The 142,688-nt window shown below is 41.1% G+C and overlaps 6 protein-coding genes across 9 annotated transcripts in view; 2 read left to right on the forward strand and 4 right to left on the reverse strand.

Moving 5' to 3' along the window:
* Positions 1-1,465: 1,465 nt before the first annotated feature.
* MGARP (mitochondria localized glutamic acid rich protein) lies at positions 1,466-36,917 on the reverse strand. Of its 3 annotated transcripts, none has more exons than XM_049815007.1 (7): positions 36,717-36,917; positions 34,807-34,910; positions 33,628-33,730; positions 28,874-29,107; positions 14,442-14,600; positions 13,681-13,729; positions 1,466-11,096 (listed from the first exon to the last, which is right to left on the reverse strand). In XM_049815007.1, exons 1-6 carry the CDS (start codon positions 36,799-36,801, stop codon positions 13,683-13,685), a joined length of 732 nt encoding a protein of 243 aa, XP_049670964.1. In that variant the 5' UTR covers positions 36,802-36,917; the 3' UTR covers positions 1,466-11,096; positions 13,681-13,682. The 3 variants fall into 3 exon arrangements, with proteins under 3 accessions (XP_049670964.1, XP_049670962.1, XP_049670963.1); XM_049815005.1 differs by having other exon boundaries at positions 14,424-14,600; XM_049815006.1 differs by lacking the exon at positions 1,466-11,096 and adding an exon at positions 11,103-11,542 and having other exon boundaries at positions 14,424-14,600.
* A 1,626-nt stretch (positions 36,918-38,543) lies between these two features.
* NDUFC1 (NADH:ubiquinone oxidoreductase subunit C1) lies at positions 38,544-41,242 on the reverse strand. Its single transcript, XM_049815011.1, has 4 exons — positions 41,116-41,242; positions 40,269-40,372; positions 39,349-39,435; positions 38,544-38,695 (listed from the first exon to the last, which is right to left on the reverse strand). The coding sequence occupies exons 1-3, from the start codon at positions 41,174-41,176 to the stop codon at positions 39,352-39,354; spliced, it is 249 nt and encodes an 82-aa protein (XP_049670968.1). The 5' UTR covers positions 41,177-41,242; the 3' UTR covers positions 38,544-38,695; positions 39,349-39,351.
* A 456-nt stretch (positions 41,243-41,698) lies between these two features.
* NAA15 (N-alpha-acetyltransferase 15, NatA auxiliary subunit) lies at positions 41,699-83,113 on the forward strand. Of its 2 annotated transcripts, XM_049814997.1 has the most exons (21): positions 41,699-42,253; positions 55,623-55,707; positions 56,593-56,697; positions 57,421-57,578; positions 60,131-60,265; positions 60,436-60,589; positions 62,956-63,075; positions 63,741-63,836; positions 63,973-64,079; positions 64,500-64,572; positions 66,449-66,618; positions 67,284-67,436; positions 69,634-69,762; positions 72,200-72,413; positions 73,582-73,775; positions 74,079-74,114; positions 75,939-76,047; positions 76,627-76,725; positions 77,468-77,611; positions 78,692-78,789; positions 81,664-83,113. In XM_049814997.1, the coding sequence occupies exons 1-21, from the start codon at positions 42,200-42,202 to the stop codon at positions 81,862-81,864; spliced, it is 2,634 nt and encodes an 877-aa protein (XP_049670954.1). In that variant the 5' UTR covers positions 41,699-42,199; the 3' UTR covers positions 81,865-83,113. The 2 variants fall into 2 exon arrangements, with proteins under 2 accessions (XP_049670954.1, XP_049670955.1); XM_049814998.1 differs by lacking the exon at positions 74,079-74,114 and having other exon boundaries at positions 41,701-42,253.
* Positions 83,114-97,944: 14,831 nt separating this feature from the next.
* On the forward strand, positions 97,945-107,157 carry RAB33B (RAB33B, member RAS oncogene family). Its single transcript, XM_049815008.1, has 2 exons — positions 97,945-98,275; positions 104,230-107,157. Exons 1-2 carry the CDS (start codon positions 98,024-98,026, stop codon positions 104,671-104,673), a joined length of 696 nt encoding a protein of 231 aa, XP_049670965.1. The 5' UTR covers positions 97,945-98,023; the 3' UTR covers positions 104,674-107,157.
* Positions 107,158-117,478: 10,321 nt separating this feature from the next.
* On the reverse strand, positions 117,479-123,317 carry LOC126044804 (uncharacterized). Its single transcript, XM_049815009.1, has 7 exons — positions 123,267-123,317; positions 122,460-122,711; positions 121,526-121,585; positions 120,740-120,871; positions 119,777-119,923; positions 118,898-118,958; positions 117,479-118,712 (listed from the first exon to the last, which is right to left on the reverse strand). Exons 2-7 carry the CDS (start codon positions 122,622-122,624, stop codon positions 118,609-118,611), a joined length of 669 nt encoding a protein of 222 aa, XP_049670966.1. The 5' UTR covers positions 122,625-122,711; positions 123,267-123,317; the 3' UTR covers positions 117,479-118,608.
* Positions 123,318-124,635: 1,318 nt separating this feature from the next.
* The window catches only part of SETD7 (SET domain containing 7, histone lysine methyltransferase), a 23,475-nt gene continuing 5,422 nt past the window's right edge, over positions 124,636-142,688 (reverse strand). Inside the window, exons 2-8 of the mRNA XM_049815003.1 lie at positions 142,623-142,688; positions 137,573-137,774; positions 135,304-135,493; positions 133,578-133,659; positions 132,323-132,440; positions 131,869-132,026; positions 124,636-130,879 (exon numbers count right to left, since the gene is read on the reverse strand). The exon at positions 142,623-142,688 is cut by the window's right edge and continues 64 nt beyond it. Coding sequence (XP_049670960.1) covers positions 130,699-130,879; positions 131,869-132,026; positions 132,323-132,440; positions 133,578-133,659; positions 135,304-135,493; positions 137,573-137,774; positions 142,623-142,688 — 997 coding nt within the window. The 3' untranslated portion in view covers positions 124,636-130,698. The remainder of the gene's footprint in view (positions 130,880-131,868; positions 132,027-132,322; positions 132,441-133,577; positions 133,660-135,303; positions 135,494-137,572; positions 137,775-142,622) is intronic.

The following is a 142,688-nucleotide window of genomic DNA, read 5'->3' on the forward strand; positions in this document are numbered from 1 at the left end:
CCACTTGGCCTGCTTTCAAAAAATCCCTCCCAACGTTTGGGTACGGCCCCAGAGGGGTAGTTATTTCCGGCGATTGATTTTGGTACCTAAGACAATGAGCCGCTGCCGAGCGTTGGGCGTACAGAACCGATTTCAGCCAGTGACTCGTAGGGGCAATGCTGAAATGTCAGATTCAAGTTTTCTTCAGTCACAGCCATCTCTTTCAGAGCACGTAGCTTTTGAAGTTAGCCAAATCCGTAATTTGTTATTCCCTTGTCAATATGACATATACCATTGTCATAGAGTCTGCTCACAAACCAAGACTGTCTTGATCTAGCCTGGTCTGAGAGGTTTTGGACAGAATTGGTCTTCTTCACCAATAGTGGGCTTTAACCATTATACAGACCCTTCTTTGCGCTTCACAGTAATAAACAGAAGAGCTTTAGCTGAATAGGAGGCGTTACATTTTCATAACAGATGAAAAAACCCGCATTGCCAAGGAGACTGTGGACATTGCAAAGCCACTTGCTCAAAAGGAGCTCTAGGCTGAAGGTTTTATCTTCGTACTGATTTGGGCCCCCTTGTGCCTGTACGTTGTAAAAGTCTGACATACGCCTTTTCAACAGGAGCCCTCCGAGGACTGAGCAGCGATACGCAGACGGTGCACAACCGCACGCACACGCTCCTCACCTTCAGCAGTGTGCAAAAGCTCTTCTCTGCTACATCTCAGTTTCCATCTCACCTTCCATGTCGACTGCTCCCTTGGCACACCTGTTCGCCTCCTCCTCCACCGAGTCTGATTTCCAGTCCCCAAGTTTCTGCCTTAGGCACATTACCACCCACTGCTCTACAGGTCTGGCTCCAGTTCCTTATGCATTTGAACTGGGTATTTCTTTCCTCTGCATCTTCGGGGCATCGGCTTCCTTTCTAAGGAAATAAGATCTTTCGGAGACCTTTAGGCCCTAGAATCTGACTGACTTTTATAGGTTACATACAAATAGCAGTTTTCCAGGATATATAACGTGGGCAGTTATTTTTCCCAGGTATGGCACAAACATCTTCCTGACAAGAAAGGTAGCCCTAAAAGTATCAGGCCTGTGCCCTCAGGTATGGAAACATTGGAGATTCTTTCCTTCCAACAACGTATCAGGCAATATTAATAATAGATGGTGCTACCAGCAGTGGCCACTACCAAGGTGTAAACTTAAACTTAGCTGTCACTTTGTAATAAGGCACACATCATAACAAAATTGAGGTCTTACCATATGCTAAGCCTGCCAGACATTTAATAAGGTATACACTTGGATGTCATTAATTACACAATTTGCTACTAGTTTAACATTAAGCAGTATGAAATTTCAGTTGTCAGTCTGCTCTTTAAAAGATGAGAGATATCACTTTTAGATCTTTTATTTATCTTTAAAAGGAAGCATCAGACTACATGGGGGAAAAATTATCATTTATTAATAATATAGCTGACATCCACGTTGCTGCTAGAAATTATAGAAGTGTTCAGTGTTTGCATATTAGAAAATGTAATTATTTTAATATTCTAACATACAAGCATGCAAATTGTATCAACAAAGGTGTAAAGTTAAAATCTCATTGACAGTGGATGATCTAAGTCCACATTTCATAGGCTTTGGGTTTAGGTCAGAGATAGCAGCTGACAATATAAAATAAAAGAAAGAAAAGAGCAAGTCAAGAAAAGGGTAGGATATTGGGAGGGAAACATTAAAGGGTCCCTGGCAAAAATTGCCTTGTTATAGACTGGAAATAAGTCTAGCTGGGTGGGAGTTTTAGCCCTCAGTACCAATTCTTTTGCAGCCTGGCAGACCTAAGTGCTGTCAGCTTCATCTTTACTGCTTAATTACACCTGACTTGACATTCTCACTCTTTTAGGGTGGTGGGGTTTGGGGTTTTTTCTTCTTCTTTCCATGGGTCCAAGTTAAAATTCAGAAAAAAAAGAAAACCTCTTGCCGTGATCCTTTTCACAGAGAAAAAGAGCAGAGCGGACAGCTTCTTGCAAAACATAGGCCCACTGTCAGCTGAACAAAAGCCACGTAAACCAAAGCTGCTTTGTACAACTTGGTAGCTCCTTCATGGAGTCACTGGGCATGAGGCAGCCACATGGCCACCACTTAAGGGTGCTCTAAAGATAGACTTGAAGCGGTCCCTTCTGTAAATGCTGATGGTCATTTTTCTGCCACGTGGCCTACACAGTCCTCTGTTTATTCAGTTTTTCTCCACTGTCTGTTTGGATGCCATGGGACCAATGTTTCTGCATCCCTTAATCTAGTTTATTTATGTGACTTCCACTTCTCACTTTTTCTTCCAACAAGCTGAACTGTGCAGCCATTTTCAGTGGAAGCTCAGCAGCACTTTTCCGGGAGGGAGTCATGACAAGTGCTCTCTGAGTGTAGAGACCTGTGCTTCTCTGCAGAGAAAAACAGCACTGGTTTGAGATAATCACAATGGCATCTTCATTTCTTTCTCTGGCGCTGCTTCTTTTTGTCTGTTTTGGGTTTTTTTTAAAGAAACTAGATTAACTCTTAAGAGAAATACAGTTTTCCATAGGAAGAACAGCTCTTTTTGCTTTACCTTAAGCCAGTTGGAAAGCTATGCTGAAAAATGTTAAACTCAAAATAAAAAAAAACAGGGCCAGCAAGGGGTTTGGATCAGTTCAGCTGAATTACTAGATAAATTATAAGTGATGCAGCTATTAAAAAAAAAAAAAAAAAAAAAAAAGAAGAGCAAAAAAGAATAGTAGCCCTTTTCACCCACTCATGATGTAGACCTGCAGTCAATTCAAAACTGCTATTGCTGCGATACTGCTGTGCGGTAACATGGGGTCAGCAGTTCAACAGATGCTTCTCTGCCCCTTTTGCATATAGAAAGCTGTGGTCCACGTTGCTTTTTAAACATTGGTCCTCAAAAGACTGTAGCCTATCTAATTCTATATGCTGAGCCTACTGCCTTTGGTTGTTCAGATGAAAGGGGAAAGTTACACTGATTCAGACTCAGAAGTATGACCCAGAAGAAATGACCAAGAAATGACCCAGAAGAAATAAGGGAGTGAGGGTCCCACGACCCTTCTGTCAGTCAGTCCATTCTGTAAATCATTATTAATGAAGTAGCAGTAACTCTACAGGTGTAATTAGGGGTTTTTTCCTTCCTAGAATTGACTTGCAGAATATACAGACTATTTTCTGAAAACTCTAGAAATAGAGCAACAGTAAAAACTACTGATAGTTTCTAAAATAAAAATGTCAATGTTTTGAGGTTTTGGGGGGATTTTTTGTTTTGTTTTGACATGAACTTTTAATAGACCCCATATTGTGCTTATAGAGTCATAGAAAAGCATCCCATTTTTACCGTGCAGTGCTCCAACATCACTAAATTAAGCTATGTTTTAGCCTAAGGAAACATACTTTGAGACCTAGCTCTCTCTGTCCATCCATCTCTCTCTCATTCCTTTCCTTTTGATATTAATTTGCCGATTTCAGCTCGATTTTATAAAAAGGTAGAGATCTTAAAGATAAGTTCCTACAAGTTTCAAGAATGCAAGTATCAGAGCAGGCGAGACCAACACCAGCATGTGTCCCCACCAGAAAGCAGCTATTTTTTTATGCTGACCCACAGCAGCCAGTTGATGTACTGATATGCATATAGCTGTGTACCAGCTACAGCAATGCTATTTCTTAGCTGACTTGCTTTCTCCCCCACTAAAAAAGAAGGCATTTGAGGTATATGGAGATGTAGGGGAAAACTGGTGGCACTGTGGGATTAGAAGACATGAGGAAGGCCTGATGGGCCAGGAGCAAAGGGATCACATGGACCACAGAGGATACAGCTGGGATTGCAGAGATAAAGATGACAAGAGAACTTCTACGTAGACCACAAATCTGTGGTAAAGCAAGCATTACAGTAGAGCTTGCTTTCTATATAGCTATGGGAAACATAAAGCTGTGGCACACACATTAGAAGCGCTTAAGAGGCGTCCTAATGGAAGCCCTGCTTGGTCCATGTTACCATTTAATTGTAAACCTATAAACTCAGCATTTTCAAGGAAGTTCTAAGCATACAATTATCCAATATAAAGATAGTCTGTAGAAACCGAACCCAAAATCCAGTCCCCATGCTTGCTGAAATTAACAGTTGGATTCTGGGATATTCACTGTCAGCCTGCTACAAGGGATGTTACTGGCTGCTGTTTTACACATCTCTGCCAGCAGGAAGGAAATTCCTGATGGGTTGTTTGGGATGGATGTTTTGTTGTACACACTTGTCCCAAAAGTGATCACTTCACTAGCACAACTCTGAAACATTTGAATGGTCTTGCTTTTATATAAGATGATGTCTAAGACCCTACCAAGCCCTTATAGGAAAAAAAAGTATTACATTGTCAGCCAAGAGCTCAAAGATTATTGCTGGTGGAAAAATATCACTCCAAATGGTAAGAAGCAGAAGTAGTCTGGACAGCATTCTATCCTTGAGTTGCTGTACCCCAGCACAGAGCAGACACAAAAGTCAGGAGACCAGTTCCTCATCTATCCTGCCAATGGTGGGGGTTTTTTTGCAGTGGACCAAGTTGGACAGATCCAAAACAGAGAAGGCTGTTTTGACACACTACTGATAACTGGAACAGATTTTTAGTACCGGGCCAAGGCAACTGCAGGTAATAACACCGCAAACGCTGAGTCCAGAAAGGGTCATTGATTATCTGTTTTGTATATGACAAATTGACAAATGTTTCCCCAAGTCCTGTCATACTTTGTACGAAAGGTACAAAAATATGACAGAGAAGTAGTGGAGGATGGCACCAGTGCTCTAAATCCCTGCCACTGCAAGGTGCTGGTCGAACAGCCAGTCAATCCTAGAAAGCAAGTAATCGGTATTCATACTTTATGGGGCGGGAGCACCCCCCTCTCCAGTAGCCATTCCTGCCTGGCCTCCCTGGCCCCAGACTGGCGATCAGGTTAACTTGGCATGCACAAGCAAGGCTCAGCAGCTTTTGGAGTTATTTTTGCAAGGATATGGGACCTAATCTGAAGTCTATAGATCTGATGAGTCTCCTATTTCTATTGCCAAGAAGAAATACCAGATAAATAAAGGTTCCATCTGTGAAGAATTCCAGATCTGACAGCTTTAAGGCAAAGTTTCAGACTCCTTGTTGCGCCCGAATTCAAAGTTTCTGTGCTATGAAGACACATGTCTAGTGTCAGCTTAACTCAAACTTACTTAAACTTCCTATCTACTCCTTGATTTTATTCATGCTGTAGGCTACTAAAGCAGCTTATATTTTACAGTAAGGTCCTTTAAATTGCATGTCTAATCCTAATCTTTTCTGAATTCATTCTATCTCCTTTATAATGTCCCCTTATGGCATACAAGTTAGAAGAAAATAAAATAAAATAAAATCTCAGACCAAAAAACACAGACCCTCCTTTTTTTAAAACTACAATTCTACTTTGGTTGTAAAGTAGGTAAGCACAAGAAGCTTGTGATCCTCAGCATTGCAAGGGTTGCAACACCACTAATCATGTGGGAGTTATGCGATTAAAGCAGGGGAGCAACGCAATGCTGAAACAAGCCTGTTTCAGGCAGGATTTTACCCTTGAGTAAATTTCTGTTGCTTTTAAGAAAGAAGGAATTGCATGGATATAAAGGAAGAAAGTCTGTAGCAGTTTGTTGCTCTATGTTAGATATACTTTAAAATACAGCATTTGCAGTATTTTAGAAAAAAGAATCTAAGAATAAGCATGAAAGAGTACCTAATTTTGACTCAAAAAATACATGAGATGTCTGTGGCATGTTGATTTTCTTAATTTAGACATAGCAGAAAACAGAATGCTCACAAAGGACCCTTCTGATACAGGAAAATCCTTTGGAAACTGTGGAGTTTTGTGAGAAGAAATTTCTTAGGCAGACTATCTAGTCTTGTTTTCAACTGTTTTGCTTTAAAGAAAAATGAAAAAAAGAATTGTCCTCAAAGACAAATTTATCTTTCATAGCATATTATTTCAGCATTGGAAACTACTTTTCATTTAGGAACATCCAAGCTCTGCAATTAATAAATGTCTTCATGTGGACGGGGCCCGAATGAGGATCTCTCAGAACTGGTATAGAAGACAACATTCTGAGAAGAGACATGTTGAAAGCAAATGGGCAGGGGGTGGAAATCAAGCCATTAAGGTTTTTCTCATAAAGTAACAACTTTAAACACTTCAAAGTCCTTCTCTCTTTGTTTATAACCAGGACTGAATACTTCGTGTAACCTCCTTCTACTGCTGATACTTGTAATAAGTGAAAAGGGGCAAGGCTGCAGTGATTTTGATTTTATAGAACTTCATTAATCATTTAAATGGAAACAAAGACATTCACATCCAGCCTCATTGTGTTCCCATTGGCAAGAACTGTCAAGCCTTGAACAGTTACTCTAGGTTTGGCTCTTCTGGTATTATCACAGCCTCGGCACCAAATACTTTGCATTGGAAATCAGTCACTTACTACAACAGTGGAATGAAAAGGATCTGTATGATTTGGATTTTCTCCAAACCACAATTAAACTTTAAAAAAAAAAAAAAGGCCAATTTTCTCCAGTGAAAAAAAGCATACATTATTCATTTCCTCCTGTATTGTTCAGCTACAGGTTTTGGGGATGGGGATTCTTTCTCCGTTCCAGGTTTTAGTAATCATACTGCTTTTGATTTAGTGCCCTCTTCTGCTGGATAATGTGAGTGCATGTTGCCCAATGGTTAATTATTCTCAATTAGCCCTCACTGGAGAATGACACTTCCCAGTAACTACTGAGAAAGAAGACAGCCTTATAAGGAAGAAAGAAGCCGGGAAGGGGGGGGGGTGGAAATCACATTATGGGGAGGTGATCAATGAATCTCCACAGTCCTCAGTAATTTAATTTAATTACAGAGAGGGAAAGAGGAAGTATGATCTTGATACATATTACTGTCTCTCCTCTTTCACCTACTCTCTGTATTTTCCCCTTTAATTTAATTAGTTTGCATACTGCAGTCAATGCTGAACTGAGAAGACAAACTACAGGCAGCCAAACTTCCTGAAATGAAGCACAGAAACTATAGCAATGTATAACACTTTTTCTAGGGCACAGGCAGAGCTCACACATACATCTTTCAAAAGATGATCAAGTCATGAAAGTTTAAAATAAGGAAAAGTGTTTATCACTACAGAAGCAAGATTTTTAGGTAATTAAGAGACATGGAATCCGCACGTGAAACTGATACAAATAATCAACAGACCACATGAAGAAGTCTTATATTCTATGGAAGCTTCCCATTTGTTTGTTATACAAGAGCTGTTGAACACCAATCGCAAACAGCCTTTCAGAGCTTACCAAAGCCATCACCTGAGTTTGGTAAAATGTGAAGAAGACGTGGAGAACGTTTGCAGATAGCTAAACCACTAAGCAAATCATGCCATTCCAACAACCTGTTCAATTACCTGTAGTTCAAGCAAATGGCAGGAACAACTCCAGCACAGAAACCTCCAGTTTTAGCCCATCTTCCCATCCCAATAAAGTTGGAAGAGGCAACATCTTCCACAGCATCCCAAATAAAGGAGTAAAGACAAGAATGCAGGAGAATCCAGTTACCCACGATGACATTTGATACCCGTCACTCTGGGATGGACTCTATTTCCATCATTCTGCATGCCTTCCCTCTTCTGCAGCAGGTGAGCAGGGCAAGAGGAAAGCATACAACCAAGAAATACCTTTCCTAAGAGCAGAATTGTCCGTGGGGAACAGGGACAGCACTCCGTGGAAATGAGCTAATCCACGGGTAGCAGACCAAGTGACACTAGCTCCTATGTCCTTTCACACAGAATGCCTTCTGTCCTTGTGTGTCTCCCCCCATGTGCCTGTGCCCTCTAAACTCTCCTCCTGCAGCACTGCTGGCTCAGTCTTTCACCCCCTAACTACCAGCAGAGAGGAAACAGCATCTGCAGTAGCTGATTATAGCCACCAAAGTGCTACTCAGCTGCATCCTATACGTGCATTCACTCATCTGCTGGCAAACACAACAAAAGAAGCTACTGATCTCCTCAGACATCACTCAGCTGGTAGGAATTTTGTGCCCTTCCCACCTCTCTAGTAAGACAGAAGTTGGAGTTGGCTAGTTGGCTCAAAATTTATGAGGGAGAATAAAAGGAAAGAGACCAACAGGTGGGAAAAAAGCACAGCCTCACTTCTTGGTTTGGTTTGGGTGTGTTGGGATTTTGTGGTTTTGGTGGGGGGGGGTTTCCAGAAAAACATAAAAAATAGTATTTTATCACATTATCAGAGCTTGCCACGCAGGCACAAGAAATCTTGGTTAAAGTATTTCACTTTCAGACTTTCCAAATTTTGAGTACCAACTTGGAGATTGAATGATCTTTTTAAGTAATTGTTTTATGTTTTTAAGAGGCAAATGAAAATAGCATTTAAATTCTATATTGGCAAGCATAGGCAAAGAATAAAATTGAAACCGTTAGATGGACTTCATCTATCTCTAGCATTTCAGCTATGTGAATTGGCTGCTAGCAGCCACAGGCTGTCATCTTTCACGTGAACTAGCACTAGAGGGAGGTGAAACACTTTGCCAGCTGGTTTCACAGACACTCGCTGACTGCAGAGGAGCAATTTGGACAAATTTAGGAATCTTAAGTTTTACTCTGAGCTTTGAAGTGTATTGGCAAGAACAAATCTTTTCCCCCATCTCCTTTAGTCTTGCACTATGTCTGCTCTGCTTTCTGCTCTGGTCCTGTTCTCCTTAATGAGCCCTTTCACCATTTTCTATGGTTCATCACAGCCTTTGTGTAGCAACTCAAAAATTCACTTTTCTGCAGGTAAGGGACAGAAAAATATTAACCTATGTGGTAATTAGATGTCATACTAGCATGACTGATAAAAGTGATCAATGATGGCCAGGGACCACGTAAACCAGTAAGACAATTTCTGATTAAGCAACAAGGCATTCTGCATGCAGTTATTGGCTATTTATTTTGAAGAGCAGCCCTCTGCAAATTGCAAAATATCTCTGTTGTTAATCTGGGACAAACAAGTGCTGAAGCAGACCATCCTGTGCTACATATCATCACAGCTAGAGTTTATATATATATATTCCTAGTTCCTTTGGCTTTCAAGAGTATTGCCTTTTTTTAATTAAAAAAAGATGAAAAAAAAAAAAAAGAGGATCTCTGACACGAAGCATATATACAGGCAATCCTGGGACTCTTACATTTTTTTAAACTGGAAGGATGAAAAGCTTTGGAAAGGGCACCATAGGTTGTGCTTCAATTCTTCAGGCACCTGTTCCCAAGGGCTAATATATTTTGCCATGTACCAGAGCAGTTCCAGAGATAAAGGGACATTCAGCAAAGCCTACAATTTCAGAAACCCTACTGCCAGCTGCAGAAACTAGAAACAGCTTCTTTCTCTAGGAATTAGTGAAAATGAAGAAACAGAACATTTAAGAGTATGCATCCATCACAGGATGTTTAATTTACCAGATAAATAAAGATAGACTCTCATCCAACAAAACATCAGTCTAAGACTTTTATTCCAGTAGCTTTGTCTACAAAAATTGCTTTTAATCACAGTGGCTTTATCCTTTAAGCAGAAGGCTGTGGTGTGGCTTCTTGAAGCTCAGAAGCCTGATTTTGCCTCTGCATTATTCCAGTTATTCCTAAGCTGGTACAGGAGCAATAGGCTATATTTTTGCTGGAACACTGTTATGATTTGCTTTATGATGGGGGAAGGAGTGTGTGTTGCTTTGTGCCATGGGTAGGAAAATCATAATGCTGTAATTTACTTTCAACATTTTTCCAAAGTTCTGCTTGAAGATAAAGCAGTCAGATACACCTTAAAACTCACACTTTCTGTTTAAATTGTGTATAATGTATCTTATTTGGCCCTGGTTTAGCATTATCGCCATTCTGTGATGGCTGTAATGGGTCTCAGTAAAAATTTTGTAGTAGGTGCACACTTGTGCACATGCACATAGCACAATGGAGGGTTAGGAGAACAGTGTCATACAAACCCATTATTCATTATAGATTTTTTCATTATTAAGATAATACTAACAAGACAAGATTATTTAGCTATTCTGTTCTTTATTAGTCCCTAAGAATCCTTGTCCATTTGAACACCTGTGGCATAGCCTTCCATGGGGATTTTGCTGGCCATCTGCAAGCACTCTGAGAGGAGCTTTACCATAAACTAAATTGCTCGTGATTTGCACAAGAGCGTTCTCTCAAACCTCCGTGTTGTTACACCACCGCTGCATGCCACTGCTAAGACAGAACAACACAGAAAGACTACAGCAAGCTGAATAAGGTTTGGTAGGAGCCACCACCTCAATGATGATAACTTTAACCAGTGTTATTTTGATTTTCATGCTATAAAGTACCTATTGCTAATGCTTGCAAATGGGTTTTGTTCTCAAAGCAGGAGCCTTAAAAATGTTTACTCCTGGATATTATTGTGCAAGGAAGGGTAGCTTCTAAAATGTTTATGCAGAAGGAAAATTGGGTCTTGTACATCCAAGTGTCCTATGCCTACAATTGCAAATCCAAACTTGGGAGCAAACAAGGTTATCTTCCCTGTGACCCAATTTAAAAATACTAACAAGTAATTTTTATAAGATTTTAACTTAGTTAAAACTTTTTACTTACATTCTAGCATGGAATGTTACAATGGTATAATTATGCACCACAGTTTGGATCAGAAGTCAGAAATCAATGTACATAACAAGACAACAAAGACCTAAAACAAGTTCACTTGACATGGTTTCAGTTAAGTCTACTGGTTCTCTTAGCACATGTATTTATTACATACTGGGTGGTGCTTTGACAGTTGTTACTGGATGCTACTTTCTAAAGCAGAGGTGTTAATCACAGAAGTGTTTCTCTGACCAACTTAAATCGTATCAGATTGTCTGTTACAGCAATGAATACTGGTCCTAATGAGCAGTGTGTGGTATGACAAACTGCACAATTTCTTTTATGTCTCCAAGGAAGAGTATGAGGTTTCACACAGGAATCAGCTGGTTGATTGCCACAAATATTTCCATTAAACTTTTCAAAACCTTCAGCACTGCTTACTGGGAAAAAGAAAAAAGAACCTAGTTTAGAGAAAGCAACAATAAACAATGTTTAGCAACAGACTCGATTCATCGGGTCTTTTTCTTTGCAAACATTCAAAGCACCCTGTAAATTTGACTGCAGGTTATCAGTTAAGTGAATTACAGCATATAAACACTACTGCTGCGTAAATCATGCTTATCTGATGGCTTGTGAAAACTTGCTCTGCTACCACCAACAAAGCCCAATTTCAAGGAATCCCTCACCTTCAGCCATGTTGCTCAAGTATAAATGAGTTCCCCTGCTTGCTGGACACATACCACTAAGCCTTACTTCTAGCAACAGTTACTTGCTTAACTTTAAGCAGGAGGTAAAACAATTGTGTTTGCTGACATTACTGATACAAGTAGCTTCATGGCAGTGTGAATTCAGGGCCAACAGCCACACATAGTAGAACTGCTGTACTCTGAAAAGAGAGGGGAACAATAGTATATTCTTACTCAGGCATGCTCTCAGCATCAATTCAAGGCTTCATCCGAGGATTTCATCCATTACTACTACTTCTATCCCTTCACCAAATAATTAGTATTTTTTAAAAAAGTGAACTGGATGCTAATTTAATTCTCACATCAACATTGTTTCCTTTTTTTTTTTTTTTTTTTTTTCTTTTAATTCCCCACAAAGTGCTCACAATCAAAACATACACACACACACACACACACACAAACCCAATTAGTTTTTTCCTAACTGGGAATGCATCGTTACTCTTGACTTGTAAATTGGAAAAAGTCAGCCTGGCTTTCAATCCAGCCACAATCTTCCAGCACTAAGTAGTAAAGTGTTTTATAAACATGGCTTTCTTTTTTTTCCCCAACAAGATTGAATTGGAAGGTAGTAAGAGATACTTTTTGTAATCTTGTAATGCTATATTCATAAAAAGACTTTTTTTTGTCAGAAACAGCCAAAGCAGTTTAAGCAGAATTCAGTGGGCATGTATTCTGGTAGCAGATTGATCTATTTTTCACCTATTTTCAATTTGTTCCATCAGAGGTGCTTCCTACAGCTTGCCTTTCCTCCCACTCCCACAACTTTAAGTTACTATCTCTGCCTTCATTAATTGAACTGGATATATTTGGTATTTGTTGTCTAAATCAAAATCTAGAATAACAATGCAAAAATTTTTAGCATTGCGAGATGTTTACAGGGAAAAATAGAGACTCCTAATTCTATTGCTTTCCCCGTATCACTGCATTTACGTGTTTCGGAGTGGAGAGAATTTCTTGGTAACTTATTTTTCTGATGTGATATCCTCAGGTGCCCTTAGCTTTCACTCTGAGCAAAAATAACAGCTTTGAGAGGCACACTTTTGCAACTCATCTGCACATCTCATCCATTCATTAAATATCTGTTCCCCTTCACACCATTATTCCTAGTAAAACACAAAAATTCTATCTGGTAGAGGAACATAACTTACACTAGCATTTTGTAAATTACTTTATAATTGTGGTGTTGGCTTTACTTTCTTTTTTTTTTCTTCTTAGTTTTGAATGCTAAAACAACATGGAAAAAGACCATGCAGTTTAAGAACAGTATTTACCTTTTATCACAAAATGATAAGAGGCATTACCTTATTTTATATTGCAGTGGATGATGGAATAAGCAAACATGCATTTGCAAAGGACTCAGATTATAACAATAAGGTTGTGTATATAGAACACACATTTTGAGGATGCAATGAAAAATAACTTCCTTTGCTCTGTTTCATTCTCTTCTTGCATTGGTGCTCCAAGAAATTAGTGTATGAATTGTTAACTAGCAGCAAAAATAATTTTGAGAATTCCTGACCTGGGATGTTTATTTGCTCAACTTTCAGTTGTTTCTATTCTAGTTAGTATCTTTTCTACCAAGATTCATGTTCATATTTCAGCCAAACTTTTTATTTCCTTGGGTTTCTATCACCATCTTGCAGTCCATTTTGGAAAGTGGAGTCACAGGGAATAGCAAAATAGTAAGAATATTGTGGACAAAGTATTTTATTCTATAAAGTAGTAAAGCCAACTGTGCAAGATACTAGCAAAATAGTAAGACTATTATATTCAGTATTTTTCATTAGCACAAACTAAGAGTGAAAAAATGTCTTTTAAAAAAACCCCACAAACAGTCCAGAAGCTTACAACTTCACCATGTTTACACTGAGGATAACAAGAGAGGAGTTCACTTGTATAGGGCAATAATCCAGAAGTCCAATATCTATATAATTTAAACCAATGTCCAAAGAACACTTTTTGCCTAGAAGAAAGCTACAACTATTGGGTCTTTATCCAGTTTGCATGGGACTAAGATAAAGCCATAAATAAATACCCACCGTGACAACTGATACAGAAAAGTTTTGCTCCCTAGCCTGTAAAAGATGCCAGCAGTCATTCCCAAACAATAAGAAATACTTCAGTTAAGTTCTTTTTTGGAGCGCACTTGTTGGGAGCAGAAATACAAATTCACCATCAGAGTGCATGTGCAGACTTAGCACATGCTGCAATTGCCACTAACTGAGAAAAACATAAAGGTGAGGAGCGGGAAACCACATGCTGCAATTGTACCGTGTACCTTTAGGGATCCTTAGCAACTTCTTCAGGTGTCTTCTCCTCCACAGAAACTGAAAATGGAGACAAAACACCAATGAGAAACATTGGAAACAACTTATTTCATGACAAATAGCCAAGTAAGTTGTTTCCTTTAGTCCAAAGGATCCTTTGGACTAAAGTGATACAATTTACAGTCATATTAGGTATACAGACGTTTTTCCTTTTAGCTTTTTAATTCTAATTGCAAAAGACTTGAGAGACCAAACTTTTACATTCCTTTAAAAATCTCCGCAGTGATGATTTTAACACACATTTTTCTTGCATTCAGTTATAACATTCAACTTCAATAGCAATATAAGATTGTTTATAGCTGCATTGAAACACTGCAGGGTTTATAAATATCATGTTCTATATTTTTCTTTACAGCAATATAATTTGAAAGATAGAATTTTCTTAAATTAAGTCAGATGTTAAAAAAGTGTGTTAGATCCCATGCAGCACAAGGGAGAATTTCTTGTTCTTAATGAACTTTACATCTAGCCACTTAGCAGGGCACTGAGCTCAAAAGACCCCCGCAATCCAACTTAGCAATACCTATTTCTACTGCATGGCATGTAATTTCAAAATTAAATTTTCTGCTAACACTATGATGCCAAACACAGTCATCGCTAGCAGCCACATTGCATCATTTGAGTTCTGCATGCTCTTTCAGCTAGTTCAGTGCAAACAGCCATTAGTGCTTTTCAGAGACCAAACATTTCAGACCCAGCTGTACTCTTGCACCTTCTGAAGTTTTCCCCGACTCCTCAGCATCAACGTCCTGGCTCTTTGAGGATCTGTCAGAAATCTCTTGAGCTGCTGAGGCTACTCCTTCCTTGATACTGTCTAGGTTTTCCTCGTGGGCAGAAGAAGCTGCAACATCCAAGACTTCACTCACAGTTTCTATGAATCAAATTAGAGAGAGAATTGTCTTCCCATTCACCAGCCTAAATGAGGGCGAGCAGTCAAGGCTCACAAAGCATAAAGTACCTGCCTAACATACATGTTTGAAGTAACTGAAGACAACAGGATCTATCAGATGATTACATTTTATCATGCAAATAAAAGTTTGCAAGTGGAATTCCAGGGGAAGTCTGACTTTTCCCAGCCCTGCAGCAGAAAACAATAAACATGAGCTATTTTCATGTCTTTAGACAAAGGTCAGTATTCTCTAACATGTATATTCTCTTGCAGATACCCTCATTTTATTTTCTGATTTCTGTCAAACCATTACCAATGTGTAAGATACTAATGGTAAAGCTTCCATGGAAATAATCCTAGTCTGATCAACACCATAGGACATTACACATACACTCCCCATAACCTTGCAAAGATGTCATGGGTAGTTTTAATGTAGAAATATCCTAACATCAGGCTGAAGGTTCAGGCTGTGATTCCAGTATAGCATGATTGCCAACTAGCCATTTTTAAATACTCCTTAAGGATAAAGCAATCTGTCTGTATAAAAGTTGGTAATAGGTCATGTGTCTACATACAGACAAGTTCTGCAGGGAGACTGAACACATCACCCAGCAGTTACAGGTTAAATTTTACTTGAGTAAATTCTGTCTTACCATGTTCTTCCAACCTTACTGTTGGAGGTCTCCATCATCACACACCCTAACTGCTCAGCAGGATAAGGTTTGCAGGGACTTTGTTGTTACAAATTGTGGCCTATACTAAGCTACATGTACATTAAATACAGCTATCTAAACAGCTCCATTAGAAGTTCAATAAATGCAGCAAATAGGAGTTTTGCAGAGCTAGCATCCCACGCCTTTTTCCAAACATCAGCTTGCAGCTATTTAAATACAGCATGTTCTGAACATCAACTATTTCACTTTGTTTTGCAGAATACTGACCGAATTTTGAAGAAGCAACAAGGAAAAAAATTCAGGAATTGCTACCTTTGTCTTTAGAGGGAACAGGCATGCAATAAAAAGAGTACATTTGAAATTCAGAACATCAGATATTTTATAACTAGCATCACTTGATGTAATGCAATATATTTGCTATGGTAACAAGCTGCTGGGTTTGAGTTTGTAACATCAAACATTCAGTTTATATTACCAAAAACTTGCTCTCTGGCTTATAGTATTTCATCTGGCTAATTTTTGTTTATTTCTTGTGATGTTTCAGTGTTTTCCTTTATTTTGCACTGACGAGTAGATCAGTAAGCAAGTAGAGGGAACAACATGGACTCTCCTGCTTTTTAATAAAACCTTATTTCCTTTGAATGGGAATCATGCTTATTTGTCACCTACAGGAATACCTGCCTTGAAAACAAACGTTAACACTTGCACTACTTGTGCTGAACGATTTGTCTCTGGTCTGAAGTATTCTTTATGGCTATCAGAAAGGCAGGCTACTGCAACAAAATATGGATTCCTCCCAATGTGTCCATCCAGGTCTCTGCAGAGTAGCTGTCACTCCCTAAAATACAAAGGGCCTTGTTGTGACAGGCATTGCCTTTTTGAAAACCGACATCTGTACGTATGTGTAATTGTCCTTGGTTACTGCAGAAAACTCCACCTGGTACTTTTACTCAAGTAGCATTCACACCCATTCCTTGACCTTCCTGGTGCCACAGCTGAAGTCCTCTTTTTGAGAGGAGAAAGCTGGCCGTAGCTGGTGGTCCAAGCGCACTTGCTCACGGCAGCACCAGACACGGCAGCTTGCACCAGATCATTATACGTGCCTTAAGACGTTATCTCCAGCAAAGATTCAGACTGGCCTATGAAGATCATTCTGGCAGCATTTCTTTGGCCTATTGCAACTAGAGCAAGCTATCTAAGCGTCTTTTGGTGCTTTGAGCACCATGAAAATAAGAACCAATCTACAACCACGAAGGCTATTTTGAGCATTAATCTGACGTACCAAAACAAATCTCAGTGTATTTTCTGGTGGTTTGTACACGGCTCGGTCTTGGAACAAACGCTCTGTACCCCACTCAGGAGGGTCAGCGTGTTCTTCTCTGTCCCAGGGAATTGCTGTGATCCCAGGGCAAGAGCAGATGAATGATGACCTGGCAAGCTGAGAACGAGTTCCCCACCTCTTTCAGAATGGGGACTGCCACATGGCTCCTTCTCTTCAGGGAGCATCAGGCATACTGCCCAAGTCCCTCGCATCCTCTCCTACCGATTAGCTGGTAGCACAAAGCATTACAAAGTTTAGGAACTTCTCCTTTTTGTTTCCCTGGATGTTAAATTTACTATTCCCCCCGCCCCGCTTTTTAAAAATCTGAATGCATTTCATATTTTTTCAGTCCAGCTTAATCTCTCACAGTTGTTCCATGTAAAATCCTGCAGTAACACCCTATTTCATAAAAGGGATTTTAATCTATGACTGGTACAATGATGACTCATTTTCCATAATCCTTAGAAGAAGGATTTTACTTTTCTGTCTGTTGAATTATTGCAAAGTTGTTAATAAGTCTGTCATGAAACTCTACAGCAATTCATAGATGTAATTGAAATTGCTTCTAACTTTTGTTAGTTCAAACACTAAAATATTTAAGCTTCTTTATTTTTTCAAAATAGAGTTGTAGAGGAATTACAGCTTCTTAACTGGTTCCGTGTCGTTTTCTGAATGATGACCAGTTTGAAATTCTGAAGTCCCCATATTTCCTTGTGCAGCAACAACTGTGACCCATTGTTGTCCATTTATGCCAGTTTTCTTACAATTTCTACAGGCTTTAACTGAACAAAATTAATCTGCATTGTGCAACTGCTTCTCTGCAATGAAGACACAGGGTAAGTGCTGTTCATATTATGTTTTCCGCTGAATGCCCAGCTGGTTTATTAACAATATTACACAATACTGCTTCAGGTCCTTAACATCTTTAACAAAACACCCACTTGCAGTTGTTCCAGTCAATTCATCTCAGTCAAATGATGATTCACCTTGACCCATACAATTTAAAATCTGCCAAAATTGGGAATGTTCTTGATTTTTTTTAGTTTCTTCTTATAGTCACAGAAGTGGGGTTGGTTGGTTTTTTTCTGAATTCTGTAGTGGGGGAAGAAACCCCCACATCCTTCATCAACAGCACTGGAGTTAAATAATTTCATAATTTTACCATTTCATTGAGTGTTTGGTGTGCCATGTGTGTCCCCCCTCCCATCTTAGTAGGTTATGTTACTCTACAGAAGCTATATACTTCATTGTTTCATACAAGGTATTATACTGGCAGCAAAATCTCAGCCTTTGTGTATAATATTAGCCATTTTTTCCTGAAAAATTTATATTTATTTTTCTTATGCCCTAGGATAAGTAGGTAAGTCCCAGTACCAGTGGCTACAGTTTTCTTCAATTTTGCTAGGCATTTGTATATACTATTGCACTGACAGATCTGAATTAAAAGCTTAACTTTCTTGTGATTTCAACAAAAGATAATATAAAAGATCTCCATGCCTCAGAGGAATCAAACTAATCATGTTTACTAACTGTAGGCAAGTGGTTAGGCTTTGCATATTGCATCAACAGCTGTTCTGAAAGCATTCAAAGGGATTTTAACATACCGAGGATTTTGAGGACAAACATCCTCAGGCTAGTTAGACCCCCGACATATTTCTACTACGCAACCATGAGTACATAACTCTACATCTTTGTAATACCCATTGCTCACCTGTAACACTGAACCCTAACAAAAATATCGCCTGCTTCTGCCCAGGATAGCTATATGTATGTACTCTCAAGTGGTCTTTAGCTCCTGTGCTTTATGAGATAAACCTTTTTGAGAAGAAATGCATCCTTCCAAATTGCACATGCAGGAACAGAACATGACTGGGCAAGCACCAGCAGCACATTACATATGCATCAAGCACAATACCAAACCATTTATGTTATGAAAACACATCTGTTTTGAGTAAATACAGAAAAGGAAATTGATTTTACAGACAAAAGGAAATTACGTTTTTGGTTGGTTTTTTGTTTTTTTTTTTTATAAGGCAGCAACATTAGGAAGCTCCTGTAGCTTATTAGGACAATATCCAACATCTAGTTCCACCTAGAAATATAATTTTTAGGAAACCCTATCATCTCAGGGTGGGGGGAAGCTGCTTCCTGTATAAAGTAGTTATTCCTGCAGTCTTTAAGGACACATATTTTACAAGTGCTACAGTTGCAGCACTGAGAGCACAAAATGCTAAATTTCTGTGCATTCACAGTAGAACAGAAAACAGTCCAAATCCAGGGCGCTTCTGCATCCTCATGATGGTCAATTGAATTGTCTGAATATTACTGAGCTCAGCATTCCCCCAGCAGAACAGAGAAAGCACGATAAGCGGGGACTTGCATGCCCTGTGTGACTGTTTGCTCCAGCTAATAATAAAAAATAAACCATACACACACACTGATTGGCTTTCTCCTGCTAATAACAAAAAACCTAACACAAAACCCCATGCACGTGGATTGACTTTCCAAACTCAGATCCTACTGCTTGCATAGCCTCCTCCCCCAAAGCTTTCAAGCATTTAAAACAAGCTTTCCAACTTTCCTGGGGGAGTTTTTATGCAGAATCAGCCTGGATTTTTGTCTGGGATGCAAAGTTCTAGTCCGAAATTAAACCAGCTCGCACTGGCAGTCATGTCCTACCACCTGGGAAACAATATGCTATAGGATGATCTTGAAGCAGGAGGTGAGAGGGAGGTATGGAGAGAAATGAGTTGGCACAGATGATGATAAGTGGAATCTGAAACCTGCCAAGAACTTGGTTCTTGCAAGAATTTTTGTAGAAGATACTGTTTCTGATAGCATTTCTACAGGGCATATATTGTTCTACAGGGCGTTAGCATTCAGTGTTCATAAAGCTGGATTTTCCAAGCTGTGTTCCATACCACAAACCATGCATGAAAGCTAATAGAGCAAACTACCAATTGTCCAATACGTATGTATTATTTCATACGTCAGCTTTCATTGACCACAGTTCCTGAAGAAAGCAATAGGGTATGTGAGATTAAGGAGAACAAGAAACAAATAGGCGACTTCTTTACTTATTCTACACATCTACAGTCATGTCAGCATAGCCAAGAAGAGTAAGCAGACAGGTCGAGAGTGAGAAGTTCTGCTCTGCCATCTAAACAAGCCTGGACTTCTCTGGGAGCAAGGTACCTTCCCTTTGTTAGAACACTCAGGTTTCTTTAGTGCTTTAAAGCTTAGAGCAGCCCTTCAAACAAATCAATCATGTTAATGTGAGGATTAAGTCTTCACACTTACCCTGAAGTAGCAGCTAGTTTGCAACTAATTGTTAAGAAAACAAACAAATGAAACTTACTTTATATATAGAAAGAAATTAAAGGAAAGAACTGTTTTCCTCATGCAGGTGAAGCACCTTCCCTTGTGAAAGCAATACATCTTTCTCTTAACATGTAAAAATAGAGGAAGCTGTCTCTCGTAGAGCAGCATTAAAAGAAGGAAAAAGTCCAAATTTTTAAAAAAGCATGGGGGCACTCTTGGAATTCAGAATTTCATTCCCATAGCTAAAGTTTCACCACCCTTGGCCAGGCAACTCAGCACTACTGCAAACACTCTCCTTGTTCAGAGTGCTTTTGTCTTGAAACTTTATTATTATTTTTAATATCTGTTGATACCAATTTATAGATGAGTGATACAAATAGCCTGTAAGCATAGTTAAACTAACTTGTATATAATATTTTTAAATCTTATTGGACCTTAAGCTTTTACCTTGTATTTTTAAGTGGCTTTGGAAGTATGTTTTCCTCATTTACGATACATATGGAGAAGATAGCTGCTCCAGATTTTAAAATGAAAGCTACATTCAATTTTTTCCTTGCTTGGGGAGATGTGGGGATTTCAAGCCCCCCCCAGGATGGAAGTTCCATAACAAGATAACCACAGCCTTCTCAGAAGTACAGCCTGTATTTTTCCCCCCAGTTTTGCATTTCTCTACTAATATACTTAAAACCATCATATTTTGATTCTAATCCTAATCCTTTGATTCATTTTAAAAGTGATATTTCCAGTTAGAAACAACAACAAAAAAATCTGAACAGGCACCGGTTTCCTGCAATTTTTAAAGATACTTAAAAATACACTTTTCTGAGTGAAGCATTTCACTTAAATCAGTATCCTTCATATCATGAATTTTATTTTTTTTAAGCAGTCAAGATGAGGCTGGTATCTGTAATGCAGAACGTCAGGTTCAATTACTTTAAAAAAATATTCTTTGCAGAAGAATTTGGCTTTATAAAGCTAAAATAATACAAGTTAGGCAGCATAATACAAATGGAATCTGCCTGGAGCGCATGAACCAAAGCTGGAGTACAAAACAAGGCTTTGAGATTTCAAGCTGCCTATAACACAACCAATGTCACACACTAATTCCAACGGGAAAAAAAAAAAGTCTAATTTAATTGTGAAAACAGAAACAATATTTCATTTACAGTCTTTTAGAGAACCACTCATACTAGAATGTGATGCTTCTGTTTACATAAAGCTTCTCCTCAGTAAGGTCCATCGAGGGTCTCAGGGTGTCCCCTGAAATGTTAGGATAGGCAGAGCAAAAAATTCCCCATTCCTTTTCATAGTTTTAAAGTCCCGCTAATTGAAAACTGACAGTGGAGTAGAATTCACTTTTTAAAAGTCAGATTCTGCCATGACTGAAAAGTAATTCAAGAACGTATTTGAGAGAGACTGCAAAACAGAGCACAAGAGCGGGGGGTACCTGCCTCCCTCAGATATAATCCAGGGGAGAACACAGCAGTAGCAGTATGAAACTGTGATTCCCTTTAAGATCAACTTAACACATTTTGGTTCCACCATCAGCTTTAAAGCAAATGGAAAAGAAGTTCGTTCATCCATGGCTTTTGTTCTAAATCCTGAGGTGGTGGTGACAGCTAAGGTCCCCTTCCTTCCTTCCATCAGAAGCCACCTGCCACCCCAGCTACAGCTGACATGGGTTCAGCACCTCCTCCCTCTGCTTACAGGGGCTCAAACCACCATCAGCCACATCAGTAATAAGAAAAGGGGGAAATAATAATCACAGAGTCAGCCTGGGACAAAATAAGCGAAACTGTGCATATGTTCCTGTAAAGTAAGCAACTGCTTCAGGTCTCATTGGCCGGGAAGACACAAGGAACTCAGCACAGAGGGCTGATATTCCCTACCAGGAGCACCCCAAGCACCAGGAACGTCACTCAGGACTACTTGAAATGCTCTCTCTCTGCTCACCGCCATTTTATTCAGTGACCATTTAAGATTATAACAAGCTAGAGTAAGTTATCCACCTCTTCGAAAAGGAAAACCACTAAACACTCAAACATTGGGCTTAAAAAGGAAGAAACCTACTGGATGGTTAACCACAGACCAATGCCTCTCTCAGACACCGTAAATTCAGCACTTGGACTTCAGAGAGGAAAAAAAAAACCCTCTTAGCTCTATGTGCTAAATCAAATCAGGGAACTAACAATTATTTAGAAAAGCACTGATAATTTTTCAGTCCGATCAGTTCCTTGAACGCACAGGACGGAACTAGTGGCTGGCAACTGCCGAAGCCCACATTGCTCTTAAGAAATTGTTTGCGGAACTGCCCTGGCCTGACCATGCTGTTGTTTGGACATGGCACGAAGGCAGCCTCAGCCTTTCCTACCTAGCATACCTCACCACAGCCCACAGGCATTAGTTGTCTCCCTTCGGCATTTCAGCTATTCTGTAAGTTAAACCTGAACCAGAGGCTCAGAGCCCAAGGCCTGAACAAAGGCAGGCTGGGATTTCTAATAATCCTGCCGCTATAAAAATATGACAGCTTTTTCTTTTTGCAAGCCATCCATAAGTAATCCAGATAAAAATCCATGAGGTCCAGCTGAGAGCCTAAATCATGGCATTATGAAGCACATTTTTAAGGAAAAAAAAAAATTTACTCATTCCATACAGCAAGAAAAGAAACAACTTCATTCACAGGTTGTTTGTGCCTAATGTAGGTCACTAGTTCCTAAGAAAAGCCTCATTAGTTCATACTAATGACCAGAAGGCTCACTTCAAGAGAGCTTATTCTACAATGGATGATTAAAAAAAGATTCAGAGAGCCTGTAATGGTCAGAATAAAAGCATAACAGTGCATACCACATTAATCCACAATAGTTTATAATACCTCATATCATTTCAAGTATATCATTTTATATTCTGTAACAAGGATTTGTAGCAAAGAGAAGCAATTCATATTGTGGTTCATGGGTTGGTTGGCTGGTTGTTTTAAACATCTAGCCACTGACTGGAACAGATCATGAGAAAAAAATAGTTCAAGTTAACATAAACAGCATGTATGAAAATGCACTAATAATCTGATGCATGAAATCCTTCTTAAGTCATAAAAAAACTTTTAATTAAAGTTAGGCATTTTCTTTAGCACTCTTCATACAAAATAATGCACCAAGTTTTACCCACTTACATTGTTTTCAAAGGAGCAACCAAAACTCAGCATGTTGATTTTAGAAAAGGATGTTTCTCTCTGCCATGAGAAACACTGCCCAAAAATCAATACAAAAATCCCCATCATTACCATTCTGGTTTAAACTGCCACCACAGGAGAACAGAAAGGAGTCCCTTTTGCCATTTTCTCTGAAGTAGGACACTAATAGTATTCCTCTGCGAGCCTTATTTACAGAAAATGTTCAAATAACACAGGTAATACTACTTAAAGGTAAAGTAAATGCTAACAGTTTGTGTTGACCAAAGTGAGTTCTTGCTTTCCAATTTAAATAAATAAAGTTATTTTAGGATTATTTTTAAGTCTTGACAATGAGCTATAAATATTGTATTAGTAAAAAGCAGTAAGTCCATTTTCTCCTTAACAGTGGCAATCCTTTAGGCATTATTCACTTCATGTCCTTTTACCAGCTTTCATCTTTTTTTGAGAAGCTACTTGTCCCCTTGTTCTACAACAGACAAATAGGAAGACAGTTATTTTATGTAGTTCTCCCCCACTTATTTGTTTGCACTCTTAGCTGGAAAGTTCTAGGGTTTTTTCCATTTTACTGGAATCTTCCTCCCCAGCCCAGTACATGCTGTAAAATTCTCTTTTCAGCTAAGCTGATCAAAACTGAACGGTCTCTCCATTTACCAACTTTCATCTTCAGATGCTCACAACTTTTAAAGAAGTCTTTTCTAAATATTGTTCACATTCTTCCTACAGAGAATTTCTACTTATGCTATGACGACTCATCTGCAAGCTCAGTTTTATGAAGAAAAAACAGAAGGAAGAGAGAAGAGACTAGTGGCCAGTGTATGGCAATCAGAGATGCAAGAGAAATGCAGCAGCCCAAGGGCCAGATAAAGAAAGTGATAAATGTGAAGCAGAAATACCCAACAGAAGGTCCACAGACATGGATACTTCCCCAGTAGGATAACATTCACATAATTCAACTTTCTAGAGCCTAATTTAGCTAACTTAGTCTACCACAATAATTGAAGAGAAAAAAAATCCTCTAAAAGGAGGTTCAGAACAGAAAACCTTTATTACAGTTGGTAATTAAGCACAGGTTTTGTCAGATGATGTGAATACTCTCCCTGATTCCACCTGTCTTCTGTTTCACCAATTTACACCTAGAGATCCATTTCATGCCATGACATTATACATATGAAAATGGTAGATAATAGGCCTGTTATGAGATGCTTCTGATCTATACCGGTGAGGTTGAGAAGAGAGAAAAAAAAAAGTGTAGTTATTTTCACAAGGTCCAACTGTAAACAAATGGTATAACCATAAGGGATAAGGTCTGTCCAGCCTTAACCACACCGCATCTTACCCCAGCACCTAAGGTTGTAGAGAGCTGCAGGCTGCACAGCTTTTGCTCCTTCCTCCACCTCACACAAACAAATGCCTAGAAGGATGTGTTTGTTCTACTGAGCAACGTCATTCTCAAAGCCTCTGAATAAGTATGCACAATTACAAATTACTGTGAGGACTTTTCAGCAACCTTCAAAATACTCCCAGTGTCACAGCATTTGAATACACACCCAGAGTTTGGTAACTTACCAAGCAAAAACAATGTACTCTGATTGTGTAGGGTGTTTTTGTCTGCTTGGCATCATTGTGTGATCAGGTCAGCAAAAGTCCTGTCCAGAAAGCAGTAACTCCTGTCCAGTGCAGCCTGTATTTGTTTCTCTAGGCTGCAGACAACTGGCATTGTAATGCCATTTGAAGCTTGACATGGAAAACACTGGCACATTCACACACTAATCCTCCCCAAACCTAGTTACTCACTCAAATGGTGTTTGAAATAACAGAGAAGAGACCATATCCTTCAATACTTAAAAAATTAGGAAAGAACCTATGCTACAGAAGTCAGGAGTCCAAGAAAGCATGGGTTTGGCCTAACCGCTTTTGCTATTCTAGTTGATAATGCCAAAATCTCAAGCCTCAGTCCTGGAGTTGGAGAAAAGTTTATAGTGGCAATCCAAAAAACTAAAAGTCACAGATGTAACAATGCTGCCTAATCCAAACAGCAGCTTGCCAATCTGTACATTTTATAGCATTTGCTCTATCTGAAGAAAAATTGATCTAAATTTATGGTCCCCAGACACAGAGTACACTAGAAGGAGAACAGCAGGAAACTTACCAGCATCTGGCAGTAACCAAGAATGACAGCGCAACAGATCAAGCAATAAAAGTTACAGAAAACTAGAATTTAGAGGAAGCTAAAACCTTGGGAACAGAGTAACATGGCACAGTACTTTTTCTGGCAACAGTCTTTCACTGAATTCCAGATACCAGTGGTGGGTTGTAAATGGCTTAAACTGAGGCACAGAAAAAATTCCAGCCAGGTACAATTGTAATTAACTTTCTAAAATTGAAATTACCCTGATTAAGTACCTACCTCCAAAGTTGGGGGATTCTTTTGGTTTGGGTTGGGTTTTTTGCACATCTGTGTGTAATCACACATTCTTGTTATCTGTATACATACATATTTATGTATACTGGAGCTGGAGACAAACATCCATTGGCACCTTGCACTTCCAAAGACATTACAAAAAGCCTTACACATTAAAAGAAACAACTGCATTTGAAAAAGCAGAGGTGTACTGGTAACCATAAAAATACTTGCACCTTCATCTGCAGAAGTAACATCAAGCTATCAACAAAAATAATAAAAGTCATTTAAATAAGTGTTCTTTTTTCAAGGTAAGCCTGCATTTCCCTGGGCAGTTCTGAAAGAAAAATTCTTCCCTATCTCAGTAAAAATGGAGATACGCTTTTTTTCCCTCTAAATGGAGAGAACACAAATGATAAAAATGGTTAAATACAAAACTTTAAGATATTTGCAGATAGATTTTAATCATACAATTATTTTTTTTAACACACAAATAGCTGTTGACTGCAGGTAAACACTGAACAAAGGGGTACATAGAGAGCAGAGAACTTTTGACTCAAAGTACCATCTTCTTATATTTTAAGTATCATGCTGACGGAAACCAGCTTTTACAGAGCTTAAAGGAAAGGGATACTGGTTTAAGGCTGTGCGTGTAAGACCATGTGCTGTTTGCTAAACCCCTCAAGCAGTCAAGGGCCAGAGGCTCCCCATCAATTCCTTGGAGACCCAAGGGAAGAACCGCTTCATTCAGGGGTCCTGCTCTTCTCCTGCAGATGGGGCCAGGAGGAGAGGAGCAGCCGAACGCTAAGGTGACCTGTGGCAGGACCCTCTGCAGCCTCCCAGGGCAGGACCCGGGTTACACAGCAGTCACAGCAACTTAGCCCCCGTGGGGGAACCTCACGTGAACTGCTTATGGGATCCACAGGGTTCACCCTGACTCAGGCACACCCATTATGAACAGTGATTTACAACAGTCTTCACTAGTGACCAGTGGCACGAGACAACTGTTCTCAGAAGCAAGTTTTAACAACCCAGAAATGTCCAAGAGATCAGGCAACGCTATACCGGGGAGAACAGTCCCTTGCTTTAGAAACTAGTACTGACTGCAGGGAAGTACAACTTCTGCTGCTTTATATGAAATGCTTTAGCTAGTATGTGATATCCCAATCAGAGGTTGGAAGGAAGATGGCTGATACAACATGCAGAAGTTCTCATCAATTTTATACCCCGCAGGTTCGCTTCCGCCTGCTTTACCACACAGCAAAGAATAACCACTGCAGCAAGATTTGACAGAGGACACCTGAAATGACCCTCAGAATCCCTTATAAATTTCAAGGTAACAAAAGTGTTGTTCTAATGCTGTTTTCTTCAGTAAGTGGCCAGAGAAAACAGATCTAAGAAATCGGTGCTTTCTAAATAGCACATCCACTTCCAGTCAACACCAGCAGTAACTAACAGTTACAAGACATATTTCCTCTTATAAAATAGTGACCACTAACTACACGAAGTCACCATGCTTAGAATTAGATCCTCAGACTTAATCCACTTATGCACAACATTTCTCAGGGAAGATCCTAGCTGCTTCCTCTTCAATAGAGCAGCAGGAATATTTACCATACGAAAGACCCCACCCTATACAACAATTGCCAAATATTCCTAGATCAGCATTATGAAAGGAAAATTCAACCACTTCTGGACACAAGCAAGTGCCCGCTCCTTAAAGTGGTATGTTGCAAGTGCTCGGTAGACCAACAGAGGTAAACACTGCAAGACATTTTAAAACATCTTATATCTCTTAACTTTAACATATACCAGACTACTTTTCTAAATGAAATGGTCTAAATATTCCATAGGAATGGAAATTTTTAAGGCTCTAGGTATTTTAACTACTACCTTATAAATATAGTCACTACAAATATACCTGTACTTTTTATTAGTTATATTACTTTTAGCAGATTGAATCAAGTATTGGTTTAAAATATTATTTGTAATGGATTGTTTTGCAGACAAGCACAGGAGCTGTTCACACGTGAATTAAAACCCCATTCATACCTAGCCCTTTCACAAAAGTCAGCCACTTGAAGTGCTGCACCATTTCTCAAGTTCATTTGTTAAAAGGGCAATTAAAATGACATCCGTTCCTCACTGCAGCCACCAAGGAAAAAGGCGAAAACAATTCTGGAATCTGCTAATACCTTTCAAGGTACTGTGATAACCTCCCATGGACTAGCAGTCAAAATGCTGTTAATCTCAGTTTGACCCCTGTTTCAGATATATCCTCTCAAGCGGATGTTTGTATTCACCAAGTAACTCAAACATAGGTGTACAGTAAGTCATGTTTAAGTCAAGCTGAAAACTGCTTCAGTGGTTTTCATGCTTATTACACCCACACTGAAGTCTTCCCTTCCAAAGCAGGAATTAGAATTAAGTTTCTCTTTCATGACAGGCTGGCAAGTTTTGTTGTTGTTGGTGGTGTGTTTGGTTTTTAACTGAAGATACCAGATGCAAATGTTTGCTGCTTTCCTATTGACTGAGAATTTGCCATTGCTTTATGTGTGCCCCTTCCAACTTTAGCTGAAGAAATCAAGAGGTAAGAGGATAAGCCATTGCTCTATCCTCACAGGTTAGTAGAAAGAAAAAAAAAGTTCTAAAAAAATCAAGTTAAATTATAGTCCTGTACTTTGTGCAATTTATGGATAGGTTTGCATTTGTATTATTGTGATTTTTTTAAAAGCACAGTAAACCATCTTAAACGCCCTGACAGTTCAAAATACTGAATATGTAGCTACTAATCGATTTAAGTGTTCAATACCAATTTGATGTTCCATTGAATTTTGAAATTTTTAGCCTATTATATCCTTAAAACTGAGATCATGACAACATTTTGGTTGCTACACAAGATTTTGTTGACATTACATTGAAAGAACAGCTATAATTATTTAGTGTGAGTACCTTAGGAGTGGCCAGTGAAATAAGTGTTCAGATTCCTTAACATACCCTTAAGAACCAGGTCACTGAAACAACTGTTTAACCAACCATATTACACGGCCACCTTAATATAAGATCTTAAAGAAGAGAAATAGAATGGGGTAGTAAATAAACTTTTCATTCTACTAATTTTAGACAGTAACTCTGGTGCCCCAGGCAGCATGCTTTTAGAGACATTGATTTAATGAACTTAATTACCGTACGCTCATGATAGGTCAAGGTAACACCTGAATTAGTTTTCACTGTGGGACAAACTCCATTAGGAATACTGACATTTGTTCTTAAAGTTCTGTAGTAAGAGGCAGAGTTTTAGAACCCACAGCACACACACACACACACAAACTGCATTCATAAGTTAACCTTGCACTGCAGCATCTTCTGAATTAGCAGCAACCTCCAAATTAGCAGCAGCTTCCTGCTGTGCTTCCTCGACAGCAGGGGACGCATCTGGAGCTGGTAAGTCATTCTCCCCTCCAGTTTCTGGGGATACCCCAGCATTCTCATCCTGTGCTGCAGGTCCAGCAGCAGGTACTGCATCAGCCTCTTCCGTGACTGTCTCTGCTTCAGTGACTTCAGCCGTCTCTTCTTCATCACCTTTTAAGGATTTATTTAATACAATAAAGACAGTAAAGCACATGCATGCAATGACAATTTGCGAACTACTTTTTACCATCCTCCTCATTTAAATTTAAGATGGGAAGCTAAGCTTTGGGATCCGAATTTACAAACAAAGTCAAGAAATTAACAATTAATCCCCCCATATTGTCTAATGTGGCACCAAAAAAGATGTTTACAAGATGAGGAAACCATATTCTTAATTACCGAGTTTGATTGCTTCAGTGTAGTAAGAAAAGAAACTGTGGCTTAAAGCAAGTGTCTACAAGAGGTGCGAGTGCAGGGAAGGATAAAAAAGGACCCCACCAAGTGTTGCTCCAAACCCACTCTGCTGAAAGGGCCAGTGAGAACGCACTCACGGGTGTCAGAGGCAGCAGGATTCTTACCCTGTTCGTAGCCAGCAGTGGAATTACCACACTGGGAATAAGACATTTGCTACCATCCTTAGAAGCTCTTATGGAGTGTATTATGCATCAGGCTCACAGCTTAGAAGCACTGCAAGCCAAGACGTGCCTTCAGTTCGCCCAGGCCTATTTTCAAGGTGGCTAACTTGGCTGGCAATAGCTACAATAACGCCGAGCCCAACAAGTTTTCAGATGGGTTTTGTTCCATCTCTTAGCTCTGCGCTGCCACAGGTACTCTTCTATGCCTGCTCACCCTGCTTTCTTTAAAGCTGTATTGAATGCACTGTGACCCCTGCAAGAGCCACAGCACTCAAGTAAGAAAGGTAAGGTCTGCGGGGCAGAATAAAACAGGGGACCCTTACTGAAACTAGGTGTATGCAAGTGAGAAAACAACTGGCTAATTTTAAGCAGTCAGCATTCACTTTACTGGAGATATGACCAGTTATGACTGACCGTTTTCTTTTTACAAGCCCCAGCTGTCTTTAAAAAAGACTTTTCTACGCTGCTGTGGGTCAGACTCTTTAGAATCTGAAAAACCCAGTGTTTCCCAATCATGCATTACTTCAAACTCAGCTAAGACAAGTAATTAAAAACTAACAGCACAAAGCAACAAAGATGCACACTCACCATGCAAACATGCACTAAGATCCCATTAACAAAAGAAAGTTATATACCAAGTGTTCATTGCAAGTTTACCGCTAGAACCAACTTGCCATGTGAAGAAACAGAACTGGAAATAAAGTCTGTAATACAGTGTAAACCAAGTGAGAATAGAAAGGAAAGGACAGAGCTTAAAGAGACATAGTCAGAATTTATTTTATTCTTTTATATCTTTTTAAAAACTAAATCAGATCAATTTTAATTCTTGGTTTTCTTATGCTAGTGCAAGCCTGTCTTTCTGTGTTCAGGCTTAAACACAAGTCTATTCACTGCTCAGTAAAAATCAAAGCTTTGTATTGTGCAACCTGATCATGTCCCTTTAAGAGAATGGTGTATTTCAAAAAAACCCTAAATTGATTACACAAAGAACAGACTAACAGCCAAGCTCAACATTCAGTACACTTTATTGGACAGTCAAATATAGAGTGCATTCATTCAGAACAGCCAGCTTCTCAATCTCAGAACTCCCTCCACAAAGCAAGATTCAGTAATAAGCTCAATATGGTTTGGCCTTGCAAACATAGGTAGTTCTTTTAAAGTCTCACAAGTGTGGAGTTTTACAATAGAAGGTATAAAGTCATTCCAAGGTAGGCTGCAAGGTACACAATGGTGAACGACTGTCCTTTGTATTTAACTTCCTCGGGTTTGGAAAGAGATTTCCCTTGTATTTTAGTCTGGAAAGTGTAAAAGCAGAGGATAAATTAGAAAGGTTGAATCAGCTTGCATCAAGTTAAAAAGAAAAGTCATTGCTAAAAAAGAAGGAAATCAGGAACAAGTTTAAAGGAGACACATGCAAATGGAAGACAAAACTCAGTATTTGCTAAATAAGCAAGTAGAATGATCTGCAAGGCAAACATCACTTTACAGTTCAAATGATGTCCCAGATTTCCTAGTGCTACTTTGACTCAGGGTTCTGCCAGGGGCTTTTTTAAATCCCTCCCTAAATTTGAAAGTAGCTTTCAGTTAAGAAGAGCTACAGAAAATTTGCTATTAGAACTTTTCTTAAATGTCTGGTATCATTAATTAAAATACTATTAAATATCACTTCAACCCTCTAATAAACAAACAAGCCTAGAAGAGCATTTGATTGTTTCTCTTGTTTTGACAGCCTCGTTTGCTACATGCAGCTCTCTAGAATAGACATTTTGGGTTTGGGCACAAGGGGAGAATTTTCCTTGGGATGAGAAACCACAAAAATAATTTGTATCAGGAGAATCTCTCTCTGATCAGCTGCTCCCCAGTATTAATTCTTCCAGCTAGGAAGTCCTTCTCTTACCATCGGACATGTAGTAAATATGCCATGAACATGCTGTTCAGCATGCTGCTTTTCCATCCACCACTTCATATTGTTTTATAGCTTATTTTATGTGACCCTAGGAAGTATTAGATTACTTTGAGAACAGAATTTTTAATCGCTCTAATTGGCAATGCTTACTGTGAAAAAGTGTAAGGACTAACTGAATCTAAAGAATGTGTCGGGAAAGAAGCTGCAGTGGCACTTCTGGGAAAAGCAGTACTACAGTAACACTCTGTGACAAGATACACACAAAAATATGGCTACGCAGGGAACAGGAAAAAAGGGGAGGAAGAGAGACGTTTATTCTTTTGAGAAAGCACACAGAGGATTCCATAGGAAAAGCAAGAACAGAAACCTCTTTTGGGAAGATACAGTTGGGAATGAAGAAGGATTTTAAAAAGAGCTGATTCAACAGTTGTTTTGTATTGTGAATTGGAATTAGCTACTCAGAAGTCCAATTAAAAACTCTGGTTTAGGCATTTACTCAGAAGTCCAATATTGAAAATAATATAGGAGACAAGTTTCAGCTGTGTTCACTGTGCGGCCTTAGAAATGTTTTGCACTACTTACTATCAATAATAAGGGAGGCAGCAATCATCCGCCATTGGTTGTGACATTCATGGAAGTTACTAAGCAGCACAAGGCATCAGATTATGGGATGTCTGGAGAGCACCAAGTACTCTTACCCCAGTCTCGGGCAACACAGGTATAGCCTTCAGTGGCTCAACAGCACCACTGACTCTGCGGGTATCCCACTCAAACATTTTGGCAGGCTAGGGTTAAAACTCAGTACCTTGCAGAAGTGAACCTTAAGAGAAAAGAGGGAATATACTGGCATCATTTTGAGTGCCCTGGAAGGTTTGCTTGATGCTTTCCCATCTACCGTGTTCTTCTGACTACGTTAGAATGTAGCGAGCATAACCCTCATTTCTTCCCTCAATGACTAGGTCACTAGAAGAAAATACCTACTTTGGTCCTGGTCAGATTTTTTTATTTTAGGGACAAGGAAGGATTGCATTAAAATTGTGGCCAAATTCTCAGCATTTAAAGAATTAAGTTTAAAAACTGTATTGCTTCCAGCTGTGTAACAGAAAGGAAATTAAGGTGTTTTGTCATTTTAAATCTTAAAAGTTCTAAAACTAAAAGATGTGTTGTGGAACTTCAAGACTAACAACTTCAAAAGAAATAATTTTAGAGGCAGACAATTCCAAGCATGTTCTCACACTGAAAAAAAATTTAAACTCAGCATACTTTATTGAAAACTATCCTTTGTGTGCATGCAAATATATTAAATCAATTCTCTAGACATCAGCATCAGAAAAAATAAGGAAGAGCTTCAAGTGCTACGGCCTCATAAATTTATTTGTTTTTTAAACAACAACTAAATAAAAATATAAAGATCCTTAAGAAGAAATTTTTTCTAATTGCTTTTCCTAGCAAGGCCATGCGTGCCAAAGTTCTATCTTTTATATTAATGCCGCCGTAATGCTAATTGATGTAGACAGAGACAACATTCCATTACAAGTATTTGAACTAACAGGGTCTAATTATTTAAGCATGAAGAGCTAAGTAAGGATTTGCCATACATTTAGGTGGTGTCTGTTTTTCATTTAATCCTAAATTAAAAAGGACAAAGTCAAAGTTGTGGGACAAGAAATAGGTCCAATTTACAATATTTTTTAAAAACGTAGGTTTTTTCCTATTGAACTGCATTCCCTGCTGGCACATGGCCTGGAGCCAAACTGTTGACTGAGAAAAAGATATTATCTCCTTCCCCTCCCCAACAAACAAAAGAACAAAACTGATTTTGACAGCATTATGCATTTAGTCAAGTTTCATTAAGCTTCCAGTAAATCAAATGCAAATACCCAATATAAAATTAATGGTTCACACATCAATTCTTTCCATCCAAAGAGACTACTGCAGGTTGATGATAGGCCAGATTACTGCCTGAACATTAAGTCCAGTCCCAAAATTTGTGCAGAAGTAACAGAACACTGCACAACCACCTTTGTCTTTACTCCCACTCACAGAGCTCAGACAAGGACTTGGACAGGGTTAAGGCCTGATTAGACAATCTAGAAATCTGTTCCAGATCCTCATGTACCCAGAGAACAAGAAAGAAGAGCTCAACTCACCCTTGCTTGACCAAGGTTTGTCTTTCCGCCCCGCAGCTCTCTCCTGAAGAATATTCAAATGTTCAATGTACTTGCTGCGGGATGAACTGACTATTCTGTAGGCCTGAAAGGAAATTATACCTAAACTTACTATTACATCCCTACGAAGTTACCAAAGAAGAAGAGGGGAGAGGGAAAGAAGAGTTTTTAAGCAAATGCTACTGCTCATCTTAAAAGGCGTATCAAATTATGCTAAGCAAGGTTAAAAAAAAAATTACCAAAAAAAAAATAATCTATTTTGCTATACTAACATATTTATACGTTTCTTATTTCTCAGTGGAATACAATACACCATGCGGCTTTCAAAGTGCTGCAGTGTTTTGGGAACTGAACACGGTATTTTAAAAGACAATTACAGACAGATTGTTTTTTTAAAAAACTATGGTCAAAAGGTGACAGCAAGAAAATTTGTTATTCCTCCAGATATGCAATCACACAAGTTTGATATTGTGAACAAGTAGAAGCTACTTACCATTCAAGAGGATTATTTTGAGGGAGAGGGAAACATGTACCTCTCTGGGATGTGCTAGTCAGTACCTCACTATCTCAAATCTTGGGGGGGGTTGGGGGGGTGGAAGGAAGCTATGAAATGGAGGCTTTAGGAATGTGAAGCAGAGTCTGATATATTTAGATGCAAGGAAGAGAATGATTACTGAAAAGGTTGACAAAAGTAGATGTTTACAAAACTTTAAAATGCTTAAGTAACTACTACTCTTATCTTTCTTTGTGCCCAAATAGCAAGGTTCATAATACTGCCCTTGCGGCTTCAGACAGCTTACTTCACATCTGTCTTGCCTGCTTTGAGATATTCTTAATGTTTGTGGTTGACAAGAAGAGGCAAGGGATTAGAGGCAGGTGCCTTGCTCCATCTTGGGACATGTTCATTTCACATAAAGTATGTTTTCCACTAAGAACGACTACAGCACTAGATACCTAAGTAACACTAAAACAGGCAAGCAACAGGCATCCAATTTCAGTAGTTCTCTTGAACTGATTCTTAAGTTAGACTGTATTTAATTATACGCTATGACACCCACATTCTATTGACTGTTTGCATCTTGACCGTGTTCTTTAACCCAGAGCACACCTTATACCATGCCAACTTGGAAAGCACAAACAGCTCCATTCCCAAACACTTACATAAAATAAACCACCAAAAGCAGCAACACCAGCAAGGAGGTAGTAAATCATGGTCTCTCCAGAAGAGCCAGGAACACTCCCAGACGACATCTGGCGAAGAGGTGCTATAAAAACCATGATTGAAATTGATGTAAAGTGCTGCTAAAATACAGTCACAAAATAGAATGACAGAATCTGAACTTTGTATAGGAAAGGCTGGGTAACACAGGGCGTGGTGCCTAACTGAACAAGGTGCATGGCTGAGCTCTTCCCAAGTGTAAGATTTTCTGTGAACTACACTGTCTGCCTAGCAGCTTCCAAGTACTGGATGCAGTCTATATAGACTAAGGAATATTAAAAAAAAAAAAAAAAAAAAAAAAAAAAAAAAAGGGGGGGGAGGGAACATAAAAGAGTTCCTGCCTAAGGTATGTAAAAGAATCAATCTGTCCTTATTCAGTCTTGCTGCAGTCATATCAGCAGAGGTAAGAAATCCTCTTCAGTTTAATAACAGAGCACTTTAAAAAAAAGCCTTTTCCTTTGAATTCACATCCTTTCATTCTCAAATAGACTGCTGACATTTAGATACATACCCATAACCTCAAGTATTGACCAAAAGGGCAGACAGGCAGGATTACAGTTTTATCCCTGATTGAGTACATGTCCACTATAATTGCAGTGTTAGCCATTTATTTTTGTTCACCATTTCTGTAGTTTTGATGCTTGCTGTAGCCTTGGATTCTTCTGTATATCTCAGAAGGAGACTCACAAAAAACACACATAATTCTGTTCATCAGCAAAGCTTTCAGCTGGATTTCGTGACTTCATCCCAGATGAGTAGCGCAGACGAGAAACGCCTCATTGAAAGGGTGCTCATTAAACATAAAATGGCTCTGAGCATTGCAATCAGTAGCTGCAAAAATAGTCTCAATCTCAAAATATTGCCACCGTGTGCCAGATTATGTTTTAGCATCATCTGTCTCATGACACGCTTTCCAGACTCCTCTTCAATAGCCAGGCATCCTAATGGATCTTCTCACATTTATACATACATTCTGTAGCAGTTTCTCATGAATGCTTTCTTCTCAAAGGATGCACGTTATAGATAGCAGAGTGCCCAGCCAGCCTGCAGTCACCCAACACGGCCTGAAGGTTTTCTGGTTTTGTTTTTTTTGCTACTCGTTACACAATTCCTGATGCACCAAAAGCCATGGCTGCAACACACCACACCAGGCTGATTCACGCTCCCTCACGGTGCTACCAGACCGCTGAGGAAACCGGTGCTTTGACTATCCACCTAAGGGCGGTTTTTTACACACACCCCTTGGTTTTTTTTTGTTGTTGTTGTTTTTTGGTTTTTTTTGCTGGGGGCTGGAAGTGAAGACAACGGCGACCCCCTCGCTGCGGGAGGGGAGTTACACCTGCCCGCTACCGAGCCTGCTGCCATGGAACGGGGCCGGGCGGCGGGGGGGGAGGGACTGGGGGGGCACGGCCACCACCTCACAGTCGCTTCTCCCAAGGACGAGCCGCCTGACGCAGCACGATCCCGCTCCCCGCGGGCAAGGGCTCCCTGCCGGAACGCGGCGGGGCTTTCAAGGCAGCCGGCCAGCCGTTCCCCAGCGGCGGCGGCGGGGACGACCGAGCAGCCGTACCCGGCTCCCGCCCCGGTCGCCTCACACGGCGGCCGCGCGCCCTCACCGACCGCGCCAACGGCCGCGCCGCGCGCGCCCGCCGCACCTGCTCCCCCCCGCCCCCGGCCCGCGACCTTCGCGCGTCCGTCCCGTCCTCCCCCCCTCCCCACCCCCGCCGGGGAGAGGCGGCGGCGGCGCGTCACCGTCACCCGTCCCCGTCCCGTCCCTCCCCGCGCGTCCGTCCCACCGTCCCGTTGACCTCTACCCGGCCACGGGTCGAGCTCCGAGGCGGCCCCCGCGTACCGCGCTGCTTGAGGCGGCTCGCAGTAGAAGGAGCCCTGCTCAGGCGAGAGGCCAGCGCCTGCGAGGCGGCCCTGCAGAGATACATGGCGGCGGCGGCGGCGGGAGCCGAGGAGCGGAGCGGGCACCTCGGGGCTGCCTGACAGCGCGGGGCTGCGGCCGCGGCAGAAGACACCGATCACCACCTCCGCCCCCGAGCGGAGGGGCGGGGTTAGGGCGGGCCCCGCCCCTCTCTGCCGCGGCCCCGCCCCGGCCCACCTGGCCGCCGGCGGCCGCGGGGAAGGCCGTTCCTTGCCGGAACGCAGGGGTGCCGGCTGCCGCGCCGGGTACCGCCGCCGAACCGTCAGCTGGGAAATTCCGTCCTCCAACAGACTGCGGTGGCAGGAATTACCGAGAAACAGACAGACCCAGAATACGAGGAAAGAGACCCGGGACTGCGCTCACCGGCGGTGGGGGGGAAAGATGGCGAGGAGCGCACCGCTGTTTGACGAAAATAGAAAGTTCTCCCAGAGCGTTGCTTTCCCAACAACGCCTGGGAAAAGATCTGGAGAAATTAAGTAAATTCACAGCAAAGGGCAACTAGGAGAGAGGACTTCAGCTTTGAGAAAGCAAAGCACCGGTGTTAAAAGTCACAGGCCTCGGGGGCACAGAGCTGTGCAGCTGCCCTTCTCCTCCCCGCATCGTTAGGCAGTTGCCTGGTGTTACTCGTCCCTTCTCTATACATAGCTTTAACGTTCATCAGTGATCATTTAATGCCATATGCTGCCGATCGTCATTATCTCCTTTTTCCATCCTGTGTCCTTGACTGACCTTGATGCACGAAGGGAAGGCGAAGGCGTAAGAGCTCAGAAGGCAGCGCGCGCACGCTGCAGACCAATGTCTCACCCCTGAGGGTGCAGGCACCGTTCAGGCAGCGAGCAATTCCGAAAGCGCACCCAGGGGAAGGCCAGCCTCTCCTCCTCCATGACAGAGGCACCTGCCCTGGGCAAGGCACTGCACACGCTCCCCCTCTACCGCCCTGAACAAACACCACAGAACTGGCACTATCCCCTCAGAGCTGCAAGAGAGAAAAGCAGCAGTGCCCCAGAAAACCTACATAATAGCCACTGAGGAAGGGATGGACTTATGAGCTGCAAGTCAGTTAAACAGTCTCCAAGATTCAAGATAGAGCTTTCACCCTCGCTTTCTGAAAATACAGAACACATCTGAACTTTGCATGCAGTAGCAAAAGCAAAGCAAGCCTCCTGGCAAGGAAAAAATAACAAAGACCCACACAGAATTTAGAGGTTGGCTACCTCCGATTTTTGTTGTCTCTGACAAAGCTCCATGTCAGCACTAGGCGAAGAAAAAAATTTAAGAAAAAAAAAAATCAATCCACAAAGGACTGAAGAACAACAGCAGCACCCAAGGCACTAGATCAAGCTTGCAAACAGATGTGTAACTTTAATTATGGCATCTTTAAGTCACTAGGTCAAGCTCTGAAAGTCTACCCAATCAAGACTGAGTCGAAAGCTGCTTCTTTGATGTGTCAAGTAACAAATGCACGTTTTGGCATTTGTACAGATTGGTTATTAGGTTTCCCATAAATCCCACTCTTGTATTTGCTTATAGCTTATTTTATAAATTTAACAATGAAAATGATAGGAGGGCAAGAGTACACTTCTGGAATATTTGCCAAACTGCCTCTGAACCGGTGTCACTTTGTAATATACCTTCCAGAATAACAAAGAGAGTTTTGAAATTCACATTGATAAACTATGAAACAGGAATGCCACAAAAAACCAATTTCAGGACCAGCAGAACAAATACAAGCAGCAAGAATAGTCTTCATAAGTTTCTTCCAGACCTTTTAATGTATTTCAGAATTCTGCACATGAAATGTATGAGCATATAAGTACTTAGATACTTTGTACTTCTGCTACGCTCATTTATTTGCAGGACAATTGGTGATCATGTTACTTCTTACTGAGCATACTGTCAACCTAAGAAAGAGAAGAAAAAATCTTAGCAACAAGAAAAACAGATGGTTAGAAACACCTCAAAGCATACTATATTTTTAGCTGGAGAGGAATATTTATGGGAAAATAATGACAGGACTACAGGTTTTTCAATAGCTAGTATAAGCAATTCTGTCATGTGGCATATTAATTGCTGAGGCCATAATCCCCAATAGACATTTTAGCTGGCAGAAACACAATTATGTTTTTTACATTGAAAAGGACAATGACCACATACAATCTGCACTATAATGCAAGTCTAGTGGCATTGACTTTTTAATCATTCTTATGTGCAAAATACAGGAGAAACCAAAGAGAGGCAAGATAAGCTATTTTTAGTGACCTTGATCTCCCTGCCACTAAAGCACTTACAAGGTATTCTCTTTGCGACCTAAATTTATTAGACACTGTAAGAGATGTGTTATTTTTCAAGTTTACATGTCCAAGACAGAAGGCTGCCAATGAAATTGCACACAAATGAATATAGAGATCAGTCAGGAATGAGTTAGAGTAATAGCAAAAGCAAAGATGTAAAGTATTAAGGGAAGAAGGCAAATCAGTCCAACATCTTGATTTCTAACAGAAGTCAAAGATCTGCAGAATTTGTGTTCAGCTCAAAAGCATCTGTATGTACATACTTACTATGAACATCCTGTACACTTATGTTGTTTCTCTTGTTTTCTTCTTTCGTATTCCATTATATCTTCATTATGCTGCTTGAAAAGCTATAAAATAGCAGTTTATGATAAACAGCTATACAATGCACAGCTGCAACCAGAGAACAAAAAGATTTCTACAGAATATGAAATTTCTATTATCAGAATGCAAACCAATACATAACTGGGACAATACAGAGTAAATTATCGGATGTCCAGTGAGGCGTTTTGTCCACACTTTTTTCATTTTCTGCTGGCCAAGGAGGGGGTGGTGGTATGTCCTACCATCAATCAATCCACCACCACTCCAAAAATGGGGGAAGCCCCAAAGGGAATCCACCCCACCCTGAAAAGTGTTGTCATCATGGGAGCACTCCTCGACCTGCACATTTCTTCATGAGAGCTACTACACTCTGCTTGCTTTATCAACATCAAGCATGTGAGTTCTCTGAAACAGGGAACATCTTACATCTGCATTTTGCTCAGGAAAAGGGGGTCTTAATCAATTGAGTACAGCTGAAAAACAAGAGGAGAATGCATCTGTAGTCTGATAAACACAACATTATTTAGGCATATCACTAGTGTTTGTTTGTGGTTTTGGCTTTAAGATCCATTGGGGAAAACATTAAAGCCTGAAAACAAGAGTCTTGAAGAATTAATTCTTCTGTTGTGGCTGTTTTAAATTTGCAACAGAGAGAAGCTTAATAAATTGTTCATTTTTATAAAGAAAAGTGCAAGATAGATTTGGGAAAACATGAGTAATCCACATATGCTTCAATCTCAACAGCTGCTTCATATGACCATCCATTACCCCAATCTGCGAAGTAGGTTGTAGTCATTGCCTTCAGATCACTATGGTTTGGGAATAGTTAAGTTCAACAAAACCAAATCAAAACACTTACAAGAGCCCACAAAGCAGCAGTGGTGCTAAAAGCCAGGCCAACTCCAAGCCAGTTTGGTTGGTCATAATTACGTCTTTTTGCAACAAATGCAGAACGAGTAAAAGCTAAAAAGGCAGAAGGTTACAAAAGTGTTAACGGTTTTCAGGTTTAGACTACCAAGTCAGTTACTGCCACTCATACAATCAGGAGGAAAAAAAAACCCAAAACCAAACCACAAGAACAAAACACCCAAACAGATCAAATTATCATGTATAAACGGTCCTCATAACACACTCCCAGATCTGAGGGAAAGGAGAAGAGGGGATGCAGCCCTGCCAACAGTTAAAAGCAGTGCCTTTCCCTGCCTCTTTCCCCGGCCACAAAACCCCATACCCTACCCCATTTTTTGCTTGCACCACTTCTTACTGTCCCCTGCAGAAAGCTCCCACGCCCCAGCACTGCCTTCCCGAGGGGGACCGGCACCACAGCTCCAGTGAGGAACGGCGGGTCCTCCCCCCGGCCTGGAAGCAGCACCAACTTAACGCCAAAAAAAACCCCAAAACCTAATTGGTTTGTATAAAAAAAATAACAAGAGGGACATTGCCACTGCAGCCTGTTTTAATTCCAGGCACAAAGCGAGGAACGCTCCAGCTAACGGGGACGACACCGGCCCCCCCCCCGCAGGCAGCCGAGCTCCCACGGCGCTCGGTCTAGCGGACGGGCCGCGGGGCACCGTCGCGCCCCTCCAACGCACAACGCTCTCGGGGCAAAGGACGACAGACTCCCACTCGCCTAAACCCCAACAGGCTCCCCGCCACCCCGAGTTCACGGCGAGCCAGGCCCCGCTCTGCCCCCACCGCCGTCTCACCGAGGCTCGGCGCTCCCGCCACCAACCGCAACCTCTCCCCCACCCTCAGCGCGGCCGCCATCTTGTCGGCTCGACCCGGCTCCGCCCACGGGGAGGGGGGGAGGAGCCTCCCCGCGCCCCGCCTCCCCCCCCTCCCGCTCCCCCCAGCGCCGCGAGCGGACGCGCTCCCCCGCACGAGGCCCGGCGGGCCGGCAGCCTGCTGCGCAACGCCCCGCCCCCCCCTGCCCCGCCCCGCCCTTAACTGCGCCTGCTGACGGTAGAGAGCAGCAGCCGGCGCGGGTTGACCTGCCCTCCCTGGAACCGGCTCCGCGAGACCAGAGCGACGCCTGCCCACCCCCCGCCCCTTTCTGCCGTACGCCCGCGCGCGCGGAGAAGGCCCTGCCCCACCCCCTTTACCCCCCTCAGGGCTAAATCCGTGGCGGCGCTGCGCGGGCGGCACCCTGCCGTACAAGCACGGGGTTACGGGCAGGGACACGCAGGGCCTGACTCAGCGGGCGGGGCGGGCCGGGCCCCGGTCCCGGCCCCGGCCCCGGCCCCATCCCCGGCTCGGCTGGGCTGGGCTGGGCTCGGCACGGCACGGCACGGCACACCTGGCGGAGGGGGGCGGGGACGGCGCGGGGTCGCGGCGCATGCGCGGCGCCCGCCGTGACCCGGCTGGGGAAGCCCTCGGCGGTGGCCATTTTGGCGGCGCTTCTCTCCGGCCTGCTCAGTTACCACGTGAGCCGCCGCCCGGGGCTCGGCTCGGCGCGGCGCGGGGCTTGCCCGGCGCGCAGACGGCGGCCGGGAGGGGCCGGGCCCTCGGCCGGCGAGAGCGCGGCCGTTTGAAGGAGGAAGGGAGGGAGGGAGGGAGGACCGGCGGGCGGTAGGGGGGGGGTGGGTGGGTGGTGAGGCGGCGGCAGCAGCAGCGGCGGCGGCAGCAGCCAGGCTCCGGCGGGGAGGCTCCCGGCAGCGGCGAGCGAGCAGCGGGGACGGGACGCAGCCCGCCCGTCCGCCTCCCCCCCCACCCGCCCACCTCCCTCCCTCCCTCCCCGGAGCCCCTTCGGCGGCGCCGGAGCCAGCGGCGGGAGCGGGAGCGGCGGGGAGGATGCCGTCGGTGAGCCTGCCGCCCAAGGAGAACGCGCTCTTCAAGCGCATCCTGGTGAGTGGCGGGGCGGGAGGCCCGGGGAGGTGGAAGGCGGCGGCTCCCCCACCCCCCGCTTTGCCCCGGCTCGTACCCCGGGCTGGCGGTGGAGCGGAGCCCCGGCGCCGCCCCGCGGGCCCGGCGCCACCGCCCCGGCCCTTGGCGGCGGCGGCCCGGCCGCCGGTTCCTTCCTGCCGGGGCAGGCCGGGCCGAGGGGAGCCTGTCACCCGCGGCCCGTCCCGCCCGGGCGTGGGGCCGGAGGAGCGCCGGGGTGCTGGGGGTGTGGGTGTGCAGCTGCCTCTCTCGCCCACCCGAGCCGCTGCCCGCCGGTGGGCAGAGCCGCGGGGCCGTGGCCGGGCCCGAGGGGCTGCCCCGTGCCCCAGCGCTGGCCGCGGCGAGGCACTGCCAGCGGCTCCGTGGAAATACACCCGTGGCCGCTTCACTCGTCGGGTTGCTGTCTGCGGCCGCTCTGCCCAGAGCTTTTCTTTTTTTTTTTGTTGCCTTTTTTTTTAATAACTCAGATCTTTGCCGTAGGCAGTGACCAGATTTGTTGGTCGGTGGGGAAGATGGCTTTCACAGGAGGAAGCGGAGAAGGATGAAGGTTTTGAAGTCTTTCCGAAGTTTGACTTACAGCTAACTCTTGTTGGAGTTTGACGATCGATTTTTCTGGGTGGCAGCCGGCGTGTGGATGAAAGAGCGCAGTGGAATTTAGGCAATAAACCTCGTTTTCAGAATGAGATTAAGATAGCGTGCAGTCCAAATACCACCAAAGCGTGCACAGTTCAGTTGCGTTTTAAGGAACTTGTTTCGGCTTTGATGCGGTGTTGCAGGAACCTTGTGTTCCTAAGGACTTGGGGTGAATTGAGGACTACAGAATTACGTTAGTGAGCAACTTCAGTGGATTTATTTAGAAGACTCTGTTATCTGGGTCAAGCACTACATTGCTTTCTCTCAAAAAAGTCAGTTTTGTATAAAAATCTTGTGTCTTGTTTCAAAGAGGCTTAGACTGCTCTCTTGGATCCTTGCAGAGATCAGAAGCAAGATGAGTACTGTGTTCATCTTGGAGTAACAGCACTCTTACAGCTCTGTAAACTTCTGCCACTTAGAGTGGGGGGGATGAGTGTAGCCTTCTGTCACTTCTCTTTTCAAAATATTTTGTGAAAATGAAATAAATCTGTAGAACTAGAAATCCCTGTGTATGGGCATCTCATCATGAAATGTGCAGCTTCGGCTGGGATTAAAAAGTAGATACAGTGAACTGTAAAGCTTACTCCTAGTTTGAAAGATTCAGTCTTCCTTGGGAGTTGGTATGGCCTTGTACCAAGTGTGTAATTTTTGGTATGTTATGAGCTGGGAAAGTAGTAGCCTTGTCGCTCACTCACCCATCTTCCTTTGCATTGAGGACGGCTTGTGTGGTTACAACGCAAAGTGAATCGAGGAGCCTGTCTGTGTTTAAAACTGTCTATTTTGGGGTTTTGTTGGTTTTATTTTTTTGTTTGGTTTGGTTGGTTTTTTTCCCCTGAGCTTGGTGCGTGGCTGGCTGAGTATTTCTGTGGAGGGCAGGAACCAAGGGAAAGAGTAAGAGTTTCTTTGGAGAAAAAGCTGGCTCAGTGCCTGTGAGTTGGATAAAGCTTTGCAATTTGGTTCAGGTCAGAAAAAAGAAGGGTGTGCTCCGGTCCAAGCAGATTTCTATAGACTGAAGGAATTTTAATTTTGTCCTTTTTTTTTTTTTAACTTTAATAAAAATACGAGACTTTTGGGTACTGGGTAGGCTAAAAGTTATTCTGGCATTTTGATGTTTTCCTGTATCTTGCAGGGATGAGCCTGTGACCGTGTAGTCTAGTGTTAAGACTGCCCTGTGATTAGGTGCCTTTGTAGCGCGTGGTGAACAGAAAAGGCTTGAAGCTGGTTTTCATCACACTGAAAATTTGGCTAATGAACTGCTTGTCTGCCTTGTTATGGATAATGGCCCTACTCTGTGAAGTTTTGATTAAGTGTTTGACTTGAATTAGTGAGGCGTCTCTTAGGAAGTCCCATTTATCAGTGCAAGTCCAAAGGAACATTACTTCCCTACTCCTGTGCCTTTACTCCACCTCTCTTCCTGCAGCCTCTCCTTGGTCTTCGCCCTCTTTTCAGGAGACTGTAACCCTTCATTATGCTGTATCCTCTGCCGCCTCTTCCTTTGGCCCATGAGTGGCTGAACAGCAGCAAGAGAAGCTTGAGTCTGCCTGGGCAGTGGGCTCCCTGACAGGCCCTCTGAGCCCCCGGCCAGCTAACAAGGTGGTCTGATTGTCTGGCCCTGGTGCGGCACATGCTGTCTCCTGGCCCGGGCAGACCCCGGAGTTGTTCCATTGAGCGTGCCTGGATGAGATTTTTTTTTTTTTCAGCAGATGCTTCGGGAAGCAGCCCAAGTGGTATTGAAAGGATGCATTACCCTTCAAATACATAATTATTGGTGCACAGGCTGTTCACAGAAATATAAAATCATTCACGTTCTGATTTTCATAGAGGTGGTAAACACAAGAGTTAAGTAGGTAGCAGCCTTGTATTTTTGTAAGTGAAGCATAAAATGAAAAAAAAGCAAACTGATTTTGTGTGTAGGTTCCTGAGGCCTCATTTCTTTGCTGTTTTTAAGAAGTATGCCTGTAACAAATGTTAAATGTTAAGGTCTACACCAAGCTGCCCAGCTTTCCATAGCGAAAGACAATAACTAGCTTTCAGAGTTTGGGGTTTTTTTGTTTGTTTTGTAGTAAACATCTTACATGATCAGTAAATTTCTTTCGTGTGTGGATTTGCTTGCAAACTAGCATTTCCACTTAACTGGCAAATTCTGAGTTCAGAAGCGTGTGCACTTTGCCTTTGCGTGTTGCAACACACTTAACCAGACTAACCTCTTCTAGTCACTTTACAGGTATGTGGAGGTTCTAATAGAAACATTTTTCCATTTGAAAGGCATTTTACAGTTTAGTGTTCCTGTAGTACAAAGGGAAAGCTATCTGCATGATTAGTTTGAATAAAAAAAAAAATAATCCACAGGATTATCGATCGCCATTCTGCTTAAACTTGCACTTCCATTAAAAAGCAAGTTTCTAGCTTATATTGTTTTTATAGTTTTAACTATTTGCTGTTAAGCCTGCAGGTAGATATTCCTGTTCTTCTGCTCAACGTTTCTGTGGAATTTAGAAGAAAAGTGGATTTCTACGTTTTTCCCTTTTTGTTTTTTGGTCCATTTGAACATTTAAAATTGAGTCCATGTAATTCTTTTGGACACACGTAATCTCTAGGCAGACCAGATATTACTCAAGAAGTATTCAGGTGGAGGCAGAGGGAAGGGTAGAATAGCAAACGCAGGAGTCAAAGGAATGGAGAAGTAGACTTTTTTGGTACCCAGAAGGCTGGATGCCCTATGAAGTAATGGAAAAAGCAGTTTACTCCATTTTTGCCCCTCCTTCTTACTAGCAAATATAAAATGAGTAGTTGTAGGAAGTAGGAATGAATTTTTTTAATTTTTTAATAAATATAACTGATGAACGTTCCTGGCATTTTGCCAAATTATTCAGCCACTATCTGATCAGGAACAATTCATCAAATATGTTCACTTTTATTTCACAAATCCCAAAGACAGTATTCAATTAACTTTTGTTTGGATGTAAAAGTTAAATATATTGAAAATGTATTGAAGAAATACTAAATACAAAGCTGCTGGAGGTGCCATATGTTACATGGAAGAGTTTTTCAGTTCCTTTAAGCATCAGAGGATAAACTTCTTGGAGTCATGATGTTCTGGCAGAGGAAGAGGATGGAAATACTTCTCGCCATAGCTAGTGGGCTTAGCCTTTAGCTGAATAGAGTTTGAGCAGGGAGAAGTCTCAAGTATTTAAGAAGTGAAACATCGTTGTATTTTATGATGCAAACAAACAATTCAAGTCAGGAACTAAGTGTGTTCAGGCCTTGTTTAAATAGTTTTACTGATTTGTAACTCTAGTACATACTGTAGAAGTAGCATACTGAAGCAGCAAGATGCCATGCTGGTCTGGGCTTGTGTGTATTACATTGTATGCAGATCAGAGTTTCTCAGTTTGTTCAGGACTGGTGATTATCGGTGGTCTTCATGATGTCTGGAGAACCATACATGTTCAATCTCTGTATCAGTTACCTTATGTGCTAGGCAGGCTTGCTTAGGCATGGCCAGAACCTGTGTCCCCTAGTGGGTTATTACAGTAACCAAGGTGCCTGCTGGAAGAGAGGGGGGTTTGAATTTCACCTTTAGTTAGCCGTTTCTATGGTGATGCTACCGTGCTTGATGGTGTTTATCTTTGAGCTGGTCGTCTTCTTTTCCATGCTGGCTTTGACAAGTGTTCTACTGAAAGATATAGGAACTTCCTAATGATAAGAAAGCCTATTGAACAGCGTCTCTGCAATGTCTGCTGTAAATATGCCAAGTCCTTCCTGCTGGGCCATCTTCCTATTTCTTCATTCCAGAATCTGCTCCCTGTCCCTCCGCTTTCAAACTAGACAGACCTGTGCTTCTCCTTCACTAACACTTTAACCAGCACCAGTCCTTTAAAAATAATGTTCTGTCTTGTAGAAGTTCAGGTGCTGACTTCAAGGTCGCTGAGGTGGCAGACTTGAAAATCTCTTCTTAAGTGATCTCGATTCAAGATTAAAGGCCAATTTCCAGAATTTCACTTTTATCAGTAACCAAATAAATTAGCACATTTTGCATGCAATCGTTGTTGCATTTGCATGACTGTACAGTAATCAAGTATGCTCACCACTGGAGTTTCACCACATACTATCTCATCTGAAACATTCAATTGCTAACAAGGCGGCTTTTCCAATGTCTTGGCTGTTGAGATGTCAGTTGCTTGTTTTTCCTTTGCCAAAAGGAATACCCTGCTTGGCTTTGCCGGAAGTAATAGCAAAAATTATGTCTTGGTTGAAACATTGGAATGGAAGTAAAGAACAGACGTGCTGCTTTAAGCAGACTCACTGTTCTTGTTTTTCAGAAATATTTCTCAAACTTGCTAAAGAAATTAATTACTGTTTGAGACTCCAGGATACCATTAAGGAATCACTTGAGCAATACTGCTGTTACTAAAGCCTGTTCACCAAATTAGGCCATTTGTTGTTATTGGGGCTGTCAGAAATTGTAGAAACAGGGTTCCCTGCTGTAAGTTTCTGAGGAGCAGCGTAATTTTGTTCCTTACCTGTTTCAGTTATGAAAATAAAAGACTTATTAATAGAAACACATCCTAATTTCTTCATGGTTGTAAGATCATACCCGGTCTTGTGTTGTTACAGCTACAGATACTCTTAGCTGAACCCAAAGTGTTTTTTGTAATGATCTGAAACTAATCTTACTTGGGGCAATGGACTTAATCCAGTTTATGTGGTACTAACCTTTATTTTGGTTAGAATTTGATCAAGTTGTGTTCATTCCTGTTTTTCAAAGGTTTTCTTAATGAGTTTTTGCTGATGGCACTTTCTGGGCAGCTCAAGTTTAAATCTCTTGTCCACAGCAGCACTGTGTCAATGCAACAAGAGTGGTGATAAGGAGTTATGTCCTTTCTGATTTTGCTGGTAGGGGATTTAGAGAAAATGAACAGTTATTCATTGCCACCCTTAAAACTGAGGTCAATGAGACTTGTTTCAAGGTTTTCTGTTTGCTTCTATGATACCACACAATCAAGTTAGCCTACCTTGTAATGTTGAAGAACAAACAACATTTCTTACCTTACTAGCCATGTTTAACTATTTCGCAATGGCTCAATGCTACGAGAGAACATCTCGTATATCTTGGAGCTAAGGGTGAAAAGTACTCTGGACGTAATACATGGGTAGAAAATGTCAGTAGCCTCATCGTGTGTCTTGGGCTATGTTGAGAGATACAGCTGAGTTGAAATGTTCATGTAAGTCCAGAGCAACCTGTTGTGTGGGCTCCTTTAGGCCTTTTCATGCCGTATCTTGGAGTTTGAACTGATTTACTTAGTTGTTTCAAATCATCATTCAAAACCAAATATATCCTGTGCATACCAGATCTTTTGTGAGGTCCAGTCGGTTTCCTGCGAAATTCAGAAGTGAAGCCTGAACATAGGGGTTCCAGGGTAATGGACAGAAGTCCGCTGATCTTAGTTGACATGGCCAAATTCATGGTAATTCTCCCCAAGATGGAGAGATCAAAGTAAGCAAGTTGTGGCCAATAGAACTGACGCTGAATAACAAATTTTTCAGAAAGAGTCTTGCTTTAGTGAGTGAGAATTTCTAGTTTTACTTCTAGAAGAGCTGTAAACTATGTCAGCAGCTGTTTCCAGCCAGATTTTGTCAAATACAGGAATGAGGCCAATTCAAAAGCATAGACATAGCACAGATATTTTTTTTTCCTGCCTCAGTATTAAATGAAAAGGTACACATATTTCTTATCTTTTTTCTAACTTATTTCAGTTTGAACTTGTTCTGTTCCTCTGGTTAAATTCTACCAAGCAACGCTAGTAATGAAGGTATTGGTCACTTCCAAAAAGTAAGGCAAACTGTGCAGGAGGATTTCTTTGTCTCTTCAATTAGGCAATTGCGGAAGCCATTCCTTACACAGAGGTTCTGTTCATTAACACCACAGAGCAATGGAAGAGGATGATTGTTTTTGAATTGACAGCAAAAAATCATGCAACTTTGCCCCAGAGTTTTTCAGCATTAACGTATCTGTAAGGTTTGTGTGGTTTTTTTCAGTCCTTGAGTTTAAACATCTTGTATTTGTTGTGAAACTGAATCAGCATGGTGGAAGCTTTTGCCTAGAGCTGTTGAGCTGTTTGATATGGTTAGTGCTCAAAAGACCCACTAATTCACGGTGAGTAGTTGCTCCTAATGCTTCCAGCTTTCAGAATCTTCTTTACTACATTTAGCTTGAATTAGTGCACCTTAGTGACTTGACCTGATCTAGTCTAGCTGTAGAGAGAGTAACTGTGCTGGAAAACAGCCTTGAGCTGTGCAGTGCCTGGACTTACCATCTTTTAAGTTGTTGCATCTGAACTGTGCTAAAGAAATAGATAGCAGAGTGTCTGAGTGGCAGACATGCATATCATGCATTGTAAGTGCACGCCTTCGCTAATGCTAAGGCCAAGTATGCTAACACTTTCTGCTGCCAAAGGTCTTAACAGCATTGTAGTTGCCAACATTGCTACGTGATGCCACAAGTGTACCTGTTCATGGCTGCTACGGGGAGAAACTGTGGAGTCTGCTAAGGAGCACGTTGCTGTAGTTGAAAGGATTTGTCCACCTTGGTTCTGCTCAAGCCTCACAAACCCTCAGGGAAGAGGATAGCAGAGTGTCGAATCCCTGAATTGTTCCTGCAGAGCAGCCCTGTTCTCCATCGTAATTTCTCCTGGGACTTTCAGATGCAAGTAAAAAATTTGCCTGTGCCCATGTGTAGATCAGTTGTCCTATCAGGTAACTCCTGTGTATGATGGGGCATAGTCTGCGATATATTGCCTCTTATGATGACACAGGCTACGTAACCTGCTGACAAAGAGAGGCTGAGTACAGTGGAGTAGCAATAAGAAATTAAGTTTGCATCTCTGCTTTCTCTTGGGGCTGAATCCAATTTTGGTACTCGTTTGGTGAAGAAAATCATATTCTTTGGCTAGTCCATCATAGCATTGACTAAATGAGGATGCTTGCTTTAATGGAGTTATCATCAGTGAGAAGTGATTTCCTGTGGGATTTTTGGTGGTGGTTTCAGGGGTTTTGTGGGTTTTGTTTTGGTTTGTGTTTTGTTTTTTGTTTTAGAGTATTTGAGTTTGCATTTGTTTTAATACAATTAATTGGCAGACATGGGAGTTTAAAACATTGATGTTAAGTTGGAGTTAAAAGTGTGACCTGGGAAAATAGGTAATCTTAGAAGAGAAAACAGTTAAAAGTTCTTCATATTGTTCTTTGCTAAATTCTGTCTTTTTAGTAGAAATTGCATGCTATTGTTAATGTTCAAAGGGCATAACAATTGGGAATGTGATCCCATCCCACACACCTGGGTCTGGTATATTGTTTTTACTGTCCCCCCACTCTTTCATATAACCAGCTGTGCTGCTCCAAGTAAGAATAAAAAGAAAGCAATCAATAACACCCCAGTGCTCCCATTTGTGAGCTTGGAGAGCAAATGGTACCTTCTTTGCTTTGGTACTTATTCTTGAGGAAAAACCTCTAGTTTTGCATGCTTCCAGGTAAGAAGACAAAAGGCAGCTTCTCCTGTATGTTGTTCTCCTATGACTATCTTCAGCTTGCTCATGAGACACTTTTGGGTTTGCTTCTCACCTGCTTAATCAGCTGCAAAATCTAGCCTGGATGGACTCGTATGAGACTTTTTTTTACTACTGCAAAGTGGTTTTAAAATGCTTTTGAATCAGCTAGATTGGACATACGCGTCGTCTTAAGTGCCCCTGCTAGAAAGGCAGTTTTCTGCTTTCTGTGTTGTGATCTAGGTGATTTTTTTGCTTGGGTTGAGTCATACCTAGTGGCAGTGTAAATTTACTGTGCTGTGAAGCTTCTAGTAAGACCTGTGGTAACTCCTGGCATTATACTGAGTTAAACTTGTTAGCTATAGATAGATGTTACTGAACATACAGGACACTTTAATCTGCAGTGTAGTGATTATAAAATGTCTTACAAATAGCAAATTTAAGTTGGGATGGCTATTAAATTATTTACTTTGGTTATTAAATGCTTGCAGGACATGAAGACTGCTTTGTGATAAAGAGGATTTGCACTTCTGGAAGTGCATATGTGCAAAATATTTCATGTGTAATGGCAGAATCTGGTCTGCCATGTGCTGTGTATTTGATGCTGAGATACATACCTGCATGTCAAAATGCTGCACTTGACTATTATCCCTGCATTTTAGTTGGAAACACATGTACTTGACAATTAAAATGTCTGTTTTGAGAGGGAAGGAATATGTCAGAGGCAAAACGTGCTGCCTGCTTACAGGTAGCAAAGAACCAGAGAGCCTACTTCTGTACATTACAGCTGTAAAATTTCTAAAATGCACTTATGAAAATGTATTTGCTTATACGATATATAAAGAAAACAATGCTGAATTAAGTTTGGACAAGAGTCATCTCTGTGCTATTGTCAGCAGACCTTAGGAGTCCAACTATAATCAGTAGCATGGCCCATGTGTATAACCTCATGCATAACCGGAGCAGTTGCTTTAGAATCCAAGTCAGTCTTATTTGCTAGCTGTAGGTTTGATAACAAGGTTTAGAAAGTAGATACACTAGGGAGGGAAAATTCAAAACTGGAAAACTGGGGTGAGGGGGGAACAAACTCCATGTAGCTGTTAGCTGTCAAGATGTAGGTAAGCTGTAAACAGTGAAGTCTTTTCACCTTTCTTTATGGCAGCCATTGAGGAAGAAATGCAGAAGAAATCATTCACACTTGGCATGCTGAGCCATGTGTATGTGTAAGACATTTGCTGGCCAAAGACTGATTCTGTACAGATGCCCTAGTACAGCTTAGGGATCCAAAGACCAGAACATGAGCCCTCCTTCCACCTTAGACTTGGGATTCTAGAGAATATGGGCTGCTTTGTTCATTACAATTTCACCGTCAGTCTCTGTCTTGTAATCACCATGCATTCAGATCCATTGAATAAATACTTGGTGGTATGGGAGTGGTGCAGATACAAATTCTCTCCTACCTGCTATGGTTTTGCATGGTTTTGAAGGAGTCATACTCTGTCTGCCTCATCTTATTAATTCTTTGTAGAATTGTATTAAAGCAGGTGCTATTTCCTTGATATAAATATAGAAAATGAGTTAAAGGTTATAAAAAGAATCTTTGTGTGTTTGGAGTAGGCTGTAATTCTGGCCACAGCATGTATGGAAAAGCCTGTTAGATATCTTAAAAGATCTAGTAACTTATTAAAGGAAAAGCTTTGAAGGGCAGCAAATGTGTAATAGAGGTTCTGTGCTGATGGGGAGTCAGATTCTTTTCTTTTAAGGCATTAGCCTTAACCTTACTACTTAGAAGTTTAGCTTTTATGTTTTCTCATTGCACGATGTCACAAGCTGTAGCTGGAACACTTGTCTGTCAAGCGCAGGCTCTGACTGCTGGCTTTGGAAACGTATATGTGCAGGAGTTTAGCTTAGAGGAGGCAACTGTGCTCTTTTAGCAGTCTCTGGAACAGAGATGTATGTTACTTCTGCAGAACAGCTGTCCCAAAGTAAGGGTTGGAGGTCTGGCAATGACTACTACAAGCTATTTATCTGGGAGGAAACAAACTACCCAGACAAAGACAATTTCTGCTTCTAGCAAGCCCGTATCTTTATGCCCCAAGAATACTTGAGATGTCACCATTCCTGCTTCTGTGATTTTTTATTTTTTTTAATTATTACTACTGGTTCTTTTTTTTCCTCTTGCTCAGAAACTACTGACTCCCTTAAGGATTTTCTCTCCCATGCTCTGTATTACTCACGCGCATCTTTCTACCAGCCATGGTGGCATATGCTGCATTCCTGACTTCCTTCTCTCTCTCGCATCTTTGGAGAAGGACATAGGTGTATGCATGGCTTCAAATAGTGGAGTCTCAGTGATGCTGTTGGACCCACTTTGATGAAATAATCTTCTTTTCTGAAGGACAAAACATGAACTCAATTTCATTTGTTCCCTTCCAGTGTCAAAACATACAATGTGTACATGGAATACATACATAGAATAAGAAAACTCAAAAAATGACACAATTTGAAATGTTTCCATTAACAGAATGAAATAGGCTTGACATATTAACCTGAAAGGTTGGAGAAGTTGTATATAGAAAATCAGTCCAACTTGTCTTGATCTAGAAACACCTGAAAATGGAGCCCTATGATACTTCACTGGGGGATATATGCAGCTATGGCTAGTTCCTCATTTGGTACTTCAGGTGATACAAGTACATGATCAGTTATGATAATTTATTGGTCCTATCCAGTGTTCTCTGGGTTGATGGGAACCTTTCTGTAGATGTAAGTGGATATAAATGCATAAATTTTTCCTCCCTGCAGCCTAAAGGGAGGTTTTATTACAATTCTCAGTGGGTTTACTCTGTTACACAAAGTACCTTGCATCTTAAGTTCTGTGTTACTCCAAGAAAAATCTATGTGCAAATATTTCCTGTCTCTAGCATATATACCATCTTGGCTGACTTTCCTTAAACCTCAAGGTGAAAGACTGGTTGTTAGAGTATGTAAAATGGAACTGTTCAGAGATAAGATTTCATGTTCATAGCCAGCATCTGAGCAGCTGTACTTAAAGGCAAATTGCGAAACCCCAAAGTACGCTTTCTGCTTGTGACAGTGCGTTAGTTACACTGGAGACATGTTCTTAAGTTCCTGTGGCTGCACCACTTCTGTGACAGGTTTTGCTGCTCTCACACCCACCTAGGTGGGAGCAAATGGCAGTTCTACTTTCAGGGAGGAGGCCTGGGCAGTAACTTACATGAGTGATGATTTCAATCAAAAAAAAAAAAAAAAAAAAAACTTGATCCTGTTGTGTTGTCACCTGTAAGCTCTCTGTCAGCTCTGACCAGTGGCTGATTAAAGTGACTCAGCCAGCTACTTGAAAGCAGGTAGTGACTAAAAGGTGTAAATAATAACCAGTCAAGTTTAATAAAAAAGAAAAAAAGACGCCTATACAGATTTCCTCTTACCTAACCCTTAATCTTCCTTTGCTAGGTGGTTGCCCTGCTAACTTTTCCTGTCCTTGGTGATGGAGTGAGTTGTCTTTTGGAGGTGTTCAAAGTCAAGGTTGGACAGGGCTTTGAGCAACCTGATGTGGTGAAAGCCATGGGGAGGGACATGGGACTAGATGATCTTTGAAGGTCCCTTCCAGTCCAAACCATTCTATCATTCTTTTGTTGACATGTTCCCCTCTGAGTCCATCCTGCTTTGGATGCTCTCTCTGAGCATCTTCCTTCTTCTCTTCCTCTTTCCATTCCCATGAGTCCCTTTCTCCAAAGGGTGGTGACAGGATAAGGGGGAGCAAGGTCCTTGGTTTGTGATGCCTCTTGGTCTTCAGCCTTGATATTTCAGCTGTATGACTTCAGTACCTAGAAAATAATACATCCACTTACTGGTGTACCAGTGTTGCAAAAGCAACATAAAGCAGAGAAGTTGAGGTAGATACACCATTATCTTTTTTAAGCATTTCCATAACATTTGTGTAACTTCTAAAGTTTTATTTTTAGAACTTTGCTTGATGGGAGGACCTGTTGGGCCTGCCCCAACTAACTTTTTGATGGGAGTGCTTAGAGGACAAATGGTGTCCATACGTGCTTATGAATGCTCTTGTGTAGTTAATTTGGAGCAGTGTGAGGAAAGGTGGAATCCTGAACAACAACTTATTTAGGAGGGCTTGAATGCTGTCGGCTGTACCCAGTTTTACACTCCTGTCAGCCATCCTGCCACCAGAACTGGTCAACTAGAGTTAGTGAGATCCTGTTATGAGCGACTTCCTAGTTACCATAGGATTTGGGTCTGTGCTCGAGCAATGTGTGTTTCTTTACTCTTATACTCAAGTCGCGTCATTGGTATTACAGTAAAATGAAACCTAAGAAATTCCTAGCGTTTACTTAAGTGATTTAAAGTGGATGAATTGGTGTTTACAACATGACGTCTTCCTCCTTTGGCTTCTATTTAAAGATGAGCATGGGGAGTGGATTGACAGAAGTAAAATGCTAAAACTGGTTTTAAAAGTTCATGGTGTGTGCCATTTTGCATTGCAGTCACCTTGCATAATGAAATGATACTCAAACACAAGGAAATTGTTAGATTTGGATTTAATAAAACTGTAGAGGAATGTTTTAATTTCCAGTATGGCAAGATAATGTTAGCACATACCAGTTTTGAAACTTTGGATGTATATGAGATATATGTGGTATTCAAACTGATCGCAAGACGTTGCTTTCAGAGATAGTTTAAGCCAAGTTCCAGTGATTTAATTTTCTTTCCTGCCTGTATGGTTGTTGGAGGTTGTCTCATCGTGTTTCTGTGAAAGAGAATTGAGCCAAAGTGAGTTGAATGCTTACCAAGATACGTTATGACATAAGTTTTGCCTTTATGTTGAAGGAAGGTTGAATCTCTGTAGGCACTTATGCTTCCTGTGGTATCTTATTTGAGAAATTGCTGTATGATAATGTGTCTTCAATTATACATTTATAAATTTATGTTCTTACTAACATACACTATTTTTTCTGGTGATGGAAAGAATTTTTAATCACAGGAAGCTCATTAAACAGGGTTCATTAAAATATTAGTACATTTTCTAAAAGCCCTTGCTGCACTGATGCTTAATTTCAAGGGTGCAGAAATAGTTTAACTCTAAATTTTTTGACTAAATGTACTCTGTTCTTCTTCAACAGAGGTGTTACGAACATAAGCAGTATAGAAATGGGCTGAAGTTCTGTAAACAGATCCTTTCTAACCCAAAGTTTGCAGAACATGGAGGTAAGTTTTCAAATGGCATGTGCTCTCTTTTCCCCCTATACTTTAGGATAGAGTAATAACTTGTAAGTTTGATATTTATAGCACTTTATTGTTAACCTTTTGCCCATAAAGCAGTAAGAGCGTTCAGAAACCTGCACCATGTTAAGCACTTACTGTTGGTAAGATTTGTAATTTTAAAGACGTGTCTTACCAGTAGTCACAGCTTGCCAGTCTTTATGCTGCAAGTCTAATATTCATTATAGCACGGTGCAAGTTTCTTAATACACATATTTATTGCTTAAATCACTTTTCAGGGGAAATTGTTATTCACTTGTGTAGAAGTGAAAGACAGAAGGAAGAGACTGAATATTGTTCAGCACTGTGGTCTGCTACTTCTTTTGAAGGAATAGTCTTATTGTAAAAGAAGATGATGTTTGTACCTTGCTGTATTTTCAGTCAGCTCTTAATACTGAATTGAGAGTTTCTTTCTGCTGTCCAGAAATGTGTTTGTTTTTAATTTGCCACTAGTTTGGCATGGGTGGATGCGTGGAAGTCTCAGTGTTTTGAATAAATACTTGCTCCTTTACTTAAAAAAAAAAAAAAAAAAAAAATCTCTCCAAAATGTTTGTAGAGCAGACAGTTTTTAGTGCCTTTAAAATAATAAAATGCTGCTTTACTTTTTGGTGGAACTAATGCATAGAGTTTATTGTCATGCATGATATACTTAAGTAAATAATCTGCCACTATAGTTTTCCATGTGAAAAAAGAATGCAAAATCTTGATGCTGATAAATGAGTCTAAATTTGCATTTATACTATATTTTGAGTTGCTATATTAAGCTTAAAAACCTATGAAAATGAATAACTGGTACTTATTTAATCTTAAATTTTTTTATTATTTTTTTAGAAACCTTGGCAATGAAAGGACTAACATTAAACTGTCTAGGGAAGAAAGAGGAAGCTTATGAACTTGTGCGTAGAGGCCTAAGGAATGACTTAAAGAGTCATGTCTGTATCCTTTTTGAAATAGGGCTTTTGCTTATGAATGAAAAAGGTTTATTTCTACAACTACTCAATTTATAGAATAGCAGCAAAAGCAAAAGCCATTAGACTTCAAACTGGAAGTTCAGAATTTTAAATTTTGTTTCTAATACATAAGAATATTTTGTCTAAGCTATCCAAAGGGCAGATGCTTTGCAGCTATCTTTGCAGTGACACTTAGCTCAAATATTATTCTGGCTTGCGTTTTATTTTTTTATCATCAAACTGCAATTCTAAATATATGCTGGGCTGAACTAGGCATTTAAGCATGTGATTTGCTTTAAAAACATTAGTAGTTGCCATTACATTGATAAGGACTTGTCATATACTTAGAATGCAGGAAGTGCAAGCACTTCAGTTGTCTAATATAAGCCCTTACTCAAAAATGTGTTTGAGTAAGCCTGATAGTCTTTTCAGAGATCCTATTATTTTATTTCCTCCCCTAGTACATGAAAAATGAAGTTCACAGCATGTTATATGCACCCTACGTATATAACCAGCAAAAAGTTCTCTGTCTTCAATTTGCAAGCAGTTTCTTTGTACAGCTGAGGAAAAGAGTTGTAATGATGGTAATAATGTTACTGTCTGTTTATAAAAGGACTTAAGAGCTTTTTACCAACTGTTCTGTCACTGCCATGTTTGATCTCTTTTCTTTGTGTTCAAATTCAGTAGAATCCTTAACAGAGTTTTCCAGGTTGGCATGTCTATGGCCTCCTTCAGAGGTCAGACAAGAAGTATGACGAAGCTATCAAATGCTATAGAAATGCACTGAAATGGGACAAAGACAATCTTCAAATCTTGAGAGATCTTTCTCTGCTACAGATTCAAATGAGGGATCTTGAAGGTTACAGGGTAAGTATACATACTGCATTTATTGTCAACTTCTAGGGAACTGCAGCAAAGGTGGCAAATTGTTTAATGACACTTAAATACATGGAGTTAGATGCAGTGTTAAAACTATGTATTACTCAATACTTTGTGAAGGTAAAAGCAGATGTGCTACTGAGCAATTTCTATGAAGTATACTGATTTAATAGCATATTAAATGATTCGCTTTCAGCTCAGTGCAGAATTGTTTGTTTGTTTTTAATGCTGTATAATCCAGCAATGGACAATGCCTGGTCTTTTTGTTGTTTTCTTGGAAGGATCCCTGCCTGCAGGTAAAAGGCATTGTGTTCAGAAAATGACTTGTTCAGGCAAAGGAGTTCCTATTTTTCAATAACTTTTTACCATATATCTCTCCTCCTTTAAATCAGTGGCCACCAGTTTTCTCTTGGCAGTTGGGTAGTGGTACAAAGCAAGCAGTATGCTGCATGAAACATAACATTTTGCTTCCCAACCAACCTGGGCATTAATGACCGCTCCTTTGGGTCCAAATATTTCCTTACATTTCCTCTGAGCTGAAAGATCGTGGATCAGAACTCTTGAATATTCCTCTTCTTTCTTGATTTAATACTCAAAATGTTTAGATTACTATCTTGTTTTCTTCTGTTTATTTTGTAGTAAAGCTTTATGCAGTTTGGTAACTTAGATTGGAATCCTCTTTCTGCCTGTTACTGTACACCCAGTTATTTGCTGCCTTGTGTCAGTTGTCTCTATTTGCCATGTAAGATGTTGTTTCACACTAATGAAACATTACGGGGTGGTAGTGTCATGGCTGTGATACTTCCATAAAGAAGAATACAAACTTGCTATTGTCTTCTTTACAAATGCTACTCCTAATGTAGTTAGATTTTCCCCCCCCCCCCGTCATCTTGAATTGCGAGCTGATGTCTAGCTCGCCAGTACCTTTATTTTTTAAAGTAACAGCTTCTGTTCAGTATACACACCGCAGAGATGTGTATGTGGTTCAGGGTAGGTCATAGTTGCTGCCCATGATCAATGTGTGGCTCACTTAGGGTTGGGTGGAACAATGACTATAGAAGACTTGTTTGTTTCTTGCTGAGCTATCCAGGGAAAGATGACAATGGTTACCCTAAGTATTTGTAATTCAAACAATAATTAATTGGGAAAAAAAAAAACCCACCCTTAGTTCCTCCTAAGTTACAGTTTTTGTGCCTGGAAACTTGTCCATGATTCAGCTGATGTAGACTGGTGTAATAAGGTATTCCTTTTCACTTGGAAAGAAAAATCTTTGAGATTTTTACTTGAGAGACCTTGGATAATATTTTATGTCAGGTTTTCATCTTTTCAAATTTTCCTTGCACCTTTAAAGTTGTGGTTGTTAAAACACATTAGTTGGTATCTTCATAGATTATTTCCTTTTCAAGTTAGGGTAATGTTAGTATGCTAAGAACAAGTTTTGTTCTCAGAGCTGTGTGGAACCATCAGCTAACATAGGTCTTCGGTGAACGTATTTCCAAGTTAGGACATTTCTTAATCACTGGTTTTTTTCATATTGGTAATCTGGAAATTTGACTTCTCTCTTGCTAAGACAAGATAGCCAAAACTTGGTATAGGTGCCAAAATTCATTTGCAGATGTGTGTTCTCTTGGCCTCTAGATAAAGGTGAATACAAATGTATAATTGCTAAACATACAAGGAACGCGTGGTTATAGAATGCATTAAGGATTAAATGTTAACATGCTTAGAAGCCAGTAATTCATGACTGATCATATGCTAGTTTCTAAAGAATGTGAATTTACTCTCAAAACTGGGAATAATGTTGTGGGGGTTTTTTTCCCTTCACTTTAACTTCCACATTCTTCTACTTTATAAAATTGAGTGATCTTCATTCTAGTCAAACTGCTATAACTAGTTTTAGTTCTTTGTTAACCTCTACTTCTGTCTGGGCTTTTTCAGTAGGTAGTAACTTCTTTCCTTTATTTTAAATTACGTGAAGATGCCTTTCAGGAGTCTGTAACAAAACAAGTAGCAAGTTTTCCCTCAGATTAAAACAGCATGATACCAAGCAAATCTGTTGCATCTTCCAGCTGTAATTATCTTCTTGCTGAAGAACAGGGATGCACTTGCATGACCTATTTTGCCTAACAACACTTGTAATTATTTAATACATATGTACTTCCAAGGTGAATTTGAAACACCAGTGTATAGTAAATGTTCTTGCAACTCAGACCAAAGTATCCGTAATTGCATTCTGTTCATAAGTGGTAAGACAGGAAAAGCACGTGTGTCATACTTAAAGTTAGTCTGACTCATCAGTATTCATTTGGACATGATGTGTTATTTTGTGGTTGTTTTTTTTATTCAGTCAAGACCATTGTAATGTTTCAACATTTATTCTTTCTTTTGGTTAAAAAAAACAAACAAACAACTTTGCATGTAGAAAACTGATTTTTAGTGGCATTCCTTAAATATTAGAATATTGAAGACAGAGTGTTGCCTAATGGATTCTACAGAGCATCAGAATAAAGTCAGGAAAATTAGTAGCTACTTTTTTGCAGGAAACAAGATACCAATTGCTTCAGCTCCGACCTGCACAGCGAGCATCATGGATTGGTTATGCTATTGCTTACCATCTGCTGGAAGACTATGAAATGGCAGCAAAAATTTTAGAGGAATTTAGGAAGACACAGCAGGTAAGAGGAAAACATGAAATTGCTGTATGGATTGCTGCTTAAGCCAAAAATAAAACACTGCTTGCTTTCGTGATGTGAAAACTTTATGCAGTTTCTTTAGTCAAATGAATTAAATCACAAATACTTTCTAGAAGGCTGAACTTTCTCATGTGTCTTGGTTTCCTATGTAGACATCACCTGATAAGGTGGACTATGAGTACAGTGAACTGCTGCTGTACCAAAATCAAGTCCTCCGGGAGGCAGGACTATATAAAGAAGCTTTGGAGCATCTTTGTACCTATGAAAAGCAGATCTGTGATAAACTGGCTGTAGAAGAAACAAAAGGTAACTACTTTTTTGAAGATACACTTAAACACATAGTATACAATGGAATGCCTGTACTGTCAGCTTTTCCCATCTTTTGGAACTTCATCTTTGATTTGTTTTTAGATTAATTTATTTAATTCTGCTGTGGTAGCAGACTACTTGTCTTCCAGCTGTTCGGTCCCTGTCATACTCTTCTCCCAGGTTGATAAGACATCAACAGAGTACAGACATACTGTTCTGAAACTTCCAAGCTAATGAGCATTTCACACAGATGATCCTGAATTGATGTCCTGAAATTCTGTTAGGGTAGTTGTACCCACACATGTGCTATAATAGCTTTGATGCTGGTCTTGACAGGGAGACCGCTTGCTGAAAGGGCAGAATCATCTTTGGCAAAGTAGAAGGCTTTTAATTATACTCAGTCACTCTTACAGTGTATAGAAATAGGCTCTTTAGCTGGGCAACCCAATGTAGGCTTCTGTTACTGTATTATTACAATCCTAGTGTATAATATTGTAACAGAGCAATATAATACTATATCTTATATTCCATAGCTAGAATTGTAGAGTGATAGAGGTTCGTTCTTACAGCTCTATTAACAGGTGCACTTTTTAAAAGCATGCTTTGTTCCTCTTCTGCTTGATGTTTGTACAGTCCTTCTGTGAAACTTGTAATCTATTGAAGGTATTGTTTGTTCATGGCCCACATTGGAATCTATTTGGATTGAAGCAAAGGGAAAAAAGCTTTTTACTCTATAATATTATTCATGTAGATGTGGTAGCTAGCTCCCTATTCTTGCTAACAGTAATTTCACTGTCTTGCAAAAAGAACCTAGGAATTGAGTAGTGACAGTATTACGGAAGGTGTGTGGTACTTCCGCAAAGATGATGATTGCAGACAACTCTCCACAGTTGCTGAATACGTTATTTGGTTTGCATATAAATGGAAATAGATGTAGAGATTACACTCTCGCAGACCATTTTTAAGACGTAGTAGCGGGAGTTTTGGTTTTGGGGCGTGGGGGTGGTTTTTTATGACTTGGATTTTATCTGAAAGATCTTTTGACGTACTATGTGTTCTTAAGTTTTTGGTGAGGGTCTGAGGCTGGTACTGAAATAGGATTTTCAAATAGAATTTCACAAAAAAAACACCAAAACCCAAACCAAAACACAAAACCTTCTAGCAAGTTACCAGAAAAAAAGCATGGAAATGCACTACAGTCTGTGTGCTTTCAACAGGGTACAACTGATTAATTTTGGGGGGCACAGCTCTCGTTGTGTTGTTAGGTCTACTTTAGCTACGGTGCGTACTACAGAAAAGCCTGCTAATAAATGAGTGTTGTCTATGGATTTTAAGTGTATGTGCAAAAGCCATTGTGGATGAAGTACAACTGAGAAACTGAAAATAGTATTGGCATTTGCCACCATTAGATAAAAATTATAACTTTCATCCCAGAGAAAGAATTTAGGTTTATTTTCGAGATTCTATCATTCTCGGTGAGTGAACCACTGATGTTTTGCCTGGCATTAGATACTGCATGTAGTCTTCAAGTTCTATCTGTGGGAAGTAGCTTCTCTTGACAAAATTAGGTGTCAGTTGCATGACATAGGGAAGAAGAGAGGTAATGCTGACTCCTATTTTCGTCTTGAAACTGGATGAGAAAATCTTACCTTAATCTAGAATGATACTGTATCACCTCTGGTGTGTAATCTTTTAGTGCCTAACATTTGCCAATAGCAAAGCTTTGTAAAATATGGTTTCCCATTGTGAAAAGGGAAATTGACTTTTGTTGCAATTCCAGCATTAGCAAAGATCCTCTAAACAGTTGTTAGATCTAGACTTTACTTTTAACAGTTGCATCTTATAATGAAGTATCATTAAAAGGAAACTTGCTTGCAGAATCTTGAGAATTCATTAATCAGATCAACGGCTTGATTTAAAAAATTGAAGTTTTATGAAATACCAGACTGAAGAACCATTCTTTTATTTGCAGCTCTGCAGTTTCAGTTTGGTTTTCAAGATGCTATATACATGAAATACCATGTACTGCTTTTAATTGCCTTCCGTAGTAAAAACTGTGCTTAAAGTAACCAGTCACTTCAGTAAGTGAGAAAAAAAACATGTGCATCTTGCTTTTAACATTAAATTTCCAAGTAAGTTTCAAGAGTTACTGGCTGAGTTGTAGAATTGTATTGTAATTGTAGCTATCATCAAATTAAAAGCCTACCTGTCAGCTATTTTGTGATGGCACTGTGATCATTTTTTCTAAGAAATTAGAATCTACATGGAGTTAAGGATTATCTAATCTTTTACTGTAGAGTGATTAATATTACACTGCTTCAGTGTCTTGTTACTTTAATTTAAAACTCTTGGATTTCATACAGGAGAACTCCTGCTTCAGCTTGGCAGACTTGAAGAAGCAGTTGAAGTCTATAAAGGACTGCAAGAAAGAAATCCCGAAAACTGGGCCTACTACAAAGGCCTAGAAAAGGCACTTAAACCAGGTAATGATTTCATATGTTGTAGTAAAGAAGTTGCTTCTGCACACTTGGGATTTTTATATGGATAAAAAACTTGTATTGCTTTAAATAATAAAACTATTTTTTAGTTTTTAGTCATAGTGTGTACATACTGTCGTAATCTTTCTTTTAAGAAAGGCTGGAAGTATTTCTTGTATTGTTATCCTGTCTTACTTAAAAGCAAAACAACACAAAAATGCAGTAATCTTTGTGTGTGGTTGAAAGAAGAGAGTTATTTCTTAGAAGACAGTTTTAATTTAGTTTTTTTCTTTTACTGTCTCTGTTATCTTAGATCTTATGTTGTAGGTAATACAGGTCTTGGAAAAACAGACATGATTCTCCTGAATGGTTTTCTTTGTTCAAGATCTTAGCACAGTGATAAGGCGGGAACTGTTTTTTAAGATGAGAGATAAGCAGTTAGTCTTCCACTGCTGGAAGAGGAATTTACAGATACTGAATACCTGAAATCATTTAGTACAGCATTTTTAAAAAGAATAAAATGGAAATTAATGTTATTTAGGAAGTATATAGCTATTAGTTGCTATATACACTGATTCTTTTTTTAATCAGATATAAATCACTTCCCTCTCCCCGCCTTTCCCTTCTTCCTAAAAAGGAAGGAAAAAGTAAACTGTAAAATTCTGTTCTAGCTAATATGATGGAGAGGTTAAAAATCTATGAAGAGGCCTGGACTAAATACCCAAGGGGACTAGTTCCAAGAAGATTACCATTAAACTTTTTGTCGGGTAAGTGCATTTTTGCTGAGCAGGTAGTGATCAACACTTGTGTTTCTTAGATACTAATGTTTTAATGGCATAAACAGTCTGCAATTGACGAGTAATGTGTGGTAAAACAAAATCAACAGGTCTTTTTCCTCTCAAGGTGAAAAGTTTAAGGAATGTCTGGACAAGTTTCTAAGGATGAATTTCAGCAAAGGTTGCCCACCAGTCTTTAATACCTTGAGGTCATTATATAAAGACAAGGAGAAGGTAGGTTTTTCCCCCCACTTTTTTACACGTTCTACCTCGTAGCTGGGATGCATTAAAGAGGTGAAGGAAAATTTTTTTTTTCTTCAGTGCACACTCCATCAGCACCATTGTATATTATGGCCTAGTGTATCTAGAAAGAATCAAGTACAAGCATACATAGCCTTGTGCCAAGTTGGTAAATGTAGAAAGCTAAGGTTTAGTATTTATAAGCTGTATAAGTGTTAACCAAGGGAAGCTTGGTCTTAATGTGTTAAAAAGAGAGGTGAGATTGAGTGCATTCCCATATGTATTGTAATTCCGGATATTGTACAATTCTTTTACCAAAAATAACTAGTTTGGGTAACACCAAGTAGTTCAAATTGAAACAAAAATAGCATCTTGCCCACAGATTTTTTTTTTTGTCTTGTCTTGCATGTGTAGGTGGCAATCATAGAAGAGCTCGTGATAGGTTATGAAACCTCTCTAAGAAGCTGCAGGTTATTTAACCCAAATGGTGAGTGCTAAGACTGTCATACTTCATGGCAGTAGTGCCTGGTGTAAGCATTACGTGACCATTCAGAGGCAGGGAATCTGGGGAGTGAAGAAATTGAGATGATGGGGTTTTTTCCTTTTTTTTCCTTAACACAGAACTGAACGATAGCCATCCTTAGAATGGATTTAAGCTGTCAAATATAAAGTCTGTATTCAAAGTCTAGTCACTTGTTCTAAAAATTTTTCATGAATCCATGAATTTGGTCATATCTTTGCAGTTTTGAGTTCAAGTATTCTATTTTCAAGACTTGAGTTTATCATTGTCCAGGAAACTGAAATTTGAAAGCAATGTTAAATCTTTAATTACAGAAATGTCAAACAAAAAGGAATAGATACTGATAGCACAGTCTTCAGGGGGATGGAGCTTTGGAGCTTTTGGTGGGGGCTGGGTTTTGTGTTCTTGGGGGTTTTGTTTGAGTTAAAAAATGTTTTCCAGGTTTTGACTGACAACTGTTTTGTTGTGAGGTATGGTTCCATGTGTATTGAATCCAGGCTTCATTGTTTCCTCTCTGGTAGCTTTATGATGTTTTTTCAGTCATTTGCCCAACGGCTTCATAACAGAAAATCTCCAAGAAAAAAACTTTTCTGCATAGAGTATCAACAATTTCGATACCTTGAAATTTTGGTAGATGGATTATAATGGTGTAATAATCAAGATAGCATGAATGACAATATACATTAAAACTTCACAAGATAATCCTAATTATTAAAGATATCTTTATTAATGCTGTAACCAGTTATTTCCCTGTTTTGCAGAAACATTAATGCAATACTTCATTACGAAATTGTCACCTAAGTTGCCTGTTACAGTTTTCCCTTGAATTTAATGCTATAGGCTACAATATGGCCACTTAATACCCGTTTAAATTTGTCCAAGCTTTTCAAACACATCTGTGCTTTTCTGGTTTAAGGAAACAGCTTACTTTTATTTCAGTTCAATTCAATATTTGCTTTGATATTAAATTTCATCCAAATAAACAATTTTCTGCTACCTTAAAATGAACAAATGCATATAATTGCATGGTTAAGTTATATCATAAACTGAAGAACCAGAATCTTTTGGTAGCACAAGAGCCCCCTCTGCCTCCCCTCCCTTTTTTTCTCCCTTGCAAGGTGCTATGCTTCACAGTCAAAATTGAGTAGTGAACTTAACTTTGAAGACTTCAGTAGTAGTTTGGAATTCAAGCAGAGCGCTCTAACTTTCAAAACTGAATTGTGTATAGTAATGTTTTCTGGGATACCTCTAGGTGAACAGCGATGATAAATTTGTCAAAGGTGGAGACGGAAAATCTTTTTAAAGCTAGGGTTTGGAACAGACAGCCAGTTTTGTTTAAAAATTCTCAAGTCTATGGACTGAAAACATGTAAATGCTGAATGTACTGAAATCCTTTACATTATTACTGTGTTTAGCAGGACTCTTTGCTATACCCTTTATCTAAAACAGTTTTAAATACCTCTACATCTTTACATTTTTACGTACATACATTTTTTACGTACATTTTAATTACACTCTACATAATGCACTGCAGTCTTGCATATCTAGCTGTCCTGATTAAGGGACTAGTTGGAACAAAATGCAGCTCCCTTCTGACCCACTAACTTTTCCTTTCCCTTAAAACCACAGTATGAGAAGGGAACAGTATATGCTCAGGTCTTGTCAAACCATAGACTTAGAAGTTAATGGACTTACCTGGACCCAGGTGTTTGGAAGCACTCACAGGTCTGGTATCCCAGGCACTCCCAGCCTGATACAGAGGTAGAATGATATGTATAGCACTCTGCTTCTGGCATGTTAATAAACTGAACAAAAAAACTTCTCCCAATTTTTCTCCCTCCAGATGACGGTAAAGAAGAACCTCCAACCACTTTACTCTGGGTCCAGTATTATTTGGCTCAACATTATGATAAAATTGGACAGCCATCCCTGGCTCTAGAATATATAAATGCTGCTATAGAAAGTACTCCCACTTTGATAGAACTCTTCCTTGTGAAGGCAAAAATCTATAAGGTAAGTTTGATTTACTTTTAGTGACCAGAGGTTATTCATTTGTTATGATGGAAGACTTTTATATGTTTTTGATATGAACATTGAAGTGTTAAAGCTTGTATTAAGCATGACACATGGAGAATCCATGGAAAATTACTTAGTGAGTTTTAGTGGGTTTCTAGATAAGGGTGTTTGGCTACTTGGGTTTTTTTACTGCATATGAATAAGGCCCTATGAAGGTTCTTAAGTCAATAAAGGACAAATATACTGCAAAATATGAATTCTCAGTTACAGTTAAGTTTTTTTTATATTAAAAATCATACAAAAAAATTTAGTTGATGTTTTAAATGTCTTCCACCAGTTCTTACCCCTGTTTTTTAACAACTAATAAAAAACTAAACTAAAAAAAAAAATTCTCAACTACACTGTGATATTGTATCAGAATGGGATTATCTAAAGTGTTCTTTAAACATTTTCAGGAAAAACATCTAGTGCCAGAAGACCTATAATTCCATAATGAGGGAAAGTAATTTTTCTGCTTTTTTCTTTAAAGATCTGTTGCCTTCCTGAAGAAAGCTATTTATTAAAAAAGTCTAAAAAATTAACTAATTATATTAAACAGTGAGTAGATAAAACATGCATGTTTTATAATTACTGAATCTAACTTGAATTTCTATCTCTTTAAGCATGCTGGAAATATTAAAGAAGCTGCAAGGTGGATGGATGAGGCTCAGGCTTTGGACACAGCAGACAGATTTATCAACTCCAAATGTGCAAAATATATGTTGAAAGCAAACTCCATTAAAGAAGCAGAAGAAATGTGTTCTAAGTTTACGAGGGTTTGTTGCATTTAACTATAGCTCTTTTGAATAATGTGGGCCTAATCCCTCGTGGAATAACTTTGTGTGTTAACTTTCTACTCACCTTTACTATAATCTTCAAGTTCTGTTTCAGAGCAACTATGATTGTTTGCTTCACTAATGGTAGTCAGTATCAGGGTTCAAATTAATCTTGGATAAGCATGATTCCGTAGTATTAAGTGAAAACTCTAAAGCTTGGATTTGATCATTTTTGCCAGATAGAAAAAAAACAGCATGCCTGTTTTAGTGCTAACTTATCAGAGAACTATTTTTTCAGAGTAGTCTTTGGTTTTAACTTTGATTCTATAGGATCCTTGAAAGATCTGATAAAGTTGCCCATGTCTCTTAGTTTTCTGTAACGGTAGTAAGTTAGAGAATTCAGACTTCTCTTGGAACAAAATTTTTCTGTGGCTACTAAGTGGGAGGGTTTCTGAGATGTTTTCCTTTTGTGAACAAGCTTTCATCCCTACAGCCATGTTTAACAGTGATGAAGGGAAGCTGCATACTGCATGTTTTTCTTTTTTTTTTTTTTTTTTTTTTAAATGGCTGCTTACCCATCACCAGTTAGTTGGCAGAAAAAGTTTGGATTATGCAGATTGCTTCATTTCATGCAGCAGTTTTTGTCCCTGCAGTAACCCATTGTGATAGGTTTGATGGTCTCACAGGTTAGTTAACTTTCTAAAATTTACTTCTCTTGCTGTTATTCTTTCATAACTGAAAGTCAAAACAGCTCAATATAATCTTTCCAGAATATTTGGCAAATTACAGTTTTAGAATACTGGCAATACATTTATGTGTTGTCAGCAGGAGGCAGGCAACAAGCTGTTGAGAACTACCTGGGGAAGTAAAGCCCTTTTTCGTTTGTTTGTCCCAGTTTTCTCTTCTCTCTTGAAGAGCAGGGGAAACTTGGAGTAAGGTAGGTTGAATGGCATGGGGTGGGTATTTATAAAGTAAAGCTGAAGGGTTTTTGTGAAGTGGAGGCTGTGTGCAGACAAACACAGACGGAGGGAAAGTTCTGTTCTATATAAGCTCAGTAGCCTTATGTGGAGTTTTTGATGCAAAACTGCTATGAATCTAGGTTAATTGACCTCTCTTAATGCCTTAAGCAGCTTTAAGATGATGCCAAAAAAGCAAGCATACCAGTTGCCCAAAAATGAACTTTAAAAATATTCGATTATGTTGCTCTGAGTAATCTCTTTCATCTCCTTTTGATCTTATATCTAGTGCTCAAATACAGCCTTCTTAATTAAAAAACAATAATTAAAGTAGACCTAAATTAAGCATAATGAAAATGGAACTAAAAATTTTTCTGATTTTTAGCTGCCTAAATCAGACTGGTTTGAAGAATGCCTTTCTCTCTCATTTGGGGTCTTCTCCTTACCCTTCCATTTGAATATTATGTCATTTTCCCAGTTTTGACTCTTGGCTGATTTTTTAATAGCCTGTTTTTTCCAAGATCAGAGTAAAGTCAGAATGGCTGCATCTACCCCAAGTAGCTGACTTTGACATTAAGCTTGAAAGGCATATGATTAAGTCTTACAGATCTATGCAAGTATATATAAAACCAGATTTGAAATACAACCACAGTCTGCTTTTTTGAATCAGAAAGCGTCAAAGCTACCAGAATTCCTTTTGCTTTGCCACTGCTCTCTAGTACTGATCACATAACAAATAACCTATTACTACTGCCAGTTACTATGCTTAGCTCAGTCAGCAGGTCTCTGGAAGATACAGATGGCATTTTTAGTTTTTTTTTTTTAAAAAATAATAATCCTGCAGGTGTCAGTGTCATGCCACATGCTAGAACTTTTCTGCTGTTTTTCTTCAGCCTGCAATGTGTTACTTGTGCATAGTATTAAAAACAATGAATGAATGTCTCTACTGTCTTAAAGATGAGGAACTGTCACAGTTAAATGGTCACTACCTGGCTATTCATTAAGTGTTTCTGACTTCCAGTAAGTGGAACATAGAGGATTGATTTATTTTTTTTAATTAATGAACAAAGCAAGTCCATCTTAACTGTGGCGGTTTTGAGTTTCAGGACTCCAGTTTTGAAATCTAGTATTCTTTTGATAGCCTCTTTATTTGTCCTTTTAATTAGAACCAGATAAAAGAAATGGCAGTTAACAAATTGAATGAGGCTTTTTTCTTTAAATAATGCTGTTTTTGCTTTTAGGAAGGAACCTCGGCAGTAGAGAACTTAAATGAAATGCAGTGTATGTGGTTTCAGACAGAATGTGCGCAAGCTTACAAAGCAATGAACAAATTTGGAGAAGCACTTAAGAAATGCCATGAAATTGAGAGAGTACGTATCTAGTTAAACTGCCTAGGCTGGAAAACACTAGCTTAAGTTTACTGTATTAACATGTTTCCTTTCTGAGCAGTAAGAGTATACTTCATGTAGCTTCAGGAGAGATTTTGTTTCATGTTGGCTACTGGTGAGTTGACTAAATTACATTTCCTCCTAAAAATGCCATTGTAAACTGTGTATTATAAAGAAATTCCATAAAGTCATTTGAAGATCCAGGAAGGAACAGAAAACTCTCAGAAATAATTTTATTTTTGGCAGAGTGCATAAAAACAGGTATTTGGGTACAAACCAAGAGTATGTGTACCTTAAGTCCAAAAAGAATTTGGCTAAGCTGACAAGTCCAGCACTAAAGGAAGGATGTCACCTTGGTTATTGTTAAGCCACTGTATTTTAGAGGGAGAGAATAAATGGAAAAAACTATCAAAAATATTAAATATCTTCTCCTTTAAAAAAAATATATTAAGTTACAGTTTAAAAGAAGCTATTAGAAATATAAAGACTTCTTAAAGTAGAAATTGTATCCAAAAAGGATACTTGCACATTAAATGCAGATCCATAGTAAGGCAAACAAAAAACTTGAATGCACAACTTCTAAAAAAAAAAAAAAAAAGTATGGGTGTGGTTTTTTATTTTTTGAGCTCATTTTTGATGCCATTAGAAAAAAGACTGGACAGCTGAGTGTGTAAATGCAGTGCTCAAAGAGGAGAACTTTAGTAGGAAGATATGCTTCTTTGCAAATAGAGAGGCTTAAGGATATTTCAACACTGATGCTTTTCTGCAGAGGGGACTAGTCTGTGGAATATTCTCAGATTAGAACAAATCAAAGGGATTCGCCAGGGCAATATTCTGTTCACACAAATCCTTTAAATAAATTTGTGTGAAATCCTTTTAAAAGAATTTGTGTAAGAAACTACTAGTTTTGTAAATTGTCTTCTGTACCAGAAGAGGTCAGCAAATGGAAGAGCTGATTTAGGCCATCCTAAAAAAAATATTTCTAAGGAATTAAGTCACTATGTTTAATTTTTTTTATTGGATTAATTGATTGAAGCTGTAGTGAAGATCAGAATTAAGATAGACAAATATGTTGTATTCAGAAACCATCAACAAAGCATTTGTTGGAAAAAGCAGTACCTCTTAAATCTTTTAGAGGTGCTAGTTGTGCTTAAGGCAGTCTAGTTGATAAAATCTGTTCTAGATTTCAGAAACACTTTTGATGTCATCCTTCACACCATGAAGGATCTAAACTGTCTCAGAAAAAGAAGGGAAGTTGATCTCATGGATTTAATAGCTGGTTCATGACGGGGAAAACAGAGTAGGAGCAAATAATCAGCTTTTAAAGAAAAGAAGTTTATCATGGAGATTACCAAGGCATCTGTCTAGGGTCTCCATTGTTTGATATATCAAGAAATGATCGCAGAAGGGGAGTGAATAGTGCGAGGATACCACTTGCACTGTCTCAATTTCAATGATAAACTGGGGCACAAAATGTAATGTTCAACAGTGTAGGTGGTGAAGGAGGGACAAGAAGAATTCTTTGCCTGTGCATAAGTAGTAAAAGGTCTTATGTGAATTATTGCTGCTCAGGAAAGAAATCCTGGAATCATTATAGGCAGTGCTGCAAAAACTTGCAGCAGCAGTCAAAAGGACAGTGCTGGGAATTAAGTGACTAGAGAAGTAATAATTTTCTTCCGTTATATAAATCTGTTGTACTGTTTACATCTGAATATCACACCTCCTTAAAAACGTGCTAGTAAAATACGTGCCATGGAGTAACTTCGACATGAAGAGATTGCAGTTAGCTTGCCACGCTTAGTATTTTATCCTCAGCTTTGACAAGTGGCAACTGAGTTTAGCATGAAGTTGTATGAGATCATAAGTACATGGAGAAGTTGAAGAGGGGAATGACTTTTCACTGCTTCTCAAGCAAAAATTTTCACTGCTTCTCAAAAACAAGGGGATGTCAGATGACAGTGAGGAAAGCAGATCTTGAACAAAAGGAAGTACTTTCTCACACCATGTGTGATGTAAGTGTGGAATTGATTGCCACAGTATTTAATGGAAGTCAAAATTATACTTTTGACTGAAAAAATTAGAGGAGTTCATAGAAGAAAAATTCTTCAAATGCTGTTTTAATACAATGAATGTAGAACCTTCGTCCCTTAAACTGCAAATTGTCAGAGGGTAGTTACTATTAAGAGATTGTGAAATGGGTGTATTTTGGTTCTGACCTAAGATACCTTCTGTTCTTATCACCACAACTTTATTTTTGGAGGGTTTTGTTAACTCGCGTTTCTAAAATCTAAAAGTTAGGGTGTATTTGTCAAACAGCAGGTTTTTACTAAATTATTCCTTTGGGGAGAGTGTATTAAAAAGTCAAGGTTGTATCTGATTGCTAATACTTGCTAAATAACATTATGGTATGTTGTGTTAGCATTTTGTAGAAATCACGGATGACCAGTTTGACTTTCACACTTACTGTATGAGGAAGATTACCCTTAGGTCTTATGTGGACTTGTTAAAACTAGAAGATGTACTTCGACAGCATCCATTCTACTTCAAAGCAGCACGAATTGCCATAGAGATCTATTTGAAACTTCATGATAATCCCTTAACAGATGAGAATAAAGAACACGAGGCTGATACAGGTATTCAACCCTTAGGATTTATTAAATATGCAGTTTCACTAATTAGTGGATATTTTACAAAGATCCAGCATTCTTAGAGTTGTCAACTGTAGTAGCCAAAAATACGAGTTTCGTCACAACTCAAAAGTAGGCAAATTGTAACTTGGCCTGCGTGTAAAAGTAGATGTTCTACTGACAGTTAAACTAATACGTGTTTTTATTTTGGTTATTGTGAAACAATGATGGTTTTTATTGTGACAGTTGTAATTCTTAAGTAAAAACATATTTGTGTTATGAAATGGCTGAGAAAACATGGAATTATCATAGTTGTTGGTCCATGAAATAACAGATTGAAGCAGGTGTGCTTGGTGATAGCTTTTTCTAAGCATTTTATCAGTATGCAAAAATTTGACTAGGTAGCAACTTAAATTTTATCGCCTCTTGCTTCTGATGTAAAAATAATTTTTAAATCAATTCCCTCCCCCCTATCTCTGATTGGAGAGTAACTTAAGTGATTATGGCTTGGGGCACCTCAAGTGGTATGAATAGAGGCTATTGAATCCTTCAAGAGGAATTTGTCAAGTTCTAATATTTCTCATTTCAGTTCATTTATGTGGCTTCAGGTTCAAATTAAGTAGAAGTGTAATAGAATTTTTTAGCCACGTTCTGATGTATTTTAAATTAATTCTCCATGCTTTAATTGGAGGGAAGAGAGGATCTGAATACGAATCAAATGTAAGATGTCTGTAGAGCATTAAAAGCAAAGCTGGAACTGACTATGCCAAAGTGCAACTCTTTCACCTTATTTTTGTTAGAGCATTTAATTACTACGTTAAACATAACTTGTGTTGTGTAATGCCAAAGGAATAAATCAATGTGTATTGGTGTGCACTTTTACTCCTGGCACCGGATTTGTGGAGTCATGTAGTAATTACTTTGTCCCGCCTTCAGCATGTTATACTATTGTTCTAATTCCCATTGCTCTGATTTCACAATGGAATTTGTGAATTATGAAGCAGCAGTGTAGACTGTACAATAATTTATCGATACTAACTAAGCTTTTACAAAGGTAACAGTAGCATTACTAATTAGTAGATAGAGTTTAAAGAAGATGATGGTGTCTGACAACTGATTGAGACTGTTAATGTTAGACATCAACATTGTCTGGTTTTGCCCTTTGTGTGTGTAGCAAATATGTCTGACAAGGAGCTAAAGAAGCTACGAAATAAACAGAGAAGAGCGCAAAAGAAAGCACAGCTGGAGGAGGAGAAGAAGAATGCTGAGAAAGAGAAGCAACAAAGGAATCAGAAAAAGAAGAAAGATGATGATGATGAAGAGATCGGAGGACCGAAAGAAGAACTTATCCCTGAGAAATTGGCAAAGGTGCTTACTAATGTAATAATAAAGTCATAGAAATTTCTAGAAAAGTTACAGTGAGCACACATATAATTTGAAAGCCATTCAGATAACGTGTTTATTTTTTGTATGGCTTCTCTTCACAGGCGGCACTTTAAAAATAATTCTTTTCTAGGAATAGCTTGTTGGATATACTGTAGTAATGTGGTGAAATCACAGCTTTTGTGCCTAGCTTTCAAAGGCAGCGATTGAACTAATAGACATTTGCTACAGGTGGAATTATCTTCATGTGTGTATTGCACTAACTTGTTGATTATACCCTATTTCTAGTTGATCGGATGGAAGTCTTTCTATTCTGTATGTAAGGTGATTATCATTCACTCTTTATGTCCCATAATATTTTTTTATTTATTAAGCATAGACACTCTGTGAAACAGGAGACACTGAAACACTGAATGCTTTAACAGCATTTGTTTGCATTTGTTTTGAAGGGGGGAGGGGGGGGATAAAGAAGCTGTTTGGAAATAGTGGTAGACTAGACTGAGATGGATTTTGAGATCTGGATTAGGAACTGTAGAGATATATAAAGGGCAGGTGACCCAGAAGACTATTCTTGTGTTAAAAGTTGTACCTGTAAGGAGCAGGAAAACGCTTGAAAAATGTGGGAAAAGATAATGAAAAAAAAAAAAAGAGAGAGACTGGGAAAATTAATTTATAGTAATAGTAGTATAGTATCCAAGTACTGCTAGATACGGTATTTGGTATTTTCACATTACACATAAAATTAGTATTATTGGTTCTGGAGGGCACGATATTTGAAGGCTGAGACAGTGAATTTCACTCTGTAGCCAGGAAGCAAGTGACTTAAACTTGACTAGTCATTTAAGAATATTGTCTGTATTTCCATTGTTTAGCTCACTGATTGCAAGAATCAGCACTTGTAATTGCAGTGCTAGTTAAAGTTGAAGAAGTCACAATGGCATGTATTGAAATTGAGTTGTGGAGTAGAGGGATGTCGTGGGATATCCCAGGAAAATCTAGGCAGTCCCCAAGGTTATAGGGAATAGTTGCAGCTGTATAATGCATTCCTTTGGCAAATCTTCCCTAATTATATTCCAAATTTAATATCAGAATAATGATATAGACACTTCCAAATTCAGTTAGTTCCTAGTGCCTGAAGACCATTTCTGACCTAGCTGGTCCCTTGCAAACAGCTTTCCTGAAACAATTGCCCCTAGACTTCTTTGGATATGTTGCTTTGGCCTTAAAGGCATGGCTTTGTAATCTGTTTAATTATAGGTTCCAAATAGTTTAAGTGCACGATTGTGACTGATGAATGCAAACTCATAACAGCACATATAAATGATGCAGGTTTTTAATAAAAACCGCTGTAGTGTATGGTTAGCAGGAACTCCATGAGGTGTCCATCATTGTCCTCAACTCAGTTTTTTGCAAGGAAGTGTATTGCTTCAACATTACTAAATTGTTATTGGTAGACAACATGTAAATTTTGTATCTGATTCTTAGAGCGTAGCTTATGTTCATAAAAATGTAAATATCAAGGACAACAGACAGTTCTTGTTTGAATTCTCTTAACCTCTAGATACAAGAGATCTGTCTGCAAAGAATCCTTGCACAGAATTAATTTGTGTTAAAGCTGTCCATTTACTGGATTATGCTAGTTAAGACCAGGAGACAATGATCAATATCTAGTTAGTTCAGGCTTGCTGTTAGTATCTTGGCTGGGAATGTCGCCATGACCTGGCAGCTTTCAGGAACCTGTCTGCAGCTCACATGAACCAACTCTGTCATGGTATAAAGTCGTTTACCAACATCTCAGGCCTGTGTGTGCAGATTGGCATGGGGAGCCATACTGCCCATTACAATGCAGGTTGAACTGCAGCTGTGTTGACTACTGATGTATGATAGAAGGCAAAGTCTTGTATCTCTATAGGAAAATGCGATTTGTAACTGTCACAAAGCAATTTCTTAGACTTGTCAGTCTGTGTTTAGACCCTAATATTGAGTGAAAGATGCAAAGTGTGTAACAGAAGAGGTTCTAAGCATCTCCTTATGCATTGCCTTATGAGAGTAACTCACTGATGTGGTTCAGAAATAGCTAATTCTGTTGTAGAGTTACTAGGTTTAAACTTTGTGTCTTAGTTGTGTGTCACTTCCTTGAATCTGTAGGTTGAAGCACCTTTGGAAGAAGCCATTAAATTTTTAACACCCCTGAAGAATTTAGTGAAGAACAAAATAGAGACGCATCTTTTTGCCTTCGAGATTTATTTTCGAAAAGGTAGGTGAGACAACTAATGAAAGAAAGCAATTTGCAGTACATAAAGATGTATATTAGAATTTAAGCAAAAATTATTGATGAGGTGGGAAGAGTCAGTCCCTTTTGACACACACAACTTTTCATTGGACCAACACCCGAGCCATGAGCAGTCTGTGAAAAAGTTTGAACATTCGGTGATGATCCACTTTCTTTGCTGTGTTTAAATCTATAAGCAATGAGACTGTAGTTAATTCTCCCAGCTTGCATTTGCTCTAGTTATTTGTAGTACAGAAGTACACACTGTAAAGAATTGGTTTACAGTTGCTAATGAGAACTGTTTTTTTGAAACACTTGACTTTTGAATTCCTGTATTGGTTAAGTATTATGCTTTAAGAACTTATTATGTTCATATTTACTTATTAGTTTAAAAGGCTTAATTCACTGGTTAAATAAATGCACGTTAGAAAAAATGGCTGTTGCAGTACACCCAGCTTTAGTTTCTTCTGATTTGCTAATTTCAAACGCTTAATACTCCTGCAACATAATGCAGTGAGTTCCAATAACAGGTTTTTGAACATTTGCCAACACTTTCTTTTCCAGAGAAGTTCCTTCTGATGCTTCAGTCTGTGAAGAGAGCCTTTGCTATTGATTCCAGTCATCCTTGGCTTCATGAGTGTATGATTCATCTCTTCAGCAGTGGTATGTATCAGTTTGATATGACTTCATCTGTACATTCCAGTTGATGCCTAACCCACATAGTCATTGATTTTTTTAGTTTATACACTGTTAGTACAATTAATTCAAAATATTTAATACACTTATTAGAAAGCTTTTTAAACAACTGATTCATGCTAAAATTAAGTATGTTTATTATGACTGCAGCTGGATTTAGTAATTATTCCAATAACTATTACTAAGTCTTTTTAAGACTCTGAGTAGTACGGTGAACCCCTGAAAGAGTGAGTGAGTGAAGAAATGGGAACTACAGAGTGAGGCATCTGGCTTTTCTGCAGGCAGCCTGTGTCGGCATGCTAGGAGAAGTCGTAGAACTCTGTCCTTTTTGTTGGAAGGTTGGAAGGATTTTCTCCCTTCCCTTGCCCCAAAGGTCATCCTTCCTGTTGATGGCTACAGAGTAGATACATTTAAGAACAGACTTCTATGACTTCAGTCTTTGAGCCTAATAGATTTTAATCAGTTAGGGGGAGAGTGTATTGGAGTAAAAAGGCTTTGGCTTGTTTTAAGCATCAGAAAACTTGTCACAGTTAAGCTTTTTTCAACCAGATCCAGTTACTTACCTTTTTGAATTTCATGCATCTTCCTTTGAGATTTTCAATTATGTTAATAATGTAAACATGACAAATATTAAAATAAATGCATAAAGTAGATTTTACTGGGATTACCTATGCTTACCTCAATTAAATTCTTTTTTCCAATTCAACAGTATCTGAAAGTAAGGATCTGCCCGATGCAGTTAGAACAGTGTTAAACCAAGAAATGAATCGGCTTTTTGGAGCAACTAATCCAAAGAACTTCAATGAAGCTTTCCTTAAAAAGAACTATGACTCACTACCACATAGGTTATCAGGTATTTTGCCTTTATTCTTTTTCTGCCCTGCTTCTGTAATTTCTGTGCTTATCTAGCAGCGCCATCTCAGTATCGGCACCAGTGATATAAAAAAATCACTCTTTCCATCTTCTCTCGGTTTGTGGTTTTGTGACAACATAACCACCAGGTTGTCTGTGGCTTTCTTTAATTTTTTCTGTGTTGCTAAAATACAGATTTTTGGACCTCTGTGCCCTATTTTCATTTCTGATGCATGCTGAATGTATCATAAAACCGTAACTGTATTTCATGCATCTGTGAAATAGCTGGTATGAGCTATGGTATGTGAAGTAGTATTTCTGAGTTGCAAAGGTTTTTTGATACATGTATTTGAAGAGACTGACTGCTGAGAGAAATGTGCCGAGTGCTCAGCAAGCCAGGTAATGCCCAGAGCTATTGGTGTGCCTAACAAGGATCTTAGATGGTGCTGGTTGCCTCTTACAAAAGGCTGTCGGTGTCAATAGTGACCACATATTGCAGTGGGTACCACATGAGGAACAGGATGTAAACCACACAGGGGAGCAGCATTATTGTTGTGGCTCAGTCTGGGCTCAGACCTGACCACAAAAAGCAGTGAGTTACTCTTGCATCTTTTCTGGCATCAAGTCGCTTCAACTACATCTGTGCCATGGGACTCGGAACTGTGTCCTGGCTGAGTCCTGACACCGTATTATAAGAGCTCTGTGTGCACATCTCTTCTGTGCCCCAGTTTCTGTGTGAAGGAGATATGAGCAGTGGTGCTGGAGGGAACTGTGGTGTGTTGCAGCAGGTCTGATTTGTTATCTTCGCTACCTGGGATTCCAGAGTACACTGCAAAATGCTGCTACCCTGCAGTATAGACAATACCTATTTGTTTTAATGCTTTGTCTACTATTGAATAGTTGACTTAAAGCTACCCTTCTACTTGCTCAGGTGTCAAGTTTTAATGCTCCAAGTGGTTCTGTTTTGAACTTCTACTGTAGAGTTCAGTACCCCCTCTTAGTCATCTTGTCTCTCTTATGTTTGTATATAGACGTTTTTGGTCATCCACTGAGTGATGAAAGCTTATTTTTCTTCCTGTAGCTGCCAAAATGTTGTACTACTTGGATCCTTCCAGTCAGAAAAGGGCAGTGGAGCTGGCAATGACCCTGGATGAATCCCTCATTAACAGAAATCTTCAGGTAACAGATATTTAGAAATTGTAAACAACTTCTGGTTTATCTATGGAAGCTTTATGCAAATTAGGAGGTAAGAGGAAGCTGAAATGACTGCTGTGCCGTATGGTAAGGAGCTTGGTTTGTCATGTGAGAGAAAGGGGTATCAGGTACATCTGAACCAAAATGTTTAATGTCCTTTTTGCACAGTTAATTTAGTTTTGTCATAATATGAAAATGGCTAGCTAGCAGCAGAAACCATGTGATTGCCACAGGTAGTGGGAAAGCTTATTAAACACAAGAGAATTCACATGGCAAAAGATGCTAAAGCTCCCCAATAAGAAAAGATTGTAGCCTGTCTGAGCTTTAGCTGTTACAGGCAACATTCATAGGAAAAAGATTGACTGAAGAGTGGCTCAAACTCTGTGAAGGCTTGCAGTATTCATCCCCCTGCAAGCCATGTGAATTACCTTAGTTTTAATAAAAGGTGCATGTGCATGTTTTGGCCTTAGTATGTAGTTAAGTAAAAAGCTTGTAAAATTTTGAAACTCTGCCCTATTCTGGTGGTCATGGAATAATGTCCCTGTGCCACTGCCTCCATGCCCCTTTCCCTGCTCCTCCACCTTCATCAGGGAAGGCTCTCAGTTCTAACTTGCAATTCAAATGAGAGAAGATAATTTTTTTTAGTATCTTTTCTTATGTTTGTTATAAAGAATTAATAAACATGGTTTTTTCTTCCTATGACCACACGCTGGCAGAACCTTACCTGACAAAGCAGAGAATTAATAAAATGTCCTTTCTTTTTTGTAGTCTTTTCTAAACTATTTCTGTATCCCAGTCAAATCATCTTCTTTGGCATCACTGTGAGTGTGTCCAGCACACTTAATTAAGTATTCGAGAGATTCCTTGGCAGGCTGTGCAAACTTCAGGACATTTTGTCTCTCTCGGTTCCCCTGGCGCTTCATTTCCTTATTGTGCTCCTTATGTCTGGGGACTCAAGAGTTTTTTAGATCCAGTGCAAGTAAAAATGGTGAACTTTCTAGTAAAATTATTCTTTTGTGGGCAAAAATCACCATTTTCCAAAACGCATCCCTTTGTATATATACTGGGTTCAACATAATTTTAATTGTGAAGGATTTTAAACTCACAGTTAAATTTTTGGACAAAACAAAGGGGGAAAAGAGATGGGAAAAGACAATTTGCCATGATTTATGAACTTGATTAGGATGTTAAAGGTTCAGATCCTTTTTCTAGCTGTGATCTGGTTATGGGACGCAAACTCATGTCTTCTATATCCTAAGTACATATTTAGCAGTTTTCATAAACTTTTTTCTTGTTTGTGGTTTTTTTTTGTATGTTACTGTTTGAGCAGTCTCAAAGAGCTTAAGATAGATTATCAATAGGTTTAGAAAACAAAAATTAAATTGCCTTCAACATCATTCTTTTTGCCTTATTGCTGTGGTTTTTGCCTGAGAGTAGGATACTGGGAATTGAACTGGGGAAAGATTAAAATGTAACCAAAAATGCTTGATTGTTTTAGAGGTGTTAACTTGGTAGGACTAGGAGAAGCACTTACTGACTCAGCAGTGTATATTGGTGATATACACAGCATTGTGATAAAACTGAAAAAGTTCAATTTAAGCATTCTTGGTGCCAACATAAAGTAAGAGTTGAAGTTCTACTGAACTTTTAGATGGGAAGTCGGAAGTGCCCTAAAAGAATGAGAATCTGAAGGAGTTCATTGAAAGGCATTCTCCTGTGCAAAGAGATCCAGTTTATTACATTTCATTTTAGTAAAGACCAGCTGTCTCAGGGCACATTTGCAGGCATAAATCTAGATATATTTGACCTTCTGTGGATGCTAGTGTCGCAAAGAGCAAATGTGAGGAAAAGGGTTGTTGAAGAGAACTTCATAACCCCATAGTAGGAGGACACAGCAGTTAATCTCAATACACAGAACAAATAAAAGCTATAGTAAATGTCAGAGGAGTGGAAAAAGACTAGCTCACTATGCTAATGCTAGCATACACGACATGGACTGACATTAAATGCTGCCAGGCTTTAGTGAAGCTCAGTAGGTTGGTTTCTTGTGTTTGGAATACAAGTTTGGGGGGGGGGGGGGGAACAAACCAGGAAATCTCCTTTTGCTCTTCTAAATCATGAACAAAAATGGGTATGAAACTGCAGATATATCTGAAGGATGTGATAATAGCTGAGTAATTTGGTTTGATTCACTAGTTACAGACAAACTTCAGTAAGTCACATATCCTTAAATGTAAAAATGGGGTTTTTTCCTCTACTAGAAATGTTTTCACATCTAATTATGGTTATTCAGCTGATGCTATTTTTACATGTTAATTATATTCCACAATTCTTCCAATTCTATCTGAAAGCACATTCACAAAAGTCATTATTAGGAAATTTAGTATATATTCTGGATTCATTGTTTTTATTTGCGGACGCTGAAATTCAAATGCATGTTATGTATTGCTGAAATGTTCAGTGTATCCCAAGATGGGGGCAGCGGGATGCAGGCATCACAAACCCAAAAAACACATTTAGTTGCAAGTAAGCCTGGTTCTTGGTTGCCAACTAGTAAGGATTGATTTTTTTTTATTTTTTTTTTTAGGAAAGTAAGGAATGGGACAAATGAGTATTCTAATTTTCAGTCAAGATTTCTAGCTGTTTTTTAAATCCCTTTTTAAACTGTGTTATTTTGAATCAGACTACACTGGTATTTCATGCTGTGTCTAGTGAAAAAAAGGTGTAATTTGGTATTGACAGAAACCTGAAAACAATACTGGGAATTTGTTTTCTTTGTAGTATTGTATTTCTGGCTTGTGAGCATTCAGATGAATGTCTAAGAAACCGTAACACTTCTTTATTTTTCTCTTTAATTAGACTTGTATGGAGGTATTAGAAGCTTTATGTGACGGTAGCCTTGGAGACTGTAAAGAAGCATCTGAAACTTACAGAGCAAATTGTCATAAGCTTTTCCCTTATGCTTTGGCTTTCATGCCCCCTGGCTATGAAGAGGATATGAAGATCACAGTTAATGGAGATAGTTCTGCAGAACCTGAAGAACTGGCCAATGAAATATGAACAACTTTATTGGAAAAAAATGACATTGGACCATATCTGGTGTATAATATTTTTGTCACGCACCTGCTGAATTGTTCTAACTTACACAGAGAACAGAAGGAAAAAAAATGTTGCCTTCAAATAGTTTTACTTTTTTTTATCCTGCTGACAAAGTATATATATAAAATATCTAACATATTACTGGATATAGGTTGTTCGGTTTCTTAAAAATTAAAAGCTGCTAAAATTGAAGAAAAAAAAAACCCTTCTCCTTACCTACCTACCCATGTTTTTAAACTAATTTATATGAAATCTGGAGGTGTATAGCCCTCAGAGCAGGTGTGTGGCAGAAATATTACTTTAAATTTGTCTTGTGAGATTACTGTTATCTCAGACAGCAAAAATGCTGTTTTAGCACTGGATTCTTTCACTGAGCACAAAGAGTTGATGGGGCTTTAGCATCTGACTGATTTTGATACGGGGATGATTCTGTCCATAGGAAGTATGCAATGTGAATCAGAATATACAGAGAAACTTGCAACATACATGTTATGTTGTGGATGCTGGGACATACAGATATCAAGCAGAATTAAGAAACATAGTGTGTTCAATAAGCTTGTTGTGTCTCTGAAATTCACTGTACACGATCAGTTTGGTGTTCTTGCACCACAGTTTTTAACTGAAGGAACCAGTTAAAACTATTTCTCTCTTTGAATTAAACTTGGGGGTTGGGGTGAGGAGAATCAACATTGCTGTTCTTGAGATGAACCTATTGGCGTAGGTTGGCCAAACTTTTTAAAACTGTAATGCAAGAACCAAATAAAATTATGCACTGTGATGTGGCACCAACTAATTAGAAAGATAGCATGCATTTTTCACATAGAGTGAAAACAAACTGAGAACATACTATGGCTTGAAGTTGCAAAGAGGAGAACTCCTGACTACCATTTTGACTGATCAAGAGACTAATAGTTTAAAACCTCAGCAGGCCTTGTTCACGTTATGCAGAAAAAAAAAAAAGTGCTGCAGTTTAGATACCTCTGGAACTTTTCCACAGTGTCACAGGTTTGTAATACTTGAAGCCCTACATTTCTAAGAATATATTTCTTGCTCAGTTGTTTCAGGCAAGCCCAAGACTTTGTAACTTTTAAGGGGCCCAAGATTTTTTTTCAATAACAGACCAGCTTCTTATTCCTGCAGTTACAGATGTAATTTCCTTTGTCAAACATAAGGTACCAAATATAATGCAATAAAACGTTTTGAAAAACAATTGTGTGAATATTTAAACCAATCTCTGTTGTACTTTGAAAATGAATGGGTTCACTAGAGTGCAGCTCAGGGTTGGCTTACTGTGCTGTCCAGTTACGCTAAAAATGTCACTGCTGATGGGTGGTTGTTGAGTATAAAGCGCAAATGCATTATATGTAAATACTGAATGTCTGGGAAGTCCTATAACAACAGAATGCTTTACTACTTGGCTTTTAAGTTCTACCAGTGTTACGTTGAATTTTATTTTCCAAGTCAAGCTTCCGTCTACAAGTCTACTGTGTTAATAATATAGACAAGTGCTCAATTTTTTTTTTATAGGCTCATCATATAAAACACAGCAGAAAATAAACTACAGCTTATAAAGTGAGTGCCTTCTTTGCTGCAGGAGTTCAGTTACAGAGTATCTGTTGTGTGGATACACAGCCTTCCTCTTCCACTTTATGGAATTCAGTGATTGACACATACAGTTAAAAAATCCAGGAAGACTTATTGGGGTTTGTAGTTTTCTAACTGTCAGAAGAACAGGTTTTTGTTTCTTGTATATTCAGCACCACTTTCTTTTCATGGTTAGGCTATCCTTGTGTATGTTTGCAGTGTAGTTCATGTTGGAAATGTAAGTTGTATTGCTATATTTGTATATTTATTCTGCTGGGCTTTTAGGGACTAGAATACCTGTAGAGCCTTTAATTGACTCTGGTATTTATGTCTAGATCTCAGTCTTTTCTGCAGCCTGAGATACTTGGACTGCATGTCTTCTGCAACTACTGAAGATGGTTCAATCTTGCCTACACAAGCTATGAGCTTTTGGCCTTGCCTCTGAGTATTGCTGCCGTTTTCTTGGCTTCTGATGCTTAGCTGGAGGCAGATGAGTGCTCACTCTTTTTAACAGATTGTGAATTGCATCAAGCAATTATTTTTTTTTAATTCTGTTTTTTGGGTGCTGCCTATAAATGGGATTATTTCCTTTTTCACTGCCTGTTTTTGTGTTGAAATAGATGAACTAAAAGCAAGAAATTACTTGTTATCTTTCATTATGCAAGTGGGAAAGGATATTTCTGTGGGCCTTCCAGAAGCCTCCATCTACACATCTATTGTGATTTCCCCAAAGACAGTTCTTCATAACCTTGCTGAAAGGCATCCATAGTGCTTCAGAGATGATGCATTTGGATGAAAGAGGTTCCTCATCCTCTTCCAGAAGACTGCAGTCCCAGGAAATGAAACTAAGTCAAGAGTTTACCTGAAGAAGAAGGTTCTTTAATTGGCAAAGAAATTTCTATTCCTTCCATCTTCGCATCTCTCCTGTTAGATGCAATGCTAACTTCTGAGGAAGAGTTTTTAAGAGCTGGAAATGAAGTTACAATCCAATGCAGTGAGATTCTTGCGAAGTAGTAGCACAGAGTGCCACGCTACAGCGAAAACTTTACTTTGCATGCTGAGATCCAAAACGGTGATCATTGGTGCTTGGCTGCCAATGCAGGTGAGCGGGGATTGCAGTCATGGTCAGAGTGACCTAGAACGTTGGCTTACTAATGCCATGATTTGGTCTTCATGATTTTCACTGGAAAAAAGATGTTTTTACCATCAGTGGAGCTGCTGGTGATGACATATGCTGTGGATATCTTTCCTGGGGGAAAAAGTTCAAACAACAGATTTTTCCCTAGATAGAGACTGTAGGTGGTGCAAATGCACATTGCATGAAGCAGTGCCAGAGTCAGAAGTGGACTTAAATTGTAAGTAACTGAAAGTGGTTGTTTGCCCCAAGATGATAGGTGAGGTACTCGCTTTTTCCATTTGGAGACCAGGGTGTTCAGATACGTGGTATGTGTGAACAAACAGGTAAAATAGTCTCAAAATGATCTCTTCGGTAACTCACTTTATGTCTTTGCATCTTAAATGCCTTAAAAGCCTCTATATTCTTCTACAGTTACTGTTTTTTTCAGTAGAGGTCTTAATACTTCCATGTTCACAGGGGAGGAATCATGTCCTGATGTGTGGTGTGTCAGCGAGAACACAGAAGGAAGTTTGTTGCTCAGTTTTTTCTCCTAGCGTGAGGAGAAAGTTCCAAGTTTCCCAGGGAGCTCTCTAGGGCTAGAGGAGGTAGGTGTAATTAATCTATGAAATCTTCCTTTAGTGTTTGCTTTGGTTTGTTTTTCCAGGTCTGGAGGTGCTCCAGCTGTACAGTAGACCCTGGAAGTTGTGTAGCACCTTACTCTTTGGCCAGATTGAATTGTCAGTGTCTTCATAGACAGAAAGCACTGATGTGAGAGTAGGGCGAGATCAGTATCACATGAGCAAGTTCAAATAAGAAAACTTAAGGTCTTTGTCTAACAGGATGCCTTTGAGGGTTCGAGCAATGGTGCCATCGTTCCTGCAGGGCTAGCACCCCATACACCATGGTTGTGCTTTGAACGTGTGCCACTAATGCTAACAAAACCACTTGATACGGTAATCCAGCGCAATATACCTGAATTAAAATGATTTTTTTTTTCCCTTTTCATGATAGCTTTAAATGTTTCTGTAAGTGTTCTGTACTGGGTAGCTAGCTAACTTTGAAATCTTTCCCCCTAAGAAAGTTTGCTCTAAAAATGCAGTTTGTACCGAAGTGGTAATGTAAAATAGCTCAAACTATGTGGAAGTAAGTTACACTTGTCTGATGACGTACTGCTTTGGAGTGGAGGAAAATGATGCAAATGTAGTATAATTAGATCAGTAAGGAATTGAGCAGTCTATAAGCTCATGAACGAAAGTTAAAAGTTCCAGATGGAAGAAAGTGGTTGCCAAGCTTGTGGAAAGGCTCTTGCTTCCAGGAGCGTTCCAGTTGTGAACTGTTCTTGGATGTGGTAAGGAGCAAAGGGCGTATTCTTTTACAAACTCATGGTCCTGTTGTCATGATCACGTTTCCTGAAAATTAAAGCTGCAGTCTACGAACACCAGTTTTAATGCCTGTTTTGGGCAGAGACTTTTCTTCCCAAGAGCAATACAGCCAGTAGTGAGAATGGCAAGGAGCAACTGATAGAGCAGCTCGGCAAAAGCAGACTGAAGTGAGTTATAAGGAGGTGGTGTAATAGAAATTCCATTTTAGATTAAGTATAAAATAGCTTTTTTATTACTAGAAAGATTACTGAAGCTGTAAATACTATAAATGCAGTCTTCCCATGCCAAGGAAGCTGTAAATGTGTATTACTTTTAGAGTGGTACAAGCAAATAGTAGTATGTTCACAAAGATTCTAGCTTTGTATGTTGGTCTTCAAGTAAATCGTGGCAGAAAACTTGGAGGGCAAAGATTGTCCAGTTTACAAGGGACCATATCAAAGGGTTTGTAAAAATATTGCGAGAGAAATATTACTAGAAAATCCAAAGCATCTTAGAATAGTTTTCCTAAGATGTTTGTTGTAACATTTTCAATTAAAACATCTGCTAACTGTTCATAATAAAAGACAAAAAGTACTTTTACAAAATATTTCTGCCTGGCACTGCCCATTCAATATCTACCTCTACTAGTCCTAGTCTAGTTCAGCTACTGCATAATTTTAGCCATTTAGCATTTAACAGATGAAAGTGTCATTTACCTGGTTGGTGAACAAATGTATGATGATGGATAACGTTTAGTTTTTAACTGTAATGCAATAAACCACAAATTTAGTGAAAGTCCTGTTGTTGGTTCAGTGCAGCAGCATATTTATTGCTTCATTGCTGATCCGTTCAGAAAATCTTAATTATAAACTCCACCAAGTTACTTGCAATTGTACTGGGATTTGCTTTCCCTTCCAGCCTTCCTAACTGGTTAATAATGTTGTACTGTGTTTTTACGCTCTTCTCTGGTGGTAGCAAATATCAAAACTGGCAGGAAGTCAATCAATGAATAAAAATGCTGAGTTCTGTTTGTAAATGAGTACTAGTGTTTCCTTGTAGGGTTCAGCATCCTCCTTAGATGCCTACCAGCTTTGTAATAAACGATCTCTTGACTAGTTCCCTTAATTCCCCATTGTCTCCTCCCATGCTGACGGGTTGTAAATTGGGGTGCGGATCTCGCAAAAGGGAGAAAGGTCAGTAGGGAAAGGCTGTGGCTCCCTTTGGAGTTGGGCTGGAAAAGAACCACCTTGGCAGGGAGCTGGCTTTCCTACCCTACATGCTAATTGTATGTACATACAAAAAGATCCTTTGCTCTTTCAGGCTGCAAAGAGCCAACATGGGGATTTGGGAAATGCTCTTACTGAAGGATTGAATAACAGGGGTTTGAGAGGCAAGCTGAATGAAGAAGCATTTGCCATTTTCCTCAGATCTGGTTTGAGGGCGGGGGATAATAAATCTTGGTAGCCACCTCTTCCCCACCCATAAGCCCACAAAGCTTTCCTGACCCAGCATCCCTGGATGTCTTGTGGTTTTAATCAGTCAGCAGACAAAATACAATAATGCTGACAAATTGGAGCAAATGTAACTAGCTAGCAGCTGATAACCTATAGTGTGTTGTGAACTTGACAGAATTACCTGGAAAAAAGGGTTTAACTACTGTGTCTAATGAGTAACAGTTCTGATTAACACTGTCTACAGAGAGCACAAAGGGCTCCAGCAACTTGCAGGTTCTGTATTTTGTTATAAATGCTTGGGCAGGGGGGGTGATGGTGGGGGTGCTGGTGAGATACCGAAGTGATTACAGCAGTATCCTCGTATTCACCCCTTTGGATGTGAAAGGGGAACTTGTTGCAGTAAGGGTTGCTTTGCACAGATTGTACCCTACTAAAAAAAGAGCATCCCCTAAAAAACAGCATCCCTTCCTTATCAATGTCCTCAGTAATTTCATTTTTCTTTTGTGAGAGGGGAGGAGCATTAATGCTGAGTAGCTGCCTGCCATGAACTTCTAAGATTTTCAAACTTAATCCTTCCAATTCTGGGAACAGCACCTCATGATTGTCTACAAGAGGACTTAAAAGCGCAGAAGATTTATGAGGAGCCAAAGTAGTCTAGCAGTTCATATGTTATCTGCATAAATCTGTCAGGACTGATTTTTCGTCAGTAACCCTCCATTCCATCAGGTATAAAGGATCTTTCTACCTTGTCATTATGCTTCTGGAAACTGTTCTGAAGGTCCCACGTGCAGAAAGACAACACTTCTCTGTGGTCACTCTGTCCCTCAAAACACTGAAGGGATGCCTGCTAATTGCCTAGCTAGTCCCCTTCCTGCAGCCATCAAACCTCAGATGCTACTGGAGGTGAATACTGTTCTAAAAACAAAGAAAAACCACCCGCTTGACTCACTGTACAGTTGGCGAAGCAATGTCAGCATTCTGCGTTCTTTAATTATCTTTTTAATCATATGTACAAAAGTAATGTTCTCATTTGGATTGCATGACTTCTGTAATGCCTGAAGCAGAAGCAGGGGAAGGGGGAATCCTGCTGGGTCTGTGGCTTAGCCGTGCTGTAGATGAAACAGTCAGCAGTAGTCCAAAACTGGACTTGGCTGCTACTTTATTCCCATCTTGCCTTCATGCAGCTAACGCAAGGGATGTGTAAATAACCTTTATGTAAGGGAAAGTAAAGGGTGAGCAAAGATGGGGCTGTTGAGTGGTTCATGCAGTAAGACTGGCATTTCCATGGTAAGTAAGTACAAGTCATGGGTTCGTGAGGGCTTTTTCAGGACCTTGCAGTGTCTGGCATTTTCTTCTGAACTTCTTCAAACCAAAAGCCATCACTCCGTTCTTCTAAGAGCACCACAGAGATGTCCGGTCAGCCCCTGAGAGCAGAATAGACTTTGTACAAATTTATCACAAAAATATGAAACTTAAAACCAGACACTCCTCATAACATACTAAGCTGCTTTTGTTAATTATCTGCTAATTTTTCTTGCAGTTGTCTTTCATCTACAAGCATTTTTACAAAGTTCTAGGAAAACGTTGGCTTCTGGGCAGCTGATCCATTCCGGTTGCTGGAGATCTGCCTCCTGGGGGTGATGCCCTTGATGGAGGTGAGCTGGGATCGCTGCACAAGGCAGTATGTGTGGGTAAGGGAAAACCTCCACCAGCAGAGAGCACAAAAGGGTGTGAGTCACTGGTTTTGAGACAAAAATAAGAATAATTTGAGAGTGTACCAAATCTTTTGGCTTGGTTGCATTGAAAAGGACAACCGGGATTGAAGCTGTCCTGCCTTTCATAAATTATTGACAGCTACACAAATGGCATGTATGCTATGTGAATAATGTATAGTGACCTAAATTTACCCTTACACAGAACCCTGAAAGAGAAGGGAATGGAGGAAAAGCCTTGCACTGCAGCTAGGTTAAAACTGAGAAAGCAAAGTGATCTGAGTGCAGGGCTGCAAGTCCTACATCCGGAGGCACGGGCTGTTGCTGAATGTTAAGAAAGGGCAAAAGAAAGACTGATGCCACTGGAATAAATACAAGCAGGAACTCTGAATACAGAGAGAAAATTAAAAACCTGATAGCAGAAGGGACATCTTAGCAAACCACTGGGAACATACGGCTTTTGCCTCTTTTGTATGGTTAACGATACTATCAGATGCATGGGCTCCACCTATTTGGGCTTTTTTTTGCTTTTTCTATATATGTTATAAATTATTCTTTCTGGTGAGATCACAGTATTTTCAATAGCACAAATACAGTATAGTATTCTCTTTCTAATATCCTTTCGCATGTAGCCCTCTTAAAAAGCAGATTTGTGTGGCTGACACCTTGAAGACTGCCGTTCTTACAGAGGAGATATCCTTGGAGCAGTACTTCAATGCAGCTGCGGAACCACTTACTGGTAAAGAACCAGGTTAGTCATCACGGTCTGTTGGGTCTTTCTAGCCTCTGTACGGAAACCAACAACCAAAACTAGTTGCAATGTTTTGGGGTTTTGGGGGGGGGAGGAGGGGAGCAGAGAATGGTTTGCTGTCTGTGAAGGTGATGTTGATTTTATTGGAACCCTCAAACTTATTCGTGCTGAAAACAAAACTGATGTTGCTAATATAAGTGGGATTTTACCAAAAGGGCCTGAAGTGGGGAGAGTTCCCAGTTTTGTTCACAGGTGGGATTTTTTTATTCAATGTTTTAATTAAAACGGAAGTAGGACTATGCCCTTGTATCCTGGTTTCAGCTGGGATAGAGTTAACTGTCTTCCTAGTAGCTGGTACAGTGCTATGTTTTGAGTTCAGCATGCGAAGAATGTTGATAACACTGATGTCTTCAGTTGTTGCTAAGTAGCGTTTAGTCTAAAGTCAAGATTTTTTCAGCTTCTCAAGCCCAGCCAGCAAGAAAGCTGGAGGGACACAAGAAGTTGGCACAGAGCACAGCCAGGGCAGCTGACCCAAAGTGGCCAACAGGGTATTCCATACCATGTCATGTCATGCCCAGTATATAAACTGGGGGGGAATGGCGGTGGGGGATCACCGCTCGGGGATTAACTGGGCATCGATTGGCAGGTGGTGAGCAATTGCCCTGTGCATCATTTGTACCTTCCAATCCTTTTATTATTACTGTTGTCATTTTATTAATGTTATCATTGTCATTATTAGTTTCTTCTTTTCTGTTCTATTAAACCGTTCTTATCTCAACCCAGGAGTTTTACTTCTTTTCCCGATTTTCTCCCCCATCCCACTGGCTGGGGGGGAGGAGTGAGTGAGCGGCTGCATGGTGCTTAGTTGCTGGCTGGGGTTAAACCACGACACCTTGATAACAAATGAGAGCCTGGGAAAAGAAGGAAGCTTATTCTTGCAGAAATAAGTAACAAAACCACACTCTGATACCATACTATTTGAAGAAAAACCTGTTGCAAGAAAATAAAACGCACAATATATCCTCACATCAAACAAAGTCCTGGGACTCGAGGGCTTCAACCTGGAGCTTACACATGCGGGCAAATCGTTGGCAGAGCACAGTACAACTGGATTTTTTTGCTGCCTAGGAATGATTTATCGGGAGCCGTGGTGCAGACAGGTAAATATAGAAGCTTCGTGACATTTGATGAACCTTTCTGCAGTGCTGCTTTGGGACATGCAGAAAGCCCTTGGGCACAGCATGTACAATTGCAGGGACTGAGAAAGCACGGATACGGCTTTTGGTTTTACACACACTTGGCGGATCAAAATGCTTCAGAACAGCTTTTTTGCCCACTGGCGCTGTCTGCACCCCTGCTGTGAAGATGTTCCCCGTTTGGTTTTCTGATCCCCCTCAGGTAAGTCAGTCCAACGAGGCAGAGGGCATGGCCAGCGCCAGAGCGGGGATCCGTAGGCAGCGTTGGTACAGCTTTGTGCGGAGAGCCTGCGTTTCAGTGATAAGCTCTTGACGCAGAAGTGATTCAATTATCACCTCAGCTACCTAGATAGGCCAAATGGCTCATTATTTCAGTCGCTGTCATCCAAGAGCTGCGTGATGTTATGTTTCTGTACAGACCCAAATGGCCAAGCAGTGTTTCAAGCACTGAAGATGCAATCGCGTGGCCATTCCCATGAGTAGGATGTCAAGTGGGTGCTCCTATTAAACTATCACTTATAAAGCTGCAGATGCTGCCTTTAGCACTAAGGGTCCATTTTTTTCTGCCCATTTTGGCAGGGGATTCTCACGGCAGGCATGTAAGGTTTCTGTCAGACAAAGACTATGATGTTATGCCCAGTGGATGAGGCCTATTATTATCATCAAGACAACCAAAAGCATGCAAAAGCCCCAATCTCCCATCAAGTATGCAATGAGAATAAAATCCAAGCTCAAGCCAGAAATGGAAAAACTTTCCTTTCTTTTAATTTCCTTAAAGCTTTTAGTTTTATAGTTTTGACAAGAACAAGGGCACAGAAGTGAATGAGAAAGTCACATTCCAGTAACTAGCAGTAAAAGCAGCTATGTCAAAACTTTATTTCAATTCAAAGACAGATGAGACATTTGTCTTTGTGATTTCAACAGGGTATGTTGACACTTGCTTTTCCAGTCTGCTTTAAGAACCTGACATACCGGGTCCTTAAATCCTATCTCCTAAAAAGCTGTCCGTTGTTGCTGCAACATTCGTCATCTGTATTTCATCATAAAGGAACATGTTAATGGGAGGTCAAACTCTTCTTAGACTTGCAGAGTCAGGTCTTGCCATAGCAGAACTTTTCCTTGCAAAACCACAGGACTTCTCCCTGCAAAAATGGAGGACGCAAGGCCTCGCACAAAAGGACAAAGCCACCAGAGGAATTCAGAAGTCGGAGGTCCAGTATCTCTGCAGAAATATTGAAAGCATTTTTAAACAGCCTGTCATTAAACTACCAGGATCAAAAGGACATGCCTGGAAACCTTTTGATCCCTTCAGAAAATAACAAGCAACATGAGACAGTCCTAGACTTTTTTCCTAATTCGTTCCTTAACTTAAAACCCAGTAGACATAATTTTTAGGTATTAACAGTCCGCATTTTCACGGGACTAAGTTAAAATATGTCTTCAAGGGAAGACAGAAATGACTGTTCTTGAAATGCTGAGCAAGTCCACAAGTCCACAGACTTGCAACTATTTTCAGAATCTCCTTCCGTAGAAACTTCTACATATGCTAAATAAAAATAACTGTGAACTTAGGCTCTTGTACATCCTTTCACTGAACACATCCGACAGCATATTAAAAGTATTTGTCCTTGCAAAAGAAGAAAAGCAAAAGCTTTTTCAAATGCTTATATAGCAAGAAGAATTCTTAATTTATTCTGTTACTATAAATAAATTCAACTATATTTGCTGGTCTCCAAAAATATTAGAAAGGAACGTCCAGAAATAGTCTGTGCTGGATGAAATGTAATGATCTAATCAACATCTTTATCCCTGCATATGTATCCGAAGTGACGAAATTTCCAGTACTACACTGAAATAGCTCATAGAAAAGTGACTTAAGCCAAGATTCTCCTGAGATCTCCCTGCATGGGAGTTACTGCATTAGCCATCATTTTTTAACCCGTCGCTAATTAGGAAGATCTGGCCCTGCAGCCTACTGTTCCACGGCTGAGGACCTCCAAGGAATTGTATGATCCTCCTCCTCTTTATAGAGAATTTGCAAGGAAATACTGTACCTCCAACTTTCTTTGGCCACATCCCAAAGCACTTTGCTTCGTGGGGATTTCCAGGAGTGCAGTTCCACCCACTGCAGTGCTAACCAGGCGGCTGCAGCTGCCTTGCCATGCCCCTAGCAAGGGGGAAATAGGAGAGCAATTGGGAAGATGTTAACTGACATTGTTCCTGTAGCATTGAAAACCTCTCTCAAAATTTTGGAAAGTGCTGTTCTGGCTTGTATTTGGAAAACACTGTAACCTAGCACTTTTTATCCAGGGCTGGCTTTCTCTGCTGAAAAAGGGCTGTGTACTTCATCTCAGGGCAACCAACTGGCATAAAACATCCTGAGGTAGAAAACCACAGGGAAAACAGAATACCTCGGCCACTGTGGATCAGGGTTGCTGAGGCATCAGTTATTTACCTTGCTGTGGAATTAAAAGATAGGGCTTTACTGCTGATTTTTTTTTTTTTTTTTTTTTTTACTTTAGAATAACTCCTGTGCACTTGTTGCTCTAAGATAAGCACCCTTCAAAGTGAGAAGTAGTCATTACAGAAGATGCATGAATCCCATTCAAATACTGGTGTGAATGTTCCCTACAAAAAAAGAAATTTTACCACGTACCAATAACTTTCACTGTTCATTGACTTTTCACTCCTGTTTGGAGTTCAACGTCATACAAGTTAATTTTTAAATTTTTTTCATGCTTAAAAAGCAAGAGTGACCTAGTTTGTTGTACTTCTGACTTAACCATACCAAGAATTTCTGTGCAAAAGCTGCACAGACCGATTTAAAAATCCTTCAAGCTTTTAAGTGTATTTGTAAGCTGCTCTTATGTAGGCACTGCAAAATAATAATCATTCAAAAAGAGAACTCTATAATGTTGTGATATACTTTAAGTTCAAAAGGTGCTTTAAAAACAAATAGACTTTCTACTTTACAGCTGTTGGCAGAGCACTTTAAATCAGTGAGAGGATCAATTTTAAAATAAGTTTTAAGATAATTTTTAACTTACAGGCCAAGTGTATCAGGAATATTTGTTCTCATACAAAGGCAGACTTTCAACAGAACAGTTTTGATACAATTTCTGTTTGTGAGATCCCTTACCACAGATCAGCAAAAGTCATGAGGGTGTAAAAACAGGCTCTCTTCTCCCCTTCTTCTTGTAGTCTGCCTGTAAGCTTCCACTTGCCACAGCAGGCAGGAGAGCAGACTAGCTGGATTTTTGCTCCAGCCAAGCAGGAACAGTTGTAATTGTCATACCAGAACAACGCTGCATCAGTTTTGCATGGGTTCACGTACCCAAGAGTCAGCAGGCCACAAACTTAAAGCAGTTGTTTACATGAATCTCTTCACATGTAATCTAGTTTCATCTTTCTCAGGCTATACCTGATAGAAACACAGTTTGGTCCTCCTGGTGAGCTACTGCCAGATGGACTAAATGACGTGTGCTGAAGGCCATTGGGCTGGAAAACAGGAAGTTTTGACTTTTACCGTTAATGGATGTGCAGCATACCCAGCGTACATGAATTTTCTGCTATCCTTCAGCTGAAATGTGCGGCTAGCAATTAATTGTTGATTGCTGTGGGACACATATCTCTCAGCCTCAAATGGATTTGGAAACAGTGTGTGTTCTGCCTGCTGTTCCGCAGAACGGGATTTGGGGATTTCTGGTCTGGCTGGCAGGGCATGCGGAATAGAGCAGTTCAGTGAGGAGATAGAGGTAGGTCTGCACTAACAGCCAGACACCCCGTCCTTGGGGCATTGACCCAGTATGCGAGACCCTGGGTCAAGTCCCTGTGATGGGACTGAAAACTGAAATTGGATTTTCTGGATCTGATGCATTTTAGCCATCACCTATTTCTACTTTCCTGCTCTGGGTCTGACTAGACATGCCATTCTGAATCACAGAACACTCTCCTGGGAGAATTTTAGTCACGAAAAATACATTCCAATGAAAAAATTCTGTTTTGACACACTGGAATTTTGTCACGTACACAACTTAGAGACTTAAGCAATCTCTACACAGCTTAGGAATTCTGGCTGAAACTATGAAAGTTTGCATGTATCTGCCCATGTAAATCAACCGACTTTTCCATCTCCATCTTACCACAATTCGGAAGGGCAGTGGCATCAGGCTACCAAGCGCAGAACAGACAGTGACTGCTGGCCTCTCGATGGGAAGCCACCTTCCCCCAAAACTCCTGCTCTGGAGGGACAGCTTTACTGGAGAAAGGAGGAACGGGTGGGATGGGTGAAGTGGTCTCATGCCAAATCACTGATTTCTTACTGATTTGTTAAGGCTGATCAGGAAGTCTTATGACTGGAGTAATAGGGAAGTTCAAAAAGGACAGTTAAATTTCCCCTTTGTACGTTCACTAGCTCAAGCTAAGGCAAGCTGCTGCAAGACAAGCGGGCAAACACTGAGTACTACTAAGAAACCTGAAGTGAGTGAGGAGCTTCATTAACTGCACTCAGGATTTTATTTTGTCCCCTGGAAGAACCGTGCCTTCTTTTAAGTAAAGAGTACTTTACTCTTTCAGTAAAGAGTACTTCACTTTCTGTACCCAGAAACCCTGAGCAAAATCTTTACATATTGTCCACATCTGGGAGAATATTTAAACTCTCAGAAGGTATTTACTTCAAGTCCATTCTTTCTGCTGTGTTCCAGAGCATCCCCTTGAAGGTGGTTCTGCCTGTCTTATGGCTAACAAAACAGAAACTAGGGTGGCTGTTGTCAGTATTGAGAGGCAAATTCACAGGCAAGGTGTTGGGGGTGTCAGTGTAAAATTAGCAAGAGTATAAAAATTTAATGAGTAAGAATGCCTTTGGCCACTAGATGGTGTATAGATTCTGCCATTTAAAATCTTAGTTGTTGAAATAAAAGATGTTAAGAGCTGTTGAAGAGCTCAGATCTAATTATAACTCACTTTGGCCCTCTTGGCATAACCTAGGTCAAACTCAGCTAAATGAGCGGTAGGCAGACCCTTGCCAAACAGCTGTTTAAAGTCTCCTTTTAGCATGCTAGCCAGAGCCCAAATCACAGCATCCCCCACTAGAATTAGGATTTATCTACTTCTTTAATCATTAGGCTATAGAGACATGATTGCTTGTGCTCCCTCTCCTCATCCAAACACATTTTACATTCTGGCTGCAAAAAAGAACAATTCTGTAGAAGGGACAGTAAGAACTCAAGGGTGGTGCAACCTCCTTGCCTTCCTTTAATCTTACTTGCACACTGGAACAAAATTACTCCTCCTCTTTGACAGATGGGCAAATAAATTACTTGACAGCATAAATGAAAGCATCTTCTCTCAGAAGAGGACTACAGGGTGGAGGTGCTTCTCTGCAATCTTCCATTAGGTTGGTCCGAGGGAGGGGGAAGGAGTAACAAGAACTAAGATGGGCACTGTAACTGAAGTTGCTCTGAACTCAGGGTGTTTTATTTAATCTAGCCCATTGTTTTTACGTATCAGCAATGACAGGCTGGTCAAAGCGCTATCCTTCAACCACATGACAGTTGCTCTACAGGAAGCAATGATCCAAGGATAACAATTCTTATTTGTGCAGGCAGAAGGCCCGAGTGGTTGGAAGCATGCATAAAAGGATAAAGAGGAGGACTCCCAATGGCTATTATTAGGTATCTGATCCAAACCTTAGGAATCCTGGCTCAGCTATCAGTCTGTAGGCGAGAGAGCCACTGTTAGGGTAAGAGTTCTCTCAATTACTGCAATCTACATTTGCTTTACAGTGTAGGGGTTAAACTCTTTAAAGATTTTTTTGCTGGCTGGCATTGCTTAAGCTTGATGTCTCCATCCTACCTCTCTCCTAGGTTGATGCCCTTGGTGAGTTTATTAACAGATTCTTATGGCAATGCCATACTTCCCCGCCCGTGGTGAGACACGTCAATCACTTTTGGTCCACGTGTCTCCCCTGTCAGGGATGAACTTGCTGCGGTCTCATTACTGTAAATGACAGCAGAACGGTCAGGCTGGCGCGCAGCAAGGGCACAGGGGTTGGCCAAGATCCGCTCGCCCCTTGCCACCCCACAGCGCGCACACGCAGCCTCCACAGAACGCCTGCCGAGCACCACGGGCAGGCTGCCCCGCAGCAGCCCCCGGCCTGGGGAACTGCCAAGTTCGTCAGCGCCCGAGCCAGAGGCCTGGGCCCGCCGGCATCACGCCACCAGCTTGACTCACAAAACTACCACAGAAAATGCCCCCCGCCATTAAAAACATCCTTCCTCAGAGATCCCGGCCTTCCTCCTCTCATTTCGGGCACGCCGCCTAGGCCTCTTGCCTGCGTTTATTCGTCATCCACGTAAAGCCCCGACAAATGCAACCCGCCGGCGGAGGTGCTCCCCGGGCACAGGCGGGAAGGGGCAGCCCGCTTCTCTCAGGGGCGCCTGGCCGGGGCTTGCGGGCACACCCCGCTTCCCGAGCCCCCGTCGGTGCGCGAGGAACCGCCACAAAACCGGCGACGCGGCGGCACGGGGAAGCTGCCGTTCCCCCCCACACCCCTCCGCGAAGCTGGGCCCCGGCTTCCCGGCCCGCCGCCTCACGGACCGCGGGCGAGGGGCTCCCCCCGGCGGCCGCTCGCGCACCCCGCCTCTCGCGAGATCTCCCCGCGGGGCCGCTCCCAAGCTGATGAGGCGGGGACGGGGCGAGGCGCCGTGACGTGGAGGTTGGCGCGTCCCGGCGGCGGCGCGCGCGGGCGCTGTGGGCGGCCGTTTCTTCCCCGGGGCGGCGGTTTAACGGACCGCGGGGCGCGCGGCCCCTGCGCCGCGCGGGAGGGAGGGAGGGAGGGAGGGAGGAGAGCGGGGCGGTCGCGTCGCCGTCGCCGTCCCCGTCCCCGTCCCCGAGGCGCTCCGCCCGGTGTCCGTCCCGTGTCGCGCCCCCCCCGCCCCCGGAGCGATGATGGCCGCGGCGGCCGACCTGGAGTCCTCGCTGGAGCTGAGCCTGACGAGCAGCGGCGCGGTCGCCGGCGGCGGGCTGCCCCCCGCCCGCTCCCGCATCTTCAAGATCATCGTCATCGGGGACTCCAACGTGGGGAAGACGTGCCTCACCTACCGCTTCTGCGCCGGCCGCTTCCCCCAGCGCACCGAGGCCACCATCGGCGTGGACTTCCGCGAGCGCGCCGTTACCATCGACGGCGAGCGCATCAAGGTACCGCCGGGACGGGGCGAGAGGGCGGGAGCGGGGATCGGCCCCCTCCCCGCCCCCGTGAGCGGGCCCTGCGAGAGCCCCGGGCGAGGCCGCCGGCGCTGGGAGCGCTGCCCGGTGCCGGCCTCCGCCCGCCCTGCGGGCCGGCCTTACCCCCCTCCCCCGACCCAGCTGCTGACAGGAGGGAGCGGGCCGGGCCTGGTACGGCGGCGGCCGGGAGAGCGGGAGAAGCGGGAGGAGAGGAAGATGCGGGTGCTGACGGGCCGGGGCTGGTGAGCCTCTGCCAGCGCCTGCAGGGCCTTCCCTCCGAAGGCCCGGGGGGTCGGCGTGAGGACTGGGCATCGCGGTGGCCCTGGCAGGTGTGGTGCTGCACGGCAGGGTTCGTAGGCTCTCGTGTCACGCTTCCATACCCCAGAAGTGCACTGTGGTTGGGTCGCGTAGCCGGTAGCCTCGGCTGTGTCTGCTCTACAACTTCGTTTAAAGCTACTTTGCCTTGCTTCTGGTGGAAATAGAATTCCTGTGCAGGTTTCTGTGATGGTGAAGAATTCCCACCGTAGGCCAAACCTTTGCACAGCTTTTGGCAGGTGTTGATCGATAACTACTCCTTAAAATGGACTTCTAGGTAGATGTCTGTCTTACCAGTATTTTAGCGTTGGCCGTGCCCAGCGTCAGTAGCTTGTTGCCTTCCAGAAATTCTGCTCCTGTGTTTGTCAAGAATCACACTTAATTGGTTTAACCTTCAAGTCCAGAAAGCTACGCAGATGCCACTGTCAAGAGCGTTTTGCTTTAAAAATATCCCCTTAAGAAGAAATTGAACATCTTTCAGGAGCGAACTGCTGTGTCAGTGATAGCAATGTGTTACAACTTCTGATTTTTTTTTTTTTTTTTTTTTTTTTTTTTTTTAGGGTTCTGTTAAGATTGCTGCATGTTTAGGCAAATGGGGTACAGAACTGGACAGTGACAGGTTGGATACCTAGCTCACATTTGACTGTTGGTCTTTATTCTGATTATAGGTTTAGCTGAAGCTTAGTCTTACAAAACTAAATTTAGTGAAAACTTGGATAGGAGGAAAAACAAGCTCTTTTCCCTTCTCTGCACTGTAAAGCAAATTTTTAAAAGTATATGAAATATACCTAGTCTGCCTCGTAGATACATAAATGCCAGTGGTGATCCTAACAGTCATTTGCAGATTAGACTCCTAGCTGCTTACAAATGCAGTTTGTTTAATAGGTGTAACATGGTTTTAAACAGAATCCCCTTCTACTTTGGTATTACAGTTTGTTTCTATGAGCAAAGTTTAATAATGGAGTAACAGTAGACTTGGAATTGTACTTTTGCATTTATTACCACTGGCTTTTGTAATTACAGCTTACAGTAATTACAGCTGAAAGCTATAGTTTTTTCCTTGCTTACTGATTAAAGAAATTGTGGAGGGCATATAAGTCCATTTGCTTTCCTTCTCTTGTGGTTTTTTTTCGCCTCATATCCTTCCTTTTAACTAAAAAAGAAAAATGAGTAAGAGGCTTTGTTACACTTTTTCTTTATAAAACCATTGAATAGCACTTCTTTGGCTAACAGCTGAGATTTGTACTCCTTGGTCTGTTGCTATCCATGACGGAGGAGAGAACCTCCTGAGGGATGTCTTCTTGTCAGCACCATCTTATTGACTGGCATTTTCACCACCTCTGGATTATGCCTGGCCGTTGTTGGAGAGAAGTGAAGAATATAGCCTAATCCACAGTTCTGAGATGCTTTGCATAGGTTATTGTGCCATTTTGTTATATATGTTGTGGTAGGTTGTTTTGCTGTTTTCTTGAGAATATTACCTGTTGAATATACCAGTTCTGGTTGAGGGAGGCGGAGAACCAAAGGGGGCTCTTTTGAGAGACATTGTTTTATGGGAAGTTCTGTTTCAGCTTTAAAAGGAATAAACATCATTATGGCCAGGACTCTAGCTCTTGGGGGGATGCTGTGTGTCATCAAGTATGCACCAGTTTGGGGCTTTTTGCCACCTCCTCTCGCTCATCTTCACCTTTCTTGCTTGTAGCAGTGAGCTCCAGCAATGCCTGTTGAACCAGGAAGGAGAGAAGCTCAGCTGAATTGAATTACTGCTGTTCTTGCTGTGCCCTGAGGGAATTTTTCCTCTTGCATTGAAGGAGATTATAAAGTAGTGTCTTCTCTTTCTCTCTTCTCCCTTCCCCCAGCCAGCTGGATGGTCATTCTTGTGCTGCTACAGTACCGAGCGTTTCCCTCGCATCTGGAAAAATGCTGTGTCATTGGCAGGAACACGAGCACAGTTCTTCTTGCCGGGGGTCTCCCACACAGGAGTTATGTAGAATTCCAAGACGTAGGGGCAAGTGTATTCCTTTGTAGCTTGTACAGTAGGCTAACAGCTTCGTATGAAACACCGAAGCCTAGATGTGGTGAATAAATCAAGATTTTCCACAAATTAATTTTTTGCATTCTAAATTTTCCTCTTCCTACATTGATCTAAGCATTGAAAATCGAAGAAAACAATGATGTCACTCTTTAGTGACCTACATTAAAAGAGCAAAGGATGCAAATGAAATTCAAAGAAGAAAGTCCAAACATCATGTTCTATATCTTTGAGCTCTTCAAGTTGGGTTCTTTTTTTTTCCCATATCTTGTCAAAGGACGCATTTTATCTTTATAAAGGCCAGTTATGTTTTTACCAGCGTGTTATAAACCACTCATGCTGAGGGAGTCCTTGTTTAGAAAACAGCCTCTCTGGATCCACAAAAAGGAGTCAGAAGGTGGGAGGTGATAGCTGAGTCAATATATTTAAGTACCATTTGTCTTTCGTAGGGAGTGTGATGAAGTGATTCTGTCCACAGTTTTATTACCTGAATTATGCTGTTAAACCAAGTTTTCAAATCACACGTTTTAAAGCGCTATTATAAAAAATGTGCTCCCTTGAAGATGGATGGTATTGAGCTAATAATGAAACAGTAATCTTAGATGTGCATTGATGGATTAACATTATTAACATGAACGTTTTCAGTGTTGTTTTTCAGTGGAGCAAATATTGGGGGGGGGCAGAAATGGAATGGTCTCCTCAAGTTCACCTGGTAAGAGGAAAAAAGCAACTTCTAAAGTGTGAAATTTTCAATTGTGGGGAAGGATTTGCCTCTCACTACAAATGATTCCATGCCAAGAATATTAACATTTTTAATTTGAGATAATAACCCTTCAAGCTTGAAAGCTGCGTCTAAATAAAATTTAGGAGGAACTGTAGTTCAAGCTGAGCTTTGAAGATATGTTTACCTTTAATTTAATTTCCCCTTCTCTACCCAAGGCTGGCAATAGACTTGCGGATCTGTGCTTGACTGAAGCATGACTGATTTCTGCTCTGTGAATGAGGTGGGGAGAGAAGTATAAGCTCACAGCTGCCTGTGAAAATGAGCTCCCTCTTTTTACATTAATTTGATCCAGCATTTTCCAAGATTATCTATAGTGATTCCTTAACATTATGTTGTCTGACCGTAAGGATTACTTAAGTCTGTGCTTCCTTCTTTTCTCTTTGATTTGTCAAATTCCAAATTAATGAGAATTTTCCATAAGTCTCTTGATATTTTCATAATGAGTCTTCATAATGTTTTATACGTACATAGAACTAGAAGTATCTCTCACCTGGGTAGGTGAATTAATCTTACCCAAACTTAGGTGCCCATATTTAATCTGATTGTCTAGACTGTTTTTTTAACAGACCATGGAGATGCAGTCAATTGTGTTTAAAGTGTAATACCATTGGCAAAAAGCGGATATTTGCTCTAAAATGAGATGGATTGCAACTGACTACCATTTTCTGCGATCAAAGGGTAGGGTGACTTGCCTTGCTTTTCTTAATAATCTTAATGACTCTTTTAGAAGCAGCACATAGATCTTTGTAGGTCTGTGGATCAGAAGCTGCAGATAACTGGACTAGGCTACAGAAGCCAAGCTGTTCTGATGTTCTGTAAATTCTTAGTTCCCCTGATGAAACCAGTAACTGCCATTTTCACCTGCTCCAATCTGAGTTTTTCTCGAGGATGGGTGACCAGGGTTGAACATAATATTGCCGAAAAAGTCACACCATCCTGAAACATCACTTATTCTTTTTCCTTCACTCTATCACACTAGTGATTCATAATGTCCTGTGATTGACTCGTGTATCTGGATCATCATCCGTGTTAATAATTTCTAAACTGATGAATCCTGTACTTACAGGAAAAGTCTTTATTATTAGTCACCGTTATCAAGACTTGCATCTGCTTCTATTCAGAAGTTTCACCCTATTTCTACTGTTCTAGCTTTCAAAAAAAATTTGATGTGACACTGTAATCCTCCTCTCTATCAGTGATGGACCTTAGCTTCTAGCCATAAGCAAATTTCCCTGGCACTTGGGCTTCCTTTTTTTTAATATCAAAGTCACTGGTAAAAATGGTAAACAAGGCAACTTTCAAGACACTTGCAATTTCTAAATAAGTTTTACTGAAACATTTGGATCAAAGGAATGCAGAACTATGGTAATGGGAGAACGAGTTCATCAAGGGAAGATATAGTCTGTACCTGTCATGAGAACAGATTGAATTTTAAATTTTACCTTCATGGTTTACAGAACATTTAAGATTCCTTGAATTCTGAGTCTGAAAAAAACCTCTCCTTTTGTTCCCAGGGAGGAGACATTTCTTTCTGACATTTTCTGCTCAAAAGTAAAAAGCTGAAGTACTAATCAAACTGCCCCAGCCGTCAGGGATCAGCTGTACAGGACAGACAGGAAGCTAGGACTCAGGTTGGATCCAAGAAATTGAATGTTGTCTTTCAGTGTTAACACCATCACTAAGGTGTGTGTGATAAGAGCCACACACTAGTTTATTTCTTACAGTGTACAGTTAATCTAGCATTGTAGGTGAACTGGCTCTGACTGCTGTATATTGCAGTCCCATGTCTCCTGGAGAGCAAATTTGTTAAAATATCACTGTGTCTGATAAGTGCACAATTCTGTAGTGTACTCTATGCATCTGAGTACTCCAAGCTTCCATTATACCAGGATGATCGATGCATTTAAAGTTTTTTATTATTGCTTACATCTGCTTGTGCTTGCTTCAAGGCTTGTTTTGTTTTGTTTTAATCTGGACCCGAGAAGTTTGAAAGCATCTCAGTTGTTCTGAGTGGTTTTTTTGTCTGTTGCACTGACTAGGCTTCAAACAAATATGTTCGGTCTATTTAGGATAGAATGATGTGTACCTGGAAACAACAGTAGCATGCTAAGCTAACAGGGAGTTTATGCTTCCCCCCCCCCCCCCCCCCCGGCCTTTTATGCATGCTTTGATACTACAAATCACAGTATGGTCCTAGTTTAAGCATTAAGTAAGCTTAAGTTAGAGGTTCATCACAGGAGGGTTTGATTCCAATAGATAAACTGCAGAGAAAGATTTCTTTGTCCTGTTTTTGTTGGTGGTGGTGTTATTCATGCATGGTTTGATTTCTTCCTACTTTTATATGGTACCACAATAGGCAGTTAACTTCTGGCTAAGAACAAAACTTTAGGGGAAGATGATGTTATTTTTGGCAATAAAAAAATCATGTCAGCTGAGAGTTGTGCTGTGAAATAATACATGTTGTTTTTCAGATAAAAGTGGTATCATCAGACTTCAGGATTTGTTTTTGTAAAAGTCTTTAAAAATACATGCTCCAGTAAACTTTCAGAAATTTGCATTTGTAATCAAGTTGCATCATCGTTTCTTCCTGGCTTCAGTTCTGAGCAGCCTTGAAAGCAAAAGTTTTTGAAATTGTGTAAAAGCAACAGTTTTCTTCAGCACAAACTTTTCAGTATGATTAATTCAGAAGAGTGGATTTATGTGATCGTGTGACTCCCCTAGCTACAGGTGATTTGTATTATTTTCCAACATGAGTAATAAAACATTTTTTTTCTCTCGTTGTCTTTCCTTTTTCAGATCCAGCTATGGGATACGGCAGGCCAGGAGCGCTTCAGAAAGAGCATGGTGCAGCACTATTACAGGAATGTACATGCTGTTGTGTTTGTATATGATATGACAAACATTGCCAGTTTTCACAGTCTGCCATCATGGATAGAGGAATGCAAACAGCACCTTCTTGCCAATGATATACCACGGATTCTTGTTGGAAATAAATGTGACCTGAGAAGTGCTATTCAGGTACCTACGGACTTGGCCCAGAAGTTTGCTGATACTCACAGTATGCCATTGTTTGAAACCTCTGCCAAAAACCCCAATGACAATGACCATGTGGAGGCCATATTTATGACACTGGCTCACAAGCTTAAAAGTCACAAGCCATTAATGCTTAGTCAACCCCCAGATCGCGATGAAATACATATAAAGCCTGAACCAAAACCTGCCATGACCTGCTGGTGTTAAATCATGTTATTATCAGCTATCACCTTGTCTTGTTTGCAAATGCTTCAAAATTACGATCTTGGCAAAGTTCCAGGTTTTGGTAGCAGTTATAGCGAATCTCTTTGGCACTTTAATGTGGTTGTTTTTTGTGTTTTTTTTTTTCCTGGTGTGGATGTGCCCATCTCATGTTCTTGCACTTTGTAACTGTACTTTCTGAATTACTGAAGTTTCACTATAAATATATGGGAAAGTAAACTTTCAAGTGAAGTTTTGACAAAGCAATTCTACTTGAGCTCTTGCTGCCTGAGATTGTTTTCATCATTTGTGGTAAGGTTATAAATAGTAAGCCAGTTTTTTGGTTGCTACTTGCATTGGAATAATGTAGGAGAAGGTGTTTTGTGACAGCCAGATAGCTTGATTTTTGGGTCAGCGAGCAGGCAGATTTTTGGTGTATGAAGGAATATTTGGTGACTGCTAGCAAAAAAAAAAAAAAAAAAAAAACAAAACAGGACTGTCAGATAAAGTTTGGGCTGCCAGTGTAGGTGCAAACTGCTAGCTTTTGGCTTGTCATTCCACTGTAAACTTTGTCTGTTTCTTCATGGCAATGGTAAGAGAATTGACAAACTTGTCCCTACCTCTAGACAATTATTTGATACTTAAGACTTCATTAATTTTTCATAATTAGCATGTAAAAGTAAACTATGCATTCCTTCTTACGGAAAGTACTGTAGCACAGGATTTGGGGTAAATTTGGGACTATAACTGTCCATAACTGCTCTGACCTTACTGAAACTTCAATGAGGACTTATTTCTAAAGATGCTGTATTGGAATTGAGTGTCCCAGGGTAAGTAAAAACAGATAAGTAAATAAAGGATTGAGTGAAGTTGGCAAAAGCATACTGGTTTTCAAAGGTAGGGATTTCAGAGGATTTTGGTGATAATGAATGCTTTTCAAATATCTTGGAAAAAGCTTTTTACAACTAACTTGCTAACATATTTTAGGGATAGAAATGCTTAGGACAAAATGTTAGGAATATGGGACTTTCTAAAAATACTTCTGAATACAAAATAAATAGATCTTGAAATATGGAGAGAATCTGCCAAATACATCATCTGTTACAGATTTTTGAGCTACAACCTGCTTGTGTAATGTCGTGTCTCTATGGGGGGGCATCCTTGGCATTTCTAATGTGAGTTAGTAATGTGTTGGGTCAGATGAGGGAAATTACTCCTCTAGAACCTTGTGTGTTCTCATAACTGCAGCCATTTTATTTCAGTTCTGTCTGAAGGTCAAGTTTCATAATAAAAATGGTGCTAGGTTGCACGTAATTACATAAAGTGAAATGTAAGCCATGGAACACAATCTGTGACTTCATATACCATGTCAAACAATGTTTTGTGACTTAGTTTTTAAAGGAATTGACGTAAAAATGAAGATTTTTGATTTGCAATGTGTAGTGTGTGATACTGACTGGAAACTACGAAAGGGCCAGTTCAGAAGCTGCGACCCTAGTGATCACATTAGAAACAAATTATTGAAACACAGTAACTAATATTATTTAAACTATTACAATTAATAAGGTGTAATTCTATTGCAAGTTATACTGACAAAAGAAAAATGCATTGACTTTTTTCTAGATTTAGAAAGAGCATTCAATTTGGTCTAATATGATTAAGATGCTTTAAAAGAATCTAAACAAAAGGTAGTATTTTTTCCTGTATAAAGCTGCTACAACTGTGACAGTAATTTTATTTAGGAAACATTTGTAAAAGGGAACTTTTGTATTCACTCTGAACCTTACACGACTAGAATTTGGTTTACAGTCCTTTCAGAAACAATCAGCTTTTTAACACTAGTGTCCTTAATGATTTTTTAAGAAAAGGATTGATCTTAAATTTATGTGTATACTATTGTAAATAAATATGGTTTACAGTCCTCTTGGACAATTTGTTTTTCACTCATGTCCTTAATCCTTTTTCTCAAAAGGATCCATCTTAACTATTTGTATAATAAGTATGTCAGCAAATGTTGGGTTTTTGTTTGTTTGTTTTTAAATTAAAAAAACAGAATGAAGAATTCCAAAGTCAGTCAGTCAGGTTAGGGGTTGAGGTAAAGGAAATTATGTAGCTACAATGTTACTGTTAAATTTGATATCAACCATCTGCAAATTTGTTAAGCTTTATGTTATTCACAACCTGTAAATAAGGGCCCTCGTCATTAAAACTGTGTGGAAGCAATGTTTAAGTATGTAATTTCATCTTCAGCACAAAGCATGTTTTAATGGTTCTGCCATAAAGGTAATGTGGTTATTAATGCAGGATTCAGTATGCTTCCTGGCTTTCAGTGGTAATGTTCTGCCCACAAAATTGATGTCAAAATTACTGAACACTTTGTATATGTATTTTCACTTTACCAAATTGTAAAGTTGGGTTATTTTGTATGTGTTGGGGGGAGGGCAAGACACAATCCCAGCGACCTAATAAACTGGCTTTGCCACAAACTGTTATCACTTGTTTTCGATAATTGTGCTAGGAATTATGATATAATTTCTTATGGTAAATTCCATTAAAAAAAACCCCTATCAGCGAGAAGAAGGAGTTCTAGTTTCTGTATGTGTGGGTTACAGTTTTGTGGAAGACTGTCACAGTACTTGGACTACTGTCAGTGCTTTCTTGCGATGACTCTGAGCTGTGGCAGCCACCTGATGATTCAGAGGCATGTTTGGGATTTATTTCAGATTCCAGAAGACTGGGAAGTGATACAACAGTTTTAAAACTAGGAACTACTGCCCCTTGAATGTATGTCAGGATGCTAAAGGAGTCTTCTCCACTACTCTTCTCTTAGTCTCACCTCATGTTCAGAAATAAAAGCTCTAAACTTCACATACAAGTGGGATTTCTGTGTTACCTCAAAAGTCAGTCTCGCAGGTTTCCCTATGTGTATGAATGCACATGCACAGCAAGGCTTCAATTCCAATTAAGCTGGCTTTTTGGTAAATATCATAGCCCTTTCCCCACAAAGGAACTCTCAAATCATTTGTGTTATATACCGTTTCCCTACTGTCCTAGTTGTGCTCCTCTTCTAGTTCCACACTTAATAGTGTATTACAAACACAAAGGAAAAACACGTTTAGAGATTATTTGTGTCTTTAAATATGATTGCAGTCATCACCACGCACACAGGCCAATAATTCTACTGAATGATTAAAAACATGTCCGTGTATACCCTCTGCTTTTGGACACTGGGAATGAGCAGAAGGGACCACGGTAGACGACCAACAGTGCGATGCAGTTGTGAGCCCTTGTCCTGGATTGATACATCAAACCGCTTAGGAGGGAAGCGACTTTCGAGTTAGGAAGGCAAGAGGCCAACATACAAACTCTAGATGTGTCCTAGTGTTCATGCATATACTTGCTGGACATTAGGGTTTCCTTGTTGTTTTGGGTTTTTTTATGTCTCATGTCTTCATCATGATGCTATAGCCAAGAAGGATCAGAATACATGGGGATTTTACGTATACTGTAATCTCACCAAAGCAAAAAATTGCTGATCCAGTAAGGGGTCTAAAGTACATAGTCATTAAAGAATTTGAAAGATTATATAGCTCCACCCTTGTCATTTTTTTTCCAGCTTTATAAACCCATAGTTTTAAAGGACGGCTTTCCGGATGTAGTGAGAGTAGATGAGGACCCCTAATTAGAGTGTTATCTTTCACTTCAGTCTTATTTCATCTCTAAAGTATGGCTCAATGATCTAAGAATAAGTTAAGTTCTGACTTTGATGGAAGGGAGTAACGTGGGAGTCCATACAAGAGTTAAGGTAGAGGCAGCCCTGCCTCTTGCTCCCTCTTTGCCCTTTACCACCTTCCTCTGCCACGCACAGGGGCTTTCCCACCTGGAATCTGCAAAACCGGACGGCAGTAAAAACATCAGTAACTGTTTTCCCTGAAACACCGCAGCTTTGCGTAAAGACAAAACTCATCAGTGTCATGCTTGCCTATGGCTTTGAGCACTCTTGGACCAAAAATTGCTGGTTTTGTCTTTGTCTTCCCCAGCATTTGATCATGTGCTGGGAGGGCAGCTACTCTGTTTTTCAGCTGGTCAGAGAGTTGTGATTCATCCTGTATGATGCAGCACAATTTTCATCTTTAAATTGTAACCCTGCACTAACATTTTCCCTGACTGATCATCTGCTAACTTGCTGCTTTTATAAATTCATTGGCAGTCATATGCCTTCTCCCCTCGGTGAATGTTTTCACTTCCATGTGAATATATAGTTCTAATGGTCTTTTATTTTTTTTTTCCCAGAGCCCTGCTTTCAAGGCCATTGACCAATGTTTCATAGCATCTCAATTCCCAGATTAAAAAGTAGAGCCACATGTCATTTTGAAGTAATAGTAATGTTACTTTTAAAATGGCAGTCTCGTTTCCTATGCAACTCAACACAAACATGTAATCTTAAATCTGAAGCTGTAGATAACATTAGAAATGGGCATTACTCTAGGACTCAGGAAAAAAAACCCCAAATGCTATTTTGAGTTTGAGGGTTGGTTGGGGGGGGGGGGGGGAGGGTGTCCATCTGTTGACACTGGAGGCCCAAAGGAGGCCTTTCATTCAGCCAGCTGAACGCGAGGGCTGTGAAGAGACATTGAGGAGGAAAGAATTGCTGCTGGTTTCCAGTGATGTCCTGGAATTCGCTGGGCTCTGTACAGCCTCCCAGCTACAACATCAGCGTCGCAGAGGCTGACACCTATTCAAGCACTTGCTGAAGGCAGCTCCTTGTAGTTCAGGAAGATATTTCCAGAGCCCAAAGGCAGGCACATGTAAAAGCTGCTACCCATCCAGGGACACTGACTGGGGTGCATAATCCTGCTCTGTGCCCATATTACCTACACGTATGGTTTTCTGCCTTTGCTGAATCACCTCTGGTTAATGTGAATCTTGAATGATAGAATGCTTAGTTAATCATTTAAAATGAATGAAAAGCAAATTTCCCAGCAAAACCAACGATCATTTCAAGGAACTCATAATCCTCTCCCCATCCTGTTCTTCTCACCCCTGAAAACCAACCCGGGGTTGATGTAATGTGACTGAAGCCTGGGGTCTCAGGTACAGTGGTGATCACTGACCACAGACATGGCTTGTAGTGGCAACTAAGGGCAAGGATGTCAGATAGAGTCGCCGAGCAAGCAGGCTGAGTAGTGCACACACGATTTCAGTACCAGCAGAAGTGGTCCAGGCTTGGGCTGCGCTCACCTCAGTGGAAAAGGCTGTTTGGTGCCTCTAGCTACAGCAGACATAGCAGCTTCACCCCCCTCCAGCTCAGAAAGCAACCCAGCAGTTAACAAATGTGCTGCTTTCCCCCTCTCCCCTCCCCTCTTTTTTTTGTTGGGTTTTTTTTTTTTTGGGGGGGGGGGGGGGGGAGGTAGCAGAACTTGCAACTCGCTTTACTATCAGGTGTATGAGAGCTGGTATTGCCAGCACCAAACATTCAAAAAGAAGTAGCCTGTTCTCTCTTCACCAAAATTAATTATGATAAAATTGGTTTTGAAATAAATGGACAATCTTAAAACAACAACAACAACAAAAACGGTGAGGTGGGGCACATGTTTTGGATTCCTGTCTGCTTGCATCTTATTTTGAAACCTGGTGCACTTGGGTCTCACGGTCTGTGTTTCCATTAAGAGGTGGAGTTCAAAAACAGACTTTGTTTACACATTTAAAACTAATAACAACCACCCCATCAGAATCTTCAGGTAGTTACTTGCTCCCAGAGAATCAAGGAAAAGCAACTGTATTTATTTGACAACACTGAAGAGCTCAAGGCGCCTCTCTCTTCTTTTATCTGCCTGTCATAATCCATCTTTCTGTCAGGTGCTGCTTTAAAACAAGTAACTCTCGTTAGAGCACTGCAGTCCTGCCTCTATGTTTGCGTGTAAAAGCAGTACATTCGATCGTCAGATCTTCATTTTGGAAGATAATGGTGGGTTTTTTTCTTTCTACTAATACTAATGTTTTTCAGTAGGAGGTATACAGAGTGTCAAATTCAAAAAAAAAGGATAAGTGTTGTTTTTCTAACAGCTTATAAGCTTTTTTTTTAATAGACTTTCTGTTTCAGATGCCATTGAACCCTTGAAAATCAGAGAAGTGTTGCATAGATCTAGCCATAAGTAGACAAAATCACAATGGTAAAATCACAACATAGAGCCTCTGTGATTACAGCCTGTATTTTTCATGCACGCGTGCATACACACGTGCACACACACACACACAGAGGTATTAAATAAAAAGGAAGAGGCTACTAGTGTGAATGTGAGCATATGAAGAGTCATAAGACCATGATCTTAGCTCAGTACTTCCTTTTTTAATTATTTTTTACTGTTTGCATTGCTCCTTTGAAAAGGTCACAGGCAGAAAAAAGGCTCTGTTGTGAGGCAATATGGTAAACTCCCTCTTAATGAATATTTTTAGTTATTTACTTTCGAAAACATCACACTGTGCATCTAAAAATCACATGTCGTAAAGCAGCGGCCGTGTTTGAAGATGGTTTTTCCTCTCCCATGTGGCCTGATGGAGTTTTGGTCGTCACTTTGAGTGCAGACACCTGGAGCTGGAGAGGCTTTCCTTCAGCTCTCTTATTTTCCCCCCTCCCTATGTGGCAGCAGGCTAACATCAGGATGTCAGTAATGCTGAATGCATTTTAAAACCCCATCTTCAGCCTTCATCAAGGGGGGCAGGGGAAAAAAAATAATCAACCGAAGCTTAGTGCTGCCGAGGGAAGCTGGCAGAAGACAAGTTGAAGCAAAATTATGTTGTCTTTTGCGCACCGCAGTTAAACTGGAAGTCCTGGCCGTGGGATGGTGGGACTGCTCGGATTTTCTGGAGGTTTAAGAAAAAAATTTATACACGTTAACGCAAGAGAATTTCTTTTTGCATGTGGCTAAATGGGTGGGAGGTGAGCTCCGAGCTACAAGTAGTTAATTGTGGAGTAGGGGAAGGTGTGTTATGTGCTGACCCTGCACATATACTCGTTCCTAAGCATTCGGGGTTGGGGTTTTGGGGGGGTTTTTTTGGCTTTTGGCTAGTAAAGCCTGGCTGGTCGTGCTCTCCAGCCACTGCCCACCCATGGGACACCCCTCAGCCCTGCCTCAGCTGCCGGTGCCTCTCCAGGCAAGGCTGATGTCCTCCCCGAGGCAGGTTTGGCTTTGGGGCCGTTGCAGGAAGGTGAAGATACGGGTTGACGTTCTTGGCTGCTCTGATGTTCTTCTTGTCCTTTGTAGTCCTCCATCCCCCGGTGCTTCGCTTGTTCCAGGAAGGGCACACAATGACAAAAAGATTAAACTGACCCTAAAATACATGCAACAGCTTTTCCATTTACTTCAAGATATTTTTAACCCACTCATAAATCAGAGGCAATGAAGGGCTCCTGGCTTCAGCAACTAGATTCAGCTGCAGATAAAAAAACATTTGCTAATCAGAGGGGGTTTTCAAGTTCCTGTATGTGATTATTCATCCTCATTACTACCATGAAGTACTAACTTCAATACGGCGCTAATATCTGAGTCACTGTAATGCTGCTGTTAAAAAGCACAATGATGTTGGCAGCCCTTGTGATTGGCTTCTAAGACTTGCAATAGTTGTGCTTTTCTCAAATTGCCTCTGAAGCAAAATAATTCATTTCAAAAGTTTCAGCTTTCATGGAATAGGTATATTTCATTTTTATGCTTGGTGATAGATGATGATATATAAATATATCTAAATGTTCTATAGCTATAAAATGATGTCCAGAAAATATGTATATTCACATATGTATTTTTGGGGCATGGTAAGGATGCATACTTCAGCACTGTAATGCAACTATTCACAGGAGCAGGGAGGGGGGCCTGCATGTACAGAATTACAACTTCTTGTTACGGCAGTGAAGCGATTGTGTGGTACATGGCACTTATGGGAGTCCAGTGCTAGCATCGGCTTTAAATGCTGAGACTCTATAGGTGAAGGGCTGTTTGATGTAGCAAAGACTTGGGTGAATCGAAGTTGCTAGGCTGCCTGTACAGGGCAAAATAAGAGACACAGATGCGACTCCTATGAGATAGGGTTGGGGCAAAGAACTTGGCAAATGAGAACACCAGCAGTAATCGAAAATCAGTCTCATGGCCATTGGGAAGGGGCAAGGGCTTGACAATATTTGCATGTACTGTTTCAGTATGAATGGTATATATACAGCAACTAATAGTGATTAAAAAAAAAGTGATGAGTGTATTTAAAAACATGCAGTGAACAGATGTCAGTAGATGAAACATGAAATATAAACTGAAGTAATTTTTTTTTTTTTTAATTAAGACGACATATAAATGTCATGTCAATTAAAGACAACACACACGTTTCTGGTAGTACTGAAGCTGTAACTACAAAAAAAAAAAAAAAAAAAAAAAAAAAGACATTATTGCAGCAGCTCAGAAAGCGCAAGTGAAACTATGGAGTTTTATAGTGCGTTTCAGTTAGATTGACCTGAAGAGGTGCAGGACAAAGCAGGTGCTATCTTTACAGAAAAGCTGCTAGGCAAGTCTGGGGAATGCTGTTTGCTTCGATGGGCTTTCCCTTCTCGAGTCAGCGTTAAGGCCAAGGACTTTTCCCCATACTTACACACTGTTAGTGCTGGAGAATCATAGAAAATCTCAAGTTGGAAGGGATCCATAAGGATCAAGAAATCACACAGCCTGACTCCAAAAAGTGCATACTGTGTTCCAGTTATATTAGGTGTGTTTCCTGCTGGCTGTAAAGAAAAGAAACATTCCTCCTTTCAGCTGCAGGCCAATACCTCTTTCTGTTTTCAGAACTTATATGTATTTTGATTGATTACTACCACTCCTGGCCTTTCCCAGCTCTTTCAAGGCTCTGTCTGATTTTACTTAGCAGCTAGCAGTACGTTTGCGTGTGCTGCAGGTTTGCGGGATGAAAGGGAAGCAGCCAGCCAGCGGGGCTGATGATGCAAGAAACTGCTGTACCAGAGTCACTGAGACCAAGCAAGGGCTTTGGGGAGAAACTCTTGCTTTATCAAGCCAGGTAATTCTTCTGCTATAAACTAGTACCCTTGTATAGTAAGTAAGTGCTTTATCTATTTTCTCTAATGAGCAAGACCTATGTATTCCTGGAGTCATTCCCCACACAAAGTATTTTAGGCCAGTTCATCTACCTATATAGTGAAGTTTAACTTAAATTTTCAAGTACTTCATGCTAGAAAAGGCAGGCCTATGGAGCATGCAGAGCTGTGTTGGTTTTTTTGTTTGGTTGGTTGGTTTTTTTATGTTTTTGGTTTTTTTTTTTAATCCCCTGGCTTCTCACAAAGGGGAAACAGATTTGTGCCCGGCAAAGCTGACTGCTTTCCACTGCCCTGACCCTGAGCACCAGCAACACAGGGGAGGACCCACACCAACCATGTATATAGAGCTGGAGCTTGCAAACTGCCTTAGGGGTGAAGGGTGGTGAGACTAAACCCACATGTTGGTAGCAAACCGTGTCCAGCGCACGCCACATCAGTCTGAAGCCATTCGTATTACTCAACGAGGCTGAGAAAAAAAGCAAAATGTTCCTGTCAGAGACTGCGGTGTAAGTGTTGGATTACAAGACTGGAAGTGAAGTTACAAAAAAAAAAAAAATCCCCAACAATCTCGTTGTCAAAAACATACCTGAAATGGTTCTCTGATCCTCACCTTGATGATGACCCCGTCTCTTCCCCTCCTCCCCCAGCACCTTTGAGCCCTTTCTGAGGGGGAAACGGCTTCAGCAAATACTTTGCTCTTCGTTGAACATTAACTCACAGAACCAGCTTCCCTGATTAACCTTCTGATTACACCCTGTGATTAACTCTGGCCACTGCTAATGGAGAGGCTGGCAGCCTTCACTTTCGTAACCCGGGGATTTTGTGCGCCTTGTTCTGTGTGTTGGGGAATAGGGTAACATTTGGCTAAGCTTACTGAAGATAGAAAAACAGCTTTGGACATAAATGCCTTGTCTTTGACTTAATACAAATAATAATGCTAACACAAGGTGAGCACAAAGCGCTTGGTGGCTGTGTAATTTTGTCGTGCGGGACCACGTAACCGGGGTCCGTAACCCACGTCAAAAGCGAGGTGAGGTGCTGGTGTCCTGCCTGCAGGCTGCTCAGGTTAGATCGGCAGTTTCTACTACGCCCAGGAAAAGAGCTGGATGTTTGGCCTCAAGGAGAACTGAGGCATATTTGCATCTATCATTCCTCTTCAAAATGCCAAGTTATTTGTATTTCTTCGTGGTGAAGCATAAGGTGCTTGTGGCTAAGGTGCAGCACCCACCTGTGCAGGGTGCTTTGGTGCAGAACAAGCCCTGGGCTCAGGTGGAACCTGCAATTTCTATTTTTTTCTTGCATTATTCTGCAGGCACTGTGCTGAGGTGTAACCGCTGCTACACGCACCCCTCGACAGTGAATGCCACCCTGTCATGTGTAACCATACCTCCCTCCAGCCGCCACGGGCTTTTGCCCACCCCAAAGGGGAAATCTTGCGGTGCTGGGAAGGAACAGGGAAGTCCGCTCGGCTCCTGGGATCTTGCCAACGAGGAAAAGTCTGTGGGCAACAAATGACGAGGCCGTTTCTACTGGAGGTGGTGGGGATGTGTGTTTGCATAATAAACAGAAATCCATCTGACTTCCATCAGCAAAAGCTGGGGGTGACGGTGACGCAAACCACAAAAAGTCCCTGGAGATATGGGCAGGCTCTGGGAAGGCACCGTAACTAGCATGTGGAACGGCCTACTAAATATAGCACTGGAAGCTGCAATCAGGAATATATTTTCTGCAATGCTAACCAATTAGAGGGAGTGACATTAAATTGGCATTCGGTTTCCACCAATTTCCATGTTGCAGCTGCTTCTTTTCTAGAAACTCCCCTTTTGTAGAAAGAACTGTTGAAATTGTGTGCCTGTAAGTGATCGTAAGTGCTGGTATTGAGATGGCGATGCTGCGATTGCACCACTGGAAAGCCTGTCAAAAGAAATATGGCCATCGAGGGCTTTATAGATGCTGCTGAATCAATTACATACATTTTTATTTAGAAGTAGCATAGAGCATACTTCTCTTTTATACACTCATACTTCAATATAGGCTGTTAAGGCTATTTCACAGCCAAAGGAGTACCTGCCACACTGGCAGAGGTCTGCCTGTCACTAAACGCCACTGGTCGACCGCTTTCCAAACTGGCCGGGAGGAAGGGGCCGGGTCCTCTGCTTGTGCCTCAGAGCTGTTCCAGGAGGACCTGACCTGCATCAGCCATGGTTGCATCTGCCCCGCAGGACAGCGGCGGATTTCCCACCCTCATCTCAGGAGTTATCCTTCCGAGCCGACGGAAACAGTGCCGCATTCCAAAAAGGACTAGGGACGTGTACCCTCTGCGTGCTTGCAATAAAAGCTAATTGCTCGGTTCAATCAGCAGTAGAACACCGTTGAATTATACTCAGTCTGTACCGTCTCATATTGTAATGACTGGTTACAGAATAGTATTTCTGGATGGGACCGTAGCTTCTACCCAGAAACAATGCAACTGCTGAGCCGTGCATTTTAGCAACAACCTACTTCTAGCAAGTTTCTCCTTTCAAAGGCAAAATCTGTTTTAGACTGAAGGAGAATTAAAACCACACTGCTTTTAGCTATTAGCAATCACAATAACCTCTCAGGGAGTCTTACTTTCTTTTAATGTACAGGAACAGCAGTTTATGTTAATCAAGGAGAAAAACCCCAACATTTCATCACAGACTGTTTGGAGTTATGCCAGAAGCATCTGAGGATGAGGATAGTCATGCTCGGTGCTTTGATGCTTGCTGACAGGCACTATACCAGAGAAAAAGGCACAGCATCACTTTTTGAATTACAATGTTTGAATTACTTTAATATAGTATATACACTATACCTTCAAATGGACATCTGCAATGACACCAACTGTGTTTTGGTTGGCGTAGGCAAACATGAAGGTATTTAGAGCCAAAGCCAGAAAGAATTTGGCTACCATGGTGTATAGTCAAACTTCCAGTTGCCAGAATAGGACCTGCAGCCCGGAGTTAAGCTGCTGGCCTGAGCACCAAGGGATGGGGGCCAATTCTGCCGGCAGAAGCCAGGCAGCAGAAGAAGCGATGTATGACCAGAGGAGGGCCGCGGAGGGAGGCCGGTGGCTAGGGCTGCTCTCTTGATCATCCGAGTACCTTTCTTTATAATCTCAGCCGTTAATAATCTTAAAAGTCAGTAACGGAGGCACTTGCTAAGCACTTTATGTACAAAGTGTGCCAGAGTCCACTAGGACTTCCTCGATATGCAGCTTCGGGTATTTTTCTCTTCAAGATTACAACAAAAGATGTAAAACATCTTCAAATATAAACTCTTCGACATTTGAAGATGTTTACTCCTAGGAATTTTACAAATAATTTAATAGAAACGAACTGTCCCTCTCTGCAGCTCCCCAGGAGACTATGAAGTTGGACAGGGTTTGCTAACTTGGATATGCCAGAATTAACTGCATACCATAATGCTAATTTTTGACGATGTAGCTGTAGCAAGCTGTTTTGGAACCAAGAGCATTTTACGCGCATGTGTGATGAGCACCGACTCAGAGGACTGCCTAGCATTTTGTCTGTACGGTGCTTTCATCAGGTGAAGGTCTTCATTTAGGTATTGGAGTCCCTTTACTAGTGTTATGAAAAAGACTTCAGTCTCTAGAAAAAAAAAAATCTAGAACAATTTAATTCCCTCTTCTCTTGGGAACGGGAAAGGCACCTTATATGCTGCAATAAGATAAATCTTATCCGAACTCATTCCTGGAGTTACATGCCTCATGGTGGGCATGACTTATCCTACTATTCACAGCACTTTCTCAGGATGGGCACTTACTTTCTAAGCCCTGTTCAAATGAACGTGCTGTGTCAACCTACATTGTGGAATAAGTAATCTACCACTTCACGCTCAAGGCCTGCGGGCAAGATAATCACTCAACAGACACCTCTAAGCCTACCTGAAAGTGAATCACAAAGTACACATGGGAATTTTATGTACCTCAGGAGTTGACGGCAGTTGACTGGAAGCTGTAGTTCCTTGGTCGAGAGGACCAAGAGGTCCTCTAGAGAATCTCCAACAGAGGACCTTGGTCTAGATCTGCAATCAATTTTAGCAGAATGGGCCCCCCAAAAAGCATTTTTTAAAACTTTCAGTCTCCAAAGTTGAAATAGAAAAACCTGAACTGAATTCAGAGTATCTAAGTTACTCTGCAAGAGGAGCTACTGCAACTCCAGTTCCTACCACACTCCAGCATTACACTTCAGCACTAGAACTAATTGTACGTACTCTCTACAGAACCCGCATTTTGACAAAGATACCTGAATGGCACTGGCAAGGCTTTGTGTCATAAACTTCACCTGCTCCCATCCTTCCCAAGAGCAAGAGGGAAAGCACTCTGAAGCTCAGTAATGAAGTGGGTCCCTCATCATCCTTCACCCATTATTGTATCATCCAGATAACTCGATGGGTGATGGGGGGGAGAAATTGAGATAGCAGTTGGCAAGGGGAAATACTCCACAACCAGTTTCTTTTAAAAATTAATCGTATTTAATATTTGAATTGCCTAAGGCTAGCACTGCTAGACAAATTGCATGATGAATTCTAGTGGAATAAAACATGACTTAAGTACAAAAGCTGGAGGAAAAAATGCTCACGCTTTCCAGAGGCAATGAGGTATTTTACCTCTACAAAGTCTGAATGTCCAAAACCACCTGCAGATCTTCCTCTTTACACTGTCATCTTTGCTGAACGTTGGGCATTTCTGTGTGTGTTTTTCAAAAGGCCAAGGAAAAGTGCTTAACCATCTTTAAAGATGAAGAACTTCTTACATCCATCTTGCCACATTTTTTTGACTAGTAGCTTTAGAACGTTTGACCACTTTTTCAAGCCATTCTGATATATGGTGGCGGTTTGGATGCGTCTTCCTCTGCATCTAAGTCCTGGGCTGGAAACCGATCTGGGGAGTTAAAAATTCTGCCCCCACGACCTGAGTGGGGAAGGAAAGAGGAAAGCATTAAACCTGGGGTAGACACTTGCACAGAATCCTGAGTTCCTTTTGGCTCAGAGTATTGTGATTATCAGGATTTTGGCCTGGGATGTAAAGCTTATTCAGGATGTTCCTTCCACGTCCCTGGTGAATATCCAAATACATGGAGGGAAAGAGTTACTCACTTTGAACAGCGCAAACCATTTCCACAGCCTGATCTTGGTCCTCACTAGGTTGCAACCATTCCTATGAATGAAACAATGCCATCAAAACACTCATCTGTGGGTTTGTTCAATAAGATAGACTTGAACTCATTTTAAAAGTCTGTGTAGTCCACACCTCCTAACAAGTTTTAGTTTGAAAGTTTAAAGCAGCCTCCCATTACACACTTGGTATCTTTAGTCAAGAACAGCTGCCTTGTAACCCGTACCCATTAATTCCTTACCAAATGATATGGTCGGATGTACATGTTTAGTATAACATCAGAATTACTCTAGTAAAAGGAGCTGATATTTACTGAGCTCACCTAGCAGACACAAGCAGTGTGTGTCTCATCACTCGAAGTACAGTCCTCATAAATTAGCACTAAAATGTGGTGAGTTGTCTCCCCTACACTTCACACACGGTACAGGGGATATTTTTATTATTGAATGTGTAGTTCTAGGGATAAGGCATCTAGGTGTGTAAGTACCAGTAAGTATTGGAAATGCTGTACCAGCAGCAGTTGTTGGTTTAAGGGCAAGAGAAGGAGGAACAGTTTTTGAGGAGAGCAGGAATTCATAGGAGATGGGACCACAGTAGTTTCAGCACTAATGGTTTGGAAAATTGAGTTAACTTATGCTAGTTCTTACACAAGACTGTAAATAAGAGGGAGGTAGTAAAAGGAAAAATACTAAAAGCATAAACCACTTCTAACATCCACTTAATTTCTTAGAATTAGCCCTGGATGACTGAGGTAGACCTGAGGCTAGGTTTATAGAAGAAAAACACATCTTCTCCCCAGTTTCTTCCCCTCCCACCCACAGTCAGTACAAATAAATGGGTGCCTTGGACTCCTCACTCACCATCCCAGTTACGCTGTCGTAGCATGAGCAGCGTGGAAGACTCCGGCATCCCAAGTAAGCCATCACCAGCACAACAAAAGCACTGCAGATAGATGCGGCTAGCATGGCTACGTTAGCACCTTTGACTACTTTATTAAGTACGAACTTCTGCAAGCAGAAAAGGAAATGTTAAAGCCACATTGAAAAAGTGAAGTTCTCCACCAAAAAAATATTCTAATGACTGCAAGAACGCTGCGATTGCATCGTAGGCGATTGATTCAGAGTCAGTGTTATTTAAGGCTTTTCTTCCTGTGCTCTGAAGAGCAAGCCAAGCGTGAGCCTCAAATACAAAAAGAGCAAGCAGGAAGAGAAGGCTTCTGGTTAAACAGAAGATGCTATGCAATGGCGTCAGGTTTGGAAATAGCTTTAACAATGAGTAGAAACCCAAGGAACGGCTGCTCCTCTTCACCCCGAATATGAGAAATGTCTTCTTGCTATACTGCACCTTAGCAGCCTGACAATTCGATTTGTCCTGCAATAAACTAATGAACAGCTTCATCCACCTGGGATGTCTTCATCCCCACAGGGAGCCAGCGTTTGTACCAGGTCTGAGGTACAAAAGGGCTAACTCATTCCTTCTTTTCAGCTTTACTGTGGAGGGTACACTTGAAATAATACCCAGTTTTAACCAGCTGACCCATAACTGCTGGAACTTTATCACCTGAGGTGCATGCTGGAAAGGACTTGAGCTACAAAATGCCTATCTAGCCGTGCGAGGGTTTTGTGGTTTCCAATACCTAGCTTGATGCTTAACTGTAGATTTATACAATTCTTTTTTTAAAACAAGTGCCTTGCTGCAGGTACCGCTTCAAACTCTAGTTTAGGCACCCTGAAAGTCTGGTTCTGCTTCCAAGTCATGCCTAGTAATGTTTGCAGGTTAAGACAGTCGTGTTGCCCAGTAATAAGCATAGTATCGATACTTACTGTATGGATAACATGGACCGGGGCAGAGCTCAGCTCCTCCTCTTCACCATAGTTCAGTGTGAAGGCGCTATAAACTACTACAATGAGGATGGCAACACAAGAGATTATGGAAGCAACTATCAGCACGTTCACCTAGACAGAGAAATTAAAGCAAAAAAAGAAAGGGAGCAGGAATTAAAAATATCCTCTGACAAATCAGTGCAACTAACACAGACAATATGTACTAACAAGCATTGTAGGTACTAGCCTTTGACCTCCCGTAACACTAAGTACCCGGTAGCAACAGTCACTCAGAAGCCAAACACAATGCAGTAAAGGTTTCCACGATACCGAATTTCTAAGCTACAACTGAGTCCCAAATCTTAAGCATGGGTGCTAGGTGGACCCAAAGACATCGTTCTTAGAGGTCTCTTATAAAAAATATCCCCCCTCCTTGGAGTTTACACGGCTGGAAAGACCTGCCGATGAAATGCAAGTCAATTAACTTGTTTCCTATTGTAGTGTACACAATTCTTAATAACAGGAAGGAACACCAAAAGAAATGCATCCAAAAGCAAGCGTTTTCACAGATTTTTCCTTTTTATTAGAGCCAGCACTTGTCTGCTGCAGCAGAAAGCGAGGTAATGCTGCACCCTCCTTTTGCTTAGGAATGTAGCAGCTTTTATGAAGATAACTCAAGAAAACAAGCTCTCAATCCTTCAGAAGGACCAGCCAGCTCATTCCCTAGCAAAACCGTTTTCAATTGCCCGGACAACATTTTGGCCCCCCTCCCCTCCCCTGGCTTACAAGAACTGGATTCTTCCTCTGAGAGGAAAACAAAGCCAGGACGCCTGGGACTCCCATCACCTGCAGAGCACAAAAGGAGTTGGTAACTGGGAGACAACTATCGGATTCGGATGATAAACTACTACAGAGCAAATGAAAGGCCCGGAGTAACCGTTAGGTCTGAAATGGAAAGAGAATTGCTGGTTTCTTCTGTTTTCCTCTGCAGCATCTCCTGGGGGCAGGACACTGCGTGAAATGCATCTTGCCCACTCGCCACCCCCACGGCAGCAATCCTCTGACTGCCTTTATGGCTCTGGCCAAATAATAAAACTGATTCAAGTCCTAAAAATGCGCACTGCTTTCCCAAGTCCTTATGCATCTCCTAGATGGAAGAAAGATCTCTTGAAAGGAGAGGAGCAGCCTCTGGATGGAAGATTGCTCTCCAGTACAACTCCCTCGTGGCACGGCTCGCCTGGGTACGAACAGTAACATCAGGGTACGGAACGCCCGGGAGCAAGGATGCTCGCTGCCCGCTCCTCGTTGCGGTGCAGAGGATTACCGGCACTGTGGGATGCAGATTGTCACCCAGATGTTCATCCACCTGACGTGAGGATGGTGTGTTCCCCTCCTAATCTCTGGTGGCCTCTCTGTGGTCACCATGCTTCTGCAAAGAGCCCTGCTGATTGCCACTACGCCCCATTTTCTACGTGATCCAGCAGAAACGTATTTCATTTAGCTCCTTCAGAGGGAAGTCTGCTTGCACTCTCCTGGCTATACCGTGATAAGGAAACTTTTATTATCTGGGTTCAAAGCAGGAAACCAGGGAAGAGCTGACAAGAAGTCCTGGCTTCCCTCCCACCCCCAAGCTGAGTACTAGTAGGTAGCCAGCAGGGGGGGAAAAAGAAAACCACAAAACACCACAAAACAAAGCATAGACAATACAGTGCGACTTTACCATCCCAGCCCAAATTGGAGCTCTGGTTTTGCCCAGCTGAGACTCCGTTCTGAAAATGCCATCTATGAACCCGCTGACGACGCACACCGTGCTGAAGGCTATCTGGAACAGACCCAGCACGACCATGTTCCTCTGGTTAAAGATGAAATATCGATAGCGATCCATTCTGCTTTGATTCACCCATAAAGCCCCGCACGCGGAGACCGGAAAGCCGCGCCGTGGCCCTCCAGCGATGGGGAAGAACAGCTTGTCCTAAGGCAGGAGAAAGAACGGACAGGAGCATCAGCGCTCGGCCAACACCGGCTGGTGCGCCGGGACCCCGCGGTACGGCGGGACCCCCCCCAGTTCACCGGGAGTACAGAGTTCGATCGGCACCAGCGAAAGGTGAGCCGTCTTTTGAGAAATCCCTCATGCCGCTGCGAGGCAGGTGCCCGGGACACCATTTCTGGTGTTTTTGGACAGACACCGGTTTTGGACAGGCACCGTTACTGGTGTTTCTGGACAGAGATGCCCGACCTTACCCCGCTGCCAACCTTTTGTCCCCTTCGGTGTTTCTGCTGCCCAGAAAGGCGCGGGGGTTCCCTTGGGTTTTCTTCCTTTTTCCCTCGCCAAACGCGCTTCCCCGCCGCCGGTTGCTACGACCGGGCGGGCCCAGCTCGGAGGCACCGAGGTCACCGGCCCGGGCCTCCCCGGTGTCGTGTGTCGTCCCCCCCCCCCCCCCCCCCTCCCCTCCCCGCTCCCGCCGGCGGGGCCCACGAAGCGCCGCGCCCGCCCGGGCTGCGGCTGGAGCCCCCGCCGGCTCCTCACCTGCGGTGGGACGGGACGAGAACGGGAACAGGAACGGGACCGGGACCGGGACGGGGCGGCGGCACCTCACCGGCGCTGCTCCGCGGCGGCGGGCGGAGCCGAGCCCGGCAGAGGGGCAGGTATGGGGAAAGCTCCGGCTCCGCCTCCGGGACAATTAAAAAAAAAAAATAAAAAAATAATAAAAAAAAAAAATTCCAAGCCCCCGGGCCTGGCTCCCCCCCCCCCCCCCGGCCCTCGGCTCCCGTTTTCTAAGGAACTTTTTTTGCCTTTCTTTGCCGTGCTCCGAGTTGGGGAAACCCTCTCTCCATCTACTGTTAGTGACTCGTGTGATCAGCTTGTTTAGATTGACGGGCAAGGGTCTTTCTTCCCCCGTGGGAAGAAAGCACAAGAACCCACCCGAGCGCCTGCGGCCAAATCTGGCCCTAACAAGCACCGCACTACAGCATGCCTACCACCCTTCAAACCTTTTGTGAGAAGGCAGTTCCTGGGTTGGTTGTCATTTCTTTAAATAAACCCCCAGCACCTCGACTGTAACACCAGTCTCGGACCAGAACGCAGCCAGGCTGGGTGAAGCCAGACGCCCACCGCAGCATCCACAACCCGAGGGTCATCTTCCACACCGCTCGATTTGGAGAGAACGCCCATACATAGCAAGCGCTCCTCCTTTCAAGCTTTAGGGATGGTGAAGGTTCAGTGGGCAAGGCCAAACAAGCCCCTTCTCCACCCATGTGGCGAGGGGAGAGCGCAGCCTTCGCGCACCTACACTCGGGTGCAAGAGGCCGTGAGCTATCACAGCAATTGCCGAGACCACGGAGGAGGGCAGGGCAGGCGCCGAAGCAATGCCCCTACCCCTTTCCTCACCACCCACCCACCAGGAAGCCTACAGCTAATTAATTAAGGGACAGAGGAATAGGTTACCTGCCTGGAAGGCACTGCTGCTCCTTGCTGCCGTGCCTTCCTACTGCCCCAGAGTCAGCAATGGCAAAGAGAAAAATACACCAGTGCATGTTCATGTGTTTTAAAATACAACTATTAAAGACACTTGGGCATGCACACGCAGGCAGGATGTTCTTCCATACCACAACACTGCTAAAAAGCCCGTGTTACATGCACTGAGAAGAGAAGCGAGTAACAAAAGCAGCAGAGGTGCCAGAAAAAAACCCCACAAGGCAGCGGTGTTGGGAGTGTTCTGCTGTTTGTTCACTATTAATATAATACGGCCTAGAAGCGCGTTAACTGTGCTACAAACCCTGCTCCCATGCATCAGCAATAACCGCAGCTGCAAAGCAACCACACTGTACACAAGCAAGGGGGAGAGACGAGAGTATGCCCAAAACAGTGACACACAAATAACAAGGAGAGACGACAGTTCTGTTGAATATTTTAATATCTGCATTGCCTTCATAGCGCAATTAAAGCAATCTTTAAAATTCACTTATTATAAATGTTTGTCAAGTCTATTTTTCCCCAGAAACATTTTTCTTACTTCCTTGCACATACACCCAAACACACTATAAAAACCTCATTCATAACGTCAAAGGAAGGGCAATCATCATTCATGTAAACATCTTTCTTAGAGTTATCCATTTTTTAAAAGTCATGAATAAACCTACAGATGTTCAGTAAGGCTCATAGTTCGAGTACAAATGTCATAAAACACCTATCAAGTACTGTATACAAGTTAAATACTCCGGGGTTAACTGTTAACACACGTATAAGCTTACCCCAAGGATTATTCTTTAGCACTTAGTTCTTCAGAACAGAGACACCCAGTAATTATGGGCTAAAGAGTATTAAAATAGCAGAAGGCCCAGCAGAAACTGTAAGTAATACACAATTTTAGTCTGGATCTTAGCTCAAGAGTTAAATTCAGTACAGTTACAGTAGGAAAAGTTTTCTAGGAGGAAATCTGCAGAAAGGAACGATGGGACCGTTTGTACGGTATCACAGAGGGACAAGCTGAGAGGTATGTCCTGAAGAGGTGACTGGCCTTGCTATTGCAATTATTTATGACAGCCATGTGTAACGCTGCATAAATACTCTCCCAAATAGCAGAAATGACCATTTGTAATTGTAAAGATCATTTGTTGCATCTCCCCTTTAAAAAAAAAAAAGGTATCTACTTATTGGTAATTGATAAGACTCGCATCTTACAAAAAGACACCCTTTTAAATTTGGTTTAGATCTTACTGGAACTTTTTTTTTTTTAAATATTCATTCTACCATGAAAATATTTCATACAAACATCATTTTACATACAAATATGTTAAAACTTGTGAAGAGGGTCTTCCCACACATGATTTTATGGCTTGAACATTTAATTGCTTAGAATTTTTGTATATATATTTCTCCTGGAAAAAAAAAAAAAAAGTAGTTACAGTAAAACTGGTAGGGAAAGAGGGCAGGAGCTTCAATTGCCTGAAGACAGAAGAGGGCTAAGAGGAGGGTCCATTCAACAGATAGTGACCTTAGCGTTCAAAACCTTTGATCTGGGGCAAGTAAACATGCACTCAATCTTGCACCTTTTTTTTTTTTTTAAAAAAAATAATCCCTTATAAGACTGCTTAGAAATGCTTTGTCCAAAAATATAGTTCTCATGTTTCCAGTACACAAAGCAAAAGGAACAAGTTCTCCCCGGGGCGCAGGTGAGCGTGAAGCCCACTTACACCCACAGGTAAAGTTGCTCCCACGCCTGCGTTCCTCGCCCAAATGCTCTCAGCATACGACAGTGCAGCGTGAGGAAGAGGCGTCTAATGCAGCACCCCAGCATGTAAGGAGACACTTCAGCAACGTTGTTTTCAAAGCAATTGGGGGTTTTTTAAGTGCTTGGAGGTGAATTCCTCAGGCACCCACAGCTCCAGCAATTCTGCTGTGCCAGAGGAAAACAAAGCAGCAGATAACCGGCTCTGTACAACTCGTTACCTCATCGCAACGGCAGCGTTTTCCAAAACGACTATCAAATCGCGTGAAAGGACAGAAATCAGAGAGGTCTCTGGGACAGAAGTGACACTGCACAGTTCACCAAGCGGCGGGCACCGGTTTCGACTGAAGGACAAGGGCAGCCAACTGGGAAGAGAAAAGCGGCAATTTCCACCACTTCTCAGTTTCTCGGACCAGATGGGATACGTTGGCTACTCTGCTCCTCCAGCACCTGGCAGAGGGTGAGAATCCCTGATGGCACTCTCGCTTCCACACCAGCAATGTACTACAACAGCCCCGGGAAAGAAACCACCGCCACTGCCAACTGCGTGCAACACCGAAAGCTCCGCATCTGAAAAGGCTGAACTAGAAAGACCACCTGGTGGCTCCCAAAACACGCAGCCTCCCAAGGCCGAGCAACCGGCCTCCCAAAGGTCTCGAAACCTGCACGAGTCGCCCAGGAGCTGCTGCATCTGGGCAAAAGCACGGGCCATCCTAGCAGGTGTTGTTGCAACTGTGGAAAAAGTCAAAAAGCTATCAGAGCTCTCCCTCTGATCGCTGAAGAGCCTTATCCATGTATTTCCTTTGACTTTTTCAACAGTAAGGCTTATATGTATTTATGTAGGTTAAGGTTTTTCTTAATTATTACCAAAAAAAAAAAAAAAAAAAGGAAAAAAAGCCTTTTCAGACTTGTGAAGGAAAAATCAGGTATTTCAGTAGATCCCAAAAAGTAAAATTATAGCACGAGACTCAACTTGAGACAACCCCTCTAGGCCTAAGCCCTTTTCCCTCTTACCCAGAGGAGTGACCCAGCAGCAGGTAGCTCTCAGCTGTAACTTCTCATGCTCTCGTCTCCAAGATCAACCGGTCCTCCAGAAAACTAAGCTTCTGTATTCTTGGTGACAAAAAACAGTGCTGCCGTAGCAGAAAGATCCATTTAAAATTTTGTAGTTTGTTTTTTTGTTTGGTTTTGTTTTTTTTTTTTTTTTTTTTTTTTTTTAAAAGAGAGACAATCAGCAACCTTAGTACAGGCTGATACAGGCTCCTTCTCATAAAGGAGCTCAGGTAACAACCGTCTCATCACAGAGGAGCCACATGCAGCACTGCAGACCAAAGACAGACATTGGGAACTGAGCCGTACCTGGAAAAAGCAGCAATTCCAGGTTCTCTTATGCCATTCTTTAGTCACAACGGGTACTCCAAGAGCCAGCCGCTCACCCAGGCTCAGCTGACAGGCTGTTTCTGTGCCAACAGGACAGGTCTTTGGCCAGACTCTGAGAAGTGGAGCTTCTTTACTTATTGCATATTCACCAATAGTCAGCTGCTTTCAACAGGCTCAAATGGATTGCTTTGCAAAATGACTGCTTCCTCTGCTCCAACTCAAAACCATGTTTTGGTGTGGGTCTCGCATTACTACTGATAAATAGTTTTACCGAGCTGGTCTCGCTGTCTAGTGAGCCCCAGAAGCTGAGCTGCAATACGTTGACCAAGTTAAGGCATTATTTGGAGTTATGTAGCTAACTTGTGTTTGAACCTGTGGTTGCCAACGCACACCTCTCAAAAACCTCTGAAGGACACACTGAGCCCTGAGCCCTTTCGCTACCCAGTGGTAAAAACCACCCCAACCATCTCCACTCAAACAGACCACAAAGAAAAAGAAAACAAAGAATTAAAAGGCTTGGTCCTGAATCAAGCCAAAGCAGCTTTATAATCACGACTTTTATAGAAGGTTGGTCACTGAAGAAGGGATCTATAGGAGGACCAACAGATTTTAACAGAGCAGAGAGAAAAAGGACAGTAGAGCTAACAGAGACAATAGCCACAGCTGTGGCATACTACCAGGCTACAAGCATACGCAAGAGCAAGAGAATCTGCTTGACTGTCACCAAATTAATGGCTTTTGAGAACACACAGAGGCTACCTCAGTGCCTTTTTTTTTCTTCTAAAATTTCCCCATTTTAGAATGCAACCTTCAAACCTGATGTGCAAAGAGCACCTATCTTGTATTTATCTCAAAAATCAGACAATATGAAGACTGACAAACCTATTAAAACATAAGCGACTCCACACAGAGAGGAGATAGCAGAGGGATCGGAGACCGATCAGGAATTAAGCCAAAGGAGCTCTAGAGATCAGAACATCTTAAGCACGGTTCTCTAGCAGGCACGAAGAGGCCAGCAGTCCAACGCAGGTTATCAAGACTGTGGAAGGAGCTACCATCCATTCACAGCAGGGTTCAGTCACGTATCTTCCCTCTCCACTTCCCTGCTCTTAAACACAAGCCTCAAGTTTGCAGACTTCATGGTCCTGGCAGAATAACCCACAGGATGCACACAACAGCTTCCTACCGGAGAGGCACTCTTTTCTGCAAATGGCTGAAACAGCAATGATCTAAAACGACCTGTGGGCAGGGAGGGAAAGATCAAGACATGCATATTTCTTTTTGAGGTTCATTTGCTGAAGCTGTGCTGCCAATCAGCCTTTGACGACTCTCCCTCACCTGTGAGGCTCAGTTCTGTCTCTGCATACTCAGCCGAGTCCCTGAGCTGTCACCTCTGCCAGCCACCTGCCTTGGATGAGAAGCGGAGCCATGGCCTGAAGTCTCCAGCGTGAGGAGATGGGTGATGTCAAAGCTCACATTCAGATCACCGCTGGAAGAGTGTCAAAAAAGCCCTGAGCCTGCTTGTCCCCCGCTCAGCATATGCACAGAGTAGCTTTTGTGCAAGCTTAAATGGTGAGGTGCTGGAAAAAGGTTTGTGACCAGTCACAGGGACTAAACAGAGCCCCACGTTAGAGTGGTTCTTATTAATAATTCCTAACTTTGTACAGGTACCAAAGCAAGGGTTCTCAGACTGCACAAACCAGCAACCTCATCCTTCCACTTGCAGGTACCAACTCAACATACTCCCTGTGTCCAGCTCTGCAGAAAGCCAGACACCTCCAACCGTTCAAGCAACCAACCAAAATGTGTTGCAATAGAAAGGTAGGTCTGATTTCCAAATCATTTATGTTACATATATACAAACTTTTCTAAACTACAAACATTTAAAGAAAGTGTTGTAAATCCATTTGAGTTTTTCCTAAGCTGCTAAACCCAAAAGAGAGCTTCAGAGTCCCAGAAGGGCTCCAGTATCCAGACCGAGATGATACATTATTTCTCTCTTATACAGCATTAGGCAAGACCAGTACAGTGTCTGAAAAAAATGCACAACAATTTCCCTACCCCTGAAAAACCCCAGAACACAGCCCTGCAGATGTATATTCACAAGCCCCCACTGTTGGCTGCAACAAAGCTATGGATTGACTGTTGTTTCTAAATATGAGCAGTGAGAGATGTTTTTACATTCATTGTTTGTCTTTCAAAAACAATCTTTTCGTATCTTTTTTTTTTAATTCTTATTTTGATATCTCATACTATATTAATTTATTGTCTTAAACCAGTACTACTAAAAGACGACTACAAGGCTATATTCTTTGTCAACTGAACACATACAAAAGATACAGCTCTCCTTAACCAAGTACTACAGCCTGCCCTCAAATACATACACCTCCTTTAAGAGAATTCATGTGAGATGCAAGCATCTCATTGCTAGAACTTTTGCCTTGAGAACTGGCCGCTTTAACAGGTGAAATACACAAACCAGCTCACGAACACTAATGCAAGTAAAGTGCTTGCCTTCAACAACATGTACTTCTGTAAGTCCTTCAAAAAGTGAATCCGTTTTCTCCTTTCAGAAAATCTTCATGCAAAGAACGGCTTCATTTGCGTGTCATAATCATAAATTAAATAAAATAAGCCAGCCATAAAGGCTAGATAAATATTAGGTTTGGACATGTTGCTATACTATTTAGAGAGCCACAGAGACCAACACACAGCACTCTCACATACACACACAAGCCTTTCCACTAGTTAGAAAGGATTTTCTCCTGCAAAAGAGGATTTGTAGAAAGAACAACGTTCAGACAAGAGGAAAGGGGAGTTAAAACCCAGCCTCCTATATGCTAATAAATAAACTGCTCTATTGCAAGATTCAGATCAAAGGTTTAAAAAGGCAAAATTATGCTACTATTAGAGAATATCAAAATATTACTGTTATCATCACAAGTGGCATATATGCAAAATGCAGTTGCACAATAATGCCTAGGCAGATAGAGAGCAACACTAAGTCTGCCGACTAAAAGTGAACGATATACCCATTTTAGTTTTCTGTCTAGTCTTTTGGCATCTTTGCATATGGTGCAAAAGCAGAAGCTACCAAAGAATATCACGTCTCGTATAGAATATTAAATAATTTCTCCAGATAAGACTGGTGCAACAATAGCTAATTTTAAATCTGCTATGAGTAACACAGTCAAACCTAGTTAGTATGCAAGAAACTTATCTCTTAACACAGAATGCAAAGTTATGATGCAACAGCATGAACAATCCCTGGTTGTCCAGTTTTCAGTATAAAGGTAGTGCATAGATCCAAGTTTCTATTTCAGTTTGCTGAACGGAGAAGGAGCTCCCATTTCACTTTTGCTGGGCAGCCTGGAAAGCTTTCAGTTCCAGCTGGTACCACTCCGGTGCTTCTGGCCCGTTTTGCCCAATGGGGTTGTGATCGTATCCGTAAGCCACTGTTAACTCTTCATCCTTCTCCACAGCCCTGATGGTACGGATACACTTGATAGGCCCAAATCGAGGATGAACAAACCTAGACAAAGAATAAAACACCTTTGCTAGGCTTAGCCGTCAATTCACAGACTCTGTTAGCCCCTTTTACAGCTTCAGAAGTCATTCACGGTTCAGAGTAATATCACATAATCTGACATCAGATGACTAGATTGCTTTGAGTCAACCTTATAAAGACTTTAAGTAATAAGGGCAAAAATATCAATAAATTAAAGCAGCTTTGTGTAGCTCTATTATTTGAAGTTTTCCAACTGTCCTGCAACATTGCTTGTTTGTAATAAAGTTAATCACCGCCACATGCCTTGGGCTTGCAGAGGTAAGCAGCTGCATGACAGGAGAACAGTATAGATTATGACAGACTGGAGAGCACGGAAAATTGCTCATCTTAATTTCCTTAGTACAGGTTACCTACCAAACAATCATAAAATACTTCTGTACCTCTTCTCCCAGGGTCCCACAGTAAAGGGAACTGGCTTATTTAATGAAGGAAAACCATTTTCTACACACCTAAATGGACAGACCTGTGGAGATATATGCTGATATGAAAATATTTATACCCTTGGACATATGTATACATCAGAAGTTTCCTAGTGCTCTGCACCAACTGCTCTTGCAGACCAGCAAGATGCTTGGTTTATGAGTTTCAGAAATGACAGCACATCAATAGCGCTGGTCAAGTAGTTCAGCAAATACAGCGCAGTCCTAGTCAAGCTAGGATTTAGAGAGCCGTGCTTATGCATTTCAGAATCAAGAGGCGGCTCCTAAAGTTTGTAACAAAATTAAGACAGTTGCAAACTTCAAGATGCTCCATGGTGTAAACTGCAAGAGACATCAAGCAACCGGAATGCCAGCCGCCTTCCAACTCTGCCCAGGTGAGCTGGAACTCCGTCAGTGCCTGGACCTGTTACTCCCAGCCCCACCGGCTGCTCCTCATTCGGCTGCCTAGAGACACCCTGCGAGCCCAGACTGCCGGGCTGCAGCTTCCACCCCGAAACACGGGACTCTACTTACGGGTCATAGATGCAGTTGGGAGTGAAAGAATGGTTGGCCTTATGCCCCAGCGAGGCACAGTACTTGGCGGCGTGGTTGTAGGGCTCCGGCACGTCTATGACTGTTTCATCATCCAGGGATATTGTATTTCCATTGAGGGCCCAGTCTCTGCCGTCTACCTAGTTTCCAAGGCAAAAATCCATTGTGTGTGTGTGTGTAGGGGTCAACTTTGCCAGCAGTTTGAAAGCATACATTCAAACATATGCAACTAAAGCTTTTCCTGTACGTCATTTAAAAACAAACAACCAACCACCACTTTTTTTTATGTATAACTAAGTGAACATGCACTTTATTTCAATTAAACTCCATCATATTAAATCCTAAGGGTGGGGAGGGGGTGGGTGTAAAATCCTACTTATAAGAAGATTTCAGAAGGAGCAATGAAAATTCAGACTGACTTTTTTCTCTCCTTTACCTCCTGGTGTGTAATTCGCACTCCGTTGTAAAAGGACATAACTGTACTGGCTTCTGCTGCTATTTTCGAAAATAACCCTTCTCCAGCACTGGAAATGAGAGAGACATCAACATACACCCTACAAGGGGAAAAGGGCATGGGATTAGTGATTGGCTGCAGTTTTCATTTTCAAGAATTATTATCACAACACTACTGGCATAAAGACTAATACTTCAGTACAATAATAAAACATAATAATAATTCAAAGCCTCCAATTGCAGCTCCTTCTCCTTCCTCTCTACCATAAGTTCCCTCTATTCTGGCAAAATGAAGATTTGGTGGGAAGTGGGGGCTGACTATCAGTTTGATTATTTTTTATTATTATTATTTAAAGTGCCAATCTACTATTACTCCACAATGATGGCTTCAACTTTGAAACATCCTCAGTAACATACCAGAATCCCAGAAGTCCCCACTAAGCCGAGATTGCTGATGTGTACATGCAGAGATTATTACTCCACTGGGCAAGAGTTTAAGGTGAAGCCCTAGATCTTCAAGCACTTGATGCAAATTAATGCCAGCATTTTACTAGTCACTCATTTAGATATTTCAAAGTATCAGAAAAGGACTACAACCAAGATATCTACAGAGCAAGGCCTCTTAAAATTCTAGGTAAAAAGTGTTACCGCGGCATAGCCATGGAAGAGGTATCACTGACTGACTATGGTAAGACAATTACTTGAGGAACATGTTTTGACATCACAGGCTTGTCACAAACAGTATCTCACTTTCCTCTAGCTTGATGATTTACTCTTGCCACTTTGCTACATCTGTATGGAGGGGAGAAAACTTTGTACAGCACATGCAATCCAGTGAGACACATCAAGTGCAGCACACTGCAACCTGAAACTAGTCACACATCTAGAAAATAGGGAACAGCGTACTTTTCTGGTCAGAATGTTTTAGATGTGGGCTATTACTGGAGTCCAGGACTTGACTGAATGTCTTTGAAATGCTAAGAAATCATCCTAGTTTAATCTCTGAAAAAGTATTGCTGTGTTCTATCCACTAGAGTGCAACTTTATTGATTGAATTTCTTTCTGATTCGCACAAGTCAAATGCTGACTGATGTGCAGGAACCGGTTCCATTTCACAAACCCTTACACACTTTTTCTAATTTTACATGAGAAAAAAGTTTGCGAAATTAGGTCCTAAAGATATAACAGCAAAGAAATATGGACAATACTGAAAGGGGGGGAGCAGAAAAAAAGCCTACCTCTCTGACTCGTAAGGATCAGGAAGAAGTGCATTTGTAGAAATGCAGGATGAAGTAGATTTGTCAAAACTGTATACTGGGCCTAAAAAAACAGAAATCAACAAAGGAAATAAACTAACTGGCAGTACTGAAAAGCATGCAACCCTTAACTTAATCAAGACATTCAAAAATTAGATTTTAATGACTGCAAGAAATAAATGTTATGCTTCCAAAAAAAGGTATTAAACGGAACCGCACCTGTAAGAAGTCTTCAGTGAGATACCATTTCTTGATCATTTTTTCTGCTCAACATACTAGAGTAGCAGTATTATCACAAAAAGGTGATATATATGTTATTGAAACTACCAACTTTTAAAGAAGGACTGGAACAGTCTTTCAAAACTGACCCTCCCAGAGTCTCTAATTAAAAAGTAAAGCAAATTTTAAAATTATATATTCAATAACACATTAATTATAAAAAAAACTTGGACTATTTTAAATGTTTTCTAGTCCAAATCCTGAAGAGACTTCAGCCAGAAGACAGTGTTCAGTAATCACAAAGTACACTTGCTACAGTCATTTATTTCCTGCCATTAATAAGCAACTCGGTGATACAGCTCTAATTATATCCTTACATCCCTCTACAATCAACTGCCAGAGGACCATCTGGGAGACAGGTTAAGATGCAGGTGGAAGCAAGATGGGGAAAAAAACCCAAACCACAATATTACAAAGTTTGATAAAAGCCCGTTGTCCCTGGTGTCCAAGGTCTGTTCTGGCTGAAGGCAGCTTCCTCTGGAGTATAATTCAATCCTGTTTACAAAGCACAACTGTACCCTCTCAGAAGCTATCTTTTAAGTTACATTTTGATTTGCTATCACAACCGAGAGATTTAAACAATAAAAAGTCACATGCATTTGCTTCTCAACGCCTTTCCACTGAGTTTTATGTTCTTATTTCATATCAAGTGAGACAATCTTTGCTGGCAAAACAGTAAATGCGTTAGCATAGTCACTGTTTATTATTACTCATGGCCCTGCCCTCAGCTTAACCCACTCACCTCCAAAACATCACGTACACCTCCGAGCAACAAAACTACCCCAGAACTATAGGCCCAAGGCACCCCCGCCCCGGAGAAGGAGCACCGGCTACGTGGGTCAAGGGCAGCACCCTCACCCCAACCATTTCACAGCCACTTTCTATCAGCAGGACTAGAGAGTCTGAGGGGTGCTGGTGAATCAGACTGTTACACAACGACTGAATCTAGTTCACTAATTCCAGCCCCTGTGCCCTTTCAGCCCCGTCACACCGATGCCAGAACATTCACAGCGCTAGCGTTCGCTTGCACAAACCCAAATAACTTTTAGCTATTTTACTAACAAAACAAAGCCTGTAACTTGTGCCAGCATTAGCACGGTTAAGCAGGTTTTCACGCTGGCACAGATGGCAACGCTGCTGTGCCAGGAGCAGGACTGCGCCCAGGAGCACGCGAGAGAAGGGTTACGGTTACGAAACGTGATTCAGCAGCACCACCGCATGGGTCACTTCCCCTTTTGTCCCAAAGGGATGGCTCCACGTGCCTTTCTGCCCAACTTTATAATTTAGAAAAGGGGCTTCTCACTAATAGACTTATTATCTCATCGCAGCCAGCCTTCAGAGTCTCTAATAGGGAACATTACAGTAACCAAGCTGTTGGCAGCGAAGAGCTGGTAGCGAGAATACAAATTTCTGTGTTAGCTGAACTTACTGCCTGGTACTACTTCAAACTGAGGTTTCCCATCCTCTACAGATGTCAGAGTTGCCAGTTTTGCTTCTATCATTTCTCCATCTATGAACCTTCCAGAATACGCAGTCTTTCCATCAGGGTACACATAGGCTATTTTCTCTCCAGTCATCTCCCCTTCTTCGTTCACTTCTCCCACGAGGCTGCCTCCATCCTGAAAGCACAGGGAAGAAAGAAAGGGCAGAACATTTAGTTATACTTTACTGTGTTCAGTAAATGAAAAAGGGTTTTCCCAACTTTTTGAAGTAGTAATCTAAGCTACAGTTAAGTTCAGATGCAAGATCATGAAAATGTGAGTGAGAAACAGACACATGAAGCAGCTGGCTGAAGTCATTTCAGTCAGGATAAAACTGACAAAAGAAATGAATGGGGTTTTCTGTGTTGCTTGAAATAGGCAAAACCCAAGCCTTTCCTTCCATGTGACACAAATACTGAGTTTCAATTGGCCATTTTTTTATGTGAATAGTCTGCAAACCAAGGCCCAAAGCCACATACAAACTTTGTCTGAGTTTTCTTAGTATGATACTGTGCTGGAGGAAAGAAAAAATTAAAACGCTGCCTTGCTCACTGCTAATTCATGGTACATCAAAAGAATTGAGCCTATTTAAAAAAAAGGAAGAGATTTGCTGGATGACTGGAGAGTTTCTCTGTCCCAGCATCCCCCCGCAATGTCAGGTGGTACTCGATGAGAACAACTGTTTGCTGAAAGCCATCATCAGCAACACTCTTCCTCTCTAAGGTTTACACATTTTAGCCCTGGGCTTTGTGATTTGCCTGCAACTCCGGTTAGGTCTATTTACAGAATTGCAGAATGAGATGCATAGATTAGCACAGGTCTAATGACTTCAGGTGTTTATTTCAAAAAGGACACGGAAACATTTTCAAATAAGGCTCTGGAGCAAAAACTGCAGGTGTGATGTGGAAACAGACTGATTTAGATCGAGATTGCTGCACATAGACTCTGTTTCAGAGTGGCACCATTTTGTTCAACTCCAAGGATGAAAGAGCTTCAAACATACCGTAGTAAGGAGCAGTGAACCTTAAGTTTGGGTACAAATTTGTGCACATAACATCATGGAGAGAACCATGCATTAACAATTGCTTCCACAGCAAAGGTTTTTTTTGAAACACCTTGCATCCTTTAGGCTGGCAAGATGATAAACAACCTCTAAACATCCACATTTCCAGAAGGTACAGCAACACTTTGTCAGCTGGAAGATGAAACAGGAGACGTATCACCTGGAGGGTCAGCTGTGTGTATTTTATACACCAGTACTGAAAAGCTGCTACTTGTTTGGCAGCGTACACCAAGCATTTGTTGATTCTAACACATGCTTAATGGCAATAGTGAAAACCGGTAAATAAAATGAATAGCCAATGGTGAGCATTTGAAATGAATCTGCAACTGAAGTATGTGCAACATGTAGCACTGAAATAGATTGGGTTTTGACTAGCAGCTTAATTACATACAGATGTTTCCCCCTCCTCAGCACAAGGTAAAGGTTGAAAGGTTCAACTCTGGAGTGCTGTGTAAGGCTGAATAGGAATTAAAATTTTAAACATTTACGTTAAAAAAAAAACACCTAGAAACCCATACAACCATTATCAGCCTAACTAGCACAGTTATAAAAGCACATCAAAAATTTCTCCAGAGATTTCCAGAGGAATATCTGAGTGTTTACCAAGAATCAGAAAGATAAAATTCTAGCCTGCTTAATGAGCAAAGCACTTGTCCGCGCTCCAGTCAGAGGCACAGCTGTCATACCAGTTACATCTGATTTGTTGGGCGAAGCCAGGCTTCACAACATACCCTGCAGAAGTGGGTGAAGTCTCCCCTCCTAGTTAAATAAGAGCAGCAGGTTGCAACAGCTTGCACAGCTCCCATGCTCCTCACCTGCAGTCAGACTACAGAGTGGCAAAATCACCAGCCCAGCCTTCCCAAGGAGATACACATAAACGTACTTCCAAGGGACTGGGTTCCGTGGAAGATGAAAACAGTGGCGGCATTTCACAGCCTTGCTGAATCCTGCATACTGGGCAAATGTTCAACACTGAAAAGGTTTAACTGTATGTTGGATTATCCAAAACCAGAACGCACAGATCTTCCACCCAGATTTTTGTGTGTTGATTTCTGGATAACTGGGTCACGGTGGATATTTGTTTCAGCTGGGGAAAAAAGAAAGCTACCTAATGGTACTATTCTGCAATGAAGACAGCAGGTGGTTGAGCTTACCGGGTAATAAATCCAACAAACTCCATGTCGAATGTTGTCTTTATACTGGCCTTTGAATATCAGCCGCCCATCACTGTCATATTCCTGGGCTGGTCCATTCAGCTCTCCATCCACATACGTGCCATGAAGGACCACTCCATCCTCGTAAGTGTAGATTCCCTGGCCTTGCAGGGCATCATCAACATAGTACCCTTCCAGGGTGCTGGTAAAGAGAGAAAGAAAACAGCAGTGGAAGACTATTCACTCTCTAAGATGTGAACCCAGAGCCTTGGCAAGAGGCACAGCACAACCCTGCTCTTCTGCTCGCCCTTATACATATTATTGGTACAGAGGGGCTGAGGGAAAACCTTCAAGAAAGTCAGGTCCTAGGACGAGGCAACTGTTGATGCCTGGCTTGCTATTGCTGGGTACCCTGCAACTCTCCCCAAACGCACACCACCACTGCAACAACCACAGCTTTTCTTCAATTTCTCAGTGGCCTCTCCCCAAGAGCCCAGGCTGTTGCAGGGCAGACTGAAAGGTTTTCTGGAAGGTTCCGTGGCAGCTGCCGGGGCTTACTTGCTGGGACATCGGTTCCAGCGTCTCTCCTCCGTGTCCCCCTCCAGGCATCACTATCCCCCATGTCAGAAACCCTGATGCACTTGCTAGTTTCAACCAAATTTGAGGGGCAGGAAGGTAAACCTGACTTCTCTGGAAAGCCAAGATGAAAAACACAAACTTTTTCCTACGGACCTCCAAGAGCAGAGAACAACTTACGCAGTCCTTTCACCAGGGTGCGCTGCATGGGCACAGCATTATTCATCTAAATTACATTGCTGAGCTTTTTTTATAGGCTGGGATAGCAAATACAGCAGCGAATGGATGCTCACGGTCAAGGAAGAAATTATTGTTCAAGCAGGCTACTCCCACGTTAGGATTTTCTACCTCCTACCAGTTTGGACCTTTACTGACATCTCTCTGGTGAGATGAAATCGAACTGCCATACGGGTGAACCACAACAGGGCACAAACCGCAACCTGCTACCAGTTCAGCATTAACTCCCTAGCAATACACTTAGCAGCAATCTGTACCGAATTTGCTAAAAGCTCTGTCATTTTTCATGTATTTCTATTAAAATGGAACATGGCCTGTCAAACAGAACTAGTGCTGCACTTGGATTTGAACAAAGAAACACTTCAGTTTTGTCTTGCAAACCCTTTAGAAGGAACGCAATAATATCTTGCGATCTGCTTCGCTTCCTTTAAAAAAAAGGCTGCTGAGAGAAACTACAAAGAATTAAAGGATAACCATAAAAGAGGATCTCCTCAGTTATTTCTTTCTCAGGTTAGAACTAGCATAAGGAAATACAAACTGTTTTGCTTTTACCCCAGCATATGTAGCTAACAGACAGCTGCAGTACACATACTTTCACTGCGTAATTCTTTTTCTGATGCAGATGTCTAAGGCATAAGCCCAAACAGCATCTAGGAGCACACAACTCTACGTGTTTTACAAAACTTTACAAAACAGATTTTCAAGAGTTGTGGAAGGAATGTTTTCTTAGAACTGACTTTCTGGTTTCTAAAGCTTCACTCTCTGTTTTTACATAGCTTTGGCAAGCTGGCTGAGGCTTCCATGGGAAAATACACTACATTAAAAGCCTCAATGCAAACCAGATGAAGAGCCGGAAGGGGCAGGAAAGCTGTTTTACTTTTCAGTTGGATGAATTTCTTGATCCAGGTTGCTACAGAGCTGTACAGACAGCTACGGCACCACAGCACAGGGAAGGAGCAGAGCAGATGAGGGAAGCACCAGAAATCTGTACACTTACTCAACTACAAATGACACCACTTTCTCCTCTAGTTTATCACAGATCACCAGATTTGAATTTCATTGTAGCTGGCAACACACACAGAGTCCATATGTAGGACAGCTCTTTAAAAGCAGCTGCCACCCCCAGTTTATCTAATGAAACAGACCAAAAAACCTTGTCACCTTTGATGGTATTAGTTGAAGTTAACAGTTGCTAAATTACGCACTGGAAAAAATACCTTTTCTTTTACTGTAACTCAAATCTTTAGGTTTTCTTTCACTGTATTAAGCTCCAAGCAATGTCCAAAAGATCCATCTTTTTCTACTCTCACATCATCTACAGAAATCAAAAGAAAAACACCTAAAGAAAGAATTCCATGTCTTTCAACCTTGCCTAAAAAGTCAGGTTCTCTAAGACTTCTATACTTTTCACAGTTTTTGAGTTATTTCCACCCTGCTCCCCACTTCTCCCTCTCTCTTTTTAAGCTCTCAAAGTATGGTGTCTGCAGCCAGACACAATACTTGCAATTAAGACCTGACCAGTGTGAGGAGGAATAAATAAGCTGTGTCTTGCATAAACAAAATATTGTTAATACAAACTCTGAGCTAGCCCATATTTCTCCAGTTTGCTTCTCAAATTATCATATTTGTGATAATGTAAAGTTTTACTAAAGTCAAGATTTATCAGATGTACTGTCTTCCCATTATCCACCAGGCCTAGAAGGGATCCAGGATACCCACTACCTAAAAAATAAATCAGTGATAAGAGTTGGGGGGGCTGGGAGGGTGAATACTTACTGCAATATGCTTCCAAGTATGAAGTTACCTTGATAGACCCTGATCCATTCATCACCCACTCCCTGATCTCCCACCTTTCCCTCTATATGGGAACATTGAAAACTTACTCTTAAAAATAATACCGTTCTCTACTGTGTTCTGGCAGATGTCAGTTTACAAGCGTTTCTAGTTAAGGGAGAACAGCAGCTCCAGTTCTGTGCCAAACACAGCTCTCCTGCTCACAGTTATTGCGCAAAGTGTTTTGTAAAGCGCACTCCCGTGAGCATTAGCACCAATGAAAGCTCAAGTACACGATGCAAAACAGGGAGTATGCCAGAGGTGAAACTTCTCTCTCCGAAAGAGTATGTTGGCTTTTGTTGCATTTTTGAAGGGGGAGGGAAAGACAACTGATATTTCATTCCAGGTTTCCACTCCCTTAAATAATCAACGGGAAGGGGGCAGCTATTCCAATAAAGTGAAAAGTTTTCACTGAGGCAAACAAGGCAGCCGACCCTGTTTCCCAACACTCAAAAAATGAGAATGCCTACATCGCTGCCAGTCCAGCGTCTTACAGGACTCAACTATTCCCAAATAACAGACCTACAGCAGTTCAGCTGTCAGCCTTTACCAGCAGCCTGTGAGGGAAACAGATCCAGGAATGCTGAAACCGGCTAACTTACACACAATACTGTAAGGGGAGAGGCGTTTCGAGAAATTTTGGGGATTCATTTCTCTTTGTAAACACTCAGCCTTGCCCATGGCACAGTTAATGGAAACAGCACATCCTGTTTTATGCCAGGTCATTCTTCCTGCAACACGTCATGACATCTGAACGATCCACTTCAGAGAGCAGCTTACTCTTGCTAGCTGGGAGTAGCTAGGTAAATTGCAGTATCTTTAGTAACTAGTCACTGCTCTGTTAAGGCTGCTTTAGCTCAATTAAAATAAACTTAGGGCAAGTTATAAAAATATTCCATTTTCCAAAACCACATTACTGACTATTTGTGTATATTTTCATTCTGCTAGACCCTGAAGTCATACAGCAGCCAACTGTTCCATTTTTTAAGGGTTATGAAAATTAAAAAAAAAAACCACAACCAAACAAAAAAAAACCAACCAAAAAACAAACCAAAACCAGAAGAGTTGGCAACACTGAAGCGGTACAGAAGAGGCTCAGCAGCAGTCTGAGTTTTCCCACAGAGCACTGCCTGTACCCGGGATTACTTGGAGGAGCAACCCTACAAACAAAATAGTGGGTCAGTTTCTCTGACTGTACAATCAGCAACTGAGATCATCAACAAGCACAGAAGTGTTATGTACATGTATCCACAGAGATGCTGTCTGCCAACTTAAAAAAAAAAAGGCTATTTTAGAGAGGTCAGCTGCTGGGCAGTACTGATTTTCAGTTACTCATACAAGATTTAATAAGCCCATTACCAACAACAGTGGGGATTTTTCTTCATCCAAGCTTGGAGGCCTGATCAGTTTCTGCATAACTGAATAAATATATTATCTTTCTCATGAAAAAAACCCCATGATCCCCAGTATGAAGCAATTGCAAAGGCAAGTGCAGACAAGGAGCTGACTCACTGAGACAGCACAATACCTCCGCTCCTGCTCAGAAGTTCGCTGAGCAGGAGGAGAGTAGACCCGGCATGACTGTCAGTTTAACGGCTGCTATTCATAGTGCCACCGACAGCTGCAAAACCATGAAGAATCGTGTCATTTTATACATCTGCTGCTCCTTTGGAGGAAGTTCTGAGCAACTGCAGAGAGAAATGCTGCAGTTGGGGGAAGACATACAAGGTGTTCATAATGAAGACCTGAGAAGAAAATACATGCATAGGCAGAGACTAGCCCAATTTCACTGTCTCAATTCCCAGTGAAGAGAGGGGAAATTATAGGGGCTTTTCTGAAAATAAAATTGGGCCACAAGCAACTTGCAGAGGATTAGGTAGACTTGGGAACAAAACCTGTATTTAACTCAGTCCTTTAACCACTAAATTTTCAAGACCAAGCAGAGGGTAAGCCTCTCTGTCAAGGTCCTATGTCTGTGTGTGAGGTCTGGCACAGGGAGCTCCCAGTCCAGCTGCAGTCTCTGTATAGGCCTATAAGACCAACAAAGAATTCCACCTGCAGTTATGCACTTGAACTTTGTAGTCCAAGTCGTTGTCAGCGTGGTTTCCAATAGCTCTGACCACCTCCCAGTTTTTACGGTCTCCAACTAGTTCATAACTTCTACAGTGCTAAAAGAGCTCACACCGCTGCATTTTCCCACCAGGAAACAACTGTAGGCATCACGTTACATACAAAGCCCCCAAAGGTATGGCTACAGCAGCAGTAGAGAAAACCTTCCAGCTACAGTTTTTAATGAGAAAGCTTATCCAGAAACTCAGCAACATACAATCAATGTAGATTAGTTTTGTATCACTGCAAGCAGGGAGGCAGAATATAGAAGAAAAATTGAAGAGTCAGTATCTACCTTCCATCAAAAAAGAAGAACTTGCCGCGGCCATTTTTCTCTCCATGCACAAAGTTTCCCTCAAAT

Source organism: Accipiter gentilis, chromosome 12 (genome assembly GCF_929443795.1).
Source record: "Accipiter gentilis chromosome 12, bAccGen1.1, whole genome shotgun sequence".
Taxonomy (NCBI): Eukaryota; Metazoa; Chordata; class Aves; order Accipitriformes; family Accipitridae; genus Astur; species Astur gentilis.

What these genes read in the sequence shown, in the direction of transcription:
- MGARP (XM_049815005.1), bottom strand. Translation starts at nt 36,801, where the DNA reads ATGTATCTCTGCAGGGCCGCCTCGCAGGCGCTGGCCTCTCGCCTGAGC. An exon ending in GAGCCGCCTCAAGCAGCGCG is followed by an intron (nt 34,911 to 36,716) that starts GTACGCGGGGGC and finishes TGGTTTTTATAG; the next exon opens with CACCTCTTCGCCAGATGTCG. An exon ending in CTTTTGGTGGTTTATTTTAT is followed by an intron (nt 33,731 to 34,806) that starts GTAAGTGTTTGG and finishes ATTTCCTTTCAG; the next exon opens with GCCTACAGAATAGTCAGTTC.
- NDUFC1 (XM_049815011.1), bottom strand. Translation starts at nt 41,176, where the DNA reads ATGGCGGCCGCGCTGAGGGTGGGGGAGAGGTTGCGGTTGGTGGCGGGA. An exon ending in GGCGGGAGCGCCGAGCCTCG is followed by an intron (nt 40,373 to 41,115) that starts GTGAGACGGCGG and finishes CTGCCTTTTTAG; the next exon opens with CTTTTACTCGTTCTGCATTT. An exon ending in CTGCTGCTTTGTGGGCTCTT is followed by an intron (nt 39,436 to 40,268) that starts GTAAGTGTTTTG and finishes GCTATTTTATAG; the next exon opens with CTTTTCAAGCAGCATAATGA.
- NAA15 (XM_049814997.1), top strand. Translation starts at nt 42,200, where the DNA reads ATGCCGTCGGTGAGCCTGCCGCCCAAGGAGAACGCGCTCTTCAAGCGC. An exon ending in TATATAAAGACAAGGAGAAG is followed by an intron (nt 64,080 to 64,499) that starts GTAGGTTTTTCC and finishes TTGCATGTGTAG; the next exon opens with GTGGCAATCATAGAAGAGCT. An exon ending in AATGCCATGAAATTGAGAGA is followed by an intron (nt 69,763 to 72,199) that starts GTACGTATCTAG and finishes ATGTTGTGTTAG; the next exon opens with CATTTTGTAGAAATCACGGA.
- RAB33B (XM_049815008.1), top strand. Translation starts at nt 98,024, where the DNA reads ATGATGGCCGCGGCGGCCGACCTGGAGTCCTCGCTGGAGCTGAGCCTG. An exon ending in TCGACGGCGAGCGCATCAAG is followed by an intron (nt 98,276 to 104,229) that starts GTACCGCCGGGA and finishes TTCCTTTTTCAG; the next exon opens with ATCCAGCTATGGGATACGGC.
- LOC126044804 (XM_049815009.1), bottom strand. Translation starts at nt 122,624, where the DNA reads ATGGATCGCTATCGATATTTCATCTTTAACCAGAGGAACATGGTCGTG. An exon ending in AGAGGAAGAATCCAGTTCTT is followed by an intron (nt 120,872 to 121,525) that starts GTAAGCCAGGGG and finishes TTCTCTGTCTAG; the next exon opens with GTGAACGTGCTGATAGTTGC. An exon ending in CGGTCCATGTTATCCATACA is followed by an intron (nt 119,924 to 120,739) that starts GTAAGTATCGAT and finishes TTCTGCTTGCAG; the next exon opens with AAGTTCGTACTTAATAAAGT.